General features: G+C 43.2%; 3 protein-coding genes across 5 annotated transcripts; 1 reads left to right on the top strand and 2 right to left on the bottom strand.

Moving 5' to 3' along the window:
- Nucleotides 1-23,174: 23,174 nt before the first annotated feature.
- Nucleotides 23,175-24,788, top strand: LOC109894905 (prolactin-releasing peptide receptor-like). Its single transcript, XM_031829426.1, has 2 exons — nucleotides 23,175-23,665; nucleotides 24,101-24,788. Exons 1-2 carry the CDS (start codon nucleotides 23,199-23,201, stop codon nucleotides 24,786-24,788), a joined length of 1,155 nt encoding a protein of 384 aa, XP_031685286.1. The 5' UTR covers nucleotides 23,175-23,198.
- A 16,480-nt stretch (nucleotides 24,789-41,268) lies between these two features.
- On the bottom strand, nucleotides 41,269-58,313 carry rab11fip1a (RAB11 family interacting protein 1 (class I) a). 2 transcript variants are annotated; one of them, XM_020489965.2, is made up of 5 exons: nucleotides 57,318-58,313; nucleotides 52,719-53,158; nucleotides 51,667-52,597; nucleotides 43,210-43,315; nucleotides 41,269-43,092 (listed from the first exon to the last, which is right to left on the bottom strand). In XM_020489965.2, exons 1-5 carry the CDS (start codon nucleotides 57,671-57,673, stop codon nucleotides 42,886-42,888), a joined length of 2,040 nt encoding a protein of 679 aa, XP_020345554.1. In that variant the 5' UTR covers nucleotides 57,674-58,313; the 3' UTR covers nucleotides 41,269-42,885. The 2 variants fall into 2 exon arrangements, with proteins under 2 accessions (XP_020345554.1, XP_031685947.1); XM_031830087.1 differs by lacking the exons at nucleotides 51,667-52,597; nucleotides 52,719-53,158; nucleotides 57,318-58,313 and adding an exon at nucleotides 43,921-46,353.
- Nucleotides 58,314-58,796: 483 nt separating this feature from the next.
- adgra2 (adhesion G protein-coupled receptor A2) lies at nucleotides 58,797-114,348 on the bottom strand. Of its 2 annotated transcripts, none has more exons than XM_031830085.1 (20): nucleotides 113,738-114,348; nucleotides 113,322-113,628; nucleotides 93,530-93,601; nucleotides 81,742-81,813; nucleotides 79,163-79,234; nucleotides 78,985-79,056; nucleotides 78,513-78,676; nucleotides 77,799-78,012; nucleotides 77,356-77,520; nucleotides 77,050-77,248; nucleotides 76,718-76,867; nucleotides 76,326-76,487; nucleotides 76,032-76,232; nucleotides 75,471-75,660; nucleotides 75,111-75,322; nucleotides 63,925-64,052; nucleotides 63,702-63,825; nucleotides 63,465-63,613; nucleotides 62,471-62,560; nucleotides 58,797-62,304 (listed from the first exon to the last, which is right to left on the bottom strand). In XM_031830085.1, exons 2-20 carry the CDS (start codon nucleotides 113,564-113,566, stop codon nucleotides 60,885-60,887), a joined length of 4,101 nt encoding a protein of 1,366 aa, XP_031685945.1. In that variant the 5' UTR covers nucleotides 113,567-113,628; nucleotides 113,738-114,348; the 3' UTR covers nucleotides 58,797-60,884. The 2 variants fall into 2 exon arrangements, with proteins under 2 accessions (XP_031685945.1, XP_031685946.1); XM_031830086.1 differs by having other exon boundaries at nucleotides 113,981-114,348.
- Between the last annotated feature and the right edge of the window lie 4,362 nt (nucleotides 114,349-118,710).

The following is a 118,710-nucleotide window of genomic DNA, read 5'->3' as shown; positions in this document are numbered from 1 at the left end:
ACACATAGTTTCAGCCCAGTGTAGATCAATCCAACCCCCAGTTATACACAGCGCCAATTTTCCCAGGCAAGTTGGTGTGGATCTTGTATAGAAATTTGGGTTGGTAGAAAAAACTGGGTAATGATTTGCATTCGCTGTAAGGCCCTACAGTATGTTCATCAAGCATACATTACACCTCTATAAGGATAAGCATATCATAAATGTGACACAGCCACATTATGAATGTATGAATAAGAGATGTGATCACAGATGTCAGAGCATAACCCATAATCAAAAATGTAAATGTTTTCTGTGAAGACAGCTGATGTCATAATATTCATACAAACTCCCTAACATCACAGATAAGACAGTCTATTCGAAATGTCCTATGCTTTGCTATGTAATTTGTGTGCCTGCAGAAACATCAGTCTGTGCCTCTAGACACGGGGACTTGCCAAACACAATCTATCATATGTTAAATCAACAGGAGGAAAAACAACCTGAGGAAAACAATTGGAGCTGATAAGCCACAGGCAAGCACACATCAATGTTTTACTGAAATGCGCAAAGATGCTCTCCAGCCATGACAACCTCGCTGCTGCCATTGATATCACCCACGTATATAAAACCAAGATATACTGTATGTCCAGGACAAAAGACTCTGTGTACGTAGCAGATCACAGCTCCCAATTCCAAGAAACAAGGTTTACTGAGTAAATGACCTACGCAGGAACATTGTCATACCTGTTGATGCTTCCTGACACTGACAATACTCACATACAGGTAGATCAATTAAAAGAGCCTTATATATTTCTATCTAGGTCATTGTACATTGCCTACATTGTCTATACAATACTGATTTGACGTGTAAGCAGATGTTAACTGGCAGCCATGGGTTATGAAAATCGAATGTTACAGCTCTTACAATGTAGGCTGTTTCTCTTGAGTTTTTTCATAATGCAATAAGAAAAGTTCAACTGAATCCAGTGTGAGAAAATGAAAACCATGGCGACCCAAAATGAAATGCATGCAGATTAAAGACAATCTGTTAACATGCCTGGCATTAAATTCCCTTTCACCAGATTTTAATGACAGGGGCCCAAATGCAGTGCTGTAACCTCAAAAACATCCGGGGGAAAAATGACTAGGGAGGGTACGTAATGGATGATCGTCCCACTCTTCCCATTGCACTTAGGGTAAACAATGACCATAATCAACATCTACAGTACCATAATGCATGGCCATTAGCAATCTGTCAAACAGCCCTTTGATTTTCACATCTCTCTCTCAAAACACATACAGGAAAAAATGTAATCTGTTCTCATCTGTTGCAGCACCCCTGAACTGTATTTCATGGATAGTGAGCGGGAACCAGGGTGAGTGGGTTCAGGCAAAGTTCATATTTTAATAAAATGGTTGAGCAGTGAGATTTGGCCAGGCTGGCAGAGAGTCATGTAGAGACAGGCGTCTGGTTCTATCCATGCCAGTCAAGTAATTCAGTAAACCAGACATCTTGTCCAACTCTCATCTCCAGCTCAGCAGCAGTGGTGGGACTTAACCACTCTCTTCAAGGAACAAGGGCATTTCAGGTAGACAAGCTGATTGTTCATCGAACTTAGTAAGATCAAAATACTTCCCTTAATTAACACAGCAAGACAGCTAACCAGGAAGTCTGCTTACATCACTTACTACTCAGTGTACACGCAGAGCAGAGTGACAGCCTGTGGTCACTATGCACTGTGGTAAATTGTTCCATTGATGTTTCATCAAGCCCAGGTCTCAGCAGTGGTAATGCTCAGTATCGACAATGATGCAGAGACCAATAACTAGTAGTCATCATACTAGGGCCAGGCGTTTTGGGGCAGTTTTGGGGGAACAGTGCCTCAAAATGTTCTTCAAAACTACTGGTCCTATACTCTGAGGACAAACACACAAAGTAGACTACCTACCTACCACATACTGTAGATTCACCCCTATTTAGGCTATATCAATAACAGTTTAATTTACATTTTGTGGTCTAGTAAAAACATGTGGTTAAGTCATTCATAGTTCATCTATTTATCTCATCTCCAGATCTCTATAGAGCAACAGAACCCTGTCAAAATGTAATAAGATAAATGGGGCTGCCAATTCTTTTTTGTTCTTCATTCTGTAGCTGTATGCTCTGCACAGTCTCTTTGAAAGAATCAGAGGGCACTGAACTTATGATATATTCTTTTGATGTGATTGACCTCTAGAGCGTATTAGATTCTCTCAGTCCAGTAAATGGATCAGAAACTAGAATGCTGTGTTTGAAAAGATTTGGAGTGAGGTCATGCAGTGAGAGAAATGAAAGGAATCTACAAGCTTTCTTTGATGATGGACATCATCCTAGATATGGTAACTTCACCTGGGAGACCTCTGGGGTCTTGTCTGGAGAAAGACAGTACACACAGAGCTAACAAAAAATATATAAGTAATTTAAGTACAACAACTGTAACTGTAGAAACTGTAATAAGCACAACATATCATATGTTCACATAAGCATCACATATATATGTTTTTTACATTGGTTGTTTGTGAGACATTTGAGGGCACACCCATGATGATCCACAGAACCACAACTGAGGGTACACTTCATATTGCGCTTGAACTGAAGTGTGTATACCCATGAGATCAGATCCATTTCCGAGCAAAGTAACCCCAAACAAGCTCGCACTCTACTGGCAGGGGTGCTGGTGGGGACAGGGTGCTGAGTGGACAGGGAACAACTTTGATCTGGTTGTTGCAGTTGTAAAGATGAAAGTGTCAATGAACAAGCAGCAATCAGCAGCAGTGCACCCAGAATACATATGGAACACTGTTGGTCTAAGCCCCACATCCCATCCTCCAATCCTAAAGCCTTGCCTACAGCTTCTTCAATAAGGATAGAAGTGGCAATGCTGGATATTCCCTTTGTCATCTGTTTGAAGTATGTTATCAGTTCCCAGGACTCAAATGAGCACTTCCAGCCTTGATTCTCTTTGAACATACAGTGCCTTCAGAAAGTACTCATACCCTTTGACTTAGTCCACATTTTGTTGTCTTACAACCTGAATTCAAAATGTATTAAATATACACATCACCTACACACAATACCCCAAACTGACAAAGTGAAAACATGTTTTTAGAAATGTTTGCAAATGTATAAAAAATGAAATACAGAAATACATCATTTACATAAGTATTCACACCTCTGAGTCAATACCTAGAATCACCTTTGGCAGCGATTACAGCTGTGAGTCTTTCTGGGTAAGTCTATAAGAGTTTTGCACATCTGGATTGTACAATATTTGCACATCATTCTGTTGAAAATTCTTCGAACTCTTAAGTTGGTAGTTGATCATTGCTAGACACCCATGTTCAGGTCTTGCCATAGATAATCAAGCAGATTTAAATCAAAACTGTAACTAGGCCACTCAGGAACATTCAATGGCATCTTGGTAAGCAAATCCAGTCTATATTTGGCCTTGTGTTTTAGGTTATTGTCCTGCTGAAAGGTGAATTTGTCTCCCAGTGTCTATTGGAAATCAGTCTGAATCAGTGTTTCTTCTAGGATTTTGCCTGTGCTTAGCTCTATTCCATTTATTTTTATCCATGAAAACTCCCTAGTCCTTGTCAATGACAAGCATACTTATAACATGATGGAGCCACCACCATGCTTGAAAATATGAAGAGTGGTGCTCAAGGATGTGTTGTTTTGCATAACGCTTTGTATTCAGGGCATAAAGTACATTTCTTTGTCAGTTTTACTATAGTGCCTTATTGCAAACAGGATGCATGTTTTGGAATATTTGTATTCTGGAAAGGCTTCCTTTTCACTCATTTTTGTATTGTGGAGTAACGACAATGTTGTTGATACATCCTCAGTTTTCTCCTATCACAGTCATTAAACAACTGTTTTAAAGTCACCATTGGCCTCATGGTGAAGTTCCTGAGTGGTGTCCTTCCTCTCCGGCAACTGAGTTAGGAAGGAGGCCTGTATCTTTGTAGTGATTGGGTGTATTGATACACCATACAAAGTGTAATTAATAACTTCACTCAAAGGAATATTCAATGTCTGCTTTTTAAAAAATCCATCTACCAATACATGCCCTTCTTTGCGAGGCATTGGAAAACTTCCCTGGTATTTGTGGTTGAATTTGTGTTTGAAATTCACTGCTTGAAGGAGCTACCTTACAGCTACCTTACAGTATGTGTGGGGTACAGAGATGAGGTAGTCATTCAAAAATCATGTTAAACACTATTATAGTCCATGCAACTTATTATGTGACTTGTTAAGTGCATTTCTACTCCTGAACGTATTTAGGCTTGCCATAACAAAGGGATTGAACTGTCACGCCTGCTCCCGCTATTCCTTCCCTTCCCCCAGCCGGCTTGCCCAGCGCCAATATCTCAGCCGATTCGCCCAGGTGGGACGCCGGGTGGCGCAACTAGAGGGGGGGGGGGGGGGGGGTACTGTCACGCCTGCTCCCGCTATTCCTTCCCCCAGCCGGCTTGTCCAGCGCCAATGTCTCAGCCGATTCACCCAGGTGGGACGCCGGGTGGCGCCACTAGAGGGGGGGGGGGGGGGTACTGTCACGCCTGCTCCCGCTATTCCTTCCCTTCCCCCAGCCGGCTTGCCCAGCGCCAATGTCTCAGCCATTTCGCCCAGGTGGGACACCGGGTGGCGCCACTAGGGGGGGGGGGGGGGGGTACTGTCACGCCTGCTCCCGCTATTCCTTCCCTTCCCCCAGCCGGCTTGCCCAGCGCCAATGTCTCAGCCGATTCGCCCAGGTGGGACGCCGGGTGGCGCCACTAGAGGGGGGGGGGGGGTACTGTCACACCTGCTCCCGCTATTCCTTCCCTTCCCCCAGCCGGCTTGCCCAGCGCCAATGTCTCAGCCGATTCGCCCAGGTGGGACGCCGGGTGGCGCCACTAGAGGGTGGGGGGGGGGGGGGGGGGGGTACTGTCACGCCTGCTCCCGCTATTCCTTCCCTTCCCCCAGCCGGCTTGCCCAGCGCCAATGTCTCAGCCGATTCGCCCAGGTGGGACGCCGGGTGGCGCCACTAGAGGGGGGTGGGTACTGTCACGCCTGCTCCCGCTATTCCTTCCCTTCCCCCAGCCGGCTTGCCCAGCGCCAATGTCTCAGCCGATTCGCCCAGGTGGGACGCCGGGTGGCGCCACTAGAGGGGGGGGGGGGTACTGTCACACCTGCTCCCGCTATTCCTTCCCTTCCCCCAGCCGGCTTGCCCAGCGCCAATGTCTCAGCCGATTCGCCCAGGTGGGAAGCCGGGTGGCGCCACTAGAGGGGGGGGGGGGTACTGTCACACCTGCTCCCGCTCTTCCTCCCTCTGGCGCTCGCGCATCAGCGATCATTGGACTCACGTGGACTCAATTACTTGTGTCATTACCTTCCTTATATCTGTCTGTGCCCAAGCTCTGTTCCCTGCTTCGGAATTGTTTGTCATAGGTCCTTTTTTTTTTACCTGTGTGCTGACGCTGTTCCTGTCGTGTTCTACGTCTGTTCCCTATTAAATGTTTAACTCCCCGTACCTGCTTCTCCTGTCCGGCGTCACTCCTTACATGAACACTTATTGACTCAAGACATTTCAGCTTTTCATTTTCTATTAATTAGTAAACATTTCTACAAACATAATTCCACTTTGACACTATGGGCTATTGTGTGTAGGCCAGTGGCACAAAATCTAAATTGAATAGATTTAAAAAACAGGTTTTAACACAATAAAATGTGGAAAAAGTCAAGGAATGTGAATACTTTCTGATGGCCCTGTAAAGCATAGCATAAGCTTACACAATGAATAATACAAGAGCAGGTTTGACAGGGTACTTTATTATTTTAAAGATTAATCAAATTAGCAATAATATTATGGTATTGTAGTAAAATAATATTAAACAATAACTAGCAACTACTAGTAAGCAGAGTAATCCTCTATTTAAATCATAAACCTCAATTATCAGTCCTTCTCAAAAAGCTCTTCTGCAGCATACGGTAATGGAAAACATACAATACTGTACAGTACACCTGGTTGTTAAGATAAATAAAAGGTATCTTTCTGACATTTATAAATCACAACACGCACATCTTCGATGGCATGGAAAAAGCCAATAATGAGGTAGTTCTCTATTCAGTAAGATAGATACTAAAATATTAAGAAGACCTTAATCAAATTGAGGTTGAATACATAATGCACTGGATTCTGGAATCATCAAGCAGACCCTATTATCTCCTCTCAGTTGACTGAAAAAGAGAAAAGATGTTCCATGGCTTTTTCGAAATCAGGAGAGAGATAGGTTCTACTGACAATGTGAAAATGCACTGTGTACTATGACATTCACCTTCTGATGTCTGGTATCTCTGGTAGACTACACGACCAAAAGTATTTGGACACCTGAACATCTCGTTCCAAAATCATGGGGATTAATATGGAGTTGGTCAGCCCTTTGCTGCTATAACAGCCTCCACTCTTCTTGTGAGGCTTTCCACTAGATGTTGGAACACTGCTAGGTGGACTTGCTTCTATTCAGCCACAAGAACATTAGTGAGCTTGAGCACTGATGTTGGGCGAATAGGCCTAGCTCGCAGTTGGCATTCCAATTCATCCCAAAGGTGTTTGATTGGATTGAGGTCAGGGCTCTGTGCAGGCCAGTCAAGTTCTTCCACACCGATCTCTGTATGGACCTCGCTTTGTGCACGGGGGCATTGTCATGTTGAAACAGGAAAGGGCCTTCCCCAAACTGTTGCCACAAAGTTGGAAGCACATAATTATCTAGAATGTCATTGGATGCTGTGGCATTAAGATTTCCCTTCACTGGAACTATGGGGCCTAGACCAAACCATGACAAACAGCCACCAAACTTTACAGTTGGCACTATTCATTGGGGCAGGTAGCATTCTCCTGTCAAATTCAGATTTGCCAAATCCAGATGGTGAAGCGTGATTCATCACACCAGGATAATGCCCCATGCCACAAAGCTAGGATTGTCAAGGAATGGTTCCACAAACGTGATAGTAAATTCAGCTTACTGCAGTGGCCTACCCAGTCACCAAATCTGAATTCAATTGAGTATCTGTGGGTTGAGATGGAACAAACTTTTCGGGAATAGAGATCCACTACCAGCCAACTTGACACAAGGGTGGGAAATATTAGAGTCAACATGGGCCAGCATCTCTGTGGAACACTTTCGACACCTTGTAGTGCCCATGCCCCGACGAATTGAGGCTGTTCTGAGGGCAAAAGGGGGTGCAACTAATGTTTGGTACTCTCAGTGTATGTATCTTCTTGTCTTATAGAGTATAAGAAGACATTGAAATAATCATGAATCCATGCTGTTATTCTCCCCTACTGTGTTGTCTTCTCCACTCGTGGCTATGTGTTTGCAAATGATTCTTCTCCCACCTGAGCCTACTTGCTTTGCCTGCTGTGTTCATTAGGTTTCAGGTATATGGCTGAGGCATCACAGCCAGGACATCGGGAATGTATGTGGATGGCGATGGTTAGCGATGGTTAGCTCCCCTCTGTAAAATGTTTTCTAAATTCAAGAGAGCCACATAAAACAGGACCAACAAAAACATTTTTCTTGTTGATGTTGGGCACCTACAATTCACAGTAAGTCATAAATATGCAATTGTAGCTGTCAAAGCTGCCCCCGGATATATTGTGCATACTGTAGCACTGCCTAGACCTCTGACTACTGCCTAAGGACTGCTTTCACACCACAACACTAACACCACACTGTCACTATGGCTCACTTCCCAGGTAGCTGACACAGCCAGGAGCAGTGTTTAGTACCCGTAGGTGAGGGAAGAATAAACCTATATTGATCTCACAACAGGATGGTACAGAACGAACAGTCCCATGCTTCTTACATATAATGAATGATACACCAGAATGCCACTCCTGGTCACACAAGGCCTGGCTTGTAACTATGGTCTTCTTAAATCACAGTCGGCCAATGATTTAGAATCAATAGTCATGCCTTAAAACATGGACATCCATTAATTCGTTTCTGCTGAGTTTTTCAACAAAAACCTAGAGAGATACAGTGCCTTGCGAAAGTATTCGGCCCCCTTGAACTTTGCGACCTTTTGCCACATTTCAGGCTTCAAACATAAAGATATAAAACTGTATTTTTTTGTGAAGAATCAACAACAAGTGGGACACAATCATGAAGTGGAACGACATTTATTGGATATTTCAAACTTTTTTAACAAATCAAAAACTGAAAAATTGGGCGTGCAAAATTATTCAGCCCCTTTACTTTCAGTGCAGCAAAGTCTCTCCAGAAGTTCAGTGAGGATCTCTGAATGATCCAATGTTTACCTAAATGACTAATGATGATAAATACAATCCACCTGTGTGTAATCAAGTCTCCGTATAAATGCACCTGCACTGTGATAGTCTCAGAGGTCCGTTAAAAGCGCAGAGAGCATCATGAAGAATAAGGAACACACCAGGCAGGTCCGAGATAAGAAAAATGTATACACTCACTACTGTAAGTCGCTCTGGATAACAGCATCTTCTAAATGACAAATGTAATGTTATGGGCAGGCATAAGCTACGGACAATGAACACAATTGCATTTTATCGATGGCAATTTGAATGCACAGAAATACCTTGATGAGATCCTGAGGCCAATTGTCATGCCATTGATCCGCCACAATCACTTCATGTTTCAGCATGATAATGCAGGGCCCCATGTCACAAGGATCTGTACACAATTCCTGGAAGATGAAAATGTCCCAGTTCTTCTTTGCCCTGCATACTCATCAGACATGTCACCCATTGAGCGTGTACGACAGCATGTTCCAGTTCCCGACAATATCCAGCAACTTTGCACAGCTATTGAAGAGGAGTGGGACAACATTCCACAGCACACAATCAACAGCCTGATCAACTCTATGCGAAGGAGATATTTCGTGCTGCATGAGGCAAATGGTGGTCACCCCAGATACTGACTGGTTTTCTGGTTTAAGGTATCTGTAACCAACAGATACATATTTGTATTCCCAGTCATGTGAAATCCATAAATTAGGACCTAGTGAATTTATTTAAATTGACTGACTTCTTATATATGAACTGCAACTCAGTAAAATATTTTTAATTGCTGCATGTTGCATGTTAGCTATCTGGCAAACGCTAGCTAAACTAGGGGTTAGGGTTAAGGTTCAGTTTAATTGAAGGGTTAGCTAAAAGGGCTAAGGTTATGGTTAGGAGAAGGGTTAGCTAACATGCTAACAGGGTTGGGTAGGTTACTTTGTAAATGTAATCCGTTACAGTTACCTGTCCAAAATTGTAATGAGTAACGTAACTTTTGGATTACCCAAACTCAGTAAGGTCATCTGATTACATTCAGTTACTTTTAGATTACTTTCCCCTTAAGAGGCATTAGAAGATGACACAAATGTGTGTTACCAATTGAAGGACATCTATTGCAGGATAAATTAATGTTAAAGTTTACATAGCTGGCCATATATGGATGTTAAATATGACTTTATGGGTTGGTTATGTAGGCTGCTTCAAACCCATCGCTTTCTACTACATATAATATTATGATTAAATTCTATATTTATATTAAAAAACAAAGTCTATCAGAGTTCCAGTCATTCCAATACATGTTATACCCCTTGATCTTCAAGAATAGGACTTGGAAATATAGAAGAATAGATTAGCTAAATAGTTTTACCTGAGTATAACCTCAAAGGACTTATTAGCCAACCCTACTCTGTTGTTTATGATTTTGTTGTCATGGAGAACTGATTGGGCTCATTGATTCAAGTTGAAAAATAAATGCTGCACTCATGGAATGGCATGCCTTGAGCTCTACTGAAAAGTGCTATTTACATGTGAAAAACTAATGCCATACGCTGCATTTTCTATAGGCCTACTGTTTACATTTTTGTTGAGGAATTTTTGATATCTTGATAATATGCAGCTGTTTAAAGGGCAAATCCACAAATGAAACAATAACACAACAGTCTCCCACTTCTGTTTTGGTAAAAAGCTGAGGGATGGTCCTGGAGAAATGTAACCACTCTCAGATTAAAAGACAGAGCTATGGATGCAAGGACTGGCCATCCATGATATCAAAATTATTGTTTTATTTAATCATGTTATGAGGCTATAGTGTTTGTTTACATATACATTGTTTCCCCCCCAATGTTTGTAAACAATCTTATATTTTGGGTTCTCATGGAGCGTGACAGTTGAACTAAACTCATGAGGCATTTATAACTTATCTTCTTCAAGAATCAATGGATATACAGTGGGGCAAAAACGTATTTAGTCAGCCACCAATTGTGCAAGTTCTCCCACTTAAAAAAGATGAGAGAGGCCTGTAATTTTCATCATAGGTACACTTCAACTATGACAGACAAAATGAGAAAACAAATCAAGAAAATCACATTGTAGGATTTTTTATGAATTTATTTGCAAATTATGGTGGAAAATAAGTATTTGGTCACCTACAAACAAGCAAGATTTCTGGCTCTCACAGACCTGTAACTTCTTTTTTAAGAGGCTCCTCTGTCCTCCACTCGTTACCTGTATTAATGGCACCTGTTTGAACTTGTTATCAGTATAAAAGACACCTGTCCACAACCTCAAACAGTCACACTCCAAACTCCACTATGACCAAGACCAAAGAGCTGTCAAATGACACCAGAAACAAAATTGTAGACCTGCACCAGGCTGGGAAGACTGAATCTGCAATAGGTAATCAGCTTGGTTTGAAGAAATCAACTGTGGGAGCAATTATTAGGAAATGGAAGACATACAAGACCACTGATAATCTCCCTCGATCTGGGGCTCCACGCAAGATCTCACCCTGTGGGGTCAAAATGATCACAAGAACGGTGAGCAAAAATCCCAGAACCACACGGGGGGACCTAGTGAATGACCTGAAGAGAGCTGGGACCAAAGTAACAAAGCCTACCATCAGTAACACACTACGCCGCCAGGGACTCAAATCCTGCAGTGCCAGACGTGTCCCCCTGCTTAAGCCAGTACATGTCCAGGCCCATCTGAAGTTTGCTAGAGAGCATTTGGATGATCCAGAAGAAGATTGGGAGAATGTCAGATGAAACCAAAATATAACTTTTTGGTAAAAACTCAACTTGTCGTGTTTGGAGGACAAAGAATGCTGAGTTGCATCCAAAGAACACCATACCTACTGTGGAGCATGGGGGTGGAAACATCATGCTTTGGGGCTGTTTTTCTGCAAAGGGATCAGGACGACTGATCCGTGTAAAGGAAAGAATGAATGGGGCCATGTATAATGAGATTTTGAGTGAAAACCTCCTTCCATCAGCAAGGGCATTGAAGATGAAACGTGGCTGGGTCTTTCAGCATGACAATGATCCCAAACACACCGCCCGGGCAACAAAGGAGTGGCTTCGTAAGAAGCATTTCAAGGTCCTGGAGTGGCCTAGCCAGTCTCCAGATCTCAACCCCATAGAAAATCTTTGGAGGGAGTTGAAAGTCCGTGTTGCCCAGCAACAGCCCCAAAACATCACTGCTCTAGAGGAGATCTGCATGGAGGAATGGGCCAAAATACCAGCAACAGTGTGTGAAAACCTTGTGAAGACTTACAGAAAACGTTTGACCTCTGTCATTGCCAACAAAGGGTATATAACAAAGTATTGAGATAAACTTTTGTTATTGACCAAATACTTATTTTCCACCATAATTTGCAAATAAATTCATAAAAAATCCTACAATGTGATTTCTGGATGTTTTATCTAATTTTGTCTGTCTGCCTCTCTCATCTTTTTAAGTGGGAGAACTTGCACAATTGGTGGCTGACTAAATACTTTTTGCCCCACTGTATATAGTCCAAAAATGGATGTAGCAACTACAGATTGCCCCTTTAAGTCTCTCAAACGTGTGCGAGTTTGAGAATTTGTCCTTAAGGGATATTAATGTATTTATTTTATCAGCATGAATTAGATTGAGCAATAAAAGCCTCACTTTTATTCCATAGGCTGTGATCCGCACTAAGCACCTGTTACAAGAGCGCATTTTTCACTGGCTACCCACTGGTTTATAAAACAATGATTGATAGGGAACTTAAACTTCTTCAATTCAACCATTATTGGGTTAAAATACACATTTAGATTTGTGATCAGCCATCCATAAAAAACACAATCCGTAAGGCGCAAATAGCTAAACGAGAAAGCAGGAGTGTGATTCACATCAATGCGCTATGTAGATACGTGATATCTGTATCGCCGTAGACTACACCACTGCTGTCATCCTTCCCTCCAAACGTTTATTCAAATTGGATCATCTTTGGATGCCGACAGCAGTTGCACCATTGGAAGACATAGCTATGACTGTAGCCTACAAAAGCCTATTCCTGCTCTTTTTCCGCGATCCATCAAACACATTTTGTGTGTCATGATAGTGGTCTCTGATTTATGGTCAGACTCGCTTACGTTGAACAAATTTAACCTTGAGCCTTTTTCAATTATGATTTCAATGTCATTGAGAAAGCAGAGAAGTGTCAATGATTTTTTTTCGCAAACATCCTTTCTGAATTTGAAAGTAATGCTCCAAGTAATCATTTAGTTTTTCAAAAGTATATGTAATCTGATGTTTAAAAATGTGCTGGTAATGTAATGGATTACAGTTACAGTTTTTTTTGTAAACCCTTACATGTTACGAATGACATGTAATCTGTTACTCCCCAACCCTGCATGCTAAGGAGTTGCCAAGTAGCTTAAAAGTGGTAAGTAGTTGAAAAGTGCTAATTAGCTCAAATGCTAAAGTTGTCATTGCTTATAAGAATTGATCTCGCAACCATTGGGTTGCTAGACATTCACGTTATACGTATAGCCTCCACTACATCTCTGTCCCTTTGTGTTTTACAAAAAGTGCACTCCTACATCATTGCGTTTGGATTACGGTTGCTGTCCTTCATCATCATGAGCCTGTCACACACGTAAGGCCTAGTCTTGGTACAATAGGTTCACCACTGCACAAACATGTCTATAATAGATATAAAAACGGTTAGAATTTCCCCGGTCTCCCCTTACTATTAGTGAGTGTGCAACTTTACTAAGTTTGATCTCTATGTTTTACCTTAACCTTTCTGCCCAGCCTGGTCTCATAGACTAGACATAACAGAGTAAATATAAATCCAGGACACTCAAATTAGTATGATAGTTAAGTTTACTTAAGGAAAAAAGAAAGTAGTGTGGTTGGTCGGAATGTATGGGTAGGCGTATAATGCGAACATCTAGCAACACAAAGATTGCGTGTTTGAATTTCAGCATGGACAACTTTAGCATTTTATCTAATTAGCTACTTTGCAACTACTAAACATATTAGCTAACCCTTCCCCTAACCCTAACCTTAACCTAGCTAACATTAGCCACAAAGCTAATGTTAGCGTTAAACACGTAGCCACCTAGATAATGTGAGCCTCAACAAATTGGAATACGTACATTTAGCAAATTCTTAGCGTATTGTATGAATTGCAATTCATAACAATTTGTAACATATCAGACATTGTCATTCGTAACATATACGAAATGGATGATGGACATCCACAAATTAATACATAGCCTACCATACAAAATGTATAATACTACATATAATACTAATTGGAGTGTCTCATATAACAGTAATTGGAGTGTCTAAGATTACATTTACTATGTTACGTCTACACCTGAGTCCAGGTTGTTTTGTCAGTCCAATATCCACTTCTAAAAAGAAAACTATTTTAGCTCTGATGACTGTATAGAAAATGTAGCCTATGATACGGCTGTCTACCTATTTGATAACATCATCACAAACAGCCAACTGTATTGGTCAAATAGGCTACAAGCCTGCAACAGACGCTGTCGAATACCTGTTGCTTACAAGCTACTAGCAATCAGGTTGGTCTTCGGAAGAAGTTGTGCGCTCTGCAGCCCACAGAAGCTTTGGTGATCATTTTCACAAAGTACCGTTATGAACGTTGTGATGGGAAACGTATCAAATCTATGTTGTAAAACAGAAGAAGAAGAATATATTTGAGGGAGTTCGAAAGGTATTTATTTCACTTTTCTCCTCTTAAGTGGAGCGGGAAACTACGGTGGAGATCGTTGATTCGCCCACTTCGCTTTCTCCAAGTGTGGTAAAGTTGACAGTCACAGACAGATTCACTGTGACAGTCTCCGCTGATATTGTAGGAATTGAAATTTGGACACCTGCTCCTCTCGACGAATAGGTAAGCTTTAAACTATGAATGTTCCTGTTTTCTAGCCTTAATAGGAAATCATGTTACAATAATTTTTCTCAAAGGACGGAATTAGCAACATCACAATTTCTAGGGTAGAAAATCTTACCTTCCAATGTTTTCCAAATAATGCAACAAGGGACATTATGTCAGCACATATAGGTTTAGGGTGCGTATAGCAGTATGTTTACAAGTTAAAACAAATTAGCTCTCAGTCAAATAATGTTTGCTTTTAGACATCTCTTTTAATGAGCACATCATTTTCTATACATGCTGTATCAGATGTGGATGGGTTATGCGGGAAATGGAAATAGGCTTCATAGTATAATGTATTTATATTGTCTTTAATAACCGGGTTCTACCTAGACAGGGTATTTAACAGGTTGACATCCATCAGCACTACCAAGAGATAGACCTGCATTAGCTGCCATTCAGAACCATTCTAACGTGTTGCCACTCGCATTAGAAATAGAAGGTTTGAGTGCCTGGAGGCATCAAATCAAATTTATTTATATAGCCCTCCTACATCAGCTGATATCTCAAAGTGCTGTACAGAAACCCAGCCTAAAACCCCAAACAGCAAGCAATGCAGGTTTTGAAGCACCAACATTATTAAACCAAAATGTTCCAAGCTAATAACTGTTCCAGCACATTGCAGAGAGATTGAAACCCATGTGCACAATGTGCATTTATTGTGCTGAATCCTGTGTTTTTCAGCGATTGAGATACAGTATCATATTGAATCAGATATCCCCTTTGTTAATGTGTTCTGTCCTGAGTTGAGTTATGAGACTAGCGACTAGCAGAACAGATATTGCCTGACTGAGGGACATAGATTGTCTAGTGTTCCAGCCCTGTCTGTCTCCCAGTAGAGTGGGTGAGTTTTTAGACAACCTGTGGGTTCTCTGATGTGATGAGGAGACATGAAGATAAAACATTCACAGATCTATTCCACCTGATCAGCAGGAGTATATTTTCTTCTGTTGGTGCACAGCCAGCACTATGCAATCTGAGGAGGACCTCAACAAGTCCATGACCCTATTTTAGGGTGAATACAAAATAGAGAAAGACACCAAATACGTGCTAAAATATGATGTCTGTCCATCACCTGCAATGGGTGCATCCTGATGAATCCATGTTTCAAACATTTGAGAGACATTCAGCTATGTAAATGATCCGTTTTGGCTCTTGTGGTTTGCCCTCCCTCACAGGCACAGTGTCTCCCATGAACACGGCAGATTGAAAAGATGAGACAATATCCTCCCTCATTCAACCCAACATTAATTGGAAAGAGGGTGATTACAGTTTATGCCTCAGTGCATGATTGCCTTCAGTATTATAATGCACAAGGTGATCTGACCAGTTGATCAAACTCATACTGATGACTTCCCACCACACCATCTGTGCACCTGTTCTATTATCTGGTCATATTTCATTTGACTTTATTTGTATTCTTTTTTTGAATAAACAAAAAACATATATAGACATAAACAACAGACAACTTGACATTTACATACATTTCAACAAACATTAATTGACATCTCACTTGCTCAGACTCACGTGTTCCCATCGTAACAACAGACAATATTGTTTTTAATGCTTGTAAGACTGTGCCCCATAAGACTTCAGATTGTGTTATGTTGTTTCTGTCTGTAGCCAGATTTTTCTGAAATATTGAAATAATAAAGCATTTGATTCTTCCATTCTCCTAATGTTGGAGTGTCATTTGACTTCCAGTATTTAAGCAATAGTTTTTTAAATATAAGTGACCAAAATAATATTGTCCAGACTATTGGGGTATCTCACCACATCCTCATATGCATGTCTTGTAGTATGCCGATAGACGGATTGCCCCTAAATTTTGTACTCTATAACACTCATAGAAGGCATGAATTATTCAGTCATTGTTAGTTTTACACTTAAGACATGACTCTGCCGTTGTGCTGTAGAATTTGTGAATATTGTTCGTTTTATAATACATTCTATACATTAGTTACACTGGATTGAGCAGGCAAACAAAACTGTCATTTTGTTTGTTAAATTCCAATCCTCCATCTATCTTGTGCCAATATCAGTTGTGCTTGTGCCAATATCAGTTGTGCTTCTGCCAATATCAATATTTGAAAGTCTTTGTTCCAATACTTTATATTTTTTTCAAAGAGATTGTCAGTTGGTTAGGCTCTCTGAAAGGTTTTGTATAGCTTACCCATTATATGAGTATACTTTTCTCACTCAAATAGGATTCCCTCACATTGCTCTCATGTTCAAAAGCGTTCAGGTCAAACTTTCAAGGTATACAGCTTTTAAGTTGCATATGTTTGAAAATGACTACGTACATTGGTCAGTCCAAAATTGCTTTTTAATTCTGTCATGGGAATAATTGTATTTCCTATTACCACATCATTTACGATTTCTTGGCCTTTAGTTTTCCACGTGGGCCAATTTATCGATTAATTCTGAAAAGTTATCCAAGGATTTTTTATTTATTTATTTATTTCACCTTTATTTAACCAGGTAGGCTAGTTGAGAACAAGTTCTCATTTACAACTGCGACCTGGCCAAGATAAAGCATAGCAGTGTGAACAGACAACAACACAGAGTTACACATGGAGTAAACAGTAAACAAGTCAATAACACAGTAGAGAAAGAAAAAAAGAGTCTATATACATTGTGTTCAAAAGGCATGAGGAGGTAGGTGAATAATTACAATTTAGCAGATTAACACTGGAGTGAAATTATCAAATGGTCATGTGCAGGTAGAGATACTGGTGTGCAAAAGAGCAGAAAAGTAAATAAATAAAAACAGTATGGGGATGAGGTAGGTAAATTGGGTGGGCTATTTACCGATGGACTATGTACAGCTGCAGCGATCGGTTAGCTGCTCAGATAGCAGATGTTTAAAGTTGGTGAGGGAGATAAAAGTCTCCAACTTCAGCGATTTTTGCAATTCGTTCCAGTCACAGGCAGCAAAGAACTGGAAGGAAAGGCGGCCAAATGAGGTGTTGGCTTTAGGGATGGTCAGTGAGATACACCTGCTGGAGCGCGTGCTACGGGTGGGTGTTGCCATTGTGACCAGTGAACTGAGATAAGGTGGAGCTTTACCTAGCATGGACTTGTAGATGATCTGGAGCCAGTGGGTCTGGCGACGAATATGTAGCAAGGACCAGCCGACTAGAGCATACAGGTCACAGTGGTGAGTGGTATAAGGTGCTTTAGTAACAAAACGGATGGCACTGGGATAAACTGCATCCAGTTTGCTGAGTAGAGTATTGGAAGCTATTTTGTAGATGACATTGCCGAAGTCGAGGATCGGTAGGATAGTCAGTTTTACTAGGGTAAGTTTGGCGGCGTGAGTGAAGGAGGATTTGTTGCGGAATAGAAAGCCGACTCTAGATTTGATTTTAGATTGGAGATGTTTGATATGAGTCTTGAATGAGAGTTTACAGTCTAGCAAGACACCTAGGTACTTATAGATGTCCACATATTCTAGGTCGGCACCATCCAGGGTGGTGATTCTAGTCGGGCGTGCGGGTGCAGGCAGCGAATGGTTGAAAAGCATGCATTTGATTTTACTAGCGTTTAAGAGCAGTTGGAGGCCACAGAAGGAATGTTGTATGGCATTGAAGCTCGTTTGGAGGTTAGATAGCACAGTGTCCAAGGAAGGGCCAGAAGTATACAGAATGGTGTCGTCTGCGTAGAGGTGGATGAGGGAATCGCCCGCAGCAAGAGCAACATCATTGATGGGATAGATTAAGGGAGCAAAGAACAGAGACCTCATTGATGAAAACGTGCTCCAGAGTGCTCAGGACCTCAGACTGAGGCAAAGGTTTACCTTCCAACAGGACAACGACCCTAAGCACACAGTCAATACAATGCAGGAGTGACTTTGGGACAAGTCTATGAATGTCCTTGAGTGGCCCAGCCAGAGCCCGGAATTGAACCTGATCAAACATCTCTGGAGAGACCTGAAAAAACAGTTGAAGTCAGAAGTTTACATACACCTAGGTTGGAGTCATTAAAACTTGTTTTTCAATCACTCCATAAATTTCTTGTTAACAAACTATAGTTTTGGCAAGTCGGCTAGGACATCTGCTTTGTGTATGACACCAGTCATTTTTCCAACAATTGTTTACAGGCAGATTATTTCACTTATAATTCACTGTATCACAATTCCAGTGAGTCAGAAGTTTACATACGCTTAGTTGACTGTGCCTATAAACTGCTTGGAAAATTCCAGAAAATTATATCATGGCTTTAGAAGCTTCTGATAGACTAATTTACATAATTTGAGTCAATTGGGGGTGTACCTGTGGATGTCTTTCAAGGTCTACCTTCAGACTCAGTGAATCTTTGCTTGACATCATGGGAAAATCTAACTAAATCACCCAAGACCTCAGAATTTATTTTGTAGACACCCACGAGTGTTGTTCATCCATGGGAGCAATTTCCAAACGCCTAAAGGTACCACGTTCATCTGTACAAACAATAGTATGCAAGTATAAACACCATGAGACCACGCAGTCGTCATACCACTCAGGAAGGAGACACGTTCTGTGTCCTAGAGATTAACATACTTTGGTGTGAAAAGTGCAAATCAATCCCAGAACAACAGCAAAGGACCTTATGAAAATGCTGGAGGAAACAGGACAGTAAAACGAGTCCTATATCGACATAACCTGAAAGGCCGCTCAGCAAGGAAGATGCCACTGCTCCAAAACCGCCATAAAAAAGCCAGACTACAGTTTGCAACTACACATGGGGACAAAGATCGTACTTCTTGGAGAAATGTCCTCTGGTCGGATGAAACAAAAACAGAACTGTTTGGCCATAATGACCATCATTATGTTCAGAGGAAAAAGGGGGAGGCTTGCAAGTCAAAGAACACCATCCCAACCGTGAAGCACAGGGGTGACAGCATCATGTTGTGGGGGTGCTTTGCTGCAGGAGATACTGGTGCACTTCACAAAATAGATGGCATCATGAGGAGGAAAATGACGTGGAAATATTGAAGCAACATCTCAAGACATCGGTCAGGAAGTTAAAGCTTGGTCGCAAATGGGTCTTCCAAATGGTCAATGACCCCAAGCATACTTCCAAAATTGTGGCAAAATGGCTTAAGGACAACAATGTCAAGGTATTGGAGTAGCTCTCACAAAACCCTGACCTCAATCCCATAGAAAATGTGTGGCAGCACGGAAAAAGCGTGTTCGAGCAAGGAGGCCTACAAACCTGATTGAGTTACACCAGCTCTGTCAGGAGGAATGGGCCAAAATTCAACCAACTTATTGTGGGAAGCTTGTGGAAGGCTACCCGAATCGTTTGACCCAACTTAAACAATTGAAAGGCAATGCTACCAAATACTAATTGAGTGCATGTAAACTTCTTACCCTTTGGGAATGTGACGAAATAAATCAAATATGAAGTAAATCATTTCACATTCTTATAATAAAGTGGAGATCCTAACTGACCTAAAACAGGGAATTTCTACTAGGATTAAATGTCAGGAATTGTGAAAAACAGTTTAAATGTTTTTGGCTACGGTGTATGTAAACTTCCGACTTCAACTGTAGCTGTGAAGTGACGCTCCCCATATAACCTGACAGAGCTTGAGAGGATCTGTAGAAACTCTGCAAATAGAGATGTGCCAAGCTTGTAGGATCATACCCTGGAGCGGCAGGGTAGCCTAGTGGTTAGAGCGTTGGGCTAGTAACCGAAAGGTTGTAAGTTCAAATCCCCGAGCTGACCTTCCATAGAAGTGCACCTATTGGTAGATGTGTAAAAAAAAAACACACACATTGAATATCCCTTTGAGCATGGTGAAGTTAATAATTACACTTTGGATGGTGTATCAACAAAGATACACGCGCCTCCCTAACTCAGTTGCAGACTTTAAAACAGTTCTAGTGTTTAATGGCTGTGATAGGAGAAAACGGAGGATGAATCAACAACATTGTAAGTTACTCCATAAACCAAAATGAGTGAAAAGGAAGCCTGTACAGAACACAAATATTCCAAAATATGCATTGTGTTTGCAATAAGGCACTAAATTTAAACTGCAAAGCATTTAACTTTTTGTCCTGAATAATAGAAGTGGCAGTAAGAGGCAAATCCAACAAAACACATCACTGAGTACCATTCTTCTTTATTTCAAGCATGTTGGTGGCTACATCATGTTATCGGCAAGGATTAGGGAGTTATTTTTATGTACACTGCTCAAAAAAATAAAGGGAACACTAAAATAACACATCCTAGAGCTGAATGAATGAAATATTCTTATTAAATACTTTTTTCTTCACATAGTTGAATGTGCTGACAACAAAATCACACAAAAATTATCAATGGATATCAAATTTATCAACCCATGGAGGTCTGGATTTGGAGTCACACTCAAAATTCAAGTGGAAAACCACACTACAGGCTGATCCAACTTTGATGTAATGTCCTTAAAACAAGTCAAAATGAGGCTCAGTAGTGTGTGTGGCCTCCACGTGCCTGTATGACCTCCCTACAATGCCTGGGCATGCTCCTGATGAAGTGGCGGATGATCTCCCTCAGACCTGGACTCATCTCGGTACCTAATGGCAGTCAGGCTACCTCTGGCGAGCACATGGAGGGCTGTACGGCCCCCCAAAGAAATGCCACCCCACACCATGACTGACCCACCACCAAACCGGTCATGCTGGATGATGTTGCAGGCAGCAGAACGTTCTCCACGGCGTCTCCAGACTGTCACGTCTGTCACATGTGCTCAGTGTGAACCTGCTTTCATCTGGGAAGAGCACAGGGCGCCAGTGGCAAATTTGCCAATATTGGTGTTCTCTGGCAAATGCCAAACATCCTGCACGGTGTTGGGCTGTAAGCACAATCCCCACCTGTGGACGTCGGGCCCTCATACCACCCTCATGGAGTCTGTTTCTGACCGTTTGAACAGACACATGCACATTTGTGGCCTGCTGGAGGTCATTTTGCAGGGCTCTGGCAGTGCTTCTCCTGCTCCTCCTTGCACAAAGGCGGAGGTAGCGGTCCTGCTGCTGGGTTGTTGCCCTCCTACGGCCTCCTCCACATCTCCTGATGTACTAGCCTGTCTCCTGGTAGCGCCTCCATGCTCTGGACACTACGCTGGCAGACACAGCAAACCTTCTTGCCACAGCTCGCATTGATGTGCCATCCTGGATGAGCTGCACTACCTGAGCCACTTGTGTGGGTTGTAGACTCCGTCTCATGCTACCACTAGAGTGAAAGCACCGCCAGCATTCAAAAGCGACCAAAACATCAGCCAGGAAGCATAGGAACTGAGAAGTGGTCTGTGGTTATCACCTGCAGAACCACTCCTTTATTGGGGGTGTCTTGCTAATTGCCTATAATTTCCACCTGTTGTCTATTCCATTTGCACAACATTATGTGAAATTCATTGTCAAACAGTGTTGCTTCCTAAGTGGACAGTTTGATTTCACAGAAGTGTGATTGACTTGGAGTTACATTGTGTTGTTTAAGTGTTCCCTTTATTTTTTTGAGCAGTGTATATAAAGAAAAGAAATGGAGCTAATTCACCTTCCAGCAGGACAATAACTTAAAAAATAACTGCAAATAGTGCATTCGGAAAGTATTCAGACCCCTTGACTTTTTCAATATTTTGTTATGTTACAGCCTTATTCTAAAGTTGAATGAATTTTGCCTCACCGATCTACACACAATACCCCCACAAAAAAGCATGTTTTTAGATTATTTTTTTGAACTGACATTTGACCCTTTACACAGTACTTTGTTGAAGCATCTTTGGCAGTGATTACAGCCTCAAGTCTTGTAGGGTATTTATTTTACCTTTATTTAACTAGGCAAGTCAGTTAAGAATAATTTATTTTCAATGATGGCCTAGGAACAGTGGGTTAACTGCCTTGTTCAGGGGCAGATCCACAGATTGGTACCTGCATTGGAAAACCTCCCTGGTCTTCATGGTTGAATCTGTTTGAAATTCACTGCTTGATTGAGGGACCTAACAGATAATTGCATTTGTGGGGTACAGAGATGAGGTAGTCATTCAAAAATGATGTTAAACACTATTAGTCCATGCAACTTGTTATGTGACATGTTAAGCACGTTTTTACTCCTGAACTTATTTAGGCTTGCCATAAAGGGGTTGAATACTCCTTGACTCAAAACATTTCAGCTTTTCACTATTAATTCATTTGTTTAAAAAAAATCTATAAACATTATTCCACTTTGACATTATGGGGTATTGTTTGTAGGCCACTGACAAGTCTAAATTCAGGCTCTAACACAATACATTTGGTAAAAGTCAAGGGGTGAGAATACTTTCTGAAGGCACTGTATGCAGTCATCTATAGATTCTATTGTCATACCCTAATTATCTGGTGACTATTTCAGCAAAATGATTTTGTTCTAGACTGATTAGGTCACGATTTGTTGTCAAGGAAAGCATGATTACACATTTAGAGGCTTGTTGAAATAAAGAGCTTCTCTCTGGCCCACTCATGTGTCAGTGTCTGAGTGCTGCTAATTTGCATCACAATTATTAATATAATTTCAGTGACCAGAGACATTCATGCGATGTGTAAACGTACTTAATGCATTTTATTCCCTCTAGACTCTGAAGGGCAACGTTTTTGTGGTTCAACCCAACTGTTTTGTAAATCTAAATTAAGAGTTTCCTGAAGGGTTTATATAATGGGTGGCTGGTAAAATAAATACATAACATTTTAATGAAGTTATTCAGTGGATGTTAATCTCATCCAGAACAACTTAATATGGGTCTGTATTGCAGGCAACACAGACCTCTCGGAGATCTGATCACCATCACCACAATGCTATAATAAAAACAGGCATTTGGGTTAAAATATTTAGTTTGGTTATGAGGAATGCAAGTAGACCTGGCCACATCAGAAACAAGAGGACTGATAAGCTATGCTTTCGCTTTTTTTTTCTCTCTAGGAACCTCTTGCCCTTTCTCCAGTTCTGTGATGGAAGGCAGTGGCAGTGGATTGACTGTAGAGCTGGCCTCCCCTGGGCCTTGTGTGGCTGGCATGGAGGGGAACATCAGTGGGCAGGTGTTTGAGGCGGCGCTGCAGAACAGCTCCTCGTCCAAACGTAGCCCTCAGTTTGTGGGGGTGGAGCTGCTGAAGTCCTTCAAGCTGCTCATCATCCCCTGCTACATCCTGGTGGTGCTGATCGGGGTGTTCGGCAACTACTTGCTGCTCTACGTCATCTGCCACACCCGTAAGATGCACAACATCACTAACTTCTTCATTGGAAACCTGGCCTTCTCCGACATGCTGATGTGTGCCACCTGTGTCCCCTTCACCTTGGCCTATGCCTTCAACCCCCGCGGCTGGGTTTTTGGGAGGTTCATGTGCTACCTGGTTTACCTCATCCAACCAGTGACCGTCTACGTGTCTGTCTTCACTCTCACTGCTATTGGTGTTGACAGGTAAGCCTTGGTCGAGGTTGCATTAAATACACTTTTTTAGACTTGGAGTGAATGAGCACATTATCACATTTCTATGTAAGCTTCTCTATCACATTACATAATTACATTTCATTCACAGTTTTTATTATTGATCCTTTATTGAGATTTCCTCCATGGTGTTTCAGTATTTGTGGCTGGACCGGAACGATGATTAGGTATAGATTCAACTCTGTCACATAATGAATTCTTAACAGCTCTATTCAGCACCCTTAAGACTTTTCTAAAAGTTCAACTCAGAGAGATGATTCATACTTTAACAGGAAATAAAATCATCTGCAGGGACATTCACATCAAATTATGGAGAGGGATAAGTAGAAGCATGATGTGATGTCTTTACACAATTGTCAGATCAAAAAGATTCCCACACTTGACATGGTAAATTGATCCTATCCCCAGGTACTATGCCACAGTTCACCCTCTGAAGAAGCGGATCTCAGTGCTGGCGTGTACCTACCTCTTATCTGGGATCTGGCTGCTCTCCTGTGGGCTTGTGGCCCCGGCCGTGGCCCACACCTACCATGTGGAGTTCAAGAATGATGGCTTTACCATCTGTGAGGAGTTCTGGATGGGCAAGAAGAGAGAGAGGTTGGCCTACGCATACAGCACACTTTTCATGACCTACGTCCTGCCTCTGTCTGCCCTCTGCATCTCTTACCTCTGCATCTCTGTCAAGCTCCGTAACTGTGTGGTGCCTGGCCACCGCACCCAGAGCCAGGCCGAGGCCCAGCGAACCCGCAAGCGCAAGACCTTCCGTCTGATCACCCTGGTGGTGGCGGCTTTCGGCGTGTGCTGGATGCCCATCAGTGTGTTCAACGTGCTGCGGGACATTGACATTGACCTGATCGACAAGCGCTACTTCCTGCTCATCCAGCTGCTGTGCCACTTGTGTGCCATGAGCTCGTCCTGCTGTAACCCTTTCCTGTATGCCTGGCTGCATAACCGATTTCGTGCCGAGCTGCGCAAGATGTTCACCTGCCACCGCCGCATCGGCATCCCTGCCAACCACTGTGCCACAAACAGCGTGAACCCCTTCATCCCACCCTCCCACCCACCCGCACAGGATTTGTTCAGAGAATGGTCTTGAAACCAGCTGAAAGATTTTTGGTCAGGGTTTTTGTACTGTAAGATAAGATGGTAAAATTATTACTTTTGTTTTTCAAATAGTTGATTCTTCTGACCCCACTCCCACTGTTTCTCATGCCCAATTAATACATATTTTGTGAAAAGTAATGTACATTTCTGCACAAGATTATTAAGTGGTTGCACAAGTGCAATAAACTGTGCCACAAACAAGAGTGCTGCAAAAAAAGTATACTGCATTTGAAGTGTTCTTAGACATGTTGAAACATCAGGAGTTGATTGATCAGGATGGACATCTTCGGTGTACATTATGCTGTTTATATAAGCATTATCTTTATTGTACAGTGTATTCCCATATGATGCATACAAAGTGATGGTTTAATAATAGATGCTTTGGGTTTGGTTTTTGCTTGATTTCAAAAGTCTCTACAACCTCAAGGTTGTGACTGACAGGTGATGCACATTACCAGATGGGAACGCAGCTTCCAACCTCACAGAAGAGGGTCCTGGCTTGGTGACAAAGATGATAGCTTCAATCTCTCAACAACTAACAAAAATTAAACACATTTGGTCATGTCAAAAAATATTGAAATTGGTTCCATTTAACCTATTTTCCATTTTTGACAAGCTGCAAGTTAAAACACAGTTTTACTTTCTGTGACAGAAATTGTTGCATCATGCATGTTACATCTTTGTAAACGTAATGAAGCATACTGAACAAAAACAAACGCAACATGCAACAATTTCCAATATTTTACTGTGTGAACTTTTTTGTGAATAAGGAAATCAGTCAATTGAAATAAATGCATTAGGCCCTAATCTATGGATTTCACATGACTGGGAATAAAGATATGCATCTGTTTCCTTTAAAAAAAGTAGGGGTGTGGATCAGAAAACTAGTCCGTATCTGGTGTGACCACCATTTGCCTCATGCAGTCCGACACATTTCCTTCACATAGAGTTGATCAGGCTATTGATTGTGGCCTGTTAAATGTTGTCCCACTCCTTTTCAATAAATGTGTGAAGTTGCTAGATATTGGCGGGTACTAGAACACTGTCGTACACGTTGATCCAGAGCATGCCAAACATGCTCAACGGGTGACATGTCTGGTGAGTATGCAGGCCATGGGAGAACTGGGACATTTTCAGCTTCCAGGAATTATATACAGATCTGGGGCTCCCGAGTGGCGCAGCGGTCTAAGTGCATGTCAGTGCAAGAGGCATCACTACAGTCCCTGGTTCAAATCCAGGCTGTATCACATCTGGCCATGATTGGGAGTCCCATAGGGTGGAGCACAATTGGCCCACCGTCGTCCAGGTTTGGCAGGGGTAGGCCGTCATTGTAAATAAGAATCTATTCTTAACTGACTTGTCTAGTTAAATAAAGGTTATACAAAAAAATACATATTGTTGCAAAATGGGGCAGTGCACGCTCCCTTAAAACTTGTGGCATTGTGTTCTGTGACAAAACTGCACATTTTAGAGTGGCCTTTTATTTTCCCGAGCACAAGGTGCACCTGTGTAATGATAATGCAGTTGTGATTTTAGCATGTACATCTTGGTGGGGCAAAGTCACTTTATTTATTTTTTATGCATGCCAGCAAAGCCACTACACAACACATTAACCGCACTTTAATGGTGACAAACGATGCCCACAAAATGTAAGGGCTTACATAAAGCTGTCCCAACAGAAGAGCTTTCTTTTCAACACCGTGGAGTGAATCCTTACCACTGGGACATCTCGCTCTCAGCGGAGCCTTGTCTAGCAGCGAAACAGTTCATTCAGCCTCATTTACTGCCTTTTAAAAAACATAGCTGATATGACTGCTAGACAAGCTTGGGCCAGTGACTGATGGATCTCCATATTTTTTACCTTGTGGGAAATCTGTTGATGTGCCATTAAGCAGGCCGTTGACCCTGGTTGCTTCTGTGGGTCACTCTGGATGGTAGTCTGTTAGATGACTGACTAATGTAAATGTTGAGCGGCTAAACTGCAATTAGATTGTATGTTTTAATATTCAATAAAATTTAAAAAAAATTATGTTTCTCTGGCAAAACAAGTCCACAGGTGGTATGAAAGAGCAGTCCAACATAATTGATTGATTATGATTTGAATGCCATTATCAAATCTCTGCTCATCAACACATCTCATTTGTATCAATAAGGAAAGGGCTGTGAGTTGACTGCAGAAGAACATTTGTAAAGAATTCAAGAGAATACTTGTTGTCATGGTCACATACACATTCAACACCTTATCCTTGTCAGGGTGGTTGATATTTTCAGTGATTAATTTTCATACACTTCTAATAAGACCAAATAAGTGAGAAACCATGGTAATGAGTTCTGTGACCCAGATGAAGCTGACAAGCACTCACAATAAATAGGCCTTGACCAACCACAAACCTGTGAATTGAGATAGTTCCTCAATATCTTGAGAGCAATGGTCTAAACCAGGTATTCCCAAACAGTCCATTTATATTTTCCAACGGGGCTATACATTTGGGTGAGTTTTTTCTCTCGCCTGAGTAGCTTCTTTTCACTGCCCAAAATAAAATCAAACCATCTAGTGTTCAGCGAAATAACAACACAATGTCAAATATAGGTAGCCTGATGTTGGTATCTATACTGATGGCGCAAAAGCCATGACAGGGAGACAGTGGAGGGGTAACACGTGTGCAAGTAGTTGCTCCCGACGCCACTTGGGTACACTGCAGCATCCACCGAGAGGCTCTTGTTACCAAAGGAATGCCTGACAGCTTGAAACACGTTTTGGACACTATAGTGAAAATGGTTAACTTTGCTAAAGCAAGGCCCCTGAACTCTCGTGCATTTTCTGCGCTATGCAATGATATGGGCAGCGACAATGTAACGCTTTTACAGCATACAGAAGTTTGCTGGTTATCAAGGGGCAAAGTATTGACACTTTTTTAATTGAGATGAGCTTAAAGTTTTCTTTACTGACCATCATTTTCACTTGTCTGATCTCTTGCATGATGATAGGTTTCTCACACAACTGGCCTATCTGGGTGATGTTTTTTCTCGCCTGAATGATCTGAATCTAGGATTACAGGGACTCTCCGCAACTATATTCAATGTTTGGGACAAAATTGAGGCTATGAGTAAGAAGTTGGAGCTCTTCTCTGTCTGCATTAACAAGGACAACACACAGATCTTTCCATCATTGTAAGATTTTTTTGTGTCAAATGAACTCAAGCTTACGGACAATGTCAAATGTGATGTAGCGAAGCACCTGAGTGAGTTGGGCGTGCAATTACGCAGGTACTTTTCCAAAACGGATGACACAAGCAACTGGATTCGTTATCCCTTCATGCCCTGCCTCCAGTTCACTTACCGATATCTGAACAAGAGAGCCGCATCGAAATTGCAACAAGAAGTTATGTGAAAATTGAATTTAATCAGAAGCCACTGTCAGATTTCTTGATTGGGCTGCGCTCAGAGTATCCTGCCTTGGCAAATCGCACTGTTACTCAAACTCAAACAGGAAGCACCCTGAAGACTTCCTGACGGTTCGCCCCCATGTGGTGAAGGTAGGAAAAAACACCTCTTTGCTGATCCTCAACACTGGGGCCCCACAAGGGTGTGTGCTCAGCCCCCTCCTGTACTCCCTGTTCACCCATGACTGCGTGGCTATGCACGCCTACAACTCAATCATCAAGTTTGCAGACAACACAACAGTAGTAGGCTTGATTACAAACAATGATGAGACAGCCTACAGGGAGGTGGTGAGGGCTCGGAGTGTGGTGCCAGGAAAATAACCTCTCACTCTATTTCAACAAAACTAAGGAGATGATCGTGGACTTCAGGAAACAGCAGAGGGAGAACCCCCTATCCACATCGTTGGAACCACAGTGGAGAAGGTGGAAAGCTTCAAGTTCCTTGGCATACAAATTATTGCCAAACTGAAATGGTTGACCCACACAGACAGCGTGGTGAAGAAGGTGCAACAGTGCCTCTTCAAGCTTAGGAGGCTAAAGAAATTTGGCTTAACACCTAAAACCATCACAAACTTTTACAGATGCACAATTGAGAGTATCCTATCGGGCTGTATGAATGCCTGGTAAGGCAACTGCACCGCCCACAACCGCAAAGCTCTCAAGAGGGTGGTGCGGTCTGCCTAACGCATTACCGGGGGCAAACTTCCCGCCCTCCTGGACTCCTACAACACCCGATGCCATAGGAAGGCCAAAAAGATCATCAAGGACATCAACCACCCTAGCCACTGTCTGTCCACCCCACTATCATACAGTATATTAGGCACTTTTAAATTGTATTTACATATTGTATCACCCAATTCATATGTATATACTGTACTGTATTCTACAGTCGTGGCCAAAAGTTTTGAGAATGACACAAATATTAATTTCCACCAAGTTTGCTGCTTCAATGTCTTTCGATATTTTTGTCAGATGTTACTATGGAATACTGATGTATAATTACAGGCATTTCATAAATGTCAAAGGCTTTATTTTACAATTACATGAAGTTGATGCAGAGTCAATATTTGCAGTGTTGACCCTTCTTTTTCAAGACCTCTGCAATCCGCCTTTGTATGCTGTCAATTAACTTCTGGGCCACATCCTGACTGATGTCAGCCCATTCTTGCATAATCATTGCATGGAGTTTGTCAGAATTTGTGGGGTTTTGTTTGTCCATCCGCCTCTTGAAGATTGACCACCAGTTCTCATTGGGATTAAGGTCTGGGGAGTTTCCTGGCCATGGACCCAAAATATCGTTATTTTGTTCCCCGAGCCACTTAGTTATCACCTTTGCCTCATGGCAAGGTGCTCCATCATGCTGGAAAAGGCGTTGTTCGTCACCAATCTGTTCCTGGGTGGTTGGGAGAAGTTGCTCTCGGAGGATGTGTTGGTACCATTCTTTATTCATGGCTGTGTTCTTATGCAAAATTGTGAGTGAGCCCACTCCCTCGGCTGAGAAGCAACCCCACACATGAATGGTCTCAGGATGCTTTACTTTTGGCATGACACAGGACTGATGGTAACGCTCACCTTGTCTTCTCCGGACAAGCTTTTTTCCAGATGCCCTAAACAATCGGAAAGGGGATTCATCAGAGAAAATGACTTTACCCCAGTCCTCAGCAGTCTAATCCCTGTACCTTTCACAGAATATCAGCCTGTCCCTGATGTTTTTCCTGGAGAAAAGTGGCTTCTTTGCTGCCCTTCTTGACACCAGGCCATCCTCCAAAAGTCTTTGCCTCACTGTGCGTGCAGATGCACTCACACCTGCCTGCTGCCATTCCTGAGCAAGCTCTGTACTGGTGGTGCCCCGATCCCGCAGCTGAATCAACTTTAGGAGACGGTCCTGGTGCTTGCTGGACTTTCTTGGGCGCCCTGAAGTCTTCTTCACAACAATTTAAGTTCTTGATGATCCAGTAAATGGTTGATTCAGGTGCAATCATCCTGGCAGCAAAATCCTTGCCTGTGAAGCCCTTTTTGTGCAAAGCAATGATGACGGCACGTGTTTCCTTGCAGGTAACCATGGTTGACATAGGAAGAACACCGATTTCAAGCACCAACCTTTTGAAGCTTCCAGTCTGTTATTCGAACTCAATCAGCATGACAGAGTGATCTCCAGCAATGTCCTCGTCAACACTCACACCTGTGTTAACGAGAGAATCACTGACATGATGTCAGCTGGTCCTTTTGTGGCAGGGCTGAAATGCAGTGGAATGTTTTTTGGGGGGATTCAGTTCATTTGCATGGCAAAGAGGGACTTTGCAATGAATTGCAATTCATCTGATCACTCTTCATAACATTCTGGAGTATATGCAAATTTCCATCATACAAACTGAGGCAGCAGACTTGGTGAAAATTAATATTTGTGTCATTCTCAAAACTTTTGGCCACGGCTGTACACTACACCACTGACTGTTAAATAGCCACACGGCTGCCAATAGGAATCACTGGCCACTTTAAAGAAATGAAACACAAGCCAATTGAATAATGTCTCCGTATCTTGCATTACTCATCTCATACAGTGGGGCAAAAAAGTATTTAGTCAGCCACCAATTGTGCAAGTTCTCCCACTTAAAAAGATGACAGAGGCCTGTAATTTTCATCATAGGTACACTTCAACTATGACAGACAAAATGAGAAGAAAAAAAATCAAGAAAATCACATTGTAGGATTTTTTATTAATTTAATGCAAATTATGTATATATATATATATATATATATATTTGTAATAATGACAATTACAACAAAACTGAATGTACAATGAACACTTATTTTAACTTAATATAATACAGAAATAACATGTATTTAGTCTCAAATAAATGAAACATTGTCACGCCCTGTCCTGAGTATTCTTTGTTTTCTTTATTGTTTTGGTTAGGTCAGTGTTTTTGTACTGTCTAGGGGTTTTGTAGGTTTATGGGGTTGTTTATCATCTAGGTGTTTATATATGTCTATGGTTGCCTCGATTGGCTCTCAATTAGAGGCAGGTGTTTATCGTTGTCTCTGATTGGGAACCATATTTAGGCAGCCATCTTCTTTGGGTATTTCGTGGGTTATTGTCTATGTCTAGTTGCCTGTGTTTGCACTTTTGTATCATAGCTTCACGTTCGTTTTGTTATTTTGTATAGTTTATTTAGTGTGTATCTTTATTAAAAGATTAATGTATTCACATTACGCTGCACCTTGGTCTCCGCAATACGACGATCATGACAAACATGCTCAATTTGGTTTAAATAATGCAAAAACAGTGCAATATGTTCCATGCAAAAAAGCTCATGTTTAAGTTCCTTGCTCAGAACATGAGAACATAGGGAAAGCTGGTGGTTCAATATTCCCAGTTCTTCAATATTCCCAGTTAAGAAGTTTTAGGTTGTAGTTATTATAGGAATTATGACACGTTGACAATTTCAAATCAAATTTATTTATATAGCCCTTCTTACATCAGCTGATATCTCAAAGTGCTGTACAGAAACCCAGCCTAAAACCTAAAACAGCAAGCAACGCAGGTTTAGAAGCACGGTAGCTAGGAAAAACACCCTAGAAAGGCCCACACAAACCTAGAGAAGAACCAGGCTATGAGGGGTGGCCAGTCTTCTTCTGGCTGTGCCGGGTGGAGATTATAACAGAACATGGCCAAGATGTTCAAATGTTCATAAATGACCAGCATGGTCAAATAATAATCATCACAGTAGTTGTCGAGGGTGCAACAAGTCAGCACCTCAGGAGTAAATGTTAGTTGGCTTTTCATAGCTGATCATCAAGAATATCTCTACCGCTCCTGCTGTCTCTAGAGAGTTGAAAACAGCAGGTCTGGGACAGGTAGCACGGCCAGGTGGACTGGGGACAGCAAGGAGTCATCGTGCCAGGTAGTCCTGGAGCATGGTCCTAGGGCTCAGGTCCTCCGAGAGAGAAAGAAAGAAAGAGAATTAGAGAGAGCATACTTAAATTCACACAGGACACCGGATAAGACAGGAGAAGTACTCCAGATATAACAGACTGACCCTAGCCCCCCAACACAAACTACTGCAGCATAAATACTGGAGGCTGAGATAGGAGGGGTCAGGAGACACTCTGGCCCCATCTGATGATACCCCCGGACAGGGCCAAACAGTCAGGATATAACCCCACCCACTTTGCCAAAGCACAGCCCCACACCACTAGAGGGATATCTTCAATCACCAACTTATCATCCTGAGACAAGGCCGAGTATAGCCCACAAAGATCTCCGCCATGGCACAACCCAAGGGGGGAGCCAACCCAGACAGGAAGATCACGTCAGTGACTCAACCCACTCAAGTGACGCACCCCTCCTAGGGACGGCATGGAAGAGCACCAGTAAGCCAGTGACTCAGCCCCTGTAATAGGGTTAAAGGCAGAGAATCCCAGTGGAGAGAGGGGAACCGGCCAGGCAGAGACAGCAAGGGCGGTTCGTTGCTCCAGAGCCTTTCCGTTCACCTTCACACTCCTGGGCCAGACTACACTCAATCATAGGACCTACTGAAGAGATGAGTCTTCAGGAAAGACTTAAAGATGGGGCCGAGTCTGCGTCTCTCACATGGGTAGGCAGACCATTCCATAAAAATTGAGCTCTATAGGAGAAAGCCCTGCCTCCAGCTGTTTGCTTAGAAATTCTAGGGACAATTAGGAAGCCTGCGTCTTGTGACCGTAGCGTAGGTGTAGGTGCGTCGGTGTAGGTATGTACGGCAGGACCAAATCGGAAAGATAGGTAGGAGCAAGCCCATGTAATGCTTTGTAGGTTAGCAGTAAAACCTTGAAATCAGCTCTTGCCTTAACAGGAAGCCAGTGTAGGGAGACTAGCACTGGAGTAAAATTGTAATTTTTGGGGGTTCTAGTCAGGATTCTAGCAGCTGTGTTTAGCACTAACTGAAGTTTATTTAGTGCTTTATCCGGGTAGCCGGAAAGTAGAGCATTGCAGTAGTCTAACCTAGAAGTAACAAAAGCATGGATTCATTTTTCTGCATCATTTTTGGACAGAAAGGTTGTGTTATGTAGATGGAAAAAAGCAGTCCTTGAAACAGTCTTGATATGTTCGTCAAAAGAGAAATCAGGGTCCAGAGTAACGCCGAGGTACTTCACAGTTTTATTTGAGACGACCGTATAACCATCAAGATTAATTGTCAGATTCAACAGAAGATCTCTTTGTTTCTTGGGACCTAGAACAAGCATATCTGTTTTGTCTGAGTTCAAAAGCAGAACATTTGCAGACATCCACTTCCTTATGTCTGAAACACAGGCTTCTAGCGAGGGCAATTTTGGGGCTTCGCCATGTTTCATCGAAATGTACAGCTGTGTGTCATTTGCATAGCAGTGTAAGATAACATTGTTTCTGAATTAAATCACTAAGAGGTCAAATACATAGTGAAAACAATAGTGGTCCTAAAACGGAACCTTGAGGAACACCGAAATTTACAGTTGATTTGTCAAAGGACAGATAAGATCTAAACCAGGCCAGAACTTGTCCATGTAGACCAATTTGGGTTTCCAATCTCTCCAAAAGAATGTGATGATCTATGATATCAAAAGCAGCACTAAGGTCTAGGAGCACGAGGACAGATGCAGAGCCTCGGTCTGACGCCATTAAAAGGTAATTTACCATTTCACAAGTGCAGTCTTAGTGTTATGATGGGGTCTAAAACCAGACTGAAGCGTTTCGTATACATAGTTTGTCTTCAGGAAGGCAGTGCTTAATAGGCAACAGCTTATTCAACATTTTTTGAGAGGAATGGGAGATTCGATATAGGCCGATATATTAACTATATTAAATATTAACTAAGGTTTGACTTTTTCAAGAGAGGCTTTATTACTGCCACTTTTAGTGAGTTTGGTACACATCCGGTGGATAGAGAGCCGTTTATTATGTTCTTGACCTTGTGAAGATGCTGGAGGAAACAGGTACAAAAGTACCTACATCCACAGTAAAACCAGTCCTATATCGACATAACCTGAAAGGCCGATCAGCAAGGAAGAAGCCACTGCTCCAAAACCACCATAAAAAAAGCCAGACTATGGTTTGCAACTGCACACGGGGACAAAGATTGTACTTTTGGTCTGATGAAACAAAAATAGAACTGTTTGGCCATAATGACCATCATTATGTTCATAGGAAAAAGGGGGAGGCTTGCAAGCCGAAGAACACCATCCCAACCGTGAAGCACGGGGTGGCAGCATCATGTTGTGGGAGTGCTCTGCTGCTGGAGGGACTGGTGCACTTTACAAAATAGATGGCTTCATGAGGATGGACAATTATGTGGATATATTGAAGCAACATCTCAAGACATCAGTCAGCCCTGTCGTGTCTTTACTATCATTAAACTGAAAACGTTGTTTTTATTAAAGATTCTCTGTAATTAGTTAGACGATTAAACTGAATAATCATGTAACTGTAATTAACTAGGAAGTTGGGGCACCAAGGAAAGTATTCAGATTACAAAGTTATAACCTTTCAGATATTTTCATATCTGATCAATAGTCTTCTGATTAATTATTTATTTATTTAACTTCACGTTAGTCTCATTCCAAACGTCGTAAATTGTTGGTTATCTGCACGAACCCAGTCTTCACTATGGGTCATCCATACATCAATTGTCTTAAATCATTTATTTAGTTAGTTATAAGTAATTCACAGAAATGCATAAACAAACAGATATGGTTACCTCTTCGATTATAATCACAGCCGTATATATCCCCCCCCAAGCAGACACATCGATGGCTCTGAACGAACTTTATTTAACTCTCTGCAAACTGGAAACGATTTATCCAGAGGCTGCATTCATTGTAGCTGGGGATTTTAACAAGGCTAATCTGAAAACAAGACTCCCTAAATTTTATCAGCATATCGATTGCACAACCAGGGGTGGAAAGACCTTGGATCATTGTTACTCTAACTTCCGCAATGCATATAAGGCCCTGCCCCGCCCCCCTTTCGGAAAAGCTGACCACGACTCCATTTTGTTGATCCCTGCCTACAGACAGAAACTAAAACAAGAGGCTCCCACGCTGAGGTCTGTCCAACGCTGGTCCGACCAAGCTGACTCCACACTCCAAGACTGCTTCCATCACGTGGACTGGGAGATGTTTCGTATTGCGTCAGATAACAACATTGACGAATACGCTGATTCGGTGTGCGAGTTCATTAGAACGTGCGTTGAAGATGTCGTTCCCATAAGCAACGATTAAAACATTCCCTAACCAGAAACCGTGGATTGATGGCAGCATTCGTGTGAAACTGAAAGCGCGAACCACTGCTTTTAATCAGGGCAAGGTGTCTGGTAACATGACCGAATACAAACAGTGCAGCTATTCCCTCCGCAAGGCTATCAAACAAGCTAAGCGCCAGTACAGAGACAAAGTAGAATCTCAATTCAACGGCTCAGACACAAGAGGTATGTGGCAGGGTCTACAGTCAATCACGGACTACAGGAAGAAATCCAGCCCAGTCACGGACCAGGATGTCTTGCTCCCAGGCAGACTAAATAACTTTTTTGCCCGCTTTGAGGACAATACAGTGCCACTGACACGGCCTGCAACGAAAACATGCGGTCTCTCCTTCACTGCACCCGAGGTGAGTAAGACATTTAAACGTGTTAACCCTCGCAAGGCTGCAGGCCCAGACGGCATCCCCAGCCGCACCCTCAGAGCATGCGCAGACCAGCTGGCCGGTGTGTTTACGGACATATTCAATCAATCCCTATACCAGTCTGCTGTTCCCACATGCTTCAAGAGGGCCACCATTGTTCCTGTTCCCAAGAAAGCTAAGGTAACTGAGCTAAACGACTACCGCCCCGTAGCACTCACATCCGTCATCATGAAGATCTTTGAGAGACTAGTCAAGGACCATATCACCTCCACCCTACCTGACACCCTAGACCCACTCCAATTTGCTTACCGCCCAAATAGGTCCACAGACGATGCAATCTCAACCACACTGCACACTGCCCTAACCCATCTGGACAAGAGGAATACCTATGTGAGAATGCTGTTCATCGACTACAGCTCGGCATTCAACACCATAGTACCCTCCAAGCTCGTCATCAAGCTCGAGACCCTGGGTCTCGACCCCGCCCTGTGCAACTGGGTACTGGACTTCCTGACGGGCCGCCCCCAGGTGGTGAGGGTAGGCAACAACATCTCCTCCCCGCTGATCCTCAACACTGGGGCCCCACAAGGGTGCGTTCTGAGCCCTCTCCTGTACTCCCTGTTCACCCACGACTGCGTGGCCACGCACGCCTCCAACTCAATCATCAAGTTTGCGGACGACACAACAGTGGTAGGCTTGATTACCAACAACGACGAGACGGCCTACAGGGAGGAGGTGAGGGCCCTCGGAGTGTGGTGTCAGGAAAATAACCTCACACTCAACGTCAACAAAACTAAGGAGATGATTGTGGACTTCAGGAAACAGCAGAGGGAACACCCCCCTATCCACATCGATGGAACAGTAGTGGAGAGGGTAGCAAGTTTTAAGTTCCTCGGCATACACATCACAGACAAACTGAATTGGTCCACTCGCACAGACAGCATCGTGAAGAAGGCGCAGCAGCGCCTCTTCAACCTCAGGAGGCTGAAGAAATTCGGCTTGTCACCAAAAGCACTCACAAACTTCTACAGATGCACAATCGAGAGCATCCTGGCGGGCTGTATCACCGCCTGGTATGGCAACTGCAACGCCCTCAACCGCAAGGCTCTCCAGAGGGTAGTGAGGTCTGCACAACGCATCACCGGGGGCAAACTACCTGCCCTCCAGACCACCTACACCACCCGATGCTACAGGAAGGCCATAAAGATCATCAAGGACATCAACCACCCGAGCCACTGCCTGTTCACCCCGCTGTCATCCAGAAGGCGAGGTCAGTACAGGTGCATCAAAGCTGGGACCGAGAGACTGAAAAACAGCTTCTATCTCAAGGCCATCAGACTGTTAAACAGCCACCACTAACATTGAGTGGCTGCTGCCAACACACTGTCAATGACACTGACTCAACTCCAGCCACTTCAATAATGGGAATTGATGGGAAATGTAAATATATCACTAGCCACTTTAAACAATGCTACCTTATATAATGTTACTTACCCTACATTATTCATCTCATATGCATACGTATATACTGTACTCTATATCATCGACTGCATCCTTATGTAATACATGTATCACTAGCCACTTTAACTATGCCACTGTTTACATACTCATCTCATATGTTAAACTGTACTCAATATCATCTACTGTATCTTGCCTATGCTGCTCTGTACCATCACTCATTCATATATCCTTATGTACATATTCCTTATCCCCTTACACTGTGTATTCGACAGTAGTTTTTTGGAATTGTTAGTTAGATTACTTGTTCGTTATTACTGCATTGTCGGAGCTAGAAGCACAAGCATTTCGCTACACTCGCATTAACATCTGCTAACCATGTGTATGTGACAAATAAAATTTGATTTGATTTGATTTGACATTAAATTATAGAATGTGCCCTAGTGGGCTGAACCGGCATGGCGGCTTGTTAGACAAAGGGGCAATGGGGGGGGTCGACTAAGAAGTCACTACAGAGTTAATTGTAACAATTAAAATGCTAATCCTTTACACATGAATGCTCACTCATTCGGGAACAATTGCAATCAATATACACTGCTCAAAAAAATAAAGGGAACACTAAAATAACACATCCTAGATCTGAATGAATGAAAAACTTATTAAATACTTTTATCTTTACATAGTTGAATGTGCTGACAACAAAATCACACAAATATTATCAATGGAAATCAAATTTATCAACCCATGGAGGTCTGGATTTGGAGTCACACTCAAAATTAAAGTGGAAAACCACACCACAGGCTGATCCAACTTTGATGTAATGTCCTTAAAACAAGTCAAAATGAGGCTCAGTAGTGTGTGTGGCCTCCACGTGCCTGTATGACCTCCCTACAACGCCTGGGCATGCTCCTGATGAGGTGGCAGATGGTCTCCTGAGGGATCTCCTCCCAGACCTGGACTAAAGCATCCGCCAACTCCTGGACAGTCTGTGGTGCAACGTGGCATTGGTGGATGGAGCGCGACATGATGTCCCAGATGTGCTCAATTGGATTCAGTCACGTGCTCAGTGTGAACCTGCTTTCATCTGTGAAGAGCACAGGACGCCAGTGGCGAATTTTCCAATCTTGGTCTTCTCTGGCAAATGCCAAACATCCTGCACGGTGTTGGGCTGTAAGCACAACCCCCACCTGTGGACGTCGGGCCCTCATACCACCCTCATGGAGTCTGTTTCTGACCGTTTGAGCAGACACATGCACATTTGTGGCATGCTGGAGGTCATTTTGCAGGGCTCCTCCTGCTCCTCCTTACACAAAGGCGGAGGTAGCAGTCCTGCTGCTGGGTTGTTGCCCTCCTATGGCCTCCTCCACGTCTCCTGATGTACTGGCCTGTCTCCTGGTAGCGCCTCCATGCTCTGGACAGTACGCTGACAGACACAGCAAACCTTCTTGCCACACCTCGCATTTATGTGCCATCCTGGATGAGCTGCACTACCTGAGCCACTTGTGTGGGTTGTAGACTCCGTCTCATGCTACCATTAGAGTGAAAGCACCGCCAGCATTCAAAAGTGACCAAAACATCAGCCAGGAAGCATAGGAACTGAGAAGTGGTCTGTGGTCACCACCTGCAGAACCACTGCTTTATTGGGGGTGTCTTGCTAATTGCCTATAATTTCCACCTGTTGTCTATTCCATTTGCACAACAGCATGTGAAATGTATTGTCAATCAGTGTTGCTTCCTAAGTGGACAGTTTGATTTCACAGAAGTGTGATTGACTTGGAGTTACATTGTGTTGTTTAAGTGTTCCCTTTATTTTTTTGAGCAGTGTATATAAAGAAAAGAAATGGAGCTAATTCACCTTCCAGCAGGACAATAACTTAAAAAACAACTGCAAATAGTGCATTCGGAAAGTATTCAGACCCCTTGACTTTTTCAATATTTTGTTATGTTACAGCCTTATTCTAAAATTGAATGAATTTTGCCTCACCGATCTACACACAATACCCGAAAAGAAAAAGCACGTTTTTTTTTTTTACTGACATTTTCACAAGTATTTAGACCCTTTACACAGTACTGTGTAGAAGCACCTTTGGCAGTGATTACAGCCTCAAGTCTTGTAGGGTATTTATTTGACCTTTATTTAACTAGGCAAGTCAGTTAAGAAGAATTTCTTATTTTCAATGATGGCCTAGGATCAGTGGGTTAACTGCCTTGTTCAGGGGCAGATCCACAGATTGGTACCTGCATTGGAAAACCTCCCTGGTCTTCATGGTTGAATCTGTTTGAAATTCACTGCTTGATTGAGGGACCTAACAGATAATTGCATTTGTGGGGTACAGAGATGATAGTAGTCATTCAAAAATGATGTTAAACACTATTAGTCCATGCAACTTGTTATGTGACATGTTAATGAGCACGTTTTTACTCCTGAACTTATTTAGGCTTGCCATAAAGGGGTTGAATACTCCTTGACTCAAAACATTTCAGCTTTTCACTATTAATTCATTTGTTTAAAAAAAGAACATCTATAAACATTATTCCATAATTTTTTTGAGCAGTGTATTTACGCTCAATGTAGCGTCTTGATCGCTGGTGAAAAGGCTTTCTTTTGTAGAATCGTCCGTCTCTCCCTCTCGGTTAGAGGAGATAGTTCAAAGTGACATTCGTTATAGAAAGGATGTTTCGGCGGTTGTCGTTCTTCGCGTTCAATGATACCGAATTCCTAGCTGCAGACTAGTAATCAATATCAAATACTTGTTCTTATTCTGTCGGTATCGATAGTCTAAGAGTTTAACCACTTGGGATGGTTAAAAGATTCAGCAATGGTCTGCAACCTTTGTACTCCCGTGATTGAGAGCAACATGGTCTGGTGATCATTTCTCAAAGTTGGGTTTTATTCGGAATGGCAGAAAAGGCTGTCCCAGGAAGTCTGACCCTAACTGGGCTCACGGGCAGTCCTCTGATTTAGTTCAAATCAAAAGGGAATTGTATTTTTCTTCATTAAACAGTTCACAACCATATTACGCAATTATACAAACAGTATCATACTCACTCATCTTATACAACAATTAGGTGTAAACCTCATATCCGAGGCTATTATATAAACAGTGTTATGGTAATGTAGCCACACCGTCTCTCGAGCTTCCCAAGTTGTGCCAAACGGACCAGTTCGTAGCTGGATTCTTCACCGATATTTTACACTTTCTCTGGAACATGAAATTTGTACCTCAAGTTCTGTGAGGTGGAAGGATTTCCTTTGTCTTCCTGAAAAACTACTCTATAACTGTGCGTCCATGAGGTCTTCTCAGGAATTTACAACCTCTGACCACAGCAGTCTGGTTGTAGAAGCAGAGAATGGTGCTCGCTGTACTCAGAGGGCAACGTCATGACAGCACTGACCTCAAGCCTATAGAAAATGCTTCGGCAGAACTGAAAAAGCATGTGCGAGCAAGGAGGCCTACAAACCTGAAATCAGTTACACCAGCTCTGTCAGTAGGAATGGGCCAAAATTCACACAACTTATAGTGGGAAGCTTGTGGAAGGCTACCGGAAACATTTGACCCAGGTTAAACAATTTAAAGGCAATGCTACCAAATACTAATTGAGTGCATGTAAACTTATAACCCACTGGGAATGTGATGAAAGAAATAAAAGCTGAAATAATTCTACTATTATTCTGACATTTCACATTCTTAAAATAAAGTTGTGATCCTAACTGACTTAAGACAGGGAATTTTTACAAGGATTAAATGTCAGGAATTGTGAAAAACTGAGTTTAAAGTCTTTGGCTAAGGTGCATGTAAACTTCCGACTTCAACTGTAGTTAATCTATTGAACGCAGGAAAGTGGTTTCAATTAATGTCACAGTTCCTCGGTGTATCATAGGCCTACAGCTAGTATTAAGTCTTCAAGCTGCCTCTAATAGCATACACAAAACATTTCATGATTTACTATACTTTATTTCAATTGAAAATATCATACACCTTTTTTGTTTAAATTCAGTGTAACCATCTTAAGGAATCTAGATTTTACAGTAATCAAAGTCTTATGAGTAAAATCCCTGAAGGCACAATCAGAAATGTTTATCATTTATATTGTTTCTTATTGCTATGACATTTCACAAAGGCATAGTCACCAAAGAAACATTGAGTAGATTACATTCAGAGACAGATTTACACAAGTTGTAAGCCTACTGCTTAATAAAAAGGCATTAAATCTAACAAGGATAAGGTTAATTTTGAAACTACTCATAATGCCTAAATATATTGGAAGATCTTTCTCAAAGTGTAACGATTTGAACTTAGTCATTACTCTTGCATAAAATATTTGACATGTTGTGCACTTACATTATTTTGCATAAATAGAAAAGATTGTGCTCTGCACAGTCAAGTGAGTAGATACTACAGACATAAAAGAAAGAAAACAGTGAACAGCAGGTCTCTCTCCATCTATAGTTAGCGTGACCAAATCCACACTACTGCCTCAAACATGGAATAAATTGCTGGTTCTCTATCCATCGCTGGTTTTGTAAATTATGTTTTCCTCCTTTAGACAAATTAAAAAGATGCCAGTATAAACAACTAAAATAAGGAAAAAGGCAACTAAAAAACTAAAATAAGCAATGTTGACAGATATGCATTTCAAATCAAACCGTGTGAACAAGCCTAAATCACAGGTCCAATAATGCTTCAACAAACTAGGCTAATAAGGTAAGACCACTGTGTATCTGAAATGTCACTATGAGCCTACATTTACTTTGAGAGGGTTAACGTACTTGTACCATACCCTGCAATAATGCGATTTGGTATTAGATTAACACTTGTGTTTGATTGAATACACCAAGAAGGGGTAGCGACAAGGCACGTCATGATCATTTAAAGAAAAGGATCAAACATAACCCTAGAAAAAACAAGGAAAGGTCAAGGTTTAAGAATGCAACAAAACAAACACTAACCAGCATATTATTATATGTGTTAAGGCTTTGGGATGAGCAGACACCAAAGTAGCTAGATGGCCTAATTAAAATCCACTAAATTGTAGGCAACATGGAACCACTGTGCAAAGGCCTGGCCAGAGATATTTCATCAGTGACATGGACATCAACATACCTAGAGCTTCCAGTTCCATTTTGCCTAATGAGGGCCAATTATGGTTTATACAGCATATAAAAGTACCAACGCAATGACAAGAGATGTTTGCATATGGTAAATGAGTATAAAAAGAAATTCCAGTACCATAGTGTTACAACCATTCATTTCCAAAACCTTGTAAAATAATTTGATGCGATGTAGCATCGAGTGATAGTTCTAGAAAAAACATTTAAAAACTATTCAGCATACATTCTAGCATTCTGAAAAGAAACCTCGAGATTGTCCTAGTCCAACTCCTCATGGAGACAAAAAAAAAAGTGCATATGCTCAAAGGAAATAAGAGATTGCTCGATCCAATACAGTGACAGCAATAAATAAAAAACACACCCAAACTACAGGAGATGTTAGAGTGGAAGCCTAAATATCTCCCTCGATCTTGCAGTTCCCTAGTCCACTCCTCATACCTTACAGGGCCTGCTTGACAGAGTTGAGGCCCAGCAGGATGCTGGGCTTCTCCTCGATTACACGCACCAGCAGGTTGTCTATGTACTCCTCTAGCTCAACGATCTTTGAGTCTTTCTTGGAGAGCTCCGTCTGCTGCTTCACCACTAGGGTAATCAACTCCTCCTGGGTCAGCTGGGTGTAGGGCCCACTCTCCACCATGCCTGGCGCCTGAGGATGGTACAAAACAGTGTCACAGCAGACATCAGCAGTCATCACTTTTTGGTTTTAATAGCTAAATAAAAAGGTATTGGTTTTATTAGTATTAAACATATCAACATGCAGTACCTTCATCTTCCCCAGGGTGCGGTCATAAGTCAACATCTCTCCAACTACCGGGGTGCTAATGGGAGCGTGGCTCTCTGTGGAGCTCATGGGCTTCACTGGGTGAGGCCTGGAAAGAGAAAATTACTACAACAAAAAAAACACTAAAACGGAGGAGCATAACAATGTCATTGAAGTCAAACGATTAATTGAATTAACAGAGGTCCATTTCAGTTAGGCTGCAGGTATAGAAAACCACAAATCCTCCCCCTGTGAGATAAGCACAGCAATTATGAAATAAGGCTACACAGAGAATACTTTCCCCAAGTTGAACAAAACAGAAACGCTGCAGCATATCCCCGTTTCATACCAAAACCACTAACAAACAACCCCTTTGATCAGAGTTACCCAGCCATTTCAAAATATTCCCTGAAGAATTTGATTGAGACTGAAACGCCAAATACCAAAAAGTAGTGAGACTAAGCATGAAGCTAGAGTTCGTCATTTAAAACAAAAGCTGAGGGATGAGCCTGGAGAAATGGAACGACTCAAATTCATAGACATAGCAATGGATGCAAGGACTGACCATCCATATAATCGAAATTATAGTTTAGGCCATAGTGTTTGTTTGCCTGTTAGACATGGACCAATTGACACGTGAAAAAAAAAAAAATCCCGTGTTTATACATGCAATTATTGAAGGCTGGCTATATCTATAGAGGGGTTTAGGCTCACCTGCGTGGAGTTGAGGCTGGCCCACCAACATTGCTACTCAGCACAGTGAGTGGCTGCACCTCAGAGGGTGAGACACAGGCCCGTAGCAGGGTCTTTTCCCCGGTCTGTGAGGTAAGCTCTCCCCCTATGGACTGGGGGGGCTCAGAAGTCAGGACAGAAGGTACATGGGAGGAGGAAGTAAAAGGGTCTGCTGCCCACTTAGATTCCACCCCATCTCTGCAATAGAGTTTACTTTGTCTAGTATTTTTAGGCGACAGTTTTACACATCCTGTTGTAGCGGCTGAGATGATCAGCTTGTCTTCTCTGGGTGAAGGGTTTTGTTTAACTACCTCAATTTTTCCAATCACTGCTTTATTACTTGAATTAGCTGAAGGCTGGGGTGCTCCTTGTTTCTTTTTAATTTGGGAAAATCCCCTTTGAAAAGCAGGACTGTGTTCTTCCGTTTTTTCCTGCTCTTGAGGTTCATCCGAGTCACCATCATTAAAACTGGCAAAGGGATCCGTTGGATTGTTTGGCACGAAAAGTTTATCCAAGTCATCAGTTGTCATTGCCTGTTCTTTAAGCTTGCGGTTTCTCTGTGGTTCTCCAGTGAACAAGTAATCTCCACTGTGGCTTGGCTCTGGGTGGGCCCGTGGGTCTTTAGGCAGGATATCGGCAATGGGGAAGGAGTCAAGTTCAGCAAACTTCGCTTTCATAATGTGTTCCAACTGTGCTTTTTTATCAATGTCGCTTTCTGCAGAGTCAAACAAGAGTTGCTTTTCATTGTAAGCAGTCACCTCAGTGTTCTTTGCAGTCACTGGACTACTCCTTCTCATGATATCGAGGGTTGAGGCTCTCCTCTCCAATCTGTTCTCCTGCTCTACACTGGTAGACCCTGCTAATGTCTGCTCATGATCTGCAGGTCTCAATGGCTCTTTGTGGACTAACCTTTGTCTGGGTTTGGCTGCGGGGATCTCTTTGGGAGTGTTTGGCAGTCCTTTAGGTTCATCTGTAGAACTTGACACCAAAACCACTCGTGATGTAGGTCTATGTTTTTCTGTTGAGAAAACATGTTTGCCATCACTGGCTGTAGCAAAAGATGTGTTTATCACCTTTGCATCCTCCCGAGGTGTCACGAAGGGTATGTCTCTTTTCTGAACCATGGATTTTGTAGAGACCAAGACTTTGGAGACAAAGGCATTGGGCGCCTCAGGTGGATTAGCCTGTATAGTGCTCTGGTCTTGGTTTGTGTTAGAGTCTACCACTAGTCTAAGGGGGACTGCAGCTCCTGGTTTGGAAGGGGGAGTGAGTGCTGGCAAACTGCTGGGCCCTATGCTCCTCAAAGAGGTAGATTGAAATTTCTGAACTTGTGTCTGTTGCTGGTGTAAGTGCTCTGCTGCCCGCTCCTGCAAGTAGGAATATTTATCATTGCGTGGAGGTCCTGGTGAGTCGAGGTCTGGGCCATCCACACTCATCTCTTTACCAATGAGCTGAGGCACATATTCTTGCTGTCTCTGATTCACCTCTGCAATTATATGGTCCCATCGAGTCTGCCCTTGTACTCCATATCTCTTCTGTGGGAACAGGCTATCGTAGTCAGGAAGAGGTAGAGGAGGTATTTTGCCCTCAACCGCCTTAATTGGCACAGGATCGCCACTTGCAACAGCAGATTTTGCAGAGACAATTCTGAAGCCTGCATTGGATTTTCCATGGCTTTGTGGTTCCATTGGGCTGGGGGACAGAGGATCTCGCCGCTTCTTGTCAGATCCATTGGGGGAAGATCCTATGGCAGCCAGGTTCTCAGTGCTGCTGTAGGGATACTTGGAGGGGCTCCTCCGCACCTTAGCGGGAGCAAGCGAGGAGTGGAGGTTGGAGAACATCAGGAGACTCAGAGGGGACGCTAGAGAGAAAGGATTCAGCGCAGGGAGGGAGTTTGCTGCCTATGGGAGTCTGTCGGGGGTTTCAGGCTGCTTCAGGGACTCCACTAATCTGCCTAGGAGTGAAAACCTGGAGGTCAGTTGGGGACAGTCACACCAGAGCTGAGCTTGCCCATGACAGCTGAAATAACCAACAACTCAGGAGTTTGCCTCATCTTACAGTGGTGCTTCATTCCATCAAGATCTTATATTCACATGTGATGATGCACCCTGAATGCTTACAAGAACATTTCAGAAACTAGTGTTCTTTAAAGTCTGCTCAAAAAAATAAAAATCAGTCTCTGCTCTTTTCTATTCTTTGTTCATCATATGGACCCCTAATGATGATAAATCTTGTGAACCCAGAGCATTTTCTGTATGATATTTCAAATGCTTGTTTCAAAATTATTTTCCAGTTGCAGTAATGATAAATATAAACTACCGGTCCAAAATTTTAGAACACCTACTCATTCGAGATTACATTTTTACACATTTCTACATTGTAGAACAATAGTGAAGACATCAAAACTATGAAATAACACATATGGAATCATGTAGTAAAGAATAAAAAAATGGTGTTAAACCAAAATATATTTCATATTTGAGATTCTTCAAAGAAGCCACCCTGCTTTGATGACAGCTTTGCACAGTCTTGCCATTCTCTCAACCAGCTTCATGAGGAATGCTTTTCCTCAAGAAATTGAAGGATTTCACACATATGCTGAGCACTTGCTTTTGCGTCACTCTGCCGTCCAACTCATCCCAAACCATCTCAATTGGGTTGAGGTCAGTGGATTGTGGAGGCCAGGTCATCTGATGCAGAACATCATCACTCTGCTTCTTGGTAAAATAGCCCTTACAGCCTGGAGGTTTGTTGGGTTATTGTCCTGTTGAAAAACAAGCGCAAAACAGATGTGATGGCATATCGCTGCAGAATGCTGTGGTAGCCATGCTGGTTAAGTGTGCCTTGAATTCTAAATAGAACACTGACAGTGTCACCTGCAAAGTACCCCCACAGCTCATCCTCCATGCTTTATGGTTGGAAATACACATGCAGAGATCATTCGTTCACCCACACCGTCTCTCACAAAGACACGGCGGTTGGAAACAAATCTTCAATTTGGACTCCAGACCAAAGGACAAAAAGTTACACCGGTCTAATGTCCATTGCTTATGTTTCTTGGCCCAAGCAAGTCCCTTCTTATTGGCGTCCTTTAGTAGTGGTTTCTTTGCAGCAATTCGACCATGAAGGCCTGATTCACACAGTCATCTGAACAGTTGATGTGTCTGTTACTTGAACTCGGACGCATTTATTTGGGCTGCAATTTCTGGGGCTAGTAACGTCAATGAACTTATTATCTGCAGCAGAGGAAACTCTGGGTCTTCCATTCCTGTGGTGATCCTCATGAGAGTAAGTTTCATCATAGCTTGATGGTTTTTGTGATTTCACTTGAAGAAACTTTCAAAGTTCTTGAAATGTTCCATATTGACTGACCTTCAGATCTTAAAGTAAAGATGAACTGTCATTTCTCTTTGCTTATTTGAGCTTTTCTTTCCATAATTTGGTCTATGTTCTGTATACCCCCTACCTTTCCACACCACCACTGATTGTCTCAAACGGATTAAGCAGGAAAGAAATTCCACAAATGTACTTTTAACAAGGCACACCTATTAATTTAATTGCATTCCAGGTGAAGCTGGTTGAGAGAATGCCAAGTGTGCAAAGCTGTCATCAAGGCAAAGGGAGGGTACTTGAATAATCTAAAATATTTGTTTAACACTTTTTTGGTTACATGTTTCCATGTGTTATTTCATAGTTTTAATGTCTTCACTACAATTCTAGTTAAAAAAATAAAATAAAAAAGTTGAATGAGTAGGTGTTACAAAACTTTTGACCGGTAGTGTATATGCAGTCTGGTTAGTGCTGGGTGGTATTCCGTATTTTACGATATGTGGTATTGATGCACCGACCGGTTTGAGTTTTTACTTTACCTTCTATAAAAAAAATTGAATGTTTGGTTTGTTAAAACGTCCATTTTTATACTTTACTTCGCTACTTGAGTCGTCGCTGGGCTGCCGAGTGGCGCAGCGATCTAAGACACTGCATCTCCGTGCTTGAGGCGTCACTAGACACCCTGGTTTGAATCCAGGCTTTATCACAACCGGCTGTGATTGGGAGTCCCACAATCGTCCCAGCGCCGTCCGGGTTTTGCCGGTGAAGGCAGTCATTGTAAATAAGAATGTTCTTAACCGACTTGCCTAGTTTTAAATAAATATATATAATATATATAATATAATATAATATATATATATATAATATAATATATATATATATATATATATATAAATAAATAAAAGTTTGGGGTCACTTAGAAATGTCCTTGGTTTTAAATTACATGTACATTTTGTCCATTAAAATTACAAAATTTATCAGAAATACAGTGCAGACATTGCCAATGTTGTAAATGACTATTGTAGCTGGAAACGGCAGATTTGTTATGGAATATCTACATAGGTGTACAGAGGCCCATTATCAGCAACCATCACTCCTGTGTTCCAAAGGCACATTGTATTAGCTAATCCAAATTTATAATTAAAAGAAAGGCTAATTGATCATTCGAAAACCCTTTTGCAATCATGTTAGCACAGCTGAAAACTGTTGTTCTGATTGAAGAAGAAAAAGGGAACTGGCCTTCTTTAGACTAGTTGAGTATCTGGAGCATCAGCCTTTGTGGGTTCGATTACAGGCTCAAACTGGATATAAACAAATACATTTCTTCTGAAACTCGTCAGTCTATTCTTGTTCTGCGAAATGAAGGCCATTCCATGCGAGAAATTGCCAAGAAATTGCGCAAACTGGCTCTATACAGAATAGAAAGATTGGGAGACCCCGGTGCACAACTGAGCAAGAGAACAAGTACATTAGTGTGTCTAGTTTGAGAAACAGACACCTCTCAAGTCCCCAACTGGCAGCTTCATTAAATAGTACCCACAAAACACCAGCCTCAACATCAATAGTGAAGAGGCGACTCCAGGATGCTGGCCTTCTGGGCAGAGTTGCAAAGCAAACGGCATCTCTCAGACTGGCCAATAAAAATAAAATATTAAGATGGTCAAAAGAACAGACATTGGAACTGCCTAGAAGGCCAGCATCCCGGAGTACAGGTTTCTCATCTAGTCTGAAGACTAGCTTTATTGCTTCTTTAATCAGAACAGTTTTCAGCTGTGCTAACGTAATCGCAAAAGGGTTTTCTAATGATGAATTAGCCTTTTCAAATGATAAACTTTGATTAGCTAACACAACGTGCTATTAGAATACAGGAGTGATGGTTGCTGATAATGTGCCTCTAGATATTCCATTAAAAAAAAGCAGTTTCCAGTACAGTAGTCATTTACAACGTCTACACTGTATTTGTGATCAATTTGATGTTATCTTTCAAAAACAAGGACATTGCTAAGTGACCCCAATCTTTTGATCTGTAGTATATCTATTTCTCTCGGCTTTCCCCATGCAGCTTTCCACAGACCTACCCTGCCCCATCACTCAAGGAGAACATTTGTTGTTCCTCGAGCATGACACTTGCGTTCAGTCTCTGCATAGTAAACGCAGCACATGCAACAATGATGACAATGCGGTTTTCATTTAGCTTCTTAATATTAAGTGTGCTGTAATTACACTTAGTTTGCTTCTTACATCTGCAAACAGCTAGTTTGTCTATTCTTAGTAAGTTGAGCCTAATTCTTGTTAGCCATTAATGCTAATTTTTAGCTAATAAATGTACTGAGCCAACAAACTTAACTAGCTATACAGCCTATAGGTGTAGACCTACATTGCATGTTTTTGTGCAACAGTTTCTTCAAAGAGGAATCCACAACGCAAAAATGTTAGCTACATGAAGTAGCTCAGAGAAAACATTCAATGTAGCCAAAGATTAAAGGGTCCCCTAGGAAATACTTAAATTTGTCATCATGTAAAACACCATTTAAAGTTCCCACTATTATACTCAAACTATTTCCACGAGTCCAACTGTTCACCCAAGTGTTTTGCTCTAAAATCACAAAGTCAAATCGCAATTGCAACATATTGTTTAAAAAATGGTCAAGATTGTTTGCACATTTCGTGCAACCCTACATGTCAGAATGGAAATGATCAAATTAATTTTGATTAAAGTTGAATTAAACAGTATAAAACAATCACAATGGAGAAAGACCCATTGAAATCACTTTAGAGAGTGTATGTTGCCACCCTAGGGTCACACACTACTCAAAACTAAATGTATAACTTTTATTATTTAAAATCAAAATACCGGCATATAAAAATAACACCGGGATATGATACTTGGGCCATACTGCCCAGCCCTACGAAACACGCTCTACCACAAACATGCAAAAACATCCAACATTATTTTTTTGTAAGCAGATCATCACACCTGATAATGTCTTGATGGAATTAAACAATTTGGAAATAACCACAACTGCCTTGCTCTTAACACTTAAGGATTGTTATAAAAACATAGCCCTTAAAGTAAATTGGGTATCATTCTTGCAAAAAGCTAATAAACAAATCTAGATTTAGAATGTCAGAAATTCAGTAGTAAAATAAGATCAGGCTATGGCAAAACTAAAAAAGTATGTCCTCCTTTAAAAGGACTCGGACTATATTGAGTGGACAACTCACCATTAGGAAAGAAAGATTAAAATAAATCCAGAAGTAGATGAGAGAGAAAAAAAACAGCCTTGTTTGCACCAGCAGATAGTCCCAATGTACTTAGTCACCCAGTGTTAGCTCACTTCAGCCCTCCCAACCTGTTCTGCACTATATCACCCAGTCTCAGACACACCTAGATTCCACACTGCAGAACAATCAGCACAGTGGCCAAACAGGTCCATCACGCGCCAGATGGAATTCACGATGGTGATCCACGCTCATGTTTGTCAAGGCTTTTATAAGAGCCTTAAAGCTGGAATTCTTAATGGTGAAACTGCAACGTCCATTTGCGATATTACAACAAATAAGTTACTGCAAACTTATTTTTAACTACGCCTCACCTACGATTCGTCAACAAAATAATAACTACGGCTGTGAAGTGGAGTGGCACCATTTCTCCTACTGCAGATTCCATCTTTAAAAAGACGATCAAGAGGAACGAAGATGAAACTCAGAATACTAGGCTAATTGCAGCCAGTGTAGATTGGAGACATGATCTGGTGTACAGATAATTCAACCTAAACCATACCACCATCTGATCACTAATCCCCAAACCACCATAAGCAACTGGGAATATTAAAACCACTTAAAGTTCCATTGGATAGCAAGCAAGGAAAACTCATCACCACAGCTATTCAATCAGAACAACATACAGCAATTTGAGTGAAAATATGGATTTTAGGAGAGTTCTAAGAATGCAGTAAGAGAAAGTGGTTTATTCAAAATAATAATAGGAGAGATACATGTATGGTTAGATGAAAGGCTGCTAAGGCAGTCAACGTGATGTGTTGCATATGCTATAAAACTAGCTAACTGGAAATAACATGAAAACCGTCTAGCACCCCATTAGCAAAATACTGAGACAGAAAATGCTTATTGGTTAGTGTTACCTGATCAGCAGTGAAGTACATTGTGTATATAGTAGCTCCACTTACCATTGTAGATGTAAGCTTTGTCAGCCTACTAATGTCATGTAGGCCTACCTGATGTTCTGACAAGAGTTACAGCAGAGAAAAGGACAAATCCTAACTGCACTATTAAAACCATGCATTGATGGGAGAGTCGCACAAAGTTTGGTCTTAGCTACGCAGATCTCAAGTTATAATAGAGCTGTAAGTGCATTAGAACAAGACTGCCACCTACCTAGGCTTGACTGCAGACACCTTGGCAGTGCGGTTGGAGTTGAGGAAGACCGCAGAGCTCGTGGTGTTGGGGCTGCAAACAGCCTTCTGGGAGTCCACCGGGCTCTCCTCAGACAGGTTTGGAGGGTCTGGACTGAGAGGGATCTCCTCAAATGGGTTGGCGGTGTGTGGAGGGCCCTCCAAATCTCTGGTGAAGCGTCTGGGAGCTGGGTTGGGCCTCTCCTCCTTGGTGCTAGTCTGCTGCTCTTCCTTTTTCTCCTCCTTCTTCCTGATCATACCAAACAGAGAGGACAGCCTCTCAGCCACAGAGGCCTCCTCCTGTTGTTTCTGCTCCTCTGCTTTCTTGGCCTCCTCCTGCTGCCTCTGGTCCTCCCTCAGCCTCTGAAGCTCCTCAGCCTCCAGCCGTATCCTTTCTTCCGCTAGGCGCTTCAGCTCCTCTTCCCGCTGCTTATTCCTCCTCTCCTCATCCTCCTGGAACTTTCTCCTCCTCTCCTGCTCCTCCTGTTGCTTGCGTTCCTCCTCCTCCTGCAGTATCTTGAGCTGCGCTCTGTGTTTCTCCTCATTCCGTCTCTGCTCCTCGGTCTGTCTTTTTTCCTCCTCCTTAAGGCGCCGTTGCTCCAGCAGAGCCCCATCTGCAGACTCCATTCTGTAGGTGGGGACAGAGAGGCTCTTGAGGGACTCTAGCGAGACGTCAGATGGTTGCCTGCGGCTGCGTACATCCTCCACTGAGCCCTGACCAGAGCTGTTGAGGCTGAGGGTGGACCCAGACTTGGGCTCTACCTCCTCTGCATACACATGGTTGCCGTTGATGCACGTGCCATTTGGGTCATCCTTCTGCTTGGATCTGCCCAGAAGAGAAAAAGGTCCTGTAGACACCTTGCTGTCATTGCTGCCTGTCCGCTTGTGGTCCAGGAACATGAACTTCTTTTTAACTGTAGATAGAAAGCGACAGTGAAGGAGTTTATTGCATATGACAATCATCATCATTACTCAAATATAAACTAGGTCTACAGTCAGAAGTCAAAATGTTTAAGCTGAATGAAAAGAGCTCACCATCAGGAGAATCCACATTGAGTCCAGAAGAGCGACTGCCACTGAGGGATGCATTCTTCTCAGGAAGAGTACCCAGTGTGGACATTGACTGGGAGACGTTGCGCTGCAAGTTGGATTTAGGAGCAAAGAGGGACTTGAGCTTGGATTTCTTCTTGGCCTCAGGGAACTCTGAGTACACTGAGTGAGAGTCACCCTCTCCCTCGCTGTCAGTCAGTACCTGGCTGACAGAGGGAACTATTGCAGAGGCTGAGTCAGAGAAGCTGTCCTTTTTCTTCCCACGCACAATGTCCTTGAGCTTTCCGATGCGGGAGCGTGGTTTGTCTTGCATGGAAAGGTCGAACATGCTGGCTGTCAAGTTGTTTCTCATAAACTGAATGTCCAACATCACTTCCCCTTTGACTTTGTCCTCCTTCCCATTCTTATCCAGCAGTTTGTACCAACTGAAAATGAGTGGGAGAAAGATATTACACTCAACAAAAATAAAATGCAAAAATGTCAAAGATTTTACTGAGTTAGTTCATAAGGGAATCAGTCAATTGAAATTAACTCATTCGGACCTAATCTATGGATTTCATATGACTGGGAATATAGATATCCATCTGTTAGTCACAGATACATCAACATTAAAAAATTTAAAAAAAACATTTAAAGGCGCGTGATCAGAAAACCAATTAGAATCTGGTGTGACATCGACTTGACAGAGTTGATCAGGCTGTTGATTATGGCCTGTTGTCCCACTCCTGTTCAATGGCTGTGAAGTTCCTGGATATTGGTGGGAACTGGAACATGCGGTCGTACACGTCGATCCAGAGTATCCCAACATACTCAATGGGTGATATGTCGGGTGAGTATTCAGGTATCTCTGTGCATTCAAAATTGCCATAAATAAAACGTAGCCACGTTCGTTGTCCATTGCTTATGCCTGCCCATACAATAACCCCACAATGGGGCATTTTGTTCAAAACGTTGCCATCAGCAAACCGCTTGGCCACACAACGCCATGCATGCAGTCTGCCATCTTCCCGGTACAGTTGAAACTGGGATTCCTATGTGAAGAGCATTTGCCCACTGAACTCTGTTAGTTACGACGCCGAACTGCAGTCAGGTCAAGACCCTGCTGAGGACGACGAGCACGCAGATGAGCTTCCCTGAGAAGGTTTCTTACCGTTTGGGCAGAAATTTGGGCAAAATTATTTGGTTATGCAAACCCACAGTTTCATCAGCTATCCGGGTGGCTGGTCTCAGACATGGTATGTGGTTGTGCGGCTGGTTGCACTACCAAATTCTGAAATGAGTCGGCTTATGGTAGAGAAATTAATATTACATTCTGGCAATAGCTCTGGTGGACATTCCTGCAGTCAGCATGCCAAATGCATGCTCCATCAAAACTTGAGTGGCCTTTTATTGTCCCCAGCACAAGGTGCACCTGTGTAATGATCATGCTGTTTAATCAGCTTCTTGATATGCCACACCCGTCAGGTAAATAGATTATCTGGGCAAAGGAAAAATGCTCACTAACAGGGATGTAAACAAATGTACACACAAACCTTGAGAGAAATAAGCTTTTTGTGCATATGGAAAATTTCTGGGCTTTTATTTCAGCTCATTAAACCAACAAATGATGCGTTTATATTTTGTTTCAGTGTAGGGCCGCCCGTTCAATTAAAAAACAAATCATATAGCCAAATGACGCAGAACCAAAGTACTGAAGGTCAAATGTGACGAATGAGCTACGAAAACTTTTTCAACGTCATGATGCCAGGAAATGGGGTCAAACATGACTTGATAAAACTATTACTGAACTTTTGCACTAGTTTTGACCTAGAATAGATCCAGCTCCTCCAGTGCTGACGTAAATGGGCTGTAAACTCAATGCAGTTTAGGCCCACTCTGCACAAAAGGAAAAGTAGGAGTTCTGGAGAGCCCTTTCCATAACAGCCTCTGTGATTGCAGAGACCTCGCACAATAAGAGCAATGCTAGATTTTGTCAATAAGCAGACCGGTAGGCTAATCCCAGTAATACAAAGTGCAGCTCAGACTGTCTCCCAGGTGAACTCTCACCTTCCCAAGACCAGAGCAACAACCCATGCCGGAGCAGGTTAAGTGGAAGCCCCTTGCAGTGTGCCGTTTTTGCATATTCAGTCACTCGCAGTAGGCCTAGGAGCTTAATATTTTTGCATCTTCACTTGAGTTATCATAATGGAAGCTAAAAAAAACAACATTTAGACAGGCCTACAAAAGGAAAGCCAGTAGAGGCCAGAAATCCCTGGTTAAATTCAGTGTCGTCCCTGATGTTTCAGGGTCAGCTGGGACAAGGAAAGCATTCAGGGGGTCAGAGTTCTGATCAATAAGCTGTGGCTCTACTGAGCACTACAAACATTCTTCCCGGAGGACATCATACTTCCATAGGCAGTAAAAGAAACTGGTCACTTTTTACTCATTGCTGATAGTTAGCTAGCCGATGGGTCTATATTTAGGATGCGTTCAGCTGAAAATGCGCTGCACTCTGCTGGGCAGTGATCAGACATTCTATGTAGTTCATGTGAAGTTCAGTACATCATTTCCCTGCCCTTACTGGTGTAATAAAACAAATATCCAGACAGGAACCTGTGGGGAAACATGCATGGGAGTAAACCTAGTCTACATTCCATAAAGCCTAACAGAACAGTAGGGAGTCTTCCTAGGAGGTGTAGGCTAATGAAATGTGCTATGCCTTGTCCAAGCATTCCTAATTTCCTTCTCAAACTGGGCCATGCCAAGCAAAACAGCAACTACTACCAGAGCACAGTACAATGGGATACAATTGAGAACATAAGACAATATTTCAATGTATTTTATGTAATACAGGTCAGACTCTGAACAATGGTTCAGTGAAGGGATTATATGAGTTAAAAGGAACTGTGTGTTGACATGGCACATGTGATAGTGTTTACAGATAAATAGAAAACCCTGGCCCTGATAGAGGAGTGGAGGTCTGCTGGTGGACGAGTTCTCTCTGAGAGAAAGTAGTAGAGGCCCCGATTTCCCTCTGAAGCATAATGATTAACATGTCACATCCAGCTAATGCCTAACATGACAGACTAAACGGTATAAATTTGTTTGATAGAAGAACCATGAAGATGACGGGTCTATAGCCAAGTCCATTTTAATGCGGAAACAGGAATACCAAAAGAGCACACTTAACATAGGCCTATATTGTTGTCAGTAGTGCCTTAATTTTTCAATATCCAAGTTGTGTAACTTAGGCCTATTAGGTGAAAGGGTAAGTGTGAACTGTGGAATATGGTCAGTAACATGGTGCATTATTTGCCATCATATCACTTTGTTTCATGCTGAGAACATATTCTGCTACATTGGGAGAGGACAATGTCAAACCAACACATCAACTGATGTAGGACAGTAATCTAATACTATACGCTGCAAGAGGGAACAAAGAGCAACCTCCCAATACCCTTGTATGAGAGAGAAGGAGCAATATGAGTCATAAAAAGCTGTACAAACACAACTGAGTAAATGCTAGATAAGGTTCCAGATATGAGTGTACAGTAAACAAGTGAATGAGCCTAATCACTGTACAAAGGCTGCCCTTGGGACAGCCTATACAGAGAGTATTCTACACAGGAGGATACAACCATGACAGTCACTCACTGCCCTCAATTGCAACAAATAGCCTACAAGTCAAAGTTAGATAGTCTGCAGTCTTCAATATTGAAATTTAAATGTCCTTCAGTCTTCTGTCCATGTTTAAGTCAGCGAACAGTCTTAAAAACACTATTACATAAAGATGTGGGTGTGTACATTTTGCCTCAAATCATGGAATAATGTTTTGTTTTAATGCTTGCTACACCCATGACAGAGCCTATCCCACCATTGTTGTGAATGACATCATTGCCCCAACCCATGTCATTTCACATGTCAGTATGATGGTTTGACTAGCCCTCAGTTAAATAACCTTGAAGAAACATGGGGAAATGGCAGGAACGTATTCACTGGACAACATTCCTCATAATGAGATATAACATGGCATGCATCACGACCCCATCCAGCTGTGAAGGCCAGAGATCGGCTCAAACTAAATGAGCTGGAATTCTCCAACTACTGTTCAGATGGAACATTTCAAACAACTAAAAGGGGAGACATGGTTAGGGTATCAGCTCAAGTATTCACAGCCTAAAGTTACAGTTTGATAAGAAGGCAGAGGAATAGTGACCTCACCCAACATAATCAGATCGTTTTCCCAACCAGCTCCATGGTTTCGGTTCTCCCACTTGACTACTGATAAGGGATCTGGAATGGCCTTCTCTGGCTGTGCTTTAGGTGTGTCAACATGACTGTTCAAATGTGCAGAAGTCGATGGATGTAGAGTATAATATATATATTTATCAGCCTCCTGATAAACGAAATGGAATTTCAGCTCTGCTATGTCAGTGAAATTCATCAAGTCAATGGTGACACGTAACAGAGCAGACATTCCTATCACTAATACCATTCTGGCTACACAAAGAACCCCCCCTCTCAGTGGAGAATTAGTTTTAAATATATATAAATAAAATAATATCTACACAGATCCTTTATCTTTATTCAACATGAGCTACTTACTCAGTCTTTTTCCGGGCACTGTTATCGTGTAGATCCAGTAGGTTGATCACAGCTTTTCCCAGGAGCTTGTCCAGTCCCACCAGAGCTCTGTGCATTACAATGATATACAGTGTGCAGCGTTCAGCATTTCCATGGTGGAATAATGGCAGGTCAAACGTTGCCTCTTCCTTCCATACCGGTGCGACACATTTTTCGGCAACAGAGGTAGAAAACTTGTCTTTGGCCACCTGCATGATGGCATAGGCATCGTTGGTTCCATTCTTGCCTTTGATCCTCAAATTCCTGGCTTGGAACACAGTTACCTGTACGCTTGTGGGATACCACTGATGGCTTTGCCTTTGGTCAGCCAAAGCCATTTCAAAGCTTTAGCTAGCTAGCTAAGCTTGCCAAAAAAAAAATACTTTAGCAGGTTTTAGGATATCCTAACGACTTTGTCTTCACTTCCAGAGACTGACAGACCAAACGTTACTACCGATAGGTCGTTGTCCTCGGTAATGTATAATGACGATTGTCGACTCTCGGCCGGGTATCTGATGATGATGATGATGATGATGATGATGATGTCGACACACTTGACACTCCCACTTCACTCTAAAATTCTACGGACGCAGTGGCTATGACAAGTGGAGTCGGAGTAATGTCACTAACCTATATATCAGTCTCAATTAGCTAATGCAACCCAGGTGTTGGTCCTTACTACTAGCTAACTTAATGGCGAAGTAAAGATGAAATATCAAGAACTCGCTAACGTTAGCTGCAGTAGCTACCTTACTAGCTACTTTAACTTGCCCAAATTCAGACGTTCGACAAGGACCATCGTATAACATTTTCTTCTATAAGCAAATTGTACTCTGCGTTGTAATACAAAGAGGTCAAACAATAACACAACGACTGTCTGTAATAATTACTTTTCATTGCCTCTCTTGACTTTTTTCTTTGTTGGACGATAAACTTCCTCATAAACCATTCTTCCTTCCCATACTCTCCTACATTCCTATCTGATTGGTTAAAATTTGCGTCAATAAGTTGACGACCTACGGTGATTGGACAGTGGCACTGGTCTAGGATCAGGTTTGTACATTTGTAACCCCTGATCTTATTTGATTTATTTTAGGTACTTTAACTTTTGAAACTCAATTAAAGTGTAGTGGTTTTATTATTTTACTATAATGTTTTTTTGTTATTGTATTGTAATTTGAAATGTAATTTAACAAAAAAGGTCTACACAAATATAACTAATTGTCATAAAAACGGTTTAGTGACAAAGGTTTCAGCTTTGTTTAATAGAGAGCAAGATTTCACAAATTAGACCACAACATCAAGAAAGGCTAATATGAAAAGAGGCTTCAGGAGCAGCTGGTGCTCAGACATCCGGTCACTGAGTTTCTCAAACTCCTTTATTCGCATTCACCTCCTGTTCATATCAGAGAAGGCTATTGCCCCGTCAGTATGAGAATAAATGACAAAATACTAAAGTTGTATTTACTTTGCATCAGAGTTTATTTTACAAGGCACAGTCTGAATTTCTTGAACAATATATTATTGAATTAAAAACAGTTATTTCATACTGATGTCATTATGACAAATGAAATATAAATATACATAAAACATTTTGAAATGTCCCTTTTTCATTTCGAGATGAGAGTGGACACAAAACTTGGAAATCATTTCAGGACAAATGGGATGAATGTTAGTAAATGGATGAAATGTTAACAATCTGAGTAACCATTAGTGAAAAAGAGGACACATTCTGCCATTGTGTTCTTGCACGTGTTGACATTTTACACCTAATGGACATGAGTGTAACAAGCATGGTGTTTTGTCTACAGACAAAAATGAGGAAGGTAAGTGCAACCACTGCTTTGTACTTAACACAACTCTGAGCTTTGTGAGTTTGTGAGTTCTTCCTCGTGTTATTATCATTGACCAAAAGCGAGATTTCAGGACCTAGAATAAGGATACAATCTATGAATTGTATCCCATTTGCTAAACACTGACGTTGAGGTAAGCTCTGCTAGTCTATACAATTCTTTGGCACAATCATTTCCCTGAATACATTGGAGTTGTTTAGCAGAGCGTATCTAAGATGAACTGAGCTGTTGCATTCTTACAAACTAAAATAATACTGAAGATCAAAATGGCATAATATGGTTTTACACAATATTTTATGATAATGTGTGTGAAGCAACATCAGAAAACCAAGTAGCATAAATGAACCAGAATTCTGTCATTCATTTTTTTGCCTTTACTCTGAGCTTTGTACATAAACATAAACAAATAATGTAGAAGTATTTGATGATTACTGTAACAAGCTTTGAAGCCATTGGATTATGAGGTGAATGTGTGGGGGGGGGGGTATTTCAGTAAGCACTTCTTGGTTCATGTGATATAAACCAGAGATATTTACTGCATAATAAAACATTTATTACCATATTTTCCTTCCTCCTGATACAAATGGCAAACTCAACATGGTTTAAACTGATGCGTCCCTTTATGTCAGTGCATGAACAATGATGTTTGAAATCCTGGAGGGGGCAGTCTACATCCATGTTCAAATAACTGTAAATTCAGAGGTTTGAAACTCCAAGGGGGAGATAGCACAGTAAGGGGAAAGGGGAAAAATGAAGAAGGACGGGGAAGTTCATATAAAAAAATCACCATAGACATTACAGAGTACATGCCAGGGTCAAAGAAAGGTCACTCTAGTTAATTTGTCCAAATACTGATACTTGTTCAATCCTGTTTATTAGGGGAGGAGTTCCCTCTCAGTGCTGATGCGTATTTGAATCGAAGTCAATACGATTTAGTAAAAAAAGTTTTAGAAACTGCATTCTCTCATCCTAGATTGAGAATCACACACACAAACACACGCACACACACACATGCCCACATACCCACAATACTACAAGAAAATATAATAAAAACTAAAATATTCTTCACAGAGGAAATGCACAAAAATGTGGAAATGGCCAATCTTAGATTCCATTTCATGCCATAGTCGATATGCATAGAATAAGAATACAAACAAAACAATAAAGCTTTACTTAAGGAATCCAAAATCAACATCTTATGTTGATTTTAGATATAGCTGGTAAAAATTCCTGTGACGTGTAGAATAAATGAGTATTTTAGGTTTGAAATATGAAAAACAAAAGTACACAAAAAACAGGTCTTGAATTCATGGCAAACCCAACAAACAGTTGTTATGTCTGTGACAGAGCTGAGAGTACAGGACATGGTTGTCTTCATACACATCCCATACCATCATTGTAATGGAAAGCTAAATGGCTGGACACAAAAGTAGCAAGCGACACAACCCCATAATCTAGCTCTTTTACACATTCAAAAGAAAAAACTCATCATGATCTGAATCCCAACTTGAGATCCACATCTGAAATTAGAAGAATTGTTCAATTCTTTTAATGTCATTTACACGAAAGTCTGAGTTACACACATGGATCTCATATTAGGATTAATCTGAATAGACATAGGAGACTATAACAACTGTCCAATCATATCAAATTTTGTCAGGGTCCACTGTGGACATGTGCTGGGAAAGAGCTACAGTCACACTGTAGTTTCACTCTTCCACATACTTTTCATGCCCACAGAGCTCTGGGAATGGTCCGTGCCACTTGTGTCCAACTCCAGCTCTATCACAGAGCTCTTGAGGGTGCCGTTAGGGGCAACCACTGGCACAGTGGTAGTGATGTTGTTCAGAGGGTAGGAGCTGCGCTTAGCTTCACGCTCTGCAGCCGCTGCCAGTTTCAGATTGTCTCGGCTGGTGCTCCGCCTATTACCTTGCATAGCCACCCTGCTGGCCACAGAGGGGAGCAGAGGGAAGGGCTTACGGCTGCCGCTGCTGCCCCCGTCACTACCCTCTGAGGGGCTGGTAGCAACTGTCTCCCCCACTCTCCTACCATTACCGTTGGTTAGCGGGCTGGCATGGCTCTCAGAGTGGCTGTGATGTAGGCTGCCGTTCTCACTAGTGGCCTGTTTGTGGGCTGGATGGGCAGCGTTGTGCTGCTCTATACCTGTAGGTCCCAGTGCTCCCATACTGCCCCCTCCACCACCAGCCCTCAAGGCTTTGAGTCGGTAGTGACCTCTGCCTTCACCTCGGTGGTGATACTGGCTGATCCCTTGTTTAGTTCTGCCACTGACCTTCCTCCTCTGAGGTTGGACAGGGGCTACAGAGCCTATGGTGGGCAGCAGGTTGTTAGCTTGCTTGTTGTTATTGTCCGTAACGGTGCTGGTGTTGGTGCCTGCTGGGGCATGAGTGGCATTGTTGGTATTGTCTTGTGCCACCTGCAGCAGGTTGGTAAGCTTGCAGGGCCCAGGGCCTACACTGCTGATCCCACTGGGGATGGAGGAGGACCTGGCTGATGAGGAGTTCTGGGGATCCTCTGGAGGATGGCAGCCAACGAAGATCTGGGATCCCTGTTCAGAGGTGGTCTGCATCCCACTAACAGTGGTGCAGGTGTGCGTGTAGACTGGCATAGGCTGGGAGAGGCGATACCCTGGGCAGCAGCCCAGCCAGGAGGCCTGCACATCCAGGCGTCGGAAGCAGTGGTGCACCACCAGGAACACTCCCGACATGGTGGCAGCTACCCCATAAAGAGAGCTAAACAACAGGCTGCTGTGCCCTGTCAGCCACATGGCCATGGCTCCACAGCCCCACAGGGCCAGGAACAGGAAGTGGGTGGCCACTAGCACCAGGAACTGCACCTTCAGGGAGTACTGGTCCTCTGGGATCAACGCAGCATGCATGGTCCCCACCACAGAGTCTGTTGACAGGAGACTAATGCTTCCACCCAGGGCTGGCTGGCTCTCAGGCACAGGGGAGGACAGGGAGGATCCTGGGCACTCTTTGGCCACCCGCTGCTTCAGGCGAAACACAGTGCACAGGAAATAGATCCAGGTGACCAATACCGCCAAGCCTGCAGGGACAAAGAAGGCCCCCAAACTGGGCTGCCACACCAACCAGCAGCTGGAAAATACAATACAAAAGTCAGTAAGGTCAGAGCAAAGAAGGATACCTCTGTGTTTTCCAAAATCTCATAAAAAAATTGCAAATTCAGCTCTTGAATAAGCACTAAACCAAAATATACTGTGTCAAGGGCCAATTGCTCAATGCTAAAATGAGAAGCACTCACTAAGGGCTGTTGGCCCCATAGTTGTTGACATTGACAGCCGCAGTGATGCCACATATGATGAGAGGAACACCACCAGCTATTAGATAGAACCTGTATTCAGAAAATACACAAATGACAGGGATCAAAGAAAATTAGATGAAAAAGAAAGCAAGAGGGAATGACAGTGAACTCATTTAGATGTGAAGTATCATGTCCCAGCCACAATATTGGAAACAACAACTTAAACCCAAGGACTGCATGACAAATTACATTTCAGTTTCTGTTTATTCTGTATGAGATTTAGGGGCTTTGCTCCTTTGTTGTTTTCTCTCAGCAAGCATACATTTCACAGCTGTAGTGATCCCTAGGCTAGCTGTCTGTGATCTCCTTAGCTGAACTGAGCTGTAAGTTGGGCAGCCTCTCTGAGCTAGCTAAGTGTAACAAAGGGCAACAGGCTGCTGGGGGGGTTGTGATTTATCACAGGGATAGGCGTCATTGGAGGGCTGACCCCATGCGGCGGTGGGCAACAGAAGGGTTTGGGAAAGCCACAGAGGTCAACAGTACAGTGCATGATCACAGCCAGGGAGCACCAGGGCAGAGGGGGAAAAGGGGGAGGAAGAGAGGAGGGGGGCAGTAATGAGGGGACAGTGCGCCCCCTCCATCACCCTTGCCAGATTTACGACATTCTCCTTAACCTCTGTTATCCCTGGCTCGTACATTCCACACCTCCCCCGCTCTGGGCTCAGCACTCTGCATCTGTCACTGCTACTCTTTTGTGCCTTAGCAGTAGTCTACTGTTTTTCCCTCCAAGGCTTTCTAAAACAGAAGATCCTTGGTTCTAAACACAATGGTGGTCTTTGATATGACACAGTTTGTGTGTCCGTTCACATGAATACAGTCATTTAAAATACCGCCCCACAATGAGCTCACAACTCAAACGTTGACCTGTTTGACAATGACTCACAACATTCTCATATAAAAGTCAACTCTGTCTCACCCTGATGACATCACTTACCTGAGCATAGGCCGCTGAGTAGCTGGAACAGGAGACTCTCCCTCTGGTTGCCGTGGCATCCTCCAGACCGCCTCTTTGTAGAGGACTCTAGCACTGACCCCGATCCACAGCAGTGTAGACAAGGAGGAGTAGTGGAGAGCGATGCCCACCTGACACAAATCACACAGGGTCAAACACACAGCCTACACACACCAGATGTAGAGAGCATTTGCTGGGTCTGGGAGGAGAGGGACTTACTGCCTGGCACACCATTGGATAGCTGGTCAGGGTGATGCCTCCTGCATAGACAGCTGTGGTCATAGCGATGTGGAAGCAGGTATTGAGTAACGTGTGCCAGCTCTTTCTGGATATGTTTATAGAACTGCAGGAGGAAGAAGAAAACAAAGAGAACCATTAAATGGTCATAAAGACACTGTGGGGTAGGTCAGATAGCAGACACACGCACACACACACACGGTACCTGTGGTGTAGTATGTGTGTGATGATGATGGTGAAGAGGCAGAGGAGGAGGATTGCAGTACAGCTATAGACCACAGGGTGGAGTACCCTCACTGACATGGGTGGGGAGTGGGGGAAGTCAGGAACCTCCTAGGAAAAAGAGAACTATTAATATCTTTGCAATGACCACACTGTGGGGCTTGATATAAAATCTCCAGACCTCGAGAAAAGAACATGAACATTCATCCAGTGAAGTGATTTTTGATTTAGATCTATTAGGATCCCCATTAGCTGACGCCAATAGTTACAGCTAGTCTTCATAGGGTCCGACATAATGAAAAAGACATTACAGACAAAATACTTTACAATTTACATACATTTAAAAACATTAGCATGTAGTGTGTGTTTACACGCAACAAGTAGGTCACACGGGGTAGATGATTTGTGTCGTGAGGTGTTGCTTTATTTGTTTTTTGAAACCAGGTTTCCTGTTCACTTGCGCTAAACAGATGGAGGGGCATTCCATGCTCTCATGGCTATGTATAATAATGTATGTTTCCTTGAATTTGTTCTGGACCTGGGGACTGTTAAAAGACCCCTGGTGGCATGTCTGGTGGGGTAAGTGTTTGTGTGTATCAGTGCTATTTGTAAGTTCACTAAGCAAACAATTTGGAATTTCTAACACATTAATGTTTCTAATAAAAACAGGAAGTTGACACAGTCAGTCTTTCCTCAACTCGTAGCCAAGAGAGATTGGCATGCATAGTATTAATATTTGCTCTCTGATTACAATGAAGAGCAAGACGTGCCGCTCTGTTCTGGGCCAGCTGCAGCTTAAATAGGTATTTCTTTGCAGCACTTGACCATAAGACTGGACAATAATCAAGATAAGATAAACTAGAGCCTGCAGGACTTGCTTTATGGAGTGTGGTGTCAAAAAAGTAGAGCATCCCTTTATTACAGATAGACCTCTCCTCATCTTTACAAACATCGAATATTTATGTTTTGACTATGACAGTTTACAGTCTAAGTTAACAACAAGTAATTTAATCTCCTCAACTTGTTCAACAGCCACACCATTCATTACCAGATTCAGCTGAGGTCTAGAACCTAGGGAATGATTTGCACTAAATACAATTCTCTTTGTTTTAGAGATGTTCAGGACCAGTTTATTACTGGCCAGCCATTCCAAAAAAGTCTGCAACTCTTTGTTAAGGCTTTCAGTGACTTCCTTTAGCTGTGGTTGCTGATGTGTATATGGTTGAATCATCAGCATATATCGACACACATGCTTTGTTTAATGCCAGTAGCAGGTCATTGGTAAATATAGAAAATAGTAGAGGGCCTTGAGAGCTGCCCTGTGGTACACCACACTTTACATATTTGACATTATAGAAGCTTCCAGTAAAGAAAACCCTCTGAGTTATAGTAGATATATACCTCTGAATCCACAATATGGCAGAGGTTGAAAAGCCATCACATACGTTTTCTCAACAATAGGTTATGGTCGAGCAACTGCTCGGCATCTGACCATAAGGCGCTACAGAGTGTAGTGCATATGGCCCAGTACATCACTGGGGCCAAGCTTCCTGCAATTCAGGACCTATATAATAGGTAGTGTCAAAGGAAAGCCCATAAAACTGTCAGAGACTCCAGTCACCCAAGTCAGACTGTTATCTCTGCTACCACTCGGCAAGCGGTACCAGAGCGCCAAGTCTAGGACCAAAAGGCTCATTAATTAACAGCTTCTACCCCCAAGCCATTAGACTGCTGAATAATTAATGGACACCAGACTATTACATTGCCCCCCCCCCCCATTTGCTTTGCACACTGTTGCTACTCAATGTTTATTATCTACGCATAGTCCCTTCACCCCTACCGTACAAATTACCTCTAACCTGTACCAGCGCACACTGACTCGGTACCGGTACCCCCTGTATATAGCCTCGTTATTGTTATGTTATTGTGCATATTTTTTATTATTCTTTACTTTAGTTTATTTGGTAAATATTTTCTTAACTCTTCTTGAACTGCACTGTTGGTTAAGGGCTTGTAAGTAAGCATTTGACTGTAAGGTCTACACTTGTTGTATTTGGTGCATAAGACAAATAAAGTTTGATTTGATTTGGTTAATAATATCAAAGGCTGCACTGAATTCTAACAGTATAGCTCCCACAATCTTCTTATTACCAATTTCTTTCAACCAAAAGAGTGAGTGCCCTTCTCTATAAGCACGCTGAAAGTCTGTTGTTTGTTTGTTTACAGAGAAATAGCATTGTATTTGGTCAAACAATTTTTTTCCAACAGTTTGCATAGAGCTGGCAACAAGCTGATTCGTCTGCTGTTTGATCCGGTAAAGACCATTTTACCACTCTTGATAGCAGAATGACTTTTGCTTCCTTCCAGGCCCGAGGACAAAGACTTTCCTCTAGGCTCAGATTAAAGTCATGACAGATAGGAGTGGCTGTAGAGTCAGCTACCATCCTCAGTAGCTTTCCATCTAAGTTGTCAATGTCACGTCCTGGCCATAGAGAGGCTTTTATTCTCTATTTTGGTTAGGCCAGGGTGTAGCTAGGGTGGGCATTCTAGTTTCTTTATTTCTATGTTTTCTGTTTCTATGTTTTGGCCGGGTATGGGTCTCAATCAGGGACAGCTGTCTATTGTTGTCTTCGATTGGGAATCATACTTAGGCAGCCTGTTTTGCCACCTTAGTTGTGGGTAGTTGTCTTTGTTAGTGGCCTGTATAGCCCTAGTAAGCTTCACTGTCAGTTTTTTTTTCTTGTTTTGTTGGCAACATTTAAAATAAAGAGAAATGTACGCTCACCACGCTGCACCTTGGTCCGGTCATTTCCCTGACGACGATCGTGACAGTCAATGCCAGGATGTTTGTCATTAACAATCATTTTCCCACCTCTCCCACACTACTTTACACAATTGAAACATACAGTGCTTTTCTTTAATTGTTAGTTATTTTTATCCATGAGTACAATGACTTTTTTCATCATTCCTTACATCACTGATTTTGACTTCATAATACAGTTTCTTCTTTTTGTTGAGTGTCACGTTCTGACCTTTATTTCCTGTGTTTTGTATTTAGTTAGTATGGTCAGGGCGTGAGTTGGGTGGGCAGTCTATGTTTGATTTTCTATGATTTGGGGTTTTCTATGTTTCAGCCTAGTATGGTTCTCAATCAGAGGCAGGTGTCATTAGTTGTCTCTGATTGAGAATCATACTTAGGTAGCCTGGGTGTCACTGTGTGTTTGTGGGTGATTGTTCCTGTCTTTGTGTTTTGCACCAGATAGGGCTGTTGAGGGTTTTCACACGTTTCTTGTTTTGTTGTTCATGAGTAAATTTACATATTAAAAGAACCATGGACACTTACCACGCCGCATATTGGTCCTCTGATCTGTTTCGCCTCTCCTCTTCGGAAGAAGAGGAGGAAATCCCTTACATTGAGTTTAGTCACATCACTTCTCAATTTGATGTGCAGCCACTCCTTTTGCCCCATCTCTTTCAACCATACAGTTTTTCAATTTCTCATCAGTCCATGGAGCCTTAACAGGTCTAACAGTTCATTTCTTAACAGGTGCATGTTTATCAATAATTGGAAGAAGCAATTTCATAAATACATCAAGTGCAGCGTCAGGATGTTACTTATTAATCACATCAGACCAACAAATATTTTTAACATCTACAGCTAAATCTTTTGTACGATCTCTTATACGCTATTTTAGGCCCAGCCTTTGAATCTTTGGCTTTCCTGGAAATAGACACTATATTGTGATCACTGCATCCAACGGGTACCGATACAGCTTTCCCTAAGTTTGTTTTATTCACTGCTTTAGCACACTCCGCCAACCCTGATGTCCATGCCGTGTCTGAATCCTGGCTTAGGAAGGCCACCAAAAATAGAGATTTCCATCCCCAACTCCAACATTTTCCGTCAAGATAGAACTGTCGAAGGGGGAGGAGTTGTAATAAACTGCAGAGATAGACTGCAAAGTTCTGTCATACTTTCCAGGTCTATGCCCAAACAGTTTGAGCTTCTTATTTTAAAACTTCAATTCTCTAGAAATAGGTCTCTCACTGTTGCCACCTGTTATAGACACCCTTCAGCTCCCAGCTGTGCTCTGGACACCATATGTGAATTGATTGCCCCCCATCTATCTTCAGAGTTTGTTCTGTTAGGTGAACCAAACTGGGATATGCTTAAGACCCCGACAGTCCTACAATCTAAGATAGATGCCCTCAATCTCACACAAATTATCAATGAACCCACCAGGTACAACCCTAAATCCATAACCATGGGCACCCTCATAGATATTATCCTGACCAACTTGCCCTCCAAATACACCGCTGCTGTTTTCAATCAGGATCTCAGCGATCATTGCCTCATTGGGGCGGCAGGGTAGCCTAGTGGTTAGAGCATTGGGCTAGTAACCGAAAGGTTGCAAGTTCAAATCCCCGAGCTGACAAGGTACAAATCTGTCATTCTGCCTCTGAAAAAGGCCACTGTTCCTAGGCCGTCATTGAAAATAAGAATTTGTTCTTAACTGACTTGCCTAGTTAAATAAAGATTTTTTTTTTAATTGCCTGCATCCGCTGTGGGTCCGCGGTCAAACGACCACCCCTCATCACTGTCAGAGGCCCCCTAAAACACCTTCTGTGAGCAGGCCTTTCTTACCGAACTGGCCCGGGTATCCTGGAAGGATATTGACCTCATCCCGTCAGTTGAGGATGCCTGGTCATTCTTTAAAAGTAATTTCCTCACCATCTTTCTAAAAATGTAGAACTAAGAACATATGGTTCACTCCAGACCTGACTGCCCTTGACCAGCACAAAAACATCCTGTGGCGGACTGCACTAGCATTGAATAGTCCCCGCGATATGCAACTTTTCAGGGTAGTTAGGAACCAAAACACACAGTCAGTCAGGAAAGCAAAGGCTAGCTTTTTCAAACAGAAATTTGCATCCAAACTCCAAAATGTTTTGGGACACTGTAAAGTCCATGGAGAATAAGATCACCTCCTCCTAGCTGCCCAATGCTACGAGACTAGGAGACTAGCCCAATGCTAGGAGACTAGGTAACACTGTCACCACCAATAAATCCATGATAATGGAGAATTTCAGTAATCATTTCTCTACGGTTGGCCATGCTTTCCTCCTGACTACCCCAACCCCGGCCAACAGCTGCGCACCCCCCGCAGCTACTTGTTCAAGCCTCCCTAGCTTCTCCTTCACCCAAATCCAGATAGCAGATGTTCAGAAAGAGCTGGAAAACCTGGACCCGTACAAATCTGCTGGACTAGACAACCTGGACCCTCTCTTTCTAAAAGTAGGTCTGTTCAACCTCTCTTTCGTATCGCCCGAGATCCCTAAAGATTAGAAAGCTGCCGCAGTCATCCCCCTCTTCAAAGGGGATGACACTCTAGATCCAAACTGTTATAGATCTATATCCATCCTGCCCTGCCTTTCTAAAGTCTTTCGAAAGCCAAGTTAATAAACAGATCACTGACCATTTCGAATTCCACCGTACCTTCTCTGCTGGGCAATCCAGTTTCCGAGCTGGTCTCGGGTGCACCTCAGCCACGCTCAAGGTACTAAACGATATCATAACCGCCATTGATAAATGACAGTACTGTGCAACCGTCTTCATCAACCCGGCCAAGGCTTTCGACTCAATCACAGCATTCTGATTGGTAGACTCAACAGCCTTGGCTTCTCAAATGACTGCCTCGCCTGGTTCACCAACTACTTCTCAGACAGAGTTCAGTGTGTCAAATTGGAGGGCCTGATGTCTGGACCTCTGGCAGTCTCTATGGGGGTACCATAGGGTTCAATTCTCGGGCCGACTCAATTCTCTGTATATATCAACGATGTTGCTCTTTTTGCAGGTGATACCCTGATCCACCTCTATGCAGACGACACCATTCTGTATACATCTGGCCCTTCTTTGGACACTGTGTTAACAAACCTCCAAACGAGCTTCAATACCATACAACACTCCTTCCATGGCCTCCAAATGCCTTTAAACGCTAGTAAAACTAAATGTATGCTTTTCAACCGTTCGCTGCCCGCACCCGCCCGCCCGACTAGAATCATTACTCTGGACGGTTCTGACTTAGAATATGTGGACAACTACAAATACCTAGGTGTCTTGCTAGACTGTAAACTCTCCTTCCAGACTCATATTAAACATCTCCAATGCAAAATAAAATCTAGAATCGGCTTCCTATTTCGCAACAAAGCCTCCTTTACTCACACCGCTAAACATACCCTCGTAAAACTGACTATCCTACCGATTCTCAACTTCGGCGATGTCATTTACAAAATAGCCTCCAACACTCTACTCATAAAACTGGATGCAGTTTATCACAGTGCCATCCGTTTAGTCACCAAAGCCCCATATACCACCCACCACTGCGACCTGTATGCTCTAGTCGGCTGGCCCTCGCTACCTATTCCAGACCCACTCATCTATAAGTCTATGCTAGGTAAAGCTACGCCTTCTCTCAGCTCACTGGTCATGATAACAACACCCATCCGTAGCATGCACTCCAGCAGGTATCTCTCACTGGTCATCCCCAAAGCCAACACCTCTTTGGCCACCTATCCTTCCATTTCTCTGCTGCCAATGACTGGAACGAATTGCAAAACTGAAGCTTGGAGCCTTATATTTCCCTCACTAACTTTAAACATCAGCTATCTGAGCAGCTAACCGATCGCTGCAGCAGTACATAACCCATCTGTAAATAGCCCATCCAATCTACTTACCTCATCCCCATATTGTTTTCATTTACTTTTCTGCTCTTTTGCACACCAGTATTTCTACTTGCACATCATCATCTATACATCTATCTCTCCTGTGTTAATTTGCTAGATTGTAATTACTTTGCTACATTGGCCTATTTATTGCAAAACCTCGTCAAGCCATTTGAACACACTGTATATAGACTTTCTTTTTTTCTTTTGTGTTATTGACTGTACGCTTGTTTATTCCATGTGTAACTCTGTGTTGTTGTTTGTGTCGCACTGCTTTGCTTTATCTTGGCCAGGTCGCAGTTGTAAATGAGAACTTGTTCTCAACTAGCCTACCTTGTTAAAGGTGAATAAAAAATATTTTTTTTAATTAAAAAGAACAAAGTACAACAGCATCAGTAAAAATGTGATGTCACGCCCTGACCTTAGTATTCTTTGTTTTCTTTATTATTTTAGTTAGGTCAGGGTGTGACGAGGGTGATATATGTGTTTTTTCCCTGTCTAGAGTTTTGTATGTTTATGGGGTTGTGCCTTTTCTAGGTGTTTTTATGTCTATGGTTGCCAAGATTGGTTCTGAATCAGAGGCAGCTGTTTATCGTTGTCTCTGATTGGGGACCATATTTATGTAGCCATATTACTTGGGTATTTCATGGGTTATTGTCTATGTATAGTTGCCTGTGTCAGCACTCGTTGTTCATACCTTCACGTTTGTTTTGTTGTTTTGTATAGTTTGTTAAAAGTGTTATTCGTTAATTAAAGGAGAATGTATTCTCATCACGCTGCGCCTTGGTCTCCTCTATTCGACGAACATGACAGAATAACCCACCAAACCAGGACCAAGCAGAGTGAAAGGGAGGAACAGCGCTTGGTGGAAAATGGACCCGGCAGAAGGATGAGTGGGTGACAACCTGGGAGGAGATAGAGAGGTGGTCGATCGATCCAGGGAGAGTGCCAGAGCCCGCCTGGGATTCAATGGAACAGTGCGAGGAGGGATACAGGAGAATGGAGGAACGGCGACGATATAAGGGTACACGGCTAGCACGGAAGCCAGAGAGGCAGCCCCAATATTTTTTTTGGGGGGAGGCACACGAGGAGATTGGCTGAGTCAGGTAGGAGACCTGAGCGAACTCCTCGTGCTTACCGTGGGGAGCGTGTAACTGGTCAGGCACCGTGTTATGCAGAGATACGCAAAGATACGCAAGGTGTCTCCAGTGCGCTATTCTAGCCCGGTGCGTTCTATTCCAGCTCCTCGCATTGGCCGGGCTAGAATGGGCATCCAGCCAGGAAGGAGGGTGCCGGCTCAGCGCTCCTGGTCTCCAGTATATCTCCTTGGACCAGGATATCCTGCACCGTTTCTGAGTACTGTGTCTCTGGTGAGTCTGCACAGCCCAGTGCGTCCTGTTCCAGGGCGAAAATAAACATCCAGCCAGGACGGGTTGTGTCAGCTCCACACTCCAGACCTCCAGTACGCCTCCACAGTCCAGTACGTCCTGTTCCTGCTCCCTGCACTCGCCCTGAGGTGTGTGTCACCAGCCCAGTACCACCAGTGCCAATACCACGCACCAGGCTTCCTGTGCGCCTCCAGAGCCCAGTACGTCCTGTTCCTCCTCCCCGCACTCACCCTGAGGTGCGTGTCCCCTGCCCGTTCCAGCACCACACACCAGGCCTACAGTGCGCCTCGCCAGTCCAGAGCATCCGGTGTCAGTAGCCAGTCCAGAGCGTCCGGCGACAGTAGCCAGTCCAGAGCGTCCGGCGACAGTACCCAGTCCAGAGCGTCCGGCGACAGCAGCCAGTCCAGAGCGTCCGGCGACAGTAGCCAGTCCAGAGCGTCCGGCGACAGTAGCCAGTCCAGAGCGTCCGGCGACAGTACCCAGTCCAGAGCGTCCGGCGACAGTACCCAGTCCAGAGCGTCCGGCGACAGAAGCCAGTCCAGAGCGTCCGGCGACAGTACCCAGTCCAGAGCGTCCGGCGACAGTACTCAGTCCAGAGCGTCCGGCGACAGTACCCAGTCCAGAGCGTCCGGCGACAGTACCCAGTCCAGAGCGTCCGGCGATGGGCCACAGACCGGAACCTCCAACGACACGCCACAGACCGGAACCTCCAACGACGGGCCACAGACCGGAACCTCCAACGACGGGCCACAGACCGGAACCTCCAACGACGGGCCACAGACCGGAACCTCCAACGACGGGCCACAGACCGGAACCTCCCACGACTAGTCTAGGTGTTTTTATGTCTATGTTTGCCTGGATTGGTTCTCAATCAGAGGCAGCTGTTTATCGTTGTCTCTGATTGGGGACCATATTTAGGTAGCCATATTCCTTGGGTATTTTGTGGGTTATTGTCTATGTATAGTTGCATGTCAGCACTAGTTGTTTATAGCTTCACGTTTGTTTTGTTGTTTTGTTTAAGTGTTCAAGTGTTCTTCGTTAAATAAATAAGAGGAATGTATTCTCATCACGCTGCGCCTTGGTCTCCTCGTTACAACGAACGTGACACCAGAAGTGTTTTGTAAACACTATACTGTAGGTTGATTAATAACCTGAACCAGATTACAGGAACTGGTTACAGTGAGAAGCTTCCTCTTGAGCAGACAGCTTGATGAAAACCAGTCAATATTCAGGTCCCCAGGAAAGTAGACCTCTCTGTTTACATCACATACACTATCAAGCATTTCACACATATTATTTAGATATTGACTGTTAGCACTTGGTGGCTATAGCAATACCCCCAAAGAAAAGGCTTTAGATGTGCCAGGTGAACCTGCAACCACAACACTTCAATAACACTTGACATAAGATCTTCTCTAAGCATTACAGGGATATGGCTCTGAATATATACAGCAACGCCTCCCCCATAAGCATTCATGTCTCTTCTATAGATGTTATATCCTTCTATTGCTACGGCTGTATCATCAAAAATAATTATCTAAGTGAGTCCCAGAAATGGCTAATATATTAATGTTATCTGATGTTAGCAAGTTATTGATTTCATGAACCTTATTTCTAAGGCTACATATATTAATATGGGCTATTTCCTGTCCTTTCCGGGTAGCTTATCAGAGATAGACATAATATAGAAAAGAGCAAAGAAGAAAAATATATTCATTCGGCAGTCAATTAATCAGTTGGTGTGTGTGTGTGTTTGCTTCAGGGTCGAAGATACGAACCCATAGGCTTGGGTCTCTCATCCCTTCCAGGCTTTTGGGAGGGAGGGTGGACAATGAGCCTGTCATAGCAGATGTAAGTAATGTCCGCACACGCTCTGGCAGCTTTCATGACTGGGATAAGTTCTTTCCTCTTCTGGTGCACAGCTTCAGATGAGTCCTTTTTGAGCAAGAAGTACATTCCGCTCAAGTTCTTGGCTCTTTCCAGAACAGGTACCTTGTCCTTGAACCTCAGGAACTTGACCAATATTGACCTGGACCTGTCAGCTGGGCCGGTGGTGGGTTTGCCAGTCCTATGAGCGTGCTCAAACCTCAATCGTCTTGTGGTCCATCTTCTGTTTCTCCGAGTTCATTTCCCTCACTTTGTCCTCAGACTCCGTTCAGTTCTCATGTGAAGATTCTGCAATTCCGTCCACAACAATGTTGTTTCGCCTTGATTGTCATCGAGATAATCTGATTTCTCCGTCATTGTTATCATGGATTCACATACAGAACTGATGTCCTCTCTCAATGACTTACAGATTTTTGTCACCTTGCCATTCTCCTGTTTAAACTCACCGAGCTGACCCTGGGAGAACTGCAAACTGTTCTTCAGGTCCTGGACATCTATGTTCAGGTCATCCGTTATTTTATTAATTGACTCCACCAGTATTTGGACACAACACTTGAAGTTTTTTTCTTGTTGTTGTAACAACTGCTTGTAGAACTTTTTTCGTTTAATTAAAAGATCCTTCACCTGTGATAGAGACACCACTGTCCCCCTTGTATTTTGTAGGTTAAGCTGTTACTCCCACGCAGTTCCCGACAGAGCAGGTCGCAGGGAGGATTGGAAACAACAACAACAAACAGCAGGGATCTAGACAGCCACAAGCCCGGGACAATCCGCGGTCCCAGCCACAATGGCTATCCACATCGCAGGCTACACTCAAGCCCTCAAGAAAACCCCACTCGCCATATAGGCAGCTAGCTAACAGCTAGGCTATCTGCTACACCAAGCAGATCCTCAGACCCGGCCTTGTTCAGCAGGATCACTGGACAGGTAGTAGAGGTCCCAGCAACTGAAGCCAACCACGTCACAGGATCCAAACTCAAAAGGTAGCTAGCTAGTAACCAAACTTTTTCAATAGACTTTCAGAACTTTCCAAAACAACAACTGAGCTTTCCCTCATTCCACGGCAATTGACGTGTTGTGCAGTGCGTGTTGTGCAGAGTCATCATTACATTACATCCAGCATGTGTCTCTGGGAATAAGTGAGTGATCCTAGGATGTGCTCCCGCCCTACCTGCAGCACGGCGTAGTTGCTGAGTACAGAGCAGCGCAGGGTCGAGGTGGCAGAGTCAGTGTGGGCCAGTAGGCAGCCCTCCTGGCTCCATCCCCCCTGCTGCTGCTGCAGGGCCTGCAGGCTCCAGTGGGCCGCCACTGGGTCACTTCCCGGGATTGAGTGGCGCAGGGACACCAAGATGGGCTCCGAGTGGTTCCACATACTGCACCCGTCTGCCACACAAAGGAGGAGATGACCATCACTATCACTGTCACCAGCGCATACATTTGTATTTTGTAATTGTCTTAAAATAACCAGGTTTGACCCATCTCTGTAAATTTGTTGAATTGTGTAATAAAAGTGTTATAGCTGCTCCCTCACCTAGGCCTACGTAGATGACAGGGCTGTTGACACTGCGTCTGCGGGCGTTCTCTCCAGGACCACTGAAGTTCCCTGAGAAGGGGAAGAACCTCCCTGTACGGAACGCCACAAACTGAAGCTTACAGTCTGACGGGGCGTCCGGGGGGAACAGAGAGGCAGGGAGAACCACAGATGCGAGGGCTACAGCATTCTAGAGGGTGGGAGAAACATAGAGAGAGAGAGAGAGAGAGAGAGAGAGAGAGAGAGAGAGAGAATCATACCATTCATTCTTTACTGTCCTACTTTCACCTATATTTGACTCTGTTAACCCAATGGAATACGAAACAGAAATTTCAAACACCAAAACCTCAGGATTTACTCCCTCTTTCGTGTCAGCTGTTGTAAATGACTGTGCTAAATGCAGATCCATGCCATCTCCAGTAGGTCAAGCTCTGAGGTGTGTTCCCTCTAATGACAACCGTATGCACTGTCTGCCATTGTACCACAGACACACAACTACAGTCCTGTTTGTGGGTAAGGTTGGGTTCAGGTCTGGGTGAGGGAGACGGAGACAGTGCTTACCTTCATGGGGAAGTTGTTTATGGAGGTGTTGTGGGTGCCTGTGGTGCAGCGGAAGCGGAGCTGCTGTTCGTGGGTGGGCTCTGCCCCCTCCATGACCAGGTTGCCTAACAAGGTCTCCCGGCGTTGGTAAGCTGTGCAGCTCATGCCAGTGAAGTGGGCCGGACGGATAAGATGGGCCTCCATTACAATGTTCTTGGAGAGCTATAGGGGGTTAACAACGTTGATTACATTTAGGACTGTTAGATAAAAAATAATATAGAACCTTAAAACATGTTGGAATGCAGGTTGTTGTACCGTGGAGAGGTCCTGAGCATGGCTGTGGAGCTGGGGCCAGGCCAGAGTCTCCAGAGAGTGGACTATGGAGCTGCAGGCTTTCTTCTCTCTCTGGGCATGGGCCAGGATCTGATTATCCACCTGCATCAGGTTACTGCCCATATCCACCAACATCTCTGACAGCTGACACATACATACACAGAGGTAAAGACATGAAAAAGCAAGCATAAAAACAGGCATTTACATAAACACAGGGGGCAGAAAGAAACTTAATCATGGACATAAGGTAATGAATATATCATGAATATTCAAGTCAAAAAGTCCCTATCAACTCTTTCCAATTAAAGACAACGCAGATACAAAATAAAAAATAAAAAACATGCATTGAGGGATTAAAGATCTCATTGTCCCACCTCTCGCAGTGGTCGGACATATTCCATGAATTTCTCCATCATCTGGGCCACATACATCACGTCCATAGTGTCAGTGAAACTGGATGCATCCACGGTGTACGTGCGCACCTGACGTGCCAGAGTGACTGCATTAGAGGTATTGATGGGCATCTGGAAAAAGAGAGAAGTAGGATTATTTTAAAGCAAATAACTCAAATGTTTTGTTACTTTGACACATTTACCTTTCAGGCAACAACTAAATATTACTACCATAATATATTTATCATATTTTGATTTCATAGGTACTGGGCTAAATGAACTTGGGACAGCCCAAGCACACCCCTGGGACTGACCAGGATGAAGGTGTGTAGGACCCGTGTGATGTCGTTGGTGTAGAGACAGTTGTCGTAGTCTCCCTCCTCCCAGCTCCCTGAGCGGTCACAGTATCGTGATGCCTGCTTCTGCTCCACAGTACCCCCCATGGACAGGGAGGGGTAGCGCAGCTGCAGACAGTACTGGTAGGAGGTGATACCTGCCAGGGTTCTGGGCCACCTAGAAAAAAACACCAAGGGAGGAGGATGCAGCATGTTTTAATCAGAAGGACTGTTATTATTGTGGATTTAGTTTCTGGAGAGGGGAATTATTGTTTTCTTCCTTACTTGAACTCTCCCCGGTTGTTAGTGACTCTTTCCTCCGGACAGAAGGAGGCGCTGTTCTCCAGCACCACTATTTCCACGCTGCGGGAGGTGTTGCCCCGCCCAGTGGCCACCACACACTTCCACTCTCCACTGGCCTCAACATGCACGTTGGACAAGATGAGCTCACTGCACCGAGGAGACAGTACATCAGTCACTGCCATCACACATACCCAGACAGCACACTACACCTCATGTCCTATCAGCAGAAACTAAACAAACATTTTTTTTCTTAATCAATTCATGAGAACCAAACACTGGCCTCATAAACCATTACTAAATCAAAAACATATTTAACTTTATGATAAAAACATGAAAATATGACAATTGAGGAGTGCTATGAAAGGTAAGAAAAGAGTGCTGGGATCGACAGATATACAACGGACCCCTTAGTACTGTAACATTACCTGGTAATGAAGGTGCAGTCATGCACCACGCTAGTCTCTAGACTGACGCCCTGCTCAGGGTCAGAGGTCACCAGCTGGCCGTTGTGGCGCCAGTGCAGTGCCGTGATTTTGTCCACCAGGGCGGCGGTGCAGTGGAAGGGCAGCCGGTCCCCCTTGAAGACCACCTGGCGCTGGGAGGGTAGGAGAGACAGGGTGTGCAGCTCCAGAGGCCCATCTGAGTGAGGAGAGGAACACACAGCACAGCCAGGGAAGGGAAGGCAGATGAGACCATAACAAATCACTCTGGGTTACTTCTGCTGCTCTTTCATTACACAACCTCAGCTAAATATTTCAGATGAAGCCATTATGAGCCTGCTTGTTTAGGAATATTGGATGCAGACAGCCCCAAATCATAAAGGCCGACCACAGAAGAGGCACAACACAGCTAACTGGTGCACTTGGAAAGACAGACGAGTGGAAGAGGAAATACAATAGAAAACACGCTATTGGAGACAGCAAAACATTGGTATTTTGCATTTTTATTGCACTTCTTACATGTTTCCACTTGCTCACTCACAGCTTATTACTTTTCACAAACACTTACCTCATCTCACAATGTTACCATGAGAAAACAATGACTCTGTCATTCATATGGTGACGTTTTCATACTATTTGAGGGGTGATAGTGGTGAACCACCGCATTCATATGCATTCAATTTCCTGTCAGACACTCACCACAGCTCAGCTGACTTTCGCTCAGTCCACGCAGGGGCTTTCCATGGAGGTTCCTGGGATAAGCACAGATTGTCTCGTCCCCCAGCCGGGCTGTTCTGGTGCGAAAGTAACCCGGCACCCAGCGCAGCCCACAGTCACATGACAGAAAGTCAGAGTTAAAGTTCCTGGTGAGAAAAAGCAGGGAGTTTTACAACAGCATTCATCAGGGGAGATTACACTGAAGAGCGGGAGCACTTTCCCTCTAACGGCATGTTGCCCAACAGTTCAGATCTATTCTCTGGTGGTCCATTATAGGATCAACATGTCAGATGTGACAAAAGGCTGTCCATTGCTTAAACTAAGCCTATAGGGAGAAAAATGTGATCAGATTGCCAAGATTGCATTTATATCGCTTCCGAAGATTATACAAACATCTATCTGGAGCAAACTGTGAAGAAGGGGATGGCAGTTAGGAGCAAGGAACAGTACTCACACAAGTTTAAGATAGGCGAGCTCCTTGAAGACCCCTGGGTCCAAGGTAGATAAGATGTTCCCAGAGAGGTTCCTAACAGGAGAAACCAGACAGATGTTTAATCACTATCACTGTACTACATACCCACAATACTACACTAGAATGTGTTGCTTTATGGTCAGTCATTTAGCCTGCTTACAGTTTGGTGAGTTGGGTGAGTCCCTGGAACATGTCTGGAGTCAAGCAGCCAATGCGGTTGTTGGACAGGTCGCTAGGAGAGATAACAGGGACAGTGAGGGCACAGCGGTGAATAATGGTCATTTCTTAAATACAAAATAGAATGACAAAGCCTTAAAACCCTCAACTTAATGAATTCCATTGGTGTTTAAATGAGGGTTACAGCATGAAATATCCTTCATATATATTTTTATTACATTTTTCTGGGTCCATATGTATATGTTGTCAAACTGATGGCAGTTGTGAAAAAGGTCAATAGTTGGAAGAGTTAAAGAGTTAAATGGAAATAATGCCATTGCACGTTAGGTACTTTTTCCATTAATTAGGCTATTTTCTATTAAACCATATGGTCTATCTACTAGAAACTCATGGACAATATGGACACAGATAGAGTACCAGTCAAAAGTTTGGACAAACCTGCTCATTCAAGGGGTTTTCTTTATTTTTACTATTTTCTACATTGTAGAATAATAGTGAAGATATGAACACTATGAAATAACACATAATGGATTCATGTAGTAACCAATAAAGTGTTAAACAAATCAAAATCTATTTTATATTTGAGAATCTTCAAAGTAGCCACCCGTCTCCTTGATGACAACGTTGCACACTTGACATTCTCTCAATCAGCTTCATGAGGTAGTCACCTTTGAATGCATTTCAATGAACAGGTGTGCCTTGTTAAAAGTTAATTTGTGTGTATTTCTGGGGGTATACAAAAGATAGCCCTATTTGGGAAAAAAACCAGGTGCATATTATGGCAAGAACAGCTCAAATAAGCAAAGAGAAATGACAGACCAGTGGAAATCTGTCCTTTGGTCTAATGAGTCCAAACTTGAGATTTTTGGTTCCAACAGCCGTGTCTTTGTGAGATGCAGAGTAGGTGAATGGTTGATCTCTGCATGTGTAGTTCCCACTATGAAGTATGGAGGAGGAGGTGTGATGGTGTGGGGGTGCTTTACTAGTGACACTTTCAGTGATTTATTTAGAATTCAAGGCACACTTAACCAGCACGGCTACCACATCATTCTGCAGCGATACGTCATCCCATCTGGTTTGCGCTTTCTACAGGACAACCACCAAAACACACTCTCCAGGCTGTGTAAGGGCTATTTGACCAAGAGGGAGAGTGATGGAATGCTGCATCAGATGACATGGCCTCCACAATCACCCAACCTCAACCCAATTGAGATGGTTTGGGATGAGTTGGACCGCAGAGTGAAGGAAAAGTAGCCAACAAGTGCTCAGCATATGTGGGAATTCCTTCAAGACTGTTGGAAAAGCATTCCTCATGAAGCTGGTTGAGAGTGTGCAAAGCTGTCATCAAGGCAAAGGGTGGCTACTTTGAAGAATCTCAAATATAAAATGTATTTTTTTAACACTTTATTGGTTACTACATTATTCCATATTTCATAGTTTTGACATCTTCACTTTATTCTACAATGTAGCAAATAGTAAAAATAAAGAAAAACCCTTAAATGAGTAGGTGTGTCCAAACTTTGGACTGGTACTGTATAAAAAATTTATACTATATATTAATATTTTTTTAAATAAATATCCAAAATGACTTAAGATTCCGGTAACTTTGGTAAATTACCGATACATTTGCAACCCTAATCTTGACACTCTGCATGTTGTTTTTGTGATCTCATTGGGAACAACTGGCTTCTCCAGCACATTGTATTTGTTTACAATAACAACGTCTTATCCAAAGTGGCTTTCTTGGCCAGTAGGCACATCTTTCACAATTCCCATTCATACAACTAGCCAGCATGTAACACAGCAGGATAAGGAATTGGAATTTTGCAATACTCTCGTGACCTGTGAATGTTCCTTATCGATATAGACCATAGAACCTCTACTAAAGCCATATCACCAAAGAAGGAGCAAATGCACTCTGCAGCCCCTGCATGCTGTGTCTGCATGGTATAAGGACAGTGTCAGAGTGAGCCTTCTTCCACTGTCCCCCTGACACAACCCAGCAGAGATCTGTCGAGAGTGTGTCTTTATCTCTCCCTGTTTGTTTTGAAACGCCCCAGACCTTGCAGGGAAAACACAAGCAGTACAGGGAGGGGAAAAGAGTCACGCAGCGCAGGGCAGAGGACCGGAGCCGACTGTCCAAACACACAATGAGTGAGCTACAAGCGGCCGCAAACTGCTTCCCTGTCACATCCAATGACGTGTGAGGAGCCTCTGCGTGTCCCTGAGGTTTCCCATGGCGGCAGAGCATTGCACCAGGCATGTCATCCCAGGCCCCACTGAGATCAGCACAGACCAGCACATACACTTAGCCCAGCCATCCACAACACATTTCTGAGCCAGCCAGCCAGGTTTTTATGATGGACGCTAAAACTAAGGATATATATTTTTACATATAGTTTTATGTGTCAGAAAAAGTTATGACTGTGTGCTGGTTTTGAAAACACTCAATACTGTGACATGCAGGGAGACTGGCAACTAAACCAACTCTTATATACGCAATATGACTGTTTACAGTGCACAAGATATAATGAAAACAGAGCTGATTCTGTATGCACTTACAGCTTCCGAAGTTCAGATAAACTTTGGAAGGCTCCAGGCATGATGGTGCTGATGAGGTTGCTCCTGAGGTCCCTGGGGAGAGAGAGAGAAAGAGAAATTAAAATAACATAAGACATTAGACTGCATGTCAATGAGGAGACCTACAGCCTTGCACATAGCTAGTTGAAACATTGGCCCATAACATCTCCAAACTAAGGCTTGAGGGCAATCACCAGGGGTTCATTAAAATGTGTTAATATCTGAGTAAATACAGTATGAACAGTGAATAGCTGGATACAATATTCAGCCAGGATCAGCAATACAGAGGTTTCTTTAAAATGACAGGGAGTGGATACATATGTCCCAAATATGGCCCCACCAGTGGTACACAGCAGGATATTTCTGTATTCGGATGGTTTGGAAATCTTACCCCAACAGCCACCTGGACTTGGGTCTCGCAAGGATGCCAATAGTTGACCAAAGAAAATATCGCTGGAATCCAAGAGGAGTGCTACTCTTTCAGTACTCTTTTGAAAATGACTCTTCCCAAGATAAAGTTACTCTGGCTATTGCCAAACCATAAATATGAATTTCTACATTTGAAGATCTAATTTCATACTACCCGTCACATTTCACCCCACCTTCTTGCCTGCCATGCCGAGCCATGCCCATGTGTTAAACAACTCAACCACATACCCTTCTCCATTCACAGTCAGACCTGCCTGAGAATTAACCTCTGAAACTAAGGGAAGCTCTTTGGCCAGGTGGGAATAGCAAGGTTGGAAGAGGTCATCAGACAAAGGGTTGTAGGCAGGACAAGGCTGATGTGTGAAGGCAATGTGTTCCTTGTTCCTACAGCATGAAAAACGCCTGCTCCCAAAGGAACAGTCACAGAGAAGGATTTCCTTACAGAAGCTCCCAGACATCAACACCAACGTTTAGGGAGGAAGCAGTCCCCCCCCCCCCCCCCCCCCCCATTACAATTCTTCCCAGCATGCCATTGTGGTAGCCAGAACCTTCAGGGACTTTCTGCTCCACTATCCCACAATGCATTATCTCAGATCTATTTTCCTAACCACATCGCATCACACACCATTTAAAATGTTAGCCCCCCAAACATCTCCTCGCCCACTCTTGTCCTCCGTCCAAGAGATGAGCTATTTTGATCAATTCAGGACAGATTCATTCTGAGAATAGTTTCCAGTAAATACGAGAGAGAGAGAGAGAGAGAGAGAGAGAGAGAGAGAGAGAGAGAGAGAGAGAGAGAGAGAGAGAGAGAGAGAGAGAGAGAGAGAGAGAGAGAGAGAGAGAGAGAGAGAGAGAGAGAGAGAGAGAGAGAGAGAGAGAGAGAGAGAGAGAGAGGGGAATGGCTACAATACCTTGAGATACAGGCAGGGCTTTTATTGGTCAAGATCTGTTTTGGACAGGACTATCCGGGGCCATCATCACTCATATCAGAATGACAGTATATACAGTAACATAATGATAGAGCTGGTCCAGTGTAGTATTGTCCTGGCTGAGACTGGGTGGACCAGAGACAGATGTGTCTATCTGAAAGCAGTAAGACAGACCCACTGACAGAACACTTTGCAACAACTTCACAGCTTTTTACAGAGGTGAAAGTTTACCCTGACCAGAGTGCTAACAAAACTGCGCTACCTTGCCATATCTGTTTGGTATGTGCTTCAATGCTGACCTGCAAACCATAGTCTTCACACATTTATGAAGAGAGAGAGAGGGAGAGAGGGCAAGAAATCCCTTGCATTAACAAAATGTCTGAGTGTGTGAGAGTGCAAATTACAATATGTGTGTGTGTGTGTGTGTGTGTGTGTGTGTGTGTGTGTGTGTGTGTGTGTGTGTGTGTGTGTGTGTGTGTGTGTGTGTGTGTGTGTGTGTGTGTGTGTGTGTGTGTGTATGAGAGAGAGTCAGAAGTCGCGTTGGAGCTGTTGCCCAGGGAGGGGAGAACAATGCTACTGTTTCCAGCCTGGCGTGTCCCGGGGCTCGTTAGCACCGTGATGAAAGGCGGGGCACTGCCCACCACTTCCTCCCTCATGGTGACTACTGAGTCTCAGACACACACTTACTGTACCGCACACACACACAATCTCCACAGGAGGGTGCTGAGTGGAGGAAGGCTCATAATGACGGATTGAATGGTGCGAATGGAAAGGCATCAAACACATGAAAACGATGTGTTTGATATATTTGATACCATTCCACTTATTCCGCTACAGACATTACCCCAAGCGCGTCCTCCCCAATTAAGATCCCCCCAACCTCCTGTGACATAGACATAGCCTACACTTTTCCTCGTAGACACACACACATACTTACATTGTGCCATAGAGATACACCAAGAACCACAGAATATACCCAGCAAACCAAAATTGGTTCTGTGAAAGTTCCCAGAACATTCGTTAGGTCGTGGCAAATGTTCTCATAAGACAAAAACTGTCCAGTCGTGCGGATGTCTGGGATGTATGATTGAATGCTGGCTTGGGATACAAGACCTGGCTTGGGAACCAAACATTGCAGTTTCAAACCCCACATTTTCAGCTTGTCAACATATGACGTGTACAAAATATGGTTGTGTCTGTATGATTAAATGCTGTTCAAATGTCCTATGAATGAAATGAAAATACCATGTGTTCCATATCACCTGCAATACAGTCCTCAAATGTGAATTGCTATTTTTATCTGGATAGAAACACAATGGGGATGTATTACAATATCCTTTAAAGAGCAAAACATTTGCATGCTGAGAAGTTTGTGGGAATATTAGGTCAAACTTAAATATAAAATGTTCTAGAAATGATCTGAGGACCTCCAAGAGAAGATAAATGTATATAGCGTGAACATCAATGGAATATTATGTTAAACCTAAAACAAATATTCTAAAAAATAGACTTATTTGGAAATTGTGGAACACCGTGCAACATTGTGGGAATGTTCTGTACAACCTGTGTGAATATCACAATAATATTATTGTGACATCTCAGACAACTCCCACAACTTAATGAAATGTTCCGGGAGCCTTTAAAGAAGTCAGAAAGGCTGTTCTGTCAACATTCTAGCAACATGAAAGGAATGTTTTCTGCACCCTGATACAAACATTATCTGAATGCCAGCACAACTGACAGTTTTAGTGTTTTGGGAACCTATATCTTGTCATAACTCCACAATGTTCCCAAAAACCTAAAAAAAAATCTGGGTACCTTTAAAGAATAGACTAAATGTGTTCTGGGATCATTCTTCTAAATGAATGTTTTTAGACAGTTTTTGTGTTATGAGAACATTTGCTGCAACCTAATGTATGTTCTGGGAATTTTCCAGAACCAATTTTGGTTTGCTGGGAAAACATTACTGCTACATTGTGTTGTTACATTACCTGGAAACCTAATTAGAACTTTTGGGGAAAGTTCTGTGTGGTTGTTACAGATGTTGTGCACCACATTTAAGGTGAATGTTAGGAGAACATTCCAAAGATATTTTATGTTAAAAACATTTGTGTTTTTGGGATGTTTTCATTTGAATGTTAGATACAACCTTTATAAATGGAATCTTAGCTAATGTTCTGGGAATGTTCCCAGTTTGCTGGGTATACACATACTGGCGTGTACTACGCTACTGTGCTAGAGACACACACACTCTCTACCACAGAGACACACTGGTACTCTGGTCTTCTTAAGCCCCCTGCACATGTTCCTTCACAGGAGGTGAACCTGATGCCCAATGTGTCAACAGCAGTCTTCAGATAGTAAATCAAGTCCCATGTGCACCCATACATCTATACTCTCAACAATCTGCCCTTTCATACACAGCCTTAGAAGGGGCAGAGCAGTGTGTGCTTTAGGCCTATGAGTATCAACAGTCGGGCACTCCAATACACTCTCTTATCACCGAGCTGGAGAATGTGGAGGAGAGCACCAGAGTCAACAGAGCCATGCAGACCCATGCAGGCCCAGCAGGCCACACACCCAGGCAATGACTTCATTCTGCCCTCTGAGGCAGCATCCTCCCAGACATCGACTTCACAGCTCACTGGCCCTCACACTGATGACAGCAGCTGTCACCAGCAAAGAGGAGCAGCATAAACAATGTCTGAAGAAATGTAAAATACAAATGCTCAATGTATTTCACCTTGAAACATACTAGCATGGAATTGCAGTCGTAGGTCTTCTGTGGATCTGGAATGTGATGTTGGGTATGTTCTTATCATTGGGGTCCCAATAACAAACACAAGAAATGTTTAAGTGTACTTTTCCCACCCTTATATGGACTCTTATCCACCATCTCCCACTTTCACTTATCGTCCCTTATAGGTGTAGAACAAACATACTTGAAATAAATATGAAATCAAACTTCTGACTTATGGCAGTAGTAATACCATGGCCAGAGCAAAAACAGGTCAAGCTCTCCTGTGTGCCTGTGACTATAGGACATGGAGGCGAAAGACTGATAACCTGACAATCTGCATCAAAATGTCAACAACAAAAAAATGTTGAAAGGAAAAATAACTGATTCCCAAATGGATTTGTAACCAACATCCCTTTAAGCCCAGTGCTTTATCCCCTACACCACATGTGGCCCATATGATTGGGCTTTGACAGCATCCAACCCACAGCCAGTCTAAAAAGAGCCATTGTGTTCTTCAACTGGGCCTAACACCAGAGGCTGCCATTAAAGACTGTATTTTTTTTCTTCTTCAAGTCTTCTCCCAATCAATGGGGCTGATCCTGTGCTGCTCTGAAGAGTCCTTCCTGTCTGGGACGGGACGGGACCGGACGTGCTCGCAGGGCATAATTAAGACGACTGCTGTATAGCGCTCCAGGCTGTAGAGTGTTCCATTATCAGGCCCACTGTGGCAGGGGATGGAGTGTTCCATTATCAGGCCCACTGTGGTAGGGGATGGAGTGTTCCATTATCAGGCCCACTGTGGCAGGGGATGGAGTGTTCCATTATCAGGCCCACTGTGGCAGGGGTTGGAGTGTTCCATTATCAGGCCCACTGTGGCGGGGGATGGGGTGTTCCATTATCAGGCCCACTGTGGCAGGGGATGGAGTGTTCCATTATCAGGCCCGCTGTGGCAGGGGATGGGGTGTTCCATTATCAGGCCCACTGTGGCAGGGGATGGAGTGTTCCATTATCAGGCTCACTGTGGCAGGGGATGGAGTGTTCCATTATCAGGCCCACTGTGGCAAGGGATGGAGTGCTCCATTATCAGGCCCACTGTGGCAGGGGATGGTGTGCTCCATTATCAGGCCCACTGTGGCAGGGGATGGAGTGCTCCATTATCAGGCCCACTATGGCAGGGGATGGAGTGCTCCATTATCAGGCCCACTGTGGCAGGGGATGGAGTGCTCCAGTGACATTGTTCAGGCCATAGCCCTGGTGAGCAATGGGAGAATGACTGAAGCCACGGAACAGCCATTCATTATCACCCAGACTGGAATTCACTCAATTGGGGATAAGGTTTTTATAAGTAGAGAGAAAAGGTATTTCATTCCCTATTTTCTATACTGTACCTATCTGCAGATGCACAACCAGGTCACACTATCAACCTTCCGAGCTATGAAACAAGTGTTTGTTTGGGTGTTCATAATGAGACAGAGAAAGAAAGAGGGACTTAAATGTTAACTGGCACCTTGGTCCCGACAGAGGTCAGTGGAGACCATTTTTGTGCCGCGTGTCATTTCCTGTCTCGTTGGTGTCTCCAGCACAGAGGCCCTTGCTCGTTTTTTGTTTTTTTTTACAGTTTCCTATTTCTCATTTTTTTTACTAGCTGCTTTTCCCCTGTAGGGAGGGGCAGGTGGGGATGGGGGGTGGCCCTGTGTAATGGTCCCCCCCCCACTCCTCAACACACTTGCTCACAATGGGGGCTCTGTAACACAGCCCCCAAACCTACTCCTGCCTTCCCCCAAAACAGGAAACCACGATCTGCCGAGCTCTTGTTTTTCTACTAATTTCCTGCTTTCCTGCCCCTTCCACAGATTATTTTCTTTATTTTCTTTGTCTGGTTCCCCTCAGATTAGATCCCTAATCAACATTAGCTCGTGTGCATATGGAAACCAGTTGCTTTAGCCATGTCGGTTTGTCCTACAGTCCAGAGTTGCAGTTCTACCCCACTGCATGCAGCCTTTCCTGTCATAGCAATAATGACCTGCTAACAACAAATAATAAACAAGCCCCATCATTACCCTTGAAAACACAATCAAAAGAGACTACTGGCACATACATACAACCCTCAGTTGGAGATACCATTAAAAAAAACATCCAGGTGATTTAAAATCATGCTGTATATAATGTTTCACCTGAAGATACATACGGTTACATCTGATGTTGGGTGCAACTAAAAAGGAGCCTGTTCTAACACTGGGTAATATCAACCCTGCCATGTCACAGAGCTTTAGAGTTAACTGTCCTGAAGGAATCTGGCCACAGCTCTGGCCATGACTGGCATTCATTTAAACTGCGGTACAAACTGCACGCTAGTTGGGGAAAGGATGTACTGAAATAGCTGTGTATACTTTTATTTGAAGTGTAACATTTCCTAGGTTGATTATAGGTTTCCACAGTCTGCTGCTAGGGGTACTGGAGATTATTCTGCCAAGGAAAACTCTGTGGATTTACTGACTCCAACTCTGGGTTCTGGAAGGAACAGGGCTAGGCAAGGGAGGCAATACCCACTTTGGCTCTTCTCTTGATTTCCATTAGTATGCATGAGGTCCTGTTAGCAACACTGTTATACACAACTTCACCCACGAAATTGGGTGAATTGACCACAATTCACTTTATGTCAACAGTATAAACAGTATAGTATAGAGGTCATTCATTTATAATGCACGGGGTGATTTATTTTTTGTATTTCTTGTTGGCTACTTTTCCCTGTTTGTATATGAACAACTGTCCCCCTGTGTAGGACTATCATAACAGTGTGGAGATATTAGTCCTGAAAACCAGCCAGCTCTTATATTCTACAGTTTTCAGCAGTAAATGAACAGAACGGTTCTAATAAAACAGGCAGTGAAAATATGAAAATGTAGTAAATCCATAACATTATTTGAAAAGCAGACAAAAACAAAAACAGAAATAGGCCACCTCCTCCACCGCTCTGCCAATGAGCTTGCAGACAGTAGTCCGGAAATACTTCATTCAGAGTTAGGAGTGGGCCAACTCTACCATAGAGAACGAACTGGTAAACAATACCGTTCATACAAAATATCAATGAAAAGGAGCACAATCACAGGCGATGTGAGAAAATGCATCCAGTGGGCGGACTACAGCGAGTAGACGAGTAGTGAGAGAAAGAGAGGGGTGGTGGAACCGTCCGGTAGAGAGACAGAGAGGACTGGGAGAGGGGGAGATGCAAAGAGGAAAGCAGAAAAGGAGTGAGAATGGAAGTGGGGGGGGGACCTCAAGAACTTATGAAGGAAAAAGCCATTGAAATCATATCAAATTTGCTGCATGTGCGTTTAAGAACCACTGGCATATGAAGAATTCTGTTTAGTAATGAGCTTAGGAGAGGACTTGCTCGCCGTTTCAATAAACCCCTAGAGCCACGATTGAGTTAAGCTTACAATACAAACACTCCTCGTTCCTTCAGTTTATCTTCCAGACACATCTGGAGTCTATCAACTCCAACAGTACCCCCCCCCCCTTCTGTTTCCACTCTCTAGCACGCTTAACCCCTTCCTCACTCGACCTTCTCATGTCACGCACATTCATTAAGTGGCCGTTGCCTCACAGGGGCCATTCAAAAGCGTATGCAGGAAAAGGTACAACACAAACGCTCATTTGTTTGGTTAGTGAGAAATGAGACTCCTGGGTACAGCCATCTCTGCTCCAGTCAGGAGTTCAGGTTGTTTTTGGGAGGATGGCTGAAATCAGAGCATTCCTGCAGCCTGGATCTGGGCTCTGCTCTGCTGTGCCCAGAGGGTCTAGAGACAGCAGGGCTCCTAGCCACAGCCACCTCTGGATTTACAGGGCAAAGCAGTGCCCACCTCTGCACTACTCCCACTCATCAAGGTATAATTTGCTTAGCCTCTGTGGAAATAATGTTAATCTCCCCCACCAAAGAAAACAACAAGACTTTATATAAGGGAAACTGCTGGTGCACTCACTCTCTTTAACCAACAGCCTTCATACCATCTTTAGCCATTTCGTCTCCACTTCCCCTGCGTTGGATGGTAAAGTTGTTTAACTTGGCCTAGTTCCTAACCCTGACTTCTCAGAATGGCAGAGACGATTTCAAGGTCTGCTTCAGCAGGGCTCAAGCACAGCTTGAGAGGCTCCTGCCTCTACTTTATATAACTGATGTTATCAGGACAAATATGAATGAATAGGACACAGTATTTCAGAGACACAGTAGATTTATTTCAATCATATCAAGGACATTAACCCTCTGCTATACTGTCTCCCTCTCCACATCTACAAATTCCCATGCCCTTCTTGACTTATGATGACCAGTAGTTTCAATGCAAACATCCCCTCATTCTTAGCCTTCTATATAAATCACAAACAAGTGTGTATTTCCTGTTCTTAGCTGAAGTGGCTTCAACTAGGCAGGAAGTGAGGGTAAAAAGAGATAAAACAGCACACTGCAAACCAAACATTTCTTACAGACAAACCATGGTTAGAATAACTATGAATGGCTGTTATTGGCTATGAAGGAAATGTATAGGTCAGGAAGGATCACGTCCAACAGTGACTTTTGAAAAGGCTGTGAACTGGCTTCATCCTGCTTGGCAGACCCAATCCCATGCAGCTAACTTAGCTCTTCCTTTCCTGTCCACCACAGTGCTCCTGCTCCTTCACCTATCCACTCTCTACCTCTCCACTTTACCTCTCCCCTCTGTTCTCCCTCTCCCTTTGTGCTCCATCTCTCCCTGTAGGGTGAGCAGGCTGGTAATGAGGGCCCCTTGTGCCCTGGCTGTCCTGTGTCCCATGGTGCAGTGGGGGCCTGTTGGACACGAGCCAGACCCCCTCTCTGCTCATTATTCTCATTACTTTGCCTCAAATCAGTGCAGGACAGGCTGCTGGGATCTGTCCACAACTCATAAAGGTCCCTGCTCGTTAGTGGACCCGCCTCGTTAGGGCCTGCGTCAGCTCCCATCAGAGAGGGTGTGCTGTGAGGAGGTGGGGGTACAAGGAAAGGTGTGTGAGATTGTATGTGTGTGTGTGTGTGTGTATGTGTGAGTGTGTGTGTGTGTGTGTGTGTGTGTGTGTGTGTGTGTGTGTGTGTGTGTGTGTGTGTGTGTGTGTGTGTGTGTGTGTGTGTGTGTGTGTGTGTGTGTGTATTGGGATACAAACCTTTCAAAAAGAACTACAGCACAACACACAGATATCCTGTAGAAGGGACAAACAAACAATGCTAAATTGCTCTCTGCACTTGGGTGGCTTGGCAAGTTGGAAGTTTATGAAGGCAATAGCAGCTTTGAGGATGTTTGGCCTTAGGAAAGACCTGCTCTGCTCTGGTTGGAGGAGGGGTTCCTGCCCTGTAGCTGTGCTTTCATACTCATAACAGCACAGCTCTGATTATACTCAGCTCTGCCTCTGCTTGGACTTCTGTTTCAAACATGGCTGAGTAGGCTGAGAGGGACAGCAGGTCTGTTTAGACATCGACTTCTGGAAATTATGCATGGGGGAGTTCGGAATGCCCATAATAGGACACACACACAGGAGGTAGACGGACACTGAAGTTGAGACTGAGATACACTGAAATCTGGGTGCATTTGACTGTCTGGTTGCCCTCCTGAATTTAGGGAAGGACTGCTGTGGTGTTATTCCCTAGTATGTGTTACCCGGCCCTCGTGGGCTGGCCTCTGATTACACCGCTGACCACATACAGTATATGAGTAACTGCTAGCCACTGGACCAAATGACAAGCACATGTAGACAACAGGCTGGAAAGAATGAGCAGACCTGAATGGTGACCAAGATAGAGACAAAACAAAACAACCCAGCAGCTCGCAGGGGTAGGAGCACAGTAGGTGGACAACAAGCGAAATACATCTTGCATTTTAACTTCACATGAATCCGTTCCTATCCATCTGCGCCCGGTTGGATTTTGAATTATGTCATGGTGGGATATTTTAATATGAAGACAATTTTAAGTGAAAGTCATGAAATGCTGAATTACAGAGTGTGAAGCTCAAGATGAGTGAGCAGACCTCCGGTGCAGTGTGTCAGAGGGCCGGTGAAGGTCAGAGGTCTGAGCAGAGGAGTGAAACGAGCCCTGTGTGATTTACATCATGTCATCTTTTGCGGCAGACGCCCACAGCTCCTGCTGAGTGTGTGTGTCTGGTTGTGTGTGCACCCTTACAGAAAAACCACATACATTTGACATGTTTTCATGTGATAACGTGACAACATGTCACTACACATGTGAAACATGAAAATACATGTGAAAACATGTGATGACATGAAGTGTGATGATGTGTTTTTCCACATGCGAAAATTGTACAATTTTCATTAATGGTGTGTGTGTGTGTTCTGGGTTCTGTGTCTCTCTCACTGGGTCATAGTTGTACTGTAGCCCTGCAGGCCTGCTCAGTCCCTTACCCCCTGCTAGTTTTACCACTGTCCCAGGTAGAAGGGCCTGTTAATGGGCAAGCTCAGGTTACTCACCCCACTAGCCCAGGGCACTCTAGGGGGTCTTTTCTGCACTTGCAAAAACAAGCAATATCATCTCATTTTACATCAAACAAACAGTTCTGCTCAAGCCTCTAGTTTGCCAAAGCCCCATACCACTAATCAAATCTCAGCTAAAGGGTCTAACAACACAGGTCATAAAGGTGAGCAAACGAAGCTTGAAATGGGTGAGGATCTAACTCGGATTTCTCCTCTGGGTAATAGAGAGCCTAAGAAGAAGGTAAGAACACGGTCACAGGTTTTCTTGCCTGGCGTAGCTCACACGGTAGACAATAACAGAGGGTCTAGCAGTTTCTGCAAATGTAGCTCTTTTTTCCAGACCTGGCATGTCTGGTTTGAGACCCAGTAGGTAGGTACTAACAAGCTAACAACTGCAGAGAATTACCATATTTGTCTTTCTTTCAACATTTTGGAAAAGCTTGTTAACTTCATGTGTGGCAGCTCACTGACATGTGGAACTAATATTGCTTAAGCACCTCCTCCCCCCGACCCTCCCCCAAAACTGCTGCCTCCTAGACATGCACAGTTGTTGGCCACATTTCATACATACTGTACACTACAACACTGTATACTCTCATTTTGTTGACGCAATGTAAAACTCCCTTCATCAGTGTCACTCAGCCTTTATATTTGTGTTCTTATGTTGACAACAGCAGGGACATTTTGTGCCACTGATGAAGATCAAATCCTCAGAGGACTCAACTGTCATCTAAACTGTAAGGATCGATAATAAACAGCCAGTGAACTAGCTAGGCACTGAGACCCTACCTCCATAGCATAAACCAGCCAGCCAGCCAGCTGCCTGCCTCAGTCTGAGCAGCAGGCAGTGCAGGCAGCGCCAACAGCCTGCTCCTCCCATGGATCCCCTTATCTTGTCCTGTAGAGCAGGGCTTCCCTGATAATGACGGATGGTGGTGTAATTATGCAATCTTTTCACATAAATAACCACTCTCAGTATTTCATCTTCCCTGCTGAAGCCAGCCCACTGGATAGCCGAGCAGCGAGATGCATAGATCTCCCTGACCCCCTGTCTCTGTGGGGCCATATGAGCTCCAAGCACACAGCAGCTAACCTGTTGTCTTTAAACCTGCCAATGTTGAACTTATGAGTGAGACCCCAGGACAGAATCAGATGATGTGAAAATGACAAGCGTACTCACAGTTTCTCCAAGGCGTTTAGTCCAAGAAAGGATCCATTTCTCAGAACCCTGATCCGATTGTTACTCAAAATTCTGTAAAGAAAAATGAAAAACCAAGATATCATTAGTTGTGCTTCATCAAAAATATTGCACAAACACACACATCCAACTCATACAGTAGCCTACCAGATCTATTTGTCAGACCCCTAATACGGATATGAAAGGAGTAAGTGCAAAAGCAGAGAAATAGATGACCAACAACTCAATTGCCCAGAGACCCTCTAAGAGGGTCAGAATCTTTATGAGAGGATAAGCAAATTGCACGTTGATTTCCAGAGCAGCAGTCGCACACATGACTACCCTGACCAGAGACATTACACTAAGCTGTTTCCAATTAATCATAAAGACTAAATTGAGATTGGGGGGTGGGAGTGGGCGGTAGGTAGCTGTAATCATGATAATCATCCTGGATACATTTTTACATCAGAAGCCAACAGCGTCCACGTCAAAGGAAAGTCTGCGATCGACAAGACAATTACTCTTCTCCCTATTGGCAAATCATTTGGCTTATAGGGCCCTTATCGGAAAAGAGGGTGAGACGCTTTCTAGGACCAGCATGCACTGATCAGAGCAGGCGATCCACTTTGGCTCAGAGGGCATCATGGGAAACAGTATTTAAAGTAAATCAGGCATGCCAGCCCATAGGGACCCAGTGCAGTCTAAGTCAGCTCAGACTGACAGAGAGGCTATCTTTACATTCCACACCACTACAGAATCCCTCCAGCTCTAACCCTCTGACCTGCCCCAGACACAGCCAGGCCTCCACGGGGTCCTACAGTGTCCACGGTGACATTCCCTTTCAGTGTAAACTGCTCAGGAGACACACAATCTCTGGTTCTGAAGCCTGTGTGTTGTGGGTACTGTCAGGTCGGCTGTGTGTCGTGGGTCCTGTCAGGTCGGCTGTGTGTCGTGGGTACTGTCAGGTCGGCTGTGTATCGTGGGTCCTGTCAGGTCGGCTGTGTGTCGTGTCAAGTCGGCTGTGTGTCGTGGGTCCTGTCCGGTCGGCTGTGTGTCGTGGGTCCTGTCTGGTCAGCTGTGTGTCGTGGGTCCTGTCCGGTCGGCTGTGTGTCGTGGGTCCTGTCTGGTCAGCTGTGTGTCGTGGGTCCTGTCAGGTCGGCTGTGTGTCGTGGCCCCTGTCAGGTCGGCTGTGTGTCGTGGCCCCTGTCAGGATGGCTGTGTGAGGTGGCCCGTCCGGTCGGCTGTGTGTCGTGGCCACTGTCAGGACGGCTGTGTGTCGTGGGTCCTGTCAGGTCGGCTGTGTGTCGTGGGTCCTGTCAGGTTGGCTGTGTGACGTGGGTCCTGTCAGGTTGACTGTGTGTCATGGTCCCTGTCAGGGTGGCTGTGTGTCATGGGTCCTGTCAGGTTGGCTGTATGTCATGGGTCCTGTCAGGTTGGCTGTGTGTCATGGGTCCTGTCAGGTTGGCTGTGTGACGTGGGTCCTGTCAGGTCGAATGTGTGTCATGGTCCCTGTCAGGTTGGCTGTGTGTCATGGGTCCTGTCAGGTTGGCTGTGTGTCATGGGTCCTGTCAGGTTGGCTGTGTGTCATGGGTCCTGTCAGGTTGGCTGTGTGTCATGGGTCCTGTCAGGTTGGCTGTGTGTCTGCCACACCGTGTCTCTGTGATCCTCAGCGGGGAAGCAGAGTAAAGCAGGGGCCAGGCTCAGGCGACAGCTCGCCGTCATTAACACCCCCACCCCCGACTCACTACGCCCTCTCCTCATTCCCCGGGGCACTTAATAGGCTGTTAGTGAGATGAAGTGTGTTTTTAATCGATGCTGAGGAACAGAGAGGAGCACGAGTGTGTGTGTGTGTGTTTTAAAAGAGGAAGCTGACTGTGAACAGCCTGTGAGATTTACAGATGCAGCAGAATCAGGCAGTCCCCAAACTTCCTGCCACATCAATAAAAACACAGCCCTCATCTCCTCGCCTTTTTGTTGACTTAATGAACAGATTTAATCACCACGCCCCTTGTGCAGCACCAACCGGTGACTTTGTCAACTAAGGGGTTGATAATGAATACATTGGTCATTAGTCACTTAGTCAGCACTGTAAGAAATAAACTATAACATTGGTATTTTGACAGTGTCTAAATGTGTAGCTATCTATCTGTCTACTTCAACTAGGCTACTGCTTTCCCTTCCTTTTTCCCCCTGAAACAAAATATATTCAAATCCATATGCAAATAAATGTGCAGAAAATGCAGACTCATGTGTATCGTTGTCGTCCTAGGGCGTAGCCTGAAATTGAACCTGTGACTTCCAGACCTATGGTCTCACGCTTCAGTTAGGCACAGTATCTCTCATATAACTCGATGCAGGCCTGAGATGAAAGCTACAGAAGATCCGGAACGGCCTGAATAATTCAATACAGATAGCAGAGCAGACAGTCACATCTGGCAAAGCAACAAGCCATTTAATTCAACACAGAAGTTTAGATATTGAGAGTTCCTTTTTGACTAAGCTTATTATTCAGAGAGAGGTCGATTAGTCTGAGTGCTGTGTGTATGTGTGCTTGCGTTCTTGAGTGTGTGCACGTGTGTGTGCATGTATGTGTGTGTTCATGTTCATATTTTTGCATGATTGTTTAGTGGGTGCTTGTGATAGACAAAATAGGGTCGTCTGAGCCAATCAGCTCAGTATCTAAAACTATTAGCCTTAAGCGCATCAATTTCAACAGAATATAATGAAAACTACAGTATTTTTCTACATTGCACAGAAGAACTTGAAAGTAAATACACAAACATGTAGCGTCAAGCACATTGTGGAAACATAAGACGTACATTTCCAGGAAAATAAAGGGTCTGGCGATTCAGGACTTTAGCATATCATTTTCCTAGTCTAGTACACCGGTGTATCTCTGATGTCTGTAGCAGAGTGCAAATTCTTCTTTCACAGGATCAACACAAACAATAGTGAGTAAGACACCGAGAAAGAACGAGGGTGAGACAGAGCTCTGTAAACAGCCTGAAATAGGCTGTTTGCTCCCTCCCATTAGGCTAAACAGGAAACCAGACAATTAGCTGTTTGTTCAGGACGCGGCAGACAGAGGTTAGAGGTCAGATGGAGAGAACTTCCTGGACAGCAAGGAGACGCACAGAGCAGAGCGCTGTCCATGAGCAGGTGGAAGACAGGAGTGACCGGAACAGAGAACAAGCGAAGAATATGAGAAACATTCACTGCTACATCGAAATACACAAAGGCTGTATAGAGTATTTGAGTATTTTTAGAAGCACTAGCAATGAGCGAGATCTGTGCTTGATTGAAAAAGCATGGGTCACATACACTATTCATCACTGAAGTGAGGAGGAGGAGGGGAACTTGATAGAGTGGCCTGTGCTTTTTGAATGGGCTGCTGCGTCTCCACACTGACGGCCCCCTTGACAGACGGCACATTGAGTTAGTCTGCCTCCAAATGCAATTGCAGCACTATGGTGCGCGATATGAAAAGTGCACTAACTCAATCCAGACATTCTCTAAGGTACAGCAGAGCTGCATTAGCCTCATTCATTTGGCCCTTTATAGACCAGCGGCCTATCAGAGATCAGAGTCAGTAATTGAATCTAACATCGGTGTGTAAACCCTGGGCTGCAGGTCAGCCTTGGGGGACACATAAAGACACTTCATCTAAGGCCATTCAGTGAAGATCAAACTGATGATTCAGCTGTTGGAGCAGTAGGTCTGCTGTTGTTGCTAGAGGTTGAGCGTGTACAGGTCACAGCCCTGATGACAGGCACACATACTCCTCTCATGTCTCTCCTAATGGGGATACGGTACCATGACATGATTACTCAACCGGAAATAGTCACCTCAGAGAGATGGAGAGCATACTGTTAGAACAGAAAGACATCCCATCCTTGAGCTCTGTTTCTATAGAAACTGCTGGTATGCTATACCTTAGCCCTCCCTCCTTGTGCATGGCTGAGACAGTAAGTCAGTGAGATGCACACTGACTGCCAAACAAAGGGCCCTGTCCCAGCAGTACAAACCACAGCAACCCCTCCCTAGGCCGTGCCACTCAATTTGTTGGTTTGCTCAATTTGCTTCCTTAACCCACAATGCCTTTGAGGGAGACATGAGGGCATGTCACCATGTCACCATGTCCGATATTGTATTCATTCACAGATTTATTTTTGCTCCTTCCTCTCTGGAAAGAGGAGAGGAGAAATGGTGACTCCAGGCTACTGTTTGTCTCAGACTAAACCTTCTCAGCTGGGTGGATCATCGCTCTGATCAGCTTCAATGTTACCACACACTCACACAGGTTTGAAGGATTGGGTAGATGGAGTTCGTGTGTGGGAGGGAGTGTCTATGTCTGTCTCTATGTCTGTGAGTGTCTCTGTGTGTATGTACGTGCTTGCCTCTGTTCATCTGTGTTTCTCTGTGTGTCTCTCTCTCGGTGTCTCTCTACGTGCTTGTCTCTTTCTGTGTGTCTCTTTCTGTGTGTCTCTCTCTGTGTGTCTCTCTCTGTGTGTCTCTCTCTCTGTGTCTCTCTCTGTGTGTCTCTCTCTGTGTGTCTCTCTGTGTGTCGCCCTGTGTGTTTGTACGTGCTTGCCTCTGTTCATCTGTGTTTCTCTGTGTGTCTCTCTCTCTGTGTCTCTCTACGTGCTTGTCTCTCTCTGTGTGCCTCTCTCTGTGTGTCTCTTTCTGTGTGTCTCTTTCTGTGTCTCTTTCTGTGTGTCTCTTTCTGTGTGTCTCTCTCTGTGTGTCTCTCTCTGTGTGTCTCTCTCTGTGTGTCTCTCTCTGTGTGTCTCTCTCTGTGTGTCTCTCTCTGTGTGTCTCTCTGTGTGTCTCTCTCTGTGTGTCTCTCTGTGTGTCGCTCTGTGTGTTTGTACGTGCTTGCCTCTGTTCATCTGTGTTTCTCTGTGTGTCTCTCTCTCTGTGTCTCTCTACGTGCTTGTCTCTCTCTGTGTGCCTCTCTCTGTGTGCCTCTCTATGTGTGCCTCTCTATGTGTGCCTCTCTGTGTGCTTCTCTGTGTGCCTTTCTGTGTGCCTCTATGTGTGCCTCTATGTGTGCCTCTCTGTGTGTTTGTGCATGCTTGCCTACAGCCGCACTGGGTTTCAGGTCATCCTCTGCTAGTATTATTTTTTTTGTGAATATGTGTTCCTCTGGTGGTAATGTGAAGGCATGCTACAGTATGTACAGCTATTCAAATGACATCTGAGGGGAAAAAAACTGGTTTAGGACAAATCTCCACTTTATAAAACTCTTCTCAAACAAGACAGGATATCCTCTCTTTCAAATCGCACATATCTGTTCCCAATAAACATTGTTGTAAAAATAAACTTTCATTCTGCTCCACTGTGTCTCTAGCACGGGTCTCATTCCCTTTCTAATCATGTCCTTGTTTCTAGCCCTTCTCTCTCATTAATTTGCCTTTTGGTTGGCCGTCATTGTAAATAAGAATTTGTTCTTAACTGACTTGCCTAGTTAAATAAATGTTAAATAAAATACATCAATAAATAAAATAACTGTGCTAACAATCTTACATTTGATCATCATGACTTGCAATCAAATCAAAAGTAAATAAAATAAGTGTTGTTACAAAGAAACAAACAAAGCATAATAAAGACTAACTAGATGATAGTTAGATGACTGTATGAATGAAGAGTCCCATGTTACCATTTTCCTGATCTCTGCTGCTTTCCCAAATGCCCTGGCTTCTTGGAGCCCCTCTCTCCCTGTCTCCACTCCAGAAGGGACTTTAGCTGCAGGCTTCTACAGCCGACCACAAGTAGGATAACAGTCTTAAGGAGGGATTTCTATTTAATAAGAATCCCTCTGCAGGCTAAGCTCTCTGCGCTCATTAACCATCTTTATCCTGGCAACCCAGCATCTCATTACAACAACATCAACAACATCAACAATCTACCTCTCTATCATAACACTGATCATCTACAGAGTTGTCCAGAAACAAACACCTAAGGCTGCAGGAGAAAGGGGATTGGGGTTCAAAGATCAGCCACTGCTGTGGCCCATCCTACTAAACACCCTGGAAACACAATCAAATGGAACAACATGAGCCCTGACCATGGGCCCTGTCCCCAAAGCAAACAAAGAGAGGTGCAGGTTCAATGTAATAAAGAGTCAAAACAACTAATGTGCCACCGTGTAAACATCCTTTTACTTTGGAAAGACCTCTTTGCTAAAGGACCACACACAAGGTGAAAGACAAGAACCCTTGAAAGAGTTTGGTAACGCGCCACAAACTCAGCACACGACATAAAGCCCTGGCTCAGAGATTAAAAGACTAATAGTAGCCGTCAATAAGAAAGCTGTTCAAGGAGAGTTTGTGCATCACAATTCAATCCAGTTTAATCTGCACTGTGATTTTATACTGAAAGCATTGGTTTATTTCACAGCAAAATATAGCCATTTAAATCCAATAACCCATTGAAAGTGATTTATAGAGGAACTTGAATGAGGCTTTTAAACATGGAAGAAGTGACTTCATGTCTCTTAATGCTAAAGCAGACAAAATGCACCTTTGTATACCTTCTCAGTCTGGATACTTCCACTAGAATCCCATACATAGCTTAAAGTCATTCAAAACAATCTCCTTGAGTTTGAGCAATTTTTATTTACAGCTTTAGAAGTGTCCTGGCAGTGCGTAGGAGAGCAGTTACTGTAAAGCAGCGACATGGCAGACTCTTTTCCAATAAAGGCATGACGAGGTTGGAAATTGGACTGAAGAGGACAGACAGATTGGGTCTGTGAATATTGCGGGTGAACCCACAGTTTTATTAAAATCTCCATTACTTCACTTGGCTGTTAACAAGCTTCTCAAGGCCTCTTAGTCTTTCGAAGTGCCACGTCTAATTCATCAAAAGCAATTTCCAAACTACAGCACATTACATAGCACCTTCCTCACGCTCACCTCATACACATGGAATGGGCTAGAGTTGGCCTCTAACAGACTAGCCCCAGCCAAAAAGTTAGCCAGTTATCTCAAGGCTGTCCACCCCTCTCCACTACTTCAACAAAAACTACTGCAAGGTGTGTGTGTGAGTATACATATATCTTTGAAATATATGTTTTATTGTCACATACACTGGATAGGTGCAGTGAAATGTGTCGTTTTACAGGGTCAGACATAGTAGTACGGTGCCGCTCACAGACTATTCAACATAACGTTTGATCACAGGGTGGTAGAGAGATGAAGCCTTTGGATGTGAGTGTAACTTTTTGAATAGCTGGTGAGCATTTGAACAGCTTAGCGCCTGGTTTTCATTGACAATCCTGTGATGTCACTGTTGGTAAACAAGTCGTGGATGAGGAGCAGGTCTGCTTCACAGACACATGGAGCTGGTTATTATAGGGTTAAGGGGTGTGTTCACTTGGTAGCTGGCTACTGAGGGAGGGAGTCTAGTCACTTGAACACACACACACTTTCATTGTGACATGTCACAGCCCTCAGTCCTGCTACTAATGAAGGCCCAGACCAATTACTGCTGCAAGCCACAGGAGCCCCATCTCAGCAGGAGCATGTGTGTGTGTGTGTGTGTGTGTGTGTGTGTGTGTGTGCTTGAGTGTGTGCGTGCGGGCGTGTGTGAGAGAGGGTAAGAAAGAGACAGAAAAAGAGGGAGAAAGAGAGAAGGAGAAAGATGGAGAGAATGTGTGTTTATGGTAGACCTGATTTATAATAAAGGGAAGGTCTTACAGTGCCTCTGCACTGGACTGGTGTCTCTGTCCTGAAGGCCAGGTGAGGGGCCTTTCCTCACCATGCCCTGGTCACGTCCCAGACCCATAACAGGTGGAATCAGGTGGACCAGGGAGCCTCCACAGCCACTCAGTGGTAGTTAGCCACCTCTGACAGGCAGCAGTTCTGTTTGGCACAGGGACACTGGCTCTGTCCTCTGAGGCTTGGGTCACCACAGTGAATACAGCGGCCACTGAACGCCCTTGAGCACAACGAGCACTTAAGCAGTAAATGTGTCTCGAGACATGAATGTGTCCATTGTCCCTGAGCCACCAGTGTGCTTCCAGCAGGGAACAGGGAGCCGTGCCAAACTACAAGTCCTATTTATCTCCCGTCATGTAAAGGAGTATCCATGTAATTGCACATCAAATGGTTTAGTAAAATCATATCACAAGCACTGATCAAATTATTCGAGCATTATGGAAAAGCGAGCAGAATCTCCTTGATGAGTTTGTTTGTTCTCAGAGCTGTGAGGGGTCATTCTTACTGTGCAGTTAAAGGCTGTGAAAACCAGAAAGTCATACAGTGTACTTCCAAAGGGTGTAAGATGCTATGGACAATATTTGTTTACCAAACTAAAGGAAGGTCAACTAAAGTAAGAACTACATAAGATGAATATCAAATTCAAACTATCATTTGGCAGCTGAGTGCAATGTGTCCTGCCCTGAAGCTGAAGCTGGATGTGGGAGTGAGTTCTTGCATCTGATACATAGAACTGCTTATTATAGAGTATACTGCATTGTGCTTGGGTAACCAGGCTGGGCTAGTGAGTAAGTCTATGTGGTTTGTGGTTGCATGTGTGTGTGTGTGTGTGTGTGTGTGTGTGTGTGTGTGTGTGTGTGTGTGTGTGTGTGTGTGTGTGTGTGTGTGTGTGTGTGTGTGTGTGTGTGTGTGTGTGTGTGTGACATTCAGATTTATCCATATGCACCAGCACATGCATATGTTTGAGTGTAAAATGGCAAGCAGTCCTTCAGTGATTCCTTAGTCTAAAATTTAAATCTGGGTTTTATAAACAGTCTCTAATTAGAGAGGGGAGGATGGAATCCTATTTTAGGCTCAGTGGCCGTGCACGCCCTTCCCACATGTGTGCACACACACGCACATGCACACTTGTGCACACACACACAGTGCTCCTGTGTGCAGAGATGGAAACAGTCTCAGGACAATTGAATTCATGAGAAAGCAACTTCCATGACATGCAGGTTATGCATTCTACTTCTCTTTTATTCAGGGTTTTCTTTTAGTTGTGCAACACAATTTCCTAAACCTGGGCAACCAGCAAAGAATGAAAGATGAAAGATGTAAGCAAGTGGCTGCCTAGAATCCTAACAACCAAAGTAAAACACGGCAAGTCAATGTTAAAAGTACAACTAAGATTCCCATAGTTCACTGTCAACATCCTTCCCAACCAACACAAGAAAAGGTTCAAAACGGCAGTCCAACCTAGTCAGCAACTCCATCAGTGTCTAAAGTTTGTTATTTTAATGAGGCAATTTAGTGAATCTAGGCTTTTCAATCAAGTGGAATGTGGTCCATGCCTGACTAACATTGTCTCATTGTTCTGTCTCATAACTAAGCTCTGTTTTCTGCTCCAATACAAAGACTGCTGGGAAATTGGTTTGCTTTTACAAAGGATAGGGACAAAATCATTCTGACCCAAATAACTTAAAGCTGGAATTGTTAATTGGTGAAACTGCCACGTCCATTCGCGATATTAATACAACAAAGAAGGTACTTAAAACAACAAACACTACTATCTCCCACGGAAATCATTGCACACGTGATAGAAAAGCTGCATTTTTTTACCATGTTGCAGGATACTCCTCACCTCCGCTTTGTCAACAAAACAAAAACAATAACAGAGGCCGTGGGGTGGAAAGTTGCAGTGTTTCCACTAACAACGCTGTTTGACTAGGTAGGAAGTTTGATGTTAGTTAAATGCATTACATACAGTTGAAGTCTGAAGTCTGAAGTCTGAAGTTTACATACACTTAGGTTGGAGTCATTAAAACACATTTTATAACCACTCCACAAATTTCTTGTAAACAAACTATAGTTTTGGCAAGTCGGTTAGGACATCTACTTTGTGCATGACACAAGTAATTTTTTCCAACAATTGTTCACAGACAGATTATTTCACTTATAATTCACTGTATCACAATTCCAGTGGGTCAGAAGTGTACATACACTAAGTTGACTGTGCCTTTAAACAGCTTGAAAATTATGTCATGGCTTTAGAAGCTTCTGATCGGCTAAATGACATAATATGAGTCAATTGGAGGTGTACCTGTGGATGTTTTAAGGTCTACCTTCAAACTCAGCGCATTTTTGCTTGAAATCATGGGAAAATCAAAAGAAATCAGCCAAGACCTCAGAAAAATAAATTGTAGACCTCCACAAGTCTGGTTCATCCTTGGGAGCAATTTCCAAACGCCTGAAGGTACCACGTTCATCTTTACAAACAATAGTACGCAAGTATAAACACCAGGGGACCACGCTCAGGAAGAAGATGCGTTCTGTCTCCAAGAGATTAACATACTTTGGTGCAAAAGTGCAAATCAATCCCAGAACAACAGCAAAGGACCTTGTGAAGATGCTGTAGGAAACAGGTACAAAAGTATCTATATCCACAGTAAAACGAGTCCTATATCAACATAACCTGAACGTCCCCTCAGCAAGGAAGAAGCCACTGCTCCAAAACCACCATAAAAAAAGCCAGACTATGGTTTGCAACTACACATGGGGACAAAGATCGTACTTTTTGGAGAAATGTCCTCTGGTCTGATGAAACAAAAATAGAACTGTTTGGTCATAATGACCATTGTCATGTTTGGAGGAATAAGGTGGAGGCTTGCAAGCTGAAGAACACCATCCCAACCATGAGGCACAGGGGTGGCAGCATCAAGTGGTGGGGGTGCTTTGCTGCAGGAGGGACTGGTGCACTTCATAAATAGATAGATGGCATCACGAGGATGGAAAATTATCTGGATATATTGAAGCAACATCTCAAGACATCAGTCATGAAGTTAAGGTTTGGTCGCAAATGGGTCTTCCAAAATGGACAATGACCCCAAGCATACCTCCAAAGTTGTGTCAAAATGGCTTAAGGACAAGAAAGTCATGGTATTGGAGTGGCCATCACAAATCCCTGGCCTCAATCCTATAGAAAATATGTGGGCAGAACTGAAAAATCGTGTGCGAGCAAGGAGGCCTACAAACCTGACTCAGTTACACCAGCTCTGTCAGGAAGAATGGGCCAAAATTCACGCAACTTATTGTGGGAAGCTTGTGGAAGGCTACCCAAAACATTTGACCCAACGCTAAACAATTTATAAGCAAATCTTCCCGAAACTAACTGAGTGTATGTAAACGTCTTACCCACTGGGTATGTGATGAAAGAAATAAAATATGAAAAAAATAATTCTCTCTAATATTATTGACATTTCACATTCTTAAAATAAAGTGGTGATCCTAAATGACCTAAGACAATTTTTACTATGATTAAATGTCAGGAATTGTGAAAAACGGAGTTTAAATGTATTTGGCTAAGGTGTATGTAAACGTCCGACTTCAAATGTATGTACAGTAGAAATGTGCGTTGTGTTATTGAGTGGCTCTGTAATGCTCAGTGAAATGGAATAGAATTAACAACTCCACTCCAATTAGTGGGTAACTAGCGAATGTAAAGCCATCCCATTGGACACAGAGGTCAGTTCCACGTTTAAGTTTAGAGTTTTCAATTCAATGTGAAATCAACATAAAATGTAACCATGTCATTGGATTTAGGTTCAAATGTGAGTGGAAAAAAGACAAAATGCCCTCACGTTGATGACTTTTTGTGAATCCAAACAGTTTTCCACATTGATTCAACATCATCACATTGATTTTTTGGGGTTGAAATGGAAACAACGTTGATTCAAACAGTTTTTGCCCAGTGGGAATGTTTCTTCACACCATGCAAATGGTTCTCATACACTTCACCAGAAAGATTTATCTAGTGTAAATTACATCTCATTTAGAGTGACACATTAAAACTGAGATAGAACCACAAGCTTTTACAGTGATGACATCTCAATTTGAATAATTATAGTCGAAAATCCGTTTCTGACACATTTGACCCATTTATCAAACATAATTATGTTTTAGTTACAAAGTGAGCAAATGAATAATTTTCTTTTTCAGTAATTCAATGATTAATTTCAAGCAGTATATCAGCACAGACAAGTGCCCATTTTGCAACATTATAGACATTTGATAAAGTAGATCTGAAATATGTTCAACACTAAACATACGGTAGATTTACTCTTACTATCTTCAGATATCAATACTCGGTATCACACAAACACAGAATTAGACACACACACAAACACACACAAACACACACAAAGACCAAAAGCATTCTCACCACAGACACACCGCCGCCCTCTGTGGGTCTGCAGTCTGCTCCCAAAGCAGAAACTCTGGGGGCCATTTATGTGGTTCAGCACCGGGAAGAGAGAGGGGAAGGGGAAGAGAGACAGAAGGGTGGGGGGTATATCTGGAGAAGAATAACCAGAAAGTTATGAATCTTTTGGAGTAAGATTAGAAGGAGCTGTGTGAAATGAAAAACTATAATAAGAAAAAATTCACTCAGGGGTATAATGTTGCTATGACAACATATTTCTCTGCTTTTGCCAAATTTAAAGGTCATGGCCTTTTGAGCAACAATCTAAAATGATAAATGGACTATGTATTCACCAGTTTTATTATTGCACTGTGATACAAAAAAAGCGGCATCAGTGTGCTTTAGGACAATGCAGACGCCTCAGAGTGGTCGGGTAGGCTGTTTGGCGGTTTCAGCCAGCTGGATTTAGGACCACGGACACCACAGAGCGTGCAGACAGGCTGTGTGAAGGCAAAGCTTCTGACCAGCATGGTGCTGCTGTCTATGTGTGTTGCGCTTTTTCTCAGATTTGTAAAAGCAAGCAGAGCAGAAACTGGCTACTCTTTATTTGACTGCTGTAGCTGGCAAGGTAACTGCTGTTTAACTTAACAGAAAAATATATATATTCCCAGTGCTGAGCTAGTAGTGTAACTGACATGTAATGTTAGCTGTTTTATCTCCTCTCGCTGAAGTTCTGACTGAAGAGAATGAACTAGCTAGCAATAGCTACCACAGCCAGTCCAGTTCTAGCCTTTAGCTACTATATGTTAGATAGCAGTATCTAACAGCTTTTGTGTGTATGGAAATGTTTTGTCCCATTTCAACAGAAGTAAATTGACTAGTTTTCGCTAGTTGATGTACCATTAGAGCTGGCTAACGTTAGATATCTAGCTCACTAACTTTTGGTAGAATTCTTTACCTCAATCACACTAAACCTGAATCAAACTATGAAACCAGTGACCAAACAATTGAAGACCGATATTATGACATTTTTTGGCAGCGCAATGTTAGTTTTTATTAGAGTCAGTACAGCAATGTAATGTTATTGATCTGTCAGTTTCCCTAGCTAATTTCCTACTTGTCACACTGATATGGTATTAGCAGCTCTACAGACTACACTGTCATGGTGCACTTAGGTGCACTTGCATTTAGGTGCATGGCAGTACCATCATACTTCAAAGCTAAAACCATGGTACATTTCCATGATTCAGACTATACCATGGTATAAGTGAAAGTACCATAGTGGCACCATGGTATGAATGAAAGTACCATTGTAGTACCATGTTACATTTTTGTAAGGGTAGAAATGGTAAGATAAATTGGCACTCCAAATGGAAAAGGTGGTCGACCGCTGGTGTAGCCTATTACCGGCAACTTCAGGAGCATAATGGCAGAATCTGCGTAAGCCAGCAGCAGTGGGAGAAGGAGGGTTGGAAACAGGTTTTCCTCTTCTCGTTAGGCTATCTTGATCCCAGGCCCAATTTTGAGTCCTTTGTGTGTCTTCATTATTTATTTAATAAAACAGGGTGCTTAAAGCATTAGAAAGGTTCAGTACATATAGTTGATTTTATTAAAACACATAGGGTCTATATATAGAAAAATACACATTTTAAAATTTGATTGGTTGAAAGAAAAGACTATTCATGGTGGGCCAAGATTTGTTTAAGTCGGGAACAGCCCTAGCAGAAATGCAGGAAATGAGCTTTAGATGCCCCAAAAAATTCTGAGGGAGGACCCCCCTGCCAGGTTATGTCCCCCACACTTCTAAAACCAAAGTTGAATGGACACACATTAGATATCAAATAATATTTGTTTCATCTGTGACTTTTAACTTGACCTCTCAGGTAGGCAGGGGGTCCTGGGTATGTGTTGCATTGACAGGTGCTGAGGCTGTTCATAGTGCCCTGGGCATCCAGTGTCAGGTCTTTGTTTTTGTTTTTTACTCATTGCTGACCAGTGCCCCACCTAACATCTGCGAACAGAAGAGAGCCCACTCCCCCTCCTTTCAACACCTTTCCCCACATAAATAAACCCTCTCCCAGCAGGAATGCCTGTGTGCTCCGAGCGCTCCACAACTCAAAGCTATTGGAATTCTCACTGCTGATAAGATGGCTGTTGGGACATTTCATCGACATACTCCCATCTCAACACATACTGACTCACAGACCCAACACAAACCAATGGCACATCTGTTAGCCCTTTTGATAACCACACACGGCCCACCCCACTCCCAAAATCCCAATGTGGGAGAGGACAAGATGGCTATAAACTATAAAAGACAGGCATATCATATTGCTATATATAGGCCTGCTGTGACAAAGTCAATTAAAGGTCTCTGCTTAGAAGCCAGATGAATTAAACAAAACTCTTATGTCTAGATAGTTTATCATTCAATATGTATTTACTGATACATCTGAGTTCTCAGTGATCCCCATCAAGACGATTGGTTGAGTATGCCATCCAAGATATACCTACTGGTCACCTGTCTGTTTGTGCTAGGGCTTTTTGCTGATGAGGCCACAGAGCTTTTGTCTGATGAATGGATGGGAGACACTCTAACACTCCCATAAGAATCTATATAGACAGTGGTGTATGGACAGGACCCAGGCCCTACTGCGCCCACGCAGGCAGAGAGCAGCCACTCTACAGCTGTCTGAGGGGTTGTCCTGCTGCTCCACATTCCTCTCAGTGCCTGCTGACGGCCAAGGACAGGCACTGGTGCCGCCCAGCCTGCCACCCCTCGCATCTGCGCCCACTCCTTAGGGTTGGCAATTGCTGGACCAAGGTCATCAGTAACAGGCAACAGTGAAAACAAATGTCAAAAGAGGGGAGAGGTTTTGACTTTTATGAAAGCATAAATTATAACCACCCAGACTTATAGACAGCACACTCCCTCCCACTGAAGAAGTGGTTTCCCCACCTCAGTGCTACATTGTTGTTAACCATTAGAGACAGAGGCTTCATGGTTCTCCAGACCTTGCTAAAGGAAATGGGATGTGTAACCTCAGCTTCTCTGTATCCTTTACAAAGTACTAAACTAGATAGCAATACTAACACACACACACACGCACACAAAACATGTATTCAACATTTAGTCCTACTATTTAGCAAAAAATATATATATAACATTTAAACATTCTTACAGTGTAGGGGAGGATGGTTAACATCAAAGTACCTTTAATGAAATGCTACTGTATCAAAACTATACTATAGATTCAGTCTCGTCTCTGGCTCTTCCCACAGTGCCTGAGGTCTGGTAGGCAGAGAGAGAAAAAGAGACTGGGGAGCAGTCAGCCTCCTGGGCCACATCCCTCTGAACAGCCTGCCAAGCCTGTAGACTCAGCCTCAGCCTCTCCCTCTATTCTCCCTCTCTCTATTTTCTCCCTTTGTCCTACCTCTTCTCTCCCTTTCCCTTTCCCTCTCTCTCACCCTGCTATCAGCCATGCGTAATTAGCCATAAACACAGCCCTGCGCAGGTCCACATCTGGAAGGCTTTTAGACATGGCAGTGTCCTACCAATACAGCTAAATATTTATGTTGAGAGTTACTGCGTGTGGATGAACTCAAGATAGAGGGGTGTGGAGGGAGGGATAGATAGATGATAGAATGAGGGAAAAGGGGGAAAGATGACTAACTCATGGAGAAAGCCTTCAAATACAATTGTGCACTGCTGACAAGTTGAAAGTCACTAAAACATCTACCAAAGTGCAGCCTTCTAAAATCTTTTAACATAATGGAGGATATCCAACGCTGTCTGATATACTTTAATCAAATTGGTCTCAATTGCCTACACATTATTAAACCAATCCAACGCCCACAAGGTATGGGGAGTCAGAGGAGGAGGTGGCAGTGTTAGGCTAACTGTTTGTTCCTTTATGGTCCACAGGATCAACAAACATCCAACTAATACTTTTAATAAACAAACCCCTGTTGGGATTTCCCATGGGCTGAGGGGCCTCAGCTGGAATGTTCATGGGGGCCAGCTGTTGTGTATTACACGTAGCATCCAGGCCTGGTGTCCCCAAGACCCATAGCCCTGCCCACAACTGGCTGCATGGAGCCATGGAGGAGAACAGGAATCTCACCTGACCCAGGAGAGGGTCAGATGTCGCCTTGACATCCTTAGTAATGAAATGCCTTGAGAAACTTGTGAAAAGTCATATTCTCAGCGTCACCCAGAAGCTTCTCAACCCATTTCAGTTTGCCTATCAGCCCAGCAGAGGAGTTGATGATGCCATTCTTACCCTCTTTAACATGGTCTATAGACATCTAGAGGATGCCAAATCCCATGTTAGGGTTCTGTTTGTTGACTTTTCCTCTGCCTTCAATGCAATCCAGCCCTACATTCTGGCACAGAGACTCATTTGGGACTTCTCCTTAGATGGGGGGCTGGTTTTGTGGCTGCTGGACTTCCTGAGCCAACGCTCACAGCGAGTCAAAATAGGTCCCCACGTGTCGGACATACGCAATACCAACACAGGCTCTCCTCAGGGATGTGTTTTGTCGCCACTCCTGTACACTAATAGTTGTACTAGTTCCCATCCTGACAGACACCTCGTTAAGTTCGCTGATGACACTGCCTTGATCAGCCTGTTGCATGATGATGAGGAACATCATGGCCCGGTCCTAGATGACTTTGTAGAGTGGTGTGAGGAATCACACTTGGTCCTCAATACCAACAAGACCAAAGAGATGTGCATAGACTTCAGGAAGCGTACAACACCTACCTCTGCAACATCTATCAGAGGTCAGAACATAGAGATCGTAGAGGAATACAAATACCTGGGTGTCCTCTTGGACAATAAGCTTCAGTTGAGTAAATGTACAGACCTGATCTACAAAAAGAGCAAACAGAGACTGTACTTTCTCAAAAAGCTGCAATCTTTTCATGTTGACTGTACTATACTAACTCTGTTTTACAAATCCTTCATTGACAGTATATTTAAACTTTTTGTATTGTTTGTTGGTTTGGCAATGCCACTGTCAGCCAGAGAAATATGCTGAGAAGGATTATCACCACAGCAAGCAAGGTACTTGGAGTCAAACAGAGAGGCCTGGATGAGATCTTTAAGGTCTTTAAGGCTCACAAAATCATTTTAGCCCCAAGCCACCTCCTGTACCCGGACTTTGAACTACTTCCCTCTGGGCGCAGGTATAGGGCACCCCTCAGCAGGAAAAACAGAACTAGAAAATCATTTGTGCCAGGTGTGATATCCCTCCTAAATAGCTGGGGCTGATGTTCCTATCGACTCAGTAATGGTTTTCCAAATGTTTTATTGGTATGTAACTGTTATGAAAGTTGTATTGTCAATTTTGTTTTGTATTTAAACTCCACTTTAAACATGTACATGACACTGCAACAATATTTACCCATGGGGACAATAAAGTCAGTCAGTAAGTAAGTAAGTAAGTAAGAGGGGCAGCAGAACTGGGTGACAGGGCACCCGATCTGGGGAGGGGATGATTCAGAGCAAGCTGAGCTGAAGTTGAGCCCCCCTACTGTACCTGGGATACAGTTTGTAAAGACTTCGGAATGCCAGGAATAACAGGAATATGAACACAACTTCTCACATTCCACATCTGGATCTAATGTCATGAGCGACGATGAGAGTATAAGCGTATGGAGCAATTCATTGAAAGCTCTCTGGCAAATGACCTTACCAGTCACATCGTATTTCAGTACAGAAATGGTAAGGATGGCTTATGACAGTTTTTCACAGGGGATTGGGACGTAATTGTTTGCTCCTAGTACACAGCCTCATAAAAGTGTCACAGTATGCTAAACATGTGTAGGAAAACAAATAAAGTGAAATAAGTATGGTAGGTACAGGGATGTGAGATTATCTTCAATCACCTCCACCGCTGCCACCCAGGCTATTTTTGTTATTCTTTCCTCTCTTCTGGTTCTGAGAAATGTGTTCTCCAGATGTTTATGCTGCCTTTATTAAGCAGAAACACAAGGCCTATAAATGGACGGCGGGCCGCCTTGGGCTCCCTCGGGCTGTGCCTCCTTTGCATTGCGCCGATGGGCCAGTTTGGGGTTTTACTACGCCCATGTGCAGGCGAGTGCTGCTCCCACTGGGTCAGAGAGGAGGAGCATTGTGGGATTGTGGAGAAGCAGGGTACCTTGGAAAATGGTTCAATCAGCTTGAACCTTTGAATGTTCTGTGAAGGGCTGGGGTTTTTGGTAGCAGCTTCACATGTGCATATATACAGCAGTTCAGAAGACTGTGTAGGTGTATCTTATCTTACAGCAACTACAATCTCTTTACCTCCTATTAAGAGCCATTCTTCTCTGGAATGGAGTGAGGTAGTGTAAGCCATGACTACATTTCCCTTGATTTATTGGTGAATAAACACATCAATCATATGAATTCAGATTGTCAGCCACACATGAATGGTCTATCAGACTAACAGTGCTACAGGATGTTGGAAATGTCAGACAACAGTGCTAGGTGTCACCATTAGCTGGACAGCGGTCGGTCAGCCTTCCTTCCTGAAGAGAAGTGAGGTGGCTGCCTGAGATTGCTGGAATGTTATGGTATTAAAGGTAGGAGCCAAGCTGCCATTAAAGCACAGAGAGGGAGGATAAAAAGAGAATAAATGTGTTTCTGTTTATCCTAGTTTAGCAAGGCAAAGTCAGCTGGATTGTGGGGTGGGTGTGGGGAGAGGGGAGGGAGGGGACACTGAAACCCAGTGTGTTTCCTTGGGTCAGAATCAGATTTAAAGCGACAGAGTTGTGTCAAAGGGGCAGGGGCAGCTGACAGCTTTACTTCACAAAGTCTGCCGTCAGGATCGACACAGGTCCAGACTCCCTGCACTGTGCTTTTCAGACACAACTGACTCTGGGTTTGAGCTTTCAGCTCACATTGTAGTCTGTTACTATGCCAGGGTATAAACTTCTGGCGTTCATGGGCCAAAAACATGTCCATTACCTCAACCAGCCATTAAATACCAGTAGAACTAAGAATACAAGGTCAGTTTTGGAGGGTTTATAAGCATACAACACAAAGGTGTAATGTATTTTCTCCATGTGTATATTTAAATGTTAGTCATTTAGCAGACATTCTTATCCAGAGCAACTTACAGGAGAAATTAGGGTTAAGTGCCTTGCTCAAAGGCACATCGGCAGTTTCCCCCCCACATAGTTGCCTCTGGGATTCGAACCAGAAAACGTTTGGTTACTGGCCCAATGCTCATAACTGCTAGACTACCCGCCTCCTATATTCAATTATAGTCAGTGTATAGAACTGTTAAGATGTATTGGGTGCCACATTTTAAACTATACCCCAAGCCCAAGGTAGAGAGTTTCCCATAACCATTTAAATATTTGCACTTCGCCCTTCTGTCATCCTTGAGAATGATTTCCTAATATTGAGAGAAGAGTGTCCATTGATACGTTTTTCTCTTACTCAGTTCTGGGATTTAATAAAGACCAAAATAGTTTCTCAATGAACATGCAGAATATCAACATTGTTTGATATTTTCATCATGATCTGTCTACAGTGTTTGGACAATCATGAGGCCCAGTCCCTATCTCCTCGGTCACAGTTTTGATTAACTACATTTGCATTGCCCACTGGCCTACTGTATTTTAAACTCAGTTTTAATCGGTAAAAAAATATATATGACTTACAAAGTAACGGTCCCGTTAGGGAGCAGACCCGGATCTGGAGTTTCAGAAAGTTCTTCGCTGTCGCAGCTGACTCTTTTCCGGCACGGCGTAGTGGCGTGGGCTTTGGAACGTTCATCTGTACAGCTGCAGCCCGTAATGATGAGCCCAGAACAAGCTTGAGTGAGCCTCGACTCAGAGGCAGACAACAGGACCAGCATCAGCAACAGACGCCCCAGGAGCGGGATGCCAACGCCGGGCACAACCATTGTCCTTATCAGTCTCACCTCAGCTGTCCCCTTGTCATCCCATTTCTCCACCACGAAGGTTCCTGGGGCGATGACAGGAAGAACAAACGTTTTTTTTTTTTTTTTTTTTACAAATTGGTAACAAGTTGCTAATATCCGTTTAGTTCCTATTAAAAGATGCTCGAAACTTACTGGTAAAAAGGCATTCCCAGTATTTTGCACTCACAATATTCACAGTCCTACTGTAGATGTGGCTTGAGAAATCACGGTAAAACTCACTGTAATCGAGTTGCCCTGAACTAAAACTCTACTTGAAAGTTGATGTTTCGCGATAAAAAATTACGTATTTGTCCAATTGTCCGTAAGTTTGTACCTCCTTGATGCATTCCTCCAACTCTGGGTCGGATTGTCACAATTAGAATTTGATTAGCCTACCTTTATATGTCCAAACCTAGGCTATATCCAAACTCCGTTATTCCAGTGGTTTTGATCAAATCCTTAGCTCAGTTGAATAAAATCTGCTGCCCTCCACAGCTTTAGTTTAATTCATAGATTTAGAAATTCGTTTCGCACGATGTTCTCAAGGCATTCAACAAAGTTTGCCATTCCGGATCTTCAAGATTTAAGTTCCCCATGTGTCAATTTAAATGAAACTTTTATCTGAAAGTAAATGAGTTGATTTGGAAAACGACAAAGCGCGTCCTGGTCGGCTCCTTGGTAATTCCCAAAATCTAGCGGTTTTGCTTGCCACTCTGTCACACTCAAATGTACTTACTACAGCAAGTGCGGCCATTCCGTCGCCGGCTATGCGATGATCCTCGGGGTCCTAGCGCAGCTTTAACTTTGGCAGTTTCACTGGGTTGCTATCAATTTTTAGAATAACAGGCTGTCAGCCAGCTGACAGTCTGAAAGTGGATCTGCAATTGAAGGATATTTTCGGGTGCCAAAACTGTCCATTTGTAAAGAAATAAGGTCCTAAGATTTAAATGATAACTGAAGCATCAATATTATATCAATAGTCATAGACAAGCCTTTGTTCATGTATTTAACAATTTATATTTATATTTTCATTTGAATTAATACAGTATTCACACATCACTTTTTAGGTTACATCAAATAGCTAATTAATATACTGCAGTGTTTCCTACTCTAAAGTACAGTTTAAATGCTATATTTTGTCTTTAAATGTATGGTATTGTTATGTTTATCAAGATCATCAGAGGATGAATCGATAACAGAAACTTGCAAATTACCGAAACTTAGAAGTGGCTCTTGACTGACCACAGCATTTTGATGAAAATTAATTTGATTATGCATGATCCCCTGTTGCTGGCATATTCTTGCCAGTAGATCTCATATCTACACTGAGTGTACAAAACATTAGAAACACCTGACATAGACTGACCAGGTGAATACAGGTGAAACTATGATGCTTTATTGATGTAACTTGTTAAATCCATTTCAATCAATGTAGATGAAGGGGGGGGGGGGGGGGGGGGGAGAGACATGGTAAATTATTTTATTAAATTAAAGCCCTGAGACAATTGAGACAAAATATTTAAGTGCCTTTGAACAGGGTAGTAGTAGGTAGGTGCCAGGCGCACCGGCTTGAGTGTGTCAAGAACTGCAACACTGCTGGGTTTTTCACGCTCAACAGTTTCCCGTGTGTATCAAGAATGTCCACCACCCAAAGGACATCCAGCCAACCACACAAATGTTGGAAGCATTGGCGTCAACATGGGCCAGTATCCCTGTAAAACGCTTTTGATACCTTGTATCAAGAAGATATATATTCAGAAGATGTTCCTAATGTTTTGTACACTCAGTGTATACACTGTATAGGCCAACATACAGGGATTTGCCTTGCTGCTGGATTTCAACAAATGCAGTTAGAAGAAGTTGACCATTCATATCTTCCACTGACCACACTCTGGGAACTAGAAAACATTGGCAAGTTTGCTGTTGACTTCAATCCACCAAAGATTTTGCATGCAAGCAGGTTATAGACTGGAAAAGGTGTTGGCTTCAATGAGCACATCAGTTGTTAGAGCAAATAAATTCAGTGAACCTTTGAGAGTTTCTTGTTGACAGATGATTTGTTTCTAACATCACAAGAGGATTTACTGAACTATTTACCCATCATGAGAGATCAGATTCACATAAATCAACTTCTCCCAGCTTTAGGAAGAATGTAGTGAGGCCATAATGTTATGAGAGAACCACGCTGAAGCTATCATGTTAGAAGCTGAGGTCAGGGCCAGAGGAGTCTAGATCAGCCTGTCTAGATAAGTCAGCTCAGCAGGGTCACTGTTGCACCCGGACCCTGGCCTGTTTAGTGCAGGGGCCAGGTTCACTGTCTAATTTGATTCAGAGGTCTATACATGACTGCATTTTTGCAACTGAAATAACATTGCTTTTATGGCAAACTGTTGTTCACATATTCTCTAAGTGAATGGTTTTGAAATGTGTTTAGAGAGTTTTAACGAGGAAGCTACATGTTAATGACTGTACTGCTACCGCCAATTGCCTGTTGCTATAGCAAGCAATATTATGGGTCCTTATCCATTGGCCACTGTATGCTGTAAACAACCAAAAAGAAAGAAAGGCAACGAACAAGCAGTGATACTTACTACACCACTGGTCATTGCAATAGATGGACACTTTTACTTTCAGTCAGTAGTTGTGATTTAGTTCATGGCATGGTTTTCATAACATTACAGCCCCAAGTAATGCTTGTGCCCATTGTTAATGAAAGTGCCTGCTTTAGCTCATTATCCAAATCAGTGTAAGCACAACTATAGCAATCACTTATCTAAAGACAGATGCATCACTCTGATGCAGGTGGAAGAAGTACATTTAAGTACAGCTAAATGCCAATAATACATTTTTTCCTGTTGCTTTCAAGGTTGACTATCAAGCTGTGCAGTGTTGCGTATTGATCCTCATGTGTTGACATCAAAATTCCATGGCAATGTCATTACAATTCCGCCTACTCGAAAATGTTATTTTTTCCTGAAAGAAAGAATAAAATTAGATACCGCCTGGTAAGACTTTTTGTATCCGAAAACAATTTTGAACACTCCAAAAAATACATTTGACTGTAAAATCCCTACAGTACAGGCCTCAATTTCAACAAGTCTGTCCTTGTCTATGAAATAATCCCAATAGTGCTGCACTCCACAGATGTATGTTTAAAAATACTTTCTGATATATGAGAGGCAGTGGAGGAATGAAACCTTAGCGTTTCAAATCTGGAGTGCATTTTGAAATATGAAAAGGTGAACCAGAAGATTATTTGAAATGGGTCTTGGTGCAATTGGTGGTGACATGTACTCACAGACATATCCAAAACGCAGGCACCTCAAGTCGTGCTAGCATGTCCCATCGTACAATGGTGTAGTGTGCTCTGACCCACCCTTCAGACCCCCGGTTTGTTATTCCTGTATGTGATACTGTACACTGGAGCAGGCTCAGAGAGCCAGCATGATTGCTTAAGGAAATCAGAAAGAGTGGTTGGGCGCCTGCTCAGCGATGAAACAGAGGGCTGTTTATCCAAGCCATTAAATAAGGCTTCAAGTACAACACCCCCCTTCCAACTCCCACTCCCCAGCCCCCAAATCTCTCTCATCTGGAGAGCACAGTTTCCATTTAAAATGTCACGTCCCAAACTGCACATTACATCAAATTGTATTTAATGGCATCCAGACTAACTTTAATGTTGTTCCAACATTCTCTCTGCATAACCCTTTCCCCTCGCTTTATTTTCTCCCTAGCTCGTATAGCGGTGCAAGCAATCTCTCTCTCTGTTCCACGTCTGGACTCCATTCCAGGTTGAATATGGTGAGAGGGGGAATGGAGGAAAGGAAAGGTGGAGGGACTGGCTGAGAAGCTATTGATCTGAGGAGAGAAGAAGAGAGATTCCGTTTTGAAAGAGATTGGGTGGAAGTGAGGTCAGGTTGGAGGAGGAATGTGATGATCCCTCTTGGGCATTTCCACTGGCACTTCCCAACCTCACATTACAACAATACAATGAGCACCGCCGTCTTCAAAGAGGTGAATACAATCACAGGTTTGTAAAGACGTAATGAAACAAGTACATTAGTTACAGTATATTCAAGAAAATAAGGTACCAAACATCTTATCGTTACTATCAGTGGAGGCAAAACTCCAATAGTGAGGAAAACATTACAGTGTAATTAATACGAAACACAAACTACTAGACTACTCCTGTACTGTATCATCATGAAGTCTGATGTTGTTCCTTTCTTGAGGAAGCAACGACATCTAGTGGTAGAGTCAGCATTGAGGCTGCTGAGGACTGACTTCCTTGCCAAACCCACAGGGAGAGAAATCAGTAAAAAGTATGATAGCTTACAATATTTTAATGTATAGGATTGTATCCACTTTTGTGAAGTAGTTGTTCTTTTAAAATGATTTACTTAAGCGTTTTTTTTATAACACCTACAACACGGAATTACGATACTATGTTATCAACTCCCGTAGGATACATACCATGGATGATACTTGGACAGCCTCAGTACAGTGCAGACTTGTGTGACAATGTGGCCCCCTTCTGGAAGAAAAATAAAACAGCAGAACCTGTGAAAAACAGTCGTAAGCATAAATGACAGACTGAGCAGACTCTGTGCTTGTCGTGCCCAAAGTAGTGCTTTAAAGCTTAGTGCCCTCAAAAGTCACAGCCATTTTATGTGTGGGATCATAAAATCAGATATTTTATTTGACTCATTGAGATTCAAGTTTTTATTTGGAGGTAAGATAATGTGCATTTCCATTAGATTTGCATCACTGTTCATCCATGTACAGTGGAGCAAAAAAGTATTTAGTCAGCCACCAATTGTGCAAGTTCTCCCACTTAAAAAGATGAGAGGCCTGTAATTTTCATCATAGGTACACTTCAACTATGACAGACAAAATGAGAAGAAAAAAATCCAGAGAATCACATTGTAGGATTTTTAATTCATTTATTTGCAAATTATGGTGGAAAATAAGTATTTGGTCACCTACAAACAAGCAAGATTTCTGGCTCTCACAGACCTGGCATCACTGTTCATCCATGTACTGTAGGTCATATATAGTCATGGTTACTTGGCCACATGGTTCATGCAAAAGGTCTAAGGATATTTTAGCCTACATACCTTACATAT

The sequence above is a fragment of the Oncorhynchus kisutch genome, linkage group LG8 (assembly GCF_002021735.2).
Source record: "Oncorhynchus kisutch isolate 150728-3 linkage group LG8, Okis_V2, whole genome shotgun sequence".
Classification (NCBI taxonomy): domain Eukaryota; kingdom Metazoa; phylum Chordata; class Actinopteri; order Salmoniformes; family Salmonidae; genus Oncorhynchus; species Oncorhynchus kisutch.
This window is presented reverse-complemented; position numbering and strand designations above follow the sequence as displayed.

Excerpts from the sequence above, each read along its gene's own strand:
- LOC109894905 (XM_031829426.1), top strand. The coding sequence starts at position 23,199 with ATGGAAGGCAGTGGCAGTGGATTGACTGTAGAGCTGGCCTCCCCTGGG. Across the intron at positions 23,666-24,100 it reads ACTGCTATTGGTGTTGACAG|GTACTATGCCACAGTTCACC; the intron begins GTAAGCCTTGGT and ends TCCTATCCCCAG.
- rab11fip1a (XM_031830087.1), bottom strand. The coding sequence starts at position 45,779 with ATGTTCTCCAACCTCCACTCCTCGCTTGCTCCCGCTAAGGTGCGGAGG. Across the intron at positions 43,316-43,920 it reads CCAGCCTCAACTCCACGCAG|GCCTCACCCAGTGAAGCCCA; the intron begins GTGAGCCTAAAC and ends TTCTCTTTCCAG. Across the intron at positions 43,093-43,209 it reads GCACCCTGGGGAAGATGAAG|GCGCCAGGCATGGTGGAGAG; the intron begins GTACTGCATGTT and ends TACCATCCTCAG.
- adgra2 (XM_031830085.1), bottom strand. The coding sequence starts at position 113,566 with ATGGTTGTGCCCGGCGTTGGCATCCCGCTCCTGGGGCGTCTGTTGCTG. Across the intron at positions 76,488-76,717 it reads ATGTCCGACCACTGCGAGAG|CTGTCAGAGATGTTGGTGGA; the intron begins GTGGGACAATGA and ends TGTATGTGTCAG. Across the intron at positions 75,323-75,470 it reads TGTCATCTACGTAGGCCTAG|ACGGGTGCAGTATGTGGAAC; the intron begins GTGAGGGAGCAG and ends TTTGTGTGGCAG.